This window comes from Sebastes umbrosus, chromosome 14, assembly GCF_015220745.1.
Source record: "Sebastes umbrosus isolate fSebUmb1 chromosome 14, fSebUmb1.pri, whole genome shotgun sequence".
NCBI lineage: Eukaryota > Metazoa > Chordata > Actinopteri > Perciformes > Sebastidae > Sebastes > Sebastes umbrosus.
The window spans coordinates 1,104,805-1,248,983 of NC_051282.1; the positions used below are offsets into that span (position 1 = coordinate 1,104,805).

General features: G+C 43.5%; 6 protein-coding genes and 1 long non-coding RNA gene across 13 annotated transcripts in view; 5 read left to right on the top strand and 2 right to left on the bottom strand.

Annotated features, from left to right (window-relative positions):
- The first annotated feature begins 3,120 nt into the window (after nucleotides 1-3,120).
- On the top strand, nucleotides 3,121-50,415 carry si:ch211-234h8.7 (uncharacterized protein LOC561627 homolog). Its single transcript, XM_037791239.1, is given in 8 exon segments — nucleotides 3,121-3,290; nucleotides 21,859-21,962; nucleotides 22,317-22,580; nucleotides 27,873-28,016; nucleotides 28,955-29,565; nucleotides 30,132-30,312; nucleotides 46,697-46,864; nucleotides 46,867-50,415. Coding segments are annotated over 6 exon segments (1,641 nt in total). The 5' UTR covers nucleotides 3,121-3,290; nucleotides 21,859-21,962; nucleotides 22,317-22,357; the 3' UTR covers nucleotides 47,181-50,415.
- On the bottom strand, nucleotides 20,001-20,347 carry LOC119501132. Its single transcript, XR_005209763.1, has 2 exons — nucleotides 20,226-20,347; nucleotides 20,001-20,150 (listed from the first exon to the last, which is right to left on the bottom strand). It is a non-coding gene; the product is annotated as an uncharacterized LOC119501132 (long non-coding RNA).
- Nucleotides 50,416-55,666: 5,251 nt separating the features above from the next.
- dus1l (dihydrouridine synthase 1-like (S. cerevisiae)) lies at nucleotides 55,667-67,257 on the top strand. The gene is given in 16 exon segments (XM_037791242.1): nucleotides 55,667-55,751; nucleotides 56,832-57,091; nucleotides 57,283-57,316; nucleotides 57,319-57,390; nucleotides 58,123-58,173; nucleotides 58,285-58,397; nucleotides 58,572-58,654; nucleotides 58,812-58,915; nucleotides 59,051-59,083; nucleotides 59,086-59,197; nucleotides 60,907-61,003; nucleotides 63,420-63,508; nucleotides 63,739-63,908; nucleotides 64,002-64,039; nucleotides 64,155-64,230; nucleotides 66,502-67,257. Coding segments are annotated over 15 exon segments (1,494 nt in total). The 5' UTR covers nucleotides 55,667-55,751; nucleotides 56,832-56,839; the 3' UTR covers nucleotides 66,672-67,257.
- A 2,955-nt stretch (nucleotides 67,258-70,212) lies between these two features.
- On the bottom strand, nucleotides 70,213-75,897 carry LOC119501121 (tryptase-2-like). Its single transcript, XM_037791260.1, has 5 exons — nucleotides 75,742-75,897; nucleotides 74,498-74,672; nucleotides 72,867-73,135; nucleotides 71,441-71,583; nucleotides 70,213-70,561 (listed from the first exon to the last, which is right to left on the bottom strand). Exons 1-5 carry the CDS (start codon nucleotides 75,791-75,793, stop codon nucleotides 70,370-70,372), a joined length of 831 nt encoding a protein of 276 aa, XP_037647188.1. The 5' UTR covers nucleotides 75,794-75,897; the 3' UTR covers nucleotides 70,213-70,369.
- Nucleotides 75,898-76,188: 291 nt separating this feature from the next.
- On the top strand, nucleotides 76,189-106,414 carry cln3 (CLN3 lysosomal/endosomal transmembrane protein, battenin). 5 transcript variants are annotated; one of them, XM_037791247.1, is made up of 15 exons: nucleotides 76,189-76,506; nucleotides 80,521-80,557; nucleotides 81,828-81,924; nucleotides 82,038-82,121; nucleotides 83,432-83,511; nucleotides 84,684-84,769; nucleotides 87,731-87,803; nucleotides 89,872-90,015; nucleotides 90,165-90,304; nucleotides 95,872-95,924; nucleotides 96,577-96,645; nucleotides 96,805-96,860; nucleotides 96,948-97,041; nucleotides 98,838-98,978; nucleotides 105,790-106,414. In XM_037791247.1, the coding sequence occupies exons 1-15, from the start codon at nucleotides 76,413-76,415 to the stop codon at nucleotides 105,904-105,906; spliced, it is 1,365 nt and encodes a 454-aa protein (XP_037647175.1). In that variant the 5' UTR covers nucleotides 76,189-76,412; the 3' UTR covers nucleotides 105,907-106,414. The 5 variants fall into 5 exon arrangements, with proteins under 5 accessions (XP_037647175.1, XP_037647176.1, XP_037647178.1 ...); XM_037791248.1 differs by having other exon boundaries at nucleotides 76,189-76,470; XM_037791250.1 differs by lacking the exon at nucleotides 76,189-76,506 and adding an exon at nucleotides 76,676-77,154.
- Nucleotides 106,415-109,417: 3,003 nt separating this feature from the next.
- Nucleotides 109,418-117,238, top strand: LOC119501120 (serine/threonine-protein phosphatase 4 catalytic subunit B). The gene is made up of 9 exons (XM_037791259.1): nucleotides 109,418-109,583; nucleotides 110,347-110,586; nucleotides 111,105-111,156; nucleotides 111,244-111,294; nucleotides 112,248-112,349; nucleotides 113,706-113,879; nucleotides 114,037-114,163; nucleotides 114,266-114,455; nucleotides 116,335-117,238. Exons 2-9 carry the CDS (start codon nucleotides 110,477-110,479, stop codon nucleotides 116,462-116,464), a joined length of 936 nt encoding a protein of 311 aa, XP_037647187.1. The 5' UTR covers nucleotides 109,418-109,583; nucleotides 110,347-110,476; the 3' UTR covers nucleotides 116,465-117,238.
- Nucleotides 117,239-135,690: 18,452 nt separating this feature from the next.
- The window catches only part of aldh3b1 (aldehyde dehydrogenase 3 family, member B1), a 17,571-nt gene continuing 9,082 nt past the window's right edge, over nucleotides 135,691-144,179 (top strand). Inside the window, exons 1-5 of one of the 3 annotated variants that reach the window (XM_037791244.1) lie at nucleotides 135,691-135,845; nucleotides 136,921-137,091; nucleotides 138,244-138,354; nucleotides 138,708-138,828; nucleotides 142,347-142,432. In XM_037791244.1, coding sequence (XP_037647172.1) covers nucleotides 136,930-137,091; nucleotides 138,244-138,354; nucleotides 138,708-138,828; nucleotides 142,347-142,432 — 480 coding nt within the window. In that variant the 5' untranslated portion in view covers nucleotides 135,691-135,845; nucleotides 136,921-136,929. Of the gene's footprint in view, nucleotides 135,846-135,973; nucleotides 136,102-136,250; nucleotides 136,419-136,920; nucleotides 137,092-138,243; nucleotides 138,355-138,707; nucleotides 138,829-142,346; nucleotides 142,433-144,179 lie in introns of those variants that run through there. The other 2 variants (XM_037791246.1, XM_037791245.1) reach the window with 2 other exon arrangements.

Genomic DNA, 144,179 nt, shown 5'->3' on the forward strand with positions numbered 1-144,179 from the left:
TTGCTAATATTTAGCCTTCTGCTAACAGCAGCCGTGAAGCGTTGGCTGCTGTTAGCAGAAGGCTAAACTATTAGCAACCCTTTCTCTCCGTCTCTGAAACGCTTCTCCGATATTGTCCGACTCTCTTTCTGACTGACTTTACTGAAGGATAGTTAACTATAGACATCCAGAGATTTATACGCCCTCAATTTATCTTTACAGCGCTGCCGTTGGCCACCAGCCCGCTGGTCGGACGCAAGGCTACTTAGCTAGCTTAGCTTGCTAATTCCACCATGCTGTCATGAAACACAGAAAATGAGATGAACAAAGTTGTCCTCCTCTGGTGATAGCACTGTGCTTTCCTACGCTGTGACCACAGTGTGAGGATGAAGCATTAAGTTGTTACTCATTTAGTGACTGGCTAGTTTAGCTAGCTAGCTTGCTAATTCTACCATGCTACAGGAAATGAGGCCAACAGAGGACAGCGCTGGGTCACGGTCCCTCTGTCTCACTCCTCACCGCTAGGAGACGACTTCACCGGGAGGAGAGCAGGCGTTAGCCAGCTAACTGGTCAGTCTCTGGACCAGCTAGCTGGCTAACTAGCCAGTTCTAGAGACAGACAAGCTAGCTATCTAGCTAGCGTTATCCAGCCGTCTCCTCCTCCTGCAGTAGTGTAGACCGCGTAGGGGTCTAATCAGGTCCCGTTGGTTCATGTTAACTTTCTCAACTACCACTGGTGATCCTGGAGAGAGAGACAGCACATGTTGAGAGAAACTAGGATTATCTTCAGACATTATTAAAAAAAACAAGCCAACAATACTTGCTAGCCAGCGTTAGCTAGCCAGCGTTAACTAGCCAGCGTTAGCTAACGTGTTCAGAGAGTTGTTCTGCCTCCACTTAACGCTCCGCCCACTAAACACGTCACCGTGGTTACTAACAGGTAAAAGGTCTATTGGTTGATGCCTTTAATCACGATGCAAAAGCTCAGAAATATCAACCTCATTTAAAAAAATATAATGCTACTTTTTCTCTGAGTAGTATTCACGCTGTATGTGAAAGTTTGAAGTTTGAGTTTAATTTGAAAGAATATATTGACACAAAACGCCCCAGGTGTGTAAAGGCCTTAATCCAGTTTTTTGTGGTACAAGGGCGGAGGTAGGGTTTGTTTCTAGTAACTGGTGTTTGATTGTGGGAGGGACGGATTAAACCAGACTAAACTCAAATATTTATTTTTATTTATTTACAAGTGTCTCGTGATGGCCTGCAGCTACCAACATCTCTGAAATCTGTCTCTCTGCAGACAAACAGACCAAAGCTTAGATCAGTCATGCAAGTACAACACACAAGAGCACCCAGATTAATAGGCACTAAAATGACTTGTTCCAAATGTTCCCACCAAACCTACATCCTTGTTGTGGTATAAAGAGAGTCTGTCTTCTGACACCTTCCTCCTCCTCAGTCTGTATCAGCACGTCACCACTGCACTGAATCTAAACAAGTCCGGCCAGGGTGAGCTTCGGTGAGCCTCGGTGAACTTCGGTGAGCCTCGGTGGTGAGCCTCGGTGAGCTTCGGTGAGCCTCGGTGGTGAGCCTCGGTGAGCTTCGGTGAGCTTCGGTGAGCCTCGGTGAGCTTCGGTGAGCCTCGGTGAGCTTCGGTGGTGAGCCTCTGGTGGTGAGCCTCGGTGAGCCTCGGTGAGCCTCAGGGGTGAGCCTCGGTGGTGAGCCTCGGTGAGCTTTCGTTAGCCTTGATGAGCTTTGGTGAGCCCCAGTAGCCTCTGTGGTGAGCCTCGGTGGTGAGCCTCGGTAACCTCGATGATGAGCCTCAGTAGCCTCGGTGGTGAGCCTCGGTGGTGAGCCTCGGTGGTGAGCGTCAGTAGCTTCGGTAGTGAGCCTTGGTAGCCTCGGTGGTGAGCTTCGGTGAGCCTTGGTGAGCTTTGGTGAGCCTTGGTAGCCTCTGTGGTGAGCCTCGGTGGTGAGCTTCGGCGAGCCTTGGTGAGCTTTGGTGAGCCTCTGTAGCCTCAGTGGTTGTGCTTCGGTGCTGAGCCTCAGTAGCCTTGTTGGTGAGCCTTGGTGGTGAGCCTCGGTGGTGAGCCTCAGTTGCCTCGGTTGTTAGCCTCAGTGGTGAGCCTCAGAGAGCCTCGGTGAGCCTCGGTGAGCTTGAGCACTCGTCACAGTGTCGCAACGTTCACAGTGAAAACGTTTCAGATTTCGGCAAAAGACGAGGATCAGTCTGCATTGGGAGGGGCCGCTCGTACCCCCCTCAGTATTGAAAGGATTAGATTGGTCCAGTCTGACGGGCAGCGCTCCGCGAGGGCTTATAGGGGTTATACATTTAATCTAAAATACATTGTTAAAACTTAATAGCCTGAATAAATCTTTATAAAAAGAATAAAACAAAGACCAGCCCTCACAAAATCGACACACAGGGAAACTTGCTGAGCTTCCCGATGGCTAGACCGCCCCTGGACCCGCTGGTCTATGTGGGTTCATGAGATTAAATTGAATTATTAATAACCATAGTTGTTGTTCAGCAATAGTGTACCTGTACAGATAGGATGTGACGGTTGGTCTTTTGTGGTATTTGTCCTGCCCCTCCTCCTCTGTGATTGGACGGCTGGGTAAAAAGTGACAGTGACGAGCGCAGCGTTTTACCAACACTGAACATTTTTCAATTCAAGGCGACCAGAAAAAAACACCAAACGTGCAACACTTAGCTCAGAATAGACGCTCAACGCCTCATCATGCTGCTGCCATTTGTATCGTAGCGTAAATATACAGCGGCGCTCCCATGCTAAGAATGAAAGAAATACGCTGACTTCCAGGGAGAAATGCCTTGGTGGAGATGGCCCCTAGAGGTCAGGATATTGACCTTTGTTTTTTTCTGTCTGTTGCAAGTTTATGAAAAAACAAAACTAAATTGCTGGACTGCCCCTTTAAGATTTAAAGGAACAGTGTGTAACATAAAAGAGTGTGTCAAACCGGTCCCGGTCTCCCCTGCAGTGATATGGAGGCATTAGGACCCAGCAGCATCAAGAGCCGCTCCTCACTGCCGTGCTGCAAGCTGACGTGCGGGGAGGAGGAGGAGGAGGAGGCAGCATCATCACCATCACCCGGTCAGAGAGGTAGGAAGAGGAGGAGGAAGAGGCAGCATCATTCACCATCACCCGGTCAGAGTGGCAGGAGACCGGAGGAGGGACGGCTCTCAGCGGCAGCATCACCCGGTAAGAGATCGGAGGAGGGACGGCTCTCAGCGGCAGCATCACCCGGTAAGAGACCGGAGGAGGGACGGCTCCCAGCGGCAGCATCATCCGGTAAGAGACTCAACAGTTAGTCACTAACCGCGTTCATCAATATCTCCGCTCATATAAATACTAGTGTGTGTGTGTGTGTGTGTGTGTGTGTGTGTATGTGTGTATGTGTGTGTGTATGTGTGGTGTGAATGGAAGTAGGAAGGTGTCTAAATATTAAACAGTTCATATCTGAACCGCTGTGCCGTCATATCGCGTGATTTGTCTGAAGCACGTGCCCTCGCACCATGCAGCCAGTTGTGCACGTCGTGACAGAGGTGTGACAGAAGGTGTGACAGAAGGCGTGGACAGAGGCATGACAGAAGGCGTGACAGAGGCGTGACAGAGGTGTGACAGAAGGTTGTGACAGAGGTGTGACAGAAGGTGTGACAGAGGTGTGACAGAGGTGTGACAGAAGGTGTGACAGAAGGTGTGACAGAGGCGTGACAGAAGTGTGTGACAGAGGTTGTGACAGAGGTGTGACAGAAGGTGTGACAGAAGGTGTGACAGAGGCGTGACAGAAGGTGTGACAGAGGTGTGACAAGAAGGTGTGACAGAAGGTTGTGACAGGTGTGACAGAGGTGTGACAGAGGTGTGACAGAAGGTGTGACAGAGGTGGGCTAGAGGTGTGACAGAGGTGTGACAGAAGGTTGTGACAGAAGGTGTGACAGAGGTGTGACAGAGGTCTGTGACAGAAGGGTGTGACAGTAGGTGTGACAGAGGTGTGACAGAAGGTGTGACAGAAGTGGTGTGACAGAGGTGTGACAGATGGTGTGAGAGGCTCGTCGGGATGCAGGATGCTGCGTGGACTGCTGAAACAGGTCAGGATCGTCTAACTTAGACAAGAAACAAGAAACAAGAAAATAAAAGTGGAAGACAGCTGGAAACAGAAGGATGGAAAGGAAACTGGATCTGACATATTATAATTATTGATAACCTTCTGAAATTAATAATCATATTAACTAGACTTGTTTATACAGTTGTGTAATACTTCAGAATGTTATCATCTCTTTTATAATATTAAAGCCAACTTCTTTCTATTATCAGCATTTGTGAGCCAGAAGGCTAATGTATTAATAAATAATAAATAAATGAAGGCCTATGTACTGTGTTTTTATGGAGGACGGAACCTGCCAATATTAATAAATAAATAAATAAATAAATGAATAAATAAATGACTTGATAAATGAATAAATATGCCATTAAAATTATCAAAAATAATATTAAAAATCATTAATTAATTGATATATTGTGACATAAATTGATATTTCTGTTGATAATTTGCTTTTTTATTTATTACCTCGTATTAATTCCCTTATTTATTTAATTATTCTGTTTAATTTTCCCTTTTATTTCATTATGATTTATTTTTATGAATTTTTAAATGTATTTATTTATTTATTTTTCAATTTATGTAAACACACACACACACACACACACACACAACAGTATATACAGCATGTGTTTGTGTATGTAGGTCTACAGTAGGTCTACAGTAGTCTACAGTAGGTCTACAGTAGATCTCCCAGTGGGCATAAGCCCCTCCAGGTCTACAGTAGGTCTACAGTAGATCTCCCAGTGGGCGTAAGCACCTCCAGGTCTACAGTAGGTCTACAGTAGATCTCCCAGTGGGCTATAGCCCATCCAGGTCTACATTAGGTTTTTACAGTAGGTTCTACAGTAGATCTACAGTGGCATAAGCCCCTCCAGGTCTTACATTAGGTTTACAGTAGGTCTACAGTAGATCCTCCAGTGGCCGTACGCCCCCTCCAGGTTTACATTAGGTCTACATTAGGTTTACAGTAGGGTCTACAGTAGATCTCCCAGTGGGCCGTACGCCCCTCCAGGTCTACAATTAGGTCTACAGTTAGGTCTACAGTAGGTCTACAGTAGATCTCCCAGTGGGCCGTACGCCCCTCCAGGTCTAACATAGGTCCTACAGTAGGTCTACAGTAGGTCTACAGTAGATCTCCCAGTGGGCCGTACGCCCCTCCAGGTCTACATTAGGTCAGCAGTAGGTCTACAGTAGATCTCCCAGTGGGCCGTACGCCCCTCCAGGTCTACATTAGGTCTACATTAGGTCTACAGTAGGTCTACAGTAGATCTCCCAGTGGGCATAAGCCCCTCCAGGTCTACATTGGGTCTACAGTAGGTCTACAGTAGATCTCCCAGTGGGCGTAAGACCCTCCAGGTCTACCTTAGGTTTACAGTAGGTCTACAGTAGATCTCCCAGTGGGCCGCACGCCCTTCCAGGTCTACAGTAGGTCTACAGTAGGTCTACAGTAGGTCTACAGTAGATCTCCGACTGGGCCGTACGCCCTTCCAGGTCTACAGTAAGTCTACAGTAGATCTCCCACTGGGCCGTACGCCATATTCAGTAATGTTCCGGAAGCTCACTGTTGATATTTTAAAGTGAATTTTAAGATGGGAGACCTTTGAGGACTTTGGGTCACTTGCTTTTACAGAATCCCAGAGTACCTGAGCTGTCTGCTGATGAGCAGAGCAGAGCAGCATCCATCAGTTAGTAGCTTCAAGACTTTATCTGATGTTCAAGGACACTCAGAGGAGGATTTTTATGGAAGCAGATATTACAGTCCAAACAATATTCCCAAAGCTGCGTATGACTGTAATAATGCAGCATATTGCCTCGGCTGCGTATGACTGTAATAATGCAGCATATTGCCTCTGGGGGGACTGACGGGTCAGGTCACATTCCCGTCAGTGTGAGCCTTGATGATGGTGTTACCCAGAGACACTGGATTGTAGCCCAGCCCAACCCGTTCCTTCAGCTCTTCAACAGGCTGTAAATCAGCGGATGGAGCCTCCAGCCTGCTCCTCTCTGTCCAGACAGCAGCTGAGAGGCTGTAGAACTACAGAAAGAGACAAATGTACTAGAAAAACATCCTGACCACCATCCTTTGCATGATTGGACTCATATACCCATATTTACATGTATTATACAGTACATGCGTGCGTGTTGAGGTGTTCCTGGCCGAGGGGCTAAATGGTGGTTGTGGTGGTAAAAGCCCTGTCTGGCTCCAGAAACGCGGAAGAACTATTAATCATGCGGTGCTGGCCCATTACGGTGGAACAGTAACTCACACTCACTATACGGGTCACTGCTGGCTTGTACCGGATATATAATACTGGAGGCCATGAGGGAAAATATTCCTACAGACAGCAGGGACAGAGTGTTCACATCAGATCTGTAGATGGGACCAAGTCCATGACTAAAGCTGTTAATAGTTTTTAGTGAGTTAATTGTTTGGATGATTAGGTTTACGGTTCAGTACTCTATATAGAAACAATGACTGACTTTCAGCTTTACTTTAAGGCTGTTTGCTGTCACATCAACAGCGTAGTAACTGGAGCTCTTCCTATACACACATGTAGTCTGCTTATTTAAAGTAGAGTGAGCTTAAATAAATATTTGATATTCCAAATCCTTTGCGGTCTGAAGTGTGTGAGCCACAGCATCAGCTGCTACTGAGGCGGGTGGGGGGGGGGGTCTGGTCTGGTCTGGTCCTCAGCAGTAAAACACATCATCAGCTGAGGTCCGGTGTCTGTCACACTTCGCTGCAGTCCAGGATGTTCTACTCTTTAGCCTTAAAAACTCCTCGGTTGCCTCATATGTTTAGTGTCAGTGTCCTAACTAAATAGTCAACAGCATAGAAGTGGTATACATCATCTGAAAGCTGGAACCTGTAGATTCATCTGAGTTGCAGCTCAGCACTGTGTGTGAAGTTGTTCTGGTTATTAATCAGATATAAAAATAATGAATTAATTAAAATAAATTGAAATAGTGTATAAGGGTATAGAACATTATGATAGAAGTATATGATGACCATCCCCATGCTCTATTATGTCTCATAAGTTGTTAGTAGTAATAGAAGGGTACGTTTGCGCGTGCATGTGAAATGCGCGTGCACGTGCGTGTGCGTGCATGTGCGTGTGTGTGTGCATGTGCGTGTAATTTGTCTGTATGTGTGTGTATGTGGCTGTGTGTGTGTGTGTGTGTGTGTGTGTGGGGAAGCACGCGCACACTGGTGACCCTGGTGATCTTGTTGGTAACCCTAGGGCTGTTGTTGATTATTGGTAACTGACCAAAGGTGTCTGATGTAGGTGTTATCAGTTGCTCCAAAACAAAAGAAGACCCCATCCTGTGGATACTGATTCAGTTAAAAAATACAGTTGTATCCCAATATGTGTCTTTATGACAGTACCATTTAAAAGTTCAAACAAACCCCTGGCTCCTGTGACCAAATGTTTTTTGCCCGTTTGCTTTTGCCTCAGAAGACCCATACTGATGATCCTGATTCAGATAAAAAAGTCAGTTGGATCCCTAAGGTGTTATCAGTTGCTCCATAACAAAAGAAGACCCCCCTCCTGTGGATCCTGATTCAGTTAAAAAATACAGTTGTATCCCAATATGTGTCTTTATTACAGTACCATTAAAAGTTCAAACAAACCCCTGGTTCCTGTGACCAAATGTTTTTTGCCCGTTTGCTTTTGGCTCAGAAGACCCATACTGATGATCCTGATTCAGATAAAAAAGTCAGTTGGATTCCCTAAGGTGTTATCAGTTGCTCCATAACAAAAGAAGACCCCCTCCTGTGGATCCTGTAACCGTATGTTTGTTTGTGAGAGGGTGTATGGGTTAGTGTTGTTCGTAGTCGATATTAACATGTATCCAGGACAAATGGTGTGAGAAGGGAAGTAGTTTTTTTTAAAAAAAAATGTATGTAGTGTGAATGGGGCAACCTCAAGCCCTGTCAACCATGCGTATTCATGAGATGTCATTAACTCCCCCCTCATAGTAGGGGTGTTTTACCTACACTTTGTGTATATAGTCAGCATTCAGCTGAGGTCGTGTTTACCAAACTTCACAACTTTTGAAGAGGACGCTTTTCCTAACGCCACTCTTGCATTTTCACATTAGGTACAGTGTTCTTTTCTTTGGATGCTTCATTTTTGCGTCTGTGAACATAGAGCTGATGTGACTTGCCAAAAAGCTCCAGTTTTGTCTCATCTGTCCAAAAGACATTCTCCAAGAAGCTTTGTGGCTTGTCAATATGCATTTTGGCAAATTCCAGTCTCACTTTTTTATGATTTGGTGTCCTCCGGGGTCGTCTTCCATTAAGTCCACTTTGGCTCAAACAGGAGACAACTGCTCATGGACTACTACTAAAACACTATGAATACTATAGAACTAACTAGCATTGTTAGAAAAAGAATTATTAATGGGACAAATTTCTTGGGTATTTTAGTGGGCGATCAACTGCCTAAACACATCAGGCTGCTTGGAGATGGTCTTATAGCCTTTACCTTTAACATGCTCGTCTATAATTTTCTTTCTAATCTCCTGAGACAACTCTCTCCTTAGCTTTCTGTGGTCCATGTTCAGTGTGGCACACACCATGATACCAATGTTTAATGTGTCCCTATGGTCAAATTATTTTCAATCTTTTCTAGGGGTACCATCATTTTTGTCCAGGCCAGTTTCATTAGTTTGTTTTTTTTAAAATGATTCTGAACTTAAATTAAAAAAAAATGTCGGATTTTCATTAGTTCATTTTCAGTAAATTTGTATTTATTATTACTTTTGTCAGTTTCAAGTTATTTCAGTGACTATTGGTTTTTTTTATTCTTTCTTTAACGGACGGGTACCAACAATTTTGACTACGTGTGTAGATACACACACACACACACACACACACACACACATACAGTATATACATATGTCTATATCCACACCCGCTTACATATAGATATCCACTTAGACACATTCGCTTACACAGTTATCTATTCTATTTTACAGACAAAAAAAAAAAAAAAAGGACATATTTACATCCCTTTAGTTGACCTTTTATCGACATTACTTATTAATTAATTTTGTTTAACTCCAATCCTAACCCTGACTCAAAGTAGCCCACCCTATGCTCAAAAATGATATTCTGTTCTTTATTTCTATTAACATCCCTCTCAAGAACCCACTGATGTTTCAAAAACATTTTGAAATGTTCAGTGTTTAACTGTTGTTTTTTTATAGCTTTAAATATAAATGCTTTCCCCATCGTAATGATGATGTTGTTCAGGTCTTTTCCTTTTTTTCATCATCCCTTAAATCACCAAACATTATAGATAAAGGACAACTATAGAAATTTGATTTGTAGACTGAGATCCACTTTTCAACTTTAATCCAAAATAATGCAACTTCCTTACAATACCAAAATAAATGAATGTCTGACTCCTCTTCCTCCTCACACAATCTACATATGTCACATTGTTGGATGCCCCATTTTTTTTTTTTGCATTCTCTTAGTAGGTAAGAATTTGTAGATTAGTTTTAGTTGTAAAATTCTAATGGAGACATCAAAAGAAGTTGTGTAAATACATGCATATACTTTCCTCCATGGGATACATTTGTCTAACAAATACCCCCATTTTGACTGGATAGCTACTGGTGCAGCAGAAATGTGTTTAAGTTGCATGTATAACTGATATATTTTCTTGTTTATTTTTGTCTTATACATCCATGTTGTGTCCTTAATGTAGGGGTAACACGCCATTTGTTTTGTACATAATAATAGCGTCCTTTTCCAGATCTGAGGTATAGCTGCACAGAGTTGATTAAATGTAAAAAGGTCACAAACATTACCGTATACTATTTTAAATTCATCATAAGTCTTGATTTCGCCCCCACTATTCAAGAGGTCATTTATAAATAATATTCCTTTTTCAAACATTGATTCAATAAAGATAGGGTGATCATTAATCAAAATATTTCTATTATACCACAACACTTGGCTCTGGATTTCATAACTTCACTCTGGTTGATGATATTGGTATTGAAACCAACTGACTATGGCCTCTTCCAAAAGCCGGATAAGTATGGAAATGACTTTCTCTTTAATATAGTGAACTGAAAAACAGTTAACTGGAGGTAAGGATAGAGTTCTTTGTGGAACAGAGGATGAGCAGACCTCAATAATTTTGCTGGAAACCACTGCGGATTTAAGATACATTTTGGTATAAGGGATGCTTTTAGTGCAAAGTTGAGTGCCTTAAGGTTTAACAATTTAAGTCCACAGTGTTTGTAATCATTATACAGATAAGCTCTTTTAATTTTGTCAGGCTTCCAACCCCATATGAAATTGAACACATTTTGCTCATATTTTTTAAACAGCTCCTCTCCTGGGGTAGGTAATGACATGATGATATAGATAAACTGAGGAATCACTAAGGACTTTATCACTGTTATTTTTTCCATATAAAGTTAAGTTAGTCATTCCCCAAACTTTTAATTTTCTGTCGACTGTATGTAGCTTTCTATCAAAGTTTTCCTTCGTGATAAGGTCCATGTCTTTAGGGATATGTATACCAAGGACATCTATTTGGGCCATCTGACCATTTTAGTGGGCAGATTACTATAGATATTAAATTTTGTACCTTTCAGAGATCCAATTCGCAGCACAGTACATTTATCATAGTTAGGATTTAGTCCGGAAATTACTGAGAAGTTATTCAACTCTTTAACTAATGCAGTAAAGGATGCAACATTTGGTTGATTTTGAAAGTATACATCGTCCGCATACATTGATATTTTTGATTCCAAACTATTTATTCTCAAACCTTCTATGTTGTTATTCATTCTTACTTTTTGTGCTAAGATTTCTATAGCTATAATAAATAGATACGCAGACAGTGGACATCCTTGTTTCAATCCTCTATATTGCTTAATTGTTTCAGAAAAAAAAACATTGTTTATTATTTTACACTTTGGATTACTATACATTATTTTTATCCCACTGATTAAAGAGTCTCCAAAGTTAAAATATTCTAAACATTTATAAATAAAATCCAAATGTACTTTATCGAAAGCTTTCTCAAAGTCAGCAAAAAAAAAAATGAAAGCAGGGGTTTTTGTTGAGTCATAATATTCAATTATTTCAATTATTTGTCTAATACTGTCACTGATAGATCGACCCTGTAAGAAGCCACACTGATCTGGATGAATAATATTGGGCAGTACTAGTTTTAATCTGTTTGCAAGACATTTGGCTAATATTTTAGCATCGTTACATTGTAGTGTGATTGGCGTCCATTTCTTTAGAGTAGTGGGATCTTTATACCTTCCACCTGAATCTTGTTTCAATAATAGTGAGATTAAACCTTCCTGTTGAGTTTCTGTAAGTTGTTTTTTTTGCTATATGACCAGTTGAAGGTGTTCAGCAAAGGTGTTTTAACAGACTCATAGAAGGTTTGATAAAAGTCTACAGGTATGCCATCGGCTCCTGGACTTTTTACCTTTTTTCAAAGGAGTTAATAGCTTTGATGTAATTCCTCCAGCGTAATAAGTCCCTCACAAGATTTTTTTCTTTCTCTGTTAACTTTATGGTATTATCGTCTTGAGAATTGGGGCTAGTATTTTGAGGCAATAAATCCTCTGGTGGGCTCTGAAAGGAGTACAATTTTGAAAAATAATTATGTTGTTCCAGCAAAATTTCCATTTGGTTTTTCAATGATTTTATTTCCTACTACAAGCTTCAAAACATTTTTCTTTACAGTGTTTTTATACTGCAGATGTAAAAAGTATTTGGTTGATCTCTCCCGATTTTCCATCCATTCTATTCTATTTCTCAAATATGATACGTTGGCTTTCTCTGCACATAGTCTTTCTAACTCTCTTTCCTTGTGCTCAAGATTGTCCAGTAGAGCTTGTGACACATTTGTATTATTGTCTACCCGTTCTGTTAAATCTTCTATCTCAGCTATCAATGTTTTTTCTGTCTCCAAACGATTTTTAATTTTCCTTGAGCTGTATTGAATGCAGTGTCCCCTTAAGGTGCATTTAAAAGCATCCCATATAATCAAAGGATCCGCTGTATCATTATTCACTACAAAGAAATCTTTTATGAATTTGTTTGTTGTATCTATAAACTCTTTATCCTTCAATAGCTTCTGATTTAATTTCCAGTATCCTAGACCCCTATGAAACGTTGTGGTACAAATGCTCAAGGTTATAAGATGATGATCTGACCTAAATCTCTCTTTAATCTCGACTTTATTAATTTTTGGAGTCAAAGAAAATGATGTTAAGAAATAATCTATTCTGCTAGCCTGATTTCCTCATCTCCATGTATATCTTGTTTGCTTTGGATTTTGCAATCTCCATATGTCAACTAAATCTAGTGAGGTCATGAGGCCAGAAATAGCATTATATGCTCTAGAATGATAATTCTTAGTTTGTATGCCTTTTCGATCCAGATCTACATCCAACACAGTGTTGTAGTCTCCTGTCATTATCAAATTTTTTATCATGTAGTTTTTTTTTTCTTGCAACATGTTGAATATATCTTGAAAGAAGAGTGGATCATCAGAATTAGGTGCGTACAGATTTACTAATACAAATTCTAAGCTATCCACCAATATATCGTGTATAATATATCTACCTGCTTGATGTATTATTGTATCTTTGACCACAATATCTACTTCCTTTTTATACATTATCATTACAACTTTAGAATTTGAGCATCTGTGTGAAAAGTATATGTTATCCCCCCACTCTGTTTTCCATTTAATCTCATACAGTTGGGTAGAGTGAGTCTATTGTAAACAAAATATATCATAGTTTTTATCCGTAAGCCAACTAATAAAGTGTCCCCTTTTCTTCCTATCAGCTAAACCGTTACAGTTGAAGCTTGATATTACTAACTTAGACATATTTGATCTTCAGTGGATTCTATACTTTCATGATTCTTGAAAAAAAAAGGAAGGAAATAATAATAGTGACACCAAAACAATGGGAAGGGGGTGAAAAAAAAAAAGAAAACATACAAAAGGCAAAAACAATTAAGGTAATATAATAAAGTAAATTTAAAAAATAAAATACAAAAACAGAAGCATATAACATAGGATCATATTTGGATCCCTCGAGTAAACTGACGTAAGATTGGGATGCTCAGCCTGAGCTCGCCTTGCTTAATTATAAAAGGGGGGCACCTTAAGTCTGATTGTCTTACAGTAATTGAAGGTGGTTCAAATAATGCAATTTGCTTTGCTACACTAAGCTATTCCCCTCTCTCCTCTTCTCATTGCCCATTCCTGGCCACACCTACCAACCCAACTTCCCACCTTCACTTACTTCCTGTTTCTTCCATCCTCTGCTGATATATTTTCTATTGTCATATTTCTCTCCCTTTTTTTAAATAGCGTCTAAGAGAAACATTTTACTATAACAAAACATCCAATCCCAATTTATGAGCACAAAACTAAGAACAAAAGATCATCAATGCAGAAAATAAAAATAAAAAAATATTCCCTTTAACCTTTAAAGGGACTATTTGTAACTTTCAGAAATGCTTCTTAACAGTGACACCTGTGGCCGTGAAATCAACGAAAGTCAGCTCAGCTCGCTCCACCTCTAGACGTGAACGCGCGTTCACTCCACACTGCAGAAGAGTTAGTTTAGCTCTGAGAATATCTAGTGAATGTACAGGGGACGTTTGTGCAGAAATAACTGCTGCAGCTCCTCCAGACCAACAGAGGTTTCTCGTGTCTTGTGAAGTGACGGATCTCTACAGAGATTTACGTTGTCTTCTCGTTACCGACCGGGTGCCGGTGTCTCCTCTGCTCTCTCCGGCTGCGGGCGGAGAGAGCAGGGAGACACGCTGCAGAGCGCCGCTGCTTCAGCCTGCACTTAGGCAGGAAAAGCCAACACTAGGATCAGATCTAAATCATGTTCATGGAGAGACCTTCGTCTGGTCAGCTAACATTACTGCCAAGCAGCTGAAATATAGAGTGATATTGTGGTTTTAGCTGACGTGTGTTGCCTCACTGTTTTGGGTGATGCTCGTTCAGGTATATTGAGAGCTAACAAGCTCGAGCCCAACGCTGACTTTCGTTGATTTCACGGCCACAGGTGTCACTGTTAAGAAGCATTTCTGAAAGTTACAAATAGTCCCTTTAAAGGGAATATTTTTTTATTTTTATTTTCTGCATTGATGATCTTTTGTTCTTAGTTTTGCGCTCATAAATTGGGATTGGATGTTTTGTTATAGTAAAATGTTTCTCTTAGACGCTATTTAAAAAAAGGGAGAGAAATATGACAATAGAAAATATATCAGCAGAGGATGGAAGAAACAGGAAATAAGTGAAGGTGGGAAGTTGGGTTGGTAGGTGTGGCCAGGAATGGGCAATGAGAAGAGGAGAGAGGGGAATAGCTTAGTGTAGCAAAGCAAATTGCATTATTTGAACCACCTTCAATTACTGTAAGACAATCAGACTTAAGGTGCCCCCTTTTATAATTAAGCAAGGCGAGCTCAGGCTGAGCATCCCAATCTTACGTCAGTTTACTCGAGGGATCCAAATATGATCCTATGTTATATGCTTCTGTTTTTGTATTTTATTTTTTAAATTTACTTTATTATATTACCTTAATTGTTTTTGCCTTTTGTATGTTTTCTTCTTTTTTTTTCACCCCCTTCCCATTGTTTTGGTGTCACTATTATTATTTCCTTCCTTTTTTTTTCAAGAATCATGAAAGTATAGAATCCACTGAAGATCAAATATGTCTAAGTTAGTAATATCAAGCTTCAACTGTAACGGTTTAGCTGATAGGAAGAAAAGGGGACACTTTATTAGTTGGCTTACGGATAAAAACTATGATATATTTTGTTTACAATAGACTCACTCTACCCAACTGTATGAGATTAAATGGAAAACAGAGTGGGGGGATAACATATACTTTTCACACAGATGCTCAAATTCTAAAGTTGTAATGATAATGTATAAAAAGGAAGTAGATATTGTGGTCAAAGATACAATAATACATCAAGCAGGTAGATATATTATACACGATATATTGGTGGATAGCTTAGAATTTGTATTAGTAAATCTGTACGCACCTAATTCTGATGATCCACTCTTCTTTCAAGATATATTCAACATGTTGCAAGAAAAAAAAAACTACATGATAAAAAATTTGATAATGACAGGAGACTACAACACTGTGTTGGATGTAGATCTGGATCGAAAAGGCATACAAACTAAGAATTATCATTCTAGAGCATATAATGCTATTTCTGGCCTCATGACCTCACTAGATTTAGTTGACATATGGAGATTGCAAAATCCAAAGCAAACAAGATATACATGGAGATGAGGAAATCAGGCTAGCAGAATAGATTATTTCTTAACATCATTTTCTTTGACTCCAAAAATTAATAAAGTCGAGATTAAAGAGAGATTTAGGTCAGATCATCATCTTATAACCTTGAGCATTTGTACCACAACGTTTCATAGGGGTCTAGGATACTGGAAATTAAATCAGAAGCTATTGAAGGATAAAGAGTTTATAGATACAACAAACAAATTCATAAAAGATTTCTTTGTAGTGAATAATGATACAGCGGATCCTTTGATTATATGGGATGCTTTTAAATGCACCTTAAGGGGACACTGCATTCAATACAGCTCAAGGAAAATTAAAAATCGTTTGGAGACAGAAAAAACATTGATAGCTGAGATAGAAGATTTAACAGAACGGGTAGACAATAATACAAATGTGTCACAAGCTCTACTGGACAATCTTGAGCACAAGGAAAGAGAGTTAGAAAGACTATGTGCAGAGAAAGCCAACGTATCATATTTGAGAAATAGAATAGAATGGATGGAAAATCGGGAGAGATCAACCAAATACTTTTTACATCTGCAGTATAAAAACACTGTAAAGAAAAATGTTTTGAAGCTTGTAGTAGGAAATAAAATCATTGAAAAACCAAATGGAAATTTTGCTGGAACAACATAATTATTTTTCAAAATTGTACTCCTTTCAGAGCCCACCAGAGGATTTATTGCCTCAAAATACTAGCCCCAATTCTCAAGACGATAATACCATAAAGTTAACAGAGAAAGAAAAAAATCTTGTGAGGGACTTATTACGCTTGAGGAATTACATCAAAGCTATTAACTCCTTTGAAAAAAGGTAAAAAGTCCAGGAGCCGATGGCATACCTGTAGACTTTTATCAAACCTTCTATGAGTCTGTTAAAACACCTTTGCTGAACACCTTCAACTGGTCATATAGCAAAAAAACAACTTACAGAAACTCAACAGGAAGGTTTAATCTCACTATTATTGAAACAAGATTCAGGTGGAAGGTATAAAGATCCCACTACTCTAAAGAAATGGACGCCAATCACACTACAATGTAACGATGCTAAAATATTAGCCAAATGTCTTGCAAACAGATTAAAACTAGTACTGCCCAATATTATTCATCCAGATCAGTGTGGCTTCTTACAGGGTCGATCTATCAGTGACAGTATTAGACAAATAATTGAAATAATTGAATATTATGACTCAACAAAAACCCCTGCTTTCATTTTTTTTTTTTTTGCTGACTTTGAGAAAGCTTTCGATAAAGTACATTTGGATTTTATTTATAAATGTTTAGAATATTTTAACTTTGGAGACTCTTTAATCAGTGGGATAAAAATAATGTATAGTAATCCAAAGTGTAAAATAATAAACAATGTTTTTTTTCTGAAACAATTAAGCAATATAGAGGATTGAAACAAGGATGTCCACTGTCTGCGTATCTATTTATTATAGCTATAGAAATCTTAGCACAAAAAGTAAGAATGAATAACAACATAGAAGGTTTGAGAATAAATAGTTTGGAATCAAAAATATCAATGTATGCGGACGATGTATACTTTCAAAATCAACCAAATGTTGCATCCTTTACTGCATTAGTTAAAGAGTTGAATAACTTCTCAGTAATTTCCGGACTAAAACCTAACTATGATAAATGTACTGTGCTGCGAATTGGATCTCTGAAAGGTACAAAATTTAATATCTATAGTAATCTGCCCACTAAAATGGTCAGATGGCCCAAATAGATGTCCTTGGTATACATATCCCTAAAGACATGGACCTTATCACGAAGGAAAACTTTGATAGAAAGCTACATACAGTCGACAGAAAATTAAAAGTTTGGGGAATGACTAACTTAACTTTATATGGAAAAAATAACAGTGATAAATTCCTTAGTGATTCCTCAGTTTATCTATATCATCATGTCATTACCTACCCCAGGAGAGGAGCTGTTTAAAAAATATGAGCAAAATGTGTTCAATTTCATATGGGGTTGGAAGCCTGACAAAATTAAAAGAGCTTATCTGTATAATGATTACAAACACTGTGGACTTAAATTGTTAAACCTTAAGGCACTCAACTTTGCACTAAAAGCATCCCTTATACCAAAATGTATCTTAAATCCGCAGTGGTTTTCAGCAAAATTATTGAGGTCTGCTCATCCTCTGTTCCACAAAGAACTCTATCCTTACCTCCAGTTAACTGTTTTTCAGTTCACTATATTAAAGAGAAAGTCATTTCCATACTTATCCGGCTTTTTGGAAGAGGCCATAGTCAGTTGGTTTCAATACCAATATCATCAACCAGAGTGAAGTTATGAAATCCAGAGCCAAGTGTTGTGGTATAATAGAAATATTTTGATTAATGATCACCCTATCTTTATTGAATCAATGTTTGAAAAAGGAATATTATTTATAAATGACCTCTTGAATAGTGGGGGCGAAATCAAGACTTATGATGAATTTAAAATAGTATACGGTAATGTTTGTGACCTTTTTACATTTAATCAACTCTGTGCAGCTATACCTCAGATCTGGAAAAGGACGCTATTATTATGTACAAAACAAATGGCGTGTTACCCCTACATTAAAGACACAACATGGATGTATAAGACAAAAATAAACAAGAAAATATATCAGTTATACATGCAACTTAAACACATTTCTGCTGCACCAGTAGCTATCCAGTCAAAATGGGGGTATTTGTTAGACAAATGTATCCCATGGAGGAAAGTATATGCATGTATTTACACAACTTCTTTTGATGTCTCCATTAGAATTTTACAACTAAAACTAATCTACAAATTCTTACCTACTAAGAGAATGCAAAAAAAAAAAATGGGGCATCCAACAATGTGACATATGTAGATTGTGTGAGGAGGAAGAGGAGTCAGACATTCATTTATTTTGGTATTGTAAGGAAGTTGCATTATTTTGGATTAAAGTTGAAAAGTGGATCTCAGTCTACAAATCAAATTTCTATAGTTGTCCTTTATCTATAATGTTTGGTGATTTAAGGGATGATGAAAAAAAGGAAAAGACCTGAACAACATCATCATTACGATGGGGAAAGCATTTATATTTAAAGCTATAAAAAAACAACAGTTAAACACTGAACATTTCAAAATGTTTTTGAAACATCAGTGGGTTCTTGAGAGGGATGTTAATAGAAATAAAGAACAGAATATCATTTTTGAGCATAGGGTGGGCTACTTTGAGTCAGGGTTAGGATTGGAGTTAAACAAAATTAATTAATAAGTAATGTCGATAAAAGGTCAACTAAAGGGATGTAAATATGTCCTTTTTTTTTTTTTGTCTGTAAAATAGAATAGATAACTGTGTAAGCGAATGTGTCTAAGTGGATATCTATATGTAAGCGGGTGTGGATATAGACATATGTATATACTGTATGTGTGTGTGTGTGTGTGTGTGTGTGTGTATCTACACACGTAGTCAAAATTGTTGGTACCCGTCCGTTAAAGAAAGAATAAAAAAACCCAATGGTCACTGAAATAACTTGAAACTGACAAAAGTAATAATAAATACAAATTTACTGAAAATGAACTAATGAAAATCCGACATTTTTTTTTAATTTAGGTTCAGAATCATTTAAAAAAAAAAAAACTAATGAAACTGGCCTGGACAAAAATGATGGTACCCCTAGAAAAGATTGAAAATAATTTGACCATAGGGACACATTAAACATTGGTATCATGGTGTGTGCCACACTGAACATGGACCACAGAAAGCTAAGGAGAGAGTTGTCTCAGGAGATTAGAAAGAAAATTATAGACGAGCATGTTAAAGGTAAAGGCTATAAGACCATCTCCAAGCAGCCTGATGTGTTTAGGCAGTTGATCGCCCACTAAAATACCCAAGAAATTTGTCCCATTAATAATTCTTTTTCTAACAATGCTAGTTAGTTCTATAGTATTCATAGTGTTTTAGTAGTAGTCCATGAGCAGTTGTCTCCTGTTTGAGCCAAAGTGGACTTAATGGAAGACGACCCCGGAGGACACCAAATCATAAAAAAGTGAGACTGGAATTTGCCAAAATGCATATTGACAAGCCACAAAGCTTCTTGGAGAATGTCTTTTGGACAGATGAGACAAAACTGGAGCTTTTTGGCAAGTCACATCAGCTCTATGTTCACAGACGCAAAAATGAAGCATCCAAAGAAAAGAACACTGTACCTAATGTGAAAATGCAAGAGTGGCGTTAGGAAAAGCGTCCTCTTCAAAAGTTGTGAAGTTTGGTAAACACGACCTCAGCTGAATGCTGACTATATACACAAAGTGTAGGTAAAACACCCCTACTATGAGGGGGGAGTTAATGACATCTCATGAATACGCATGGTTGACAGGGCTTGAGGTTGCCCCATTCACACTACATACATTTTTTTTTAAAAAAAACTACTTCCCTTCTCACACCATTTGTCCTGGATACATGTTAATATCGACTACGAACAACACTAACCCATACACCCTCTCACAAACAAACATACGGTTACAGGATCCACAGGAGGGGGTCTTCTTTTGTTATGGAGCAACTGATAACACCTTAGGGATCCAACTGACTTTTTTATCTGAATCAGGATCATCAGTATGGGTCTTCTGAGCCAAAAGCAAACGGGCAAAAAACATTTGGTCACAGGAACCAGGGGTTTGTTTGAACTTTTAATGGTACTGTAATAAAGACACATATTGGGATACAACTGTATTTTTTAACTGAATCAGGATCCACAGGAGGGGGGTCTTCTTTTGTTATGGAGCAACTGATAACACCTTAGGGATCCAACTGACTTTTTTATCTGAATCAGGATCATCAGTATGGGTCTTCTGAGGCAAAAGCAAACGGGCAAAAAACATTTGGTCACAGGAGCCAGGGGTTTGTTTGAACTTTTAAATGGTACTGTCATAAAGACACATATTGGGATACAACTGTATTTTTTAACTGAATCAGTATCCACAGGATGGGGTCTTCTTTTGTTTTGGAGCAACTGATAACACCTACATCAGACACCTTTGGTCAGTTACCAATAATCAACAACAGCCCTAGGGTTACCAACAAGATCACCAGGGTCACCAGTGTGCGCGTGCTTCCCCACACACACACACACACACACACACACAGCCACATACACACACATACAGACAAATTACACGCACATGCACACACACACGCACACGCACGTGCACACACGTGCACGCGCATTTCACATGCACGCGCAAACGTACCCTTCTATTACTACTGTTGTTGCAGCAGTTTTTGGGTTGATACCATTTGTTCCACAGATTTGGTGCTAAATTTAACCATTTTTTTACCACTGGAGAATTGATCAAAATTATCAATAATCCCTCCAATACCACATTAAGACACCCAGACCTTGAGGAACACCATAGAAAAAGCCCCTTATTGTCAATCTAATAGGGAAAGCCATCCATCCTCTGAATGCTCTAGGTCTCTAATTTGATCCATCCATCCTCTGAATGCTCTAGGTCTCTAGTTTGATCCATCCATCCTCTGAATGCTCTAGGTCTCTAGTTTGATCCATCCATCCTCTGAATGCTCTAGATCTCTAGTCTGATCCATCCATCCTCTGAATGCTCTAGGTCTCTAGTTTGATCCATCCATCCTCTGAATGCTCTAGGTCTCTAGTTTGATCCATCCATCCTCTGAATGCTCTAGGTCTCTAGTCTGATCCATCCATCCTCTGAATGCTCTAGGTCTCTAGTTTGATCCATCCATCCTCTGAATGCTCTGGGTCTCTAGTTTGATCCATCCATCCTCTGAATGCTCTGGGTCTCTAGTTTGATCCATCCATCCTCTGAATGCTCTAGGTCTCTAGTTTGTGGCTATAACGTTTCATGAGGCTGTGATTATCCTAGAGGTCACCACAGGTCATTATATACAGTGAGGTCAATGAAATGTCTCCTATGGGGACTAACATCATCACACATGAATACAGTTGGGCTCATTGGATCCACCAGAGTCTCAGCTTTACAGTGAGACCCAATTTATGGAATTCAAGACTGTTTAGGGACCCCAGTATGCAGAAATATTCAGATATACCATTTTAGAATAGGAGACAACAACACATTTATACTGCATGTGATTATCATAACATATTACAGATCGTACTATAGCGAAGGCATGAGCCGCCCTGTTCTGCCTCTGATTGGCTTAACCTGATATTCTTACCCTAACCCTAACCAATCTCACTCCTTATGCCTAAATCTAACCTATCCAACCAACATAGGCAATGAGTACTAGTCAATCAGAGGCAGAGTAGGGCGGGTAATGCTTTTGCTATAGCAGGATTCATAATTTAGCACTGAAACAGTTCTTTATATCTGAAATAAAGAGACACCCTGCTGTTCTGATGTTTAGGAGGCAGAAATATAAACTGCTTTGCTTTGTGGTTCTTTCTTTTAGTTCCTGTTGGGTGTTGGTCGAATCATCTCCTGCGCCGCCAGTCAATGCTGATACACATCATGTTTGACCGTGAAGACTTGTGACGGGAGAACGTCGAAACCTGTGTGAGCCTCTCTGACCCACTGTTAGCAATCACTTCTAAAGTAAAGTACATCTGTGCTCAACCGTGCTTTCAGGAACTGTATAATCAATACATCTGGAGCTTTAAGGGCACCAAACAGTGGAGCTAACACTTTAAGAGTGTCTGGCAATTCCAGTTAACATAACCGTATCACAGTTTATTTAAAAGATGGTAAATAGTAATGGTAAATGCTACACATGTCCACTTTGGCTAAAAATGTTCCGTCTTGGAGCAGTCTAATTGCTGATGGCCAGTATTCACGGTGCAGAACTGAATCAGATGCACCTAAAGAGAAACTCTGTCCAACTGCATGTTGTCATTCTCATTTTTCTTCTAGCTTCTCAGTCTGCTTCCATTAAAACACAGCCCAAGAGCATCATGGGAGGCGTGGCGGTTGACGTGGGTGCAGAGGGGGTGAAGGCTCCAGATGGCGGTTGGGGCTGGGTGGTGCTGGCCGGCTGCTTTGTCATCACAGGTTTCTCCTACGCTTTCCCTAAAGCGGTCAGTGTCTTCTTCAAAGAGCTGATCAGGGAGTTTGGGGTGGGATACAGCGACACTGCCTGGATCTCCTCCATACTGCTGGCCATGCTCTACGGCACAGGTAGGCTGCTGCTGGCTGCTACAGCACATACAGCCAGCGTCGGCGTTAGGGGCGGGCCTTGGGGGTCCAGGCCCGTCCAAAAAGGTCACTGTGCCCCCTCAGCTGAATTCTCTCCTGATAAAAAAACTAAACTGGAATAACAGCTAGTCTATAAGTAAAATGAAGTCATACAGTTTGGTAAGGGAAGGACTTAACAATGCAATGCAAAATAAAGCACAAAACAGATAGTTTTGCATTTCGGAAACAACTAGGACATGTACTTCGGCTTGATTACATTGTTGTCTATTGGAGTGTCCTAACTGGCCGCGAGCAACACGGCGCTGCACAGCTCGGCGCGACGTCTTATCTGAACTTGTGTCGGACACCCTGTTCCTATTTTTTCCTGTCACTCACATTGAGAGGAACGGCTGATTAGTTTAGATAAAATGAGCCAGGAAAACCGGGTCAGTTGTCCTGGATGTAAATGAAGATATTAACTTGATTATTGACACTTTTAGCACAAACATTGACGCTCACAGTTATATGCATAGTGTTCACTAGTGAAACTTTATTACGAGCTACCTGTCAAAAAATATAACAGCCACCTCACTAATGGCTCAGATAAAACACGAACACACAGCACAAAGAGACAACTTTGGAAACTCTGTGAAATATGAACCGTCACTACAATATTTCAGTAAGAAGCCTCGTTTTGATCCGCTCCGTTTGTCATGTGGGTTTTTTTAAATCTAGCTCAACAGAAAAAAACTGAGCGAAAGTAGGCCTACAAATCTGATGCATTGAAGGACCAAGAGAGTAAAAAGCATCCTGTGCTCCTCTTACATCTTACTTCTTCTACTGTTTGGATTATTTTATTCAGTATTGTGGAATAAAACAACGGACTAATGTTACGTTATACAGCAGGCTGAGCAGGGACAACAACTGGTGAGAGAAACATCCACATTTAATATCTTTATTAACTTAAATTGTAATTATGAAGAAATCCGTCAGACTGTTAGATTAATGTGTTGTTTAACTCCCTGTTTACTGGATCTCCTGTCTGTGAGCGCATTTTGAACCTGGCACGAGCAAGACGCACGGCGTGCCTGAGGAGTTATCTGTAGCTCCAGTACCTCCTCAATTCACTACAGAAACCATAATAAGGTGGCAGCTGGCTGGAGAAGATCCCTAGATAACAACCTACCTGCTGTTGGCTATATCGTATGTTATTATCAGTAAATATCACAATATAAAACGCGTGTTTTCTAATAAAAAAGTAGGCTACAAACGTAGGAAGATAACAAGTACTACTAACCCATCTATGAAGTGGTTCCGTCTCCAGCTGCAGTCTGATCTGGAGCTCACAGCTGATATGTACATGGTTTGTTTACATGACGTAACAGAAGTGCATTTTAAACGTATTCAGTGTGGACAGAGAGCGTCCGATGCGTGATGTGGCACGATAGTCGGACGCTCTCATCCAGTTAGGACACGGTGTTAGTTTATAACCTCATTTTGTGGACATAACAGCATGTGTATGCATGCGTGCGAGCCTGTGCGCACAAGTGACAGTATGTATACACCTCTCTGTCAGTTTATTACTTTCATGAAACATGATAATGTTAAATATACACTTAATAAAGGCTATATGAGGTGAAAAAAGATGCCCCCTGTCAAAGCTGATTGCCCGTCCGCCCCTAATACTCTGGCGCCGAATCTGCATACAGCACAATGCACACACCACAAACAGGAACTATGGAATGCAGCCCTGCAGCTAGAACAGTTCAGTCAGTAGAGAGCAGCTCTCTACCAGGTGTGTCTGCAGCGACCACTGCTGTAATGTCTGAATGCAAACCACAACTGCCCCTCCGTCGAGACCACAACCGTTTCAGATGTGTTTTTTCACGTCTCACGCAACAGATACGTTCTCATTTGAATCTCTGCAGCTGTCTGCAGCGGCTCTGTGCAGCTCTACTGTTCACTGTGTAACGCTTCATGTTGACTGTTTAACACCTCCTCTGTGTCCCGCTGTGTGTTTAGATCTGGTAGGGTCATGTCTAGATGGTGACCCGCAAATTACCAAATCTAGCAAAAACTTGCAAAGACTTTTGTGAGACTCCCGAATGCCTGATGACCTATCATAACCTTAACTATTCCAGCTCAATGCCTAACTTTATTCAAGGTCAATGTCTGACCTTAAAGGGACTATTTGTAACTTTCAGAAATGCTTCTTAACAGCGACACCTGTGGCCGTGAAATCAACGAAAGTCAGTGTCGAGCTCGCGCTTGCTCACTCTAAATATACCTGAACGAGCATCGCTCAAAACAGTGAGACGACACACGTCAGCTAAAAGCACAATATCACTCTATATTTCAGCTGCTTGGCAGTAATGTTAGCTGACCAGACGAAGGTCTCTCCATGAATCACTGCTGATCCTAGTGTTGGCTTTTCCTGCCTCAGCGGGGCTCTGCAGCGTGTCTCTGCCTGCAGCCGGAGAGAGCAGAGGAGACACCGGCACGCGGTCGGTAACGAGAGGGTAACATAACTCTCTGAAGAGCTCCGTCACTTCACAAGACACGGGAAAGCTCTGTTGGTCTGGAGGAACTGCAGAATTATTTCTGCACAAACGTCACCTGTGCATTCACTAGATATTCTCAGAGCTAAACTCTTCTGCAGTGTGTAGTGAGCGCGCGTTCACGTCTAGAGGTGGAGCGAGACAGCGAGGACGCGCGCGCATTCTGAGTGAAGGAGAGCATGCAGCGGAGACGAGGCTCCAGCCACACGCGAGCGCGCATATGCGAACGCGCATGTGTGACGACCCGCTACATTTATGCGCGTACAAAGTTACAAATAGTCCCTTTAACTATTCAAGGTCAATGTCTAACCTTAACCTTTCAAGGTCAATGCCTGACCTTAAAGGGACTGTTTGTAACTTCTTACACGTATAAATCAGCCGGGTCGGTGTCCCATGCGCGCTCGCATATGCGCTCATGAGTCGTGTGTCTACGCTGTTCAGACAAGACTCCAACACAAACTACACGGAAGCACCAAAACCACAAAGTTGTATCTAGTGAAGCCCGTCTTGCAAAACAGTGTTGGCCGCAGTTGGAGGACGCAGGGGAGACCAGGGCCAGAGTCTCTGCTGTACTCTGCTCCTCTGCCTGCTTGCCTTCACTCAGCTCGCTCCACCTCACGTGCATGTGCGCACACTACACACTGCAGAAGAGTTAGTTTAGATCGAGAATATCGAGTGAATGTTCAGTGGACGTTTGTGCAGAAATAACTGCTGCAGCTCCTCCAGACCAACAGAGGTTTCCCGTGTCTTGTGAAGTGATGGGGCTCCGCAGAGAGAAACGTTATCGTCTCCGACCAAAACTCCGGTGTCTCCCCTGTTCCCTCCGGCCGCGGTCGGGAGGCTGAAGCAGGAAAAGCCAACACTAGGATCAGCATTGATTCATGGAGAGACCTTCGTCTAGTCAGCTAACATTACTGCCAAGCAGCTGAAATATAGAGTGATATTGTGCTTTTAGCTGACGTGTGTCGCCTCACTGTTTCGACGGATGCTCGCTCACATTCAAGTAGCCCGTGCACACGGGCGAGCGCGAGCAACAGGACGCTGACTTTTGTTTACTTAACGGCCACAGGTGTTGCTGTTAACAAGCAATTCTAATTCTTACAAACAGTCCCTTTAACTATTCAAGGTCAATGCCTAACCTTTAACTATTCAAGGTCAATGCCTAACCTTAACTATTCAAGGTCAATGTCTAACCTTAACTATTCAAGGTCAATGCCTTACCTTAACTATTCAAGGTCAATGTCTAACCTTAACTATTCAAGGTCAATGCCTAACCTTAACTATTCAAGGTCAATGTCTAACCTTAACTATTCAAGGTCAATGCCTAACCTTAACTATTCAAGGTCAATGCCTTACCTTAACTATTCAAGGTCAATGCCTAACCTTAACTATTCAAGGTCAATGCCTAACCTTAACTATTCGAGGTCAATGCCTAACCTTAACTATTCAAGGTCAATGCCTTACCTTAACTATTCAAGGTCAATGCCTAACCTTAACTATTCAAGGTCAATGCCTAACTTTAACTATTCAAGGTCAATGCCTAACCTTAACTATTCAAGGTCAATGTCTAACCTTTAAGTATTCAATGTCAATGCCTAACCTTAACTATTCAAGGTCAATGCCTAACCTTATTCAAGGTCAATATCTAACCTTAACCATCTCTTGAGAGTTTCCCAACTCACGAGTTACGTTCTACCCTCTGTTCGCTGTTAGCTGTGTTAGCTGTATTAGCTCCATTAGCTGTTAGCTCCGTTAGCCAAACACATCGTAGGACTCTGCTGCCCACTGACTGCTAGCTCTGCTCCAACCAACATGAGAAGATGCGCTCCGTTGTGGTCAGAGGTTCACTTTGTCATTTGCTAAGCAATAGTTATACATACTTAAATACATTCATATTTACATACATACATTTATATATGTAATTGTCTTTCCTAGTCAGTCAATAAAATATGTTTTCAAAAGGTGTGAATCACCACAACCACCAGAGATCCTTGAGCATACAGTTATAAATGAGCACAGAAACATTAGGCTGATGGGTCCAACGTAATGGGAGATTAGCTGTGGACAGACAGACAGACAAACATACACACGACTGAAAACATGATCTCCTGGCATAATGATAAACACTCCCTTTGTAAACCTTATTTCCAATTTTTGTTTAGACTGAGTTTGAACATCTTACAATATTATGAAATCCAACACAACACTACCACAATCTATAGTCCATTGCTTAGTTCATGGTCTGGTCTTCATGGTCTCACTATACTTCTGAGGACTCTCCACTGACTATTTTAATTCACTTTCAACTATTTTAACAAGCATGATGACTACTCAAACAGCAAATCAAAATACAGACAAAGCTAATACTCAATAATAATATCAAAGGAATAGTTAAACATTTTTGGTAATACTACATATTTACCATACAGACCTGACAGTGGTATAGATCTTTTCATCTAACTCTCGGCAAGTAAATAGTCGGTGGCTCTGAAAAAGTGGAAATATCTTGGAAGTTAAATGTAAGTTTTGTCCTTGCATGGACTGTCCTCTGGCTTGCACATTGAGTTCCCTCTTATTCTCACCGTATTCTCAAGGAAATTTCAACATAACAGTCTGAATTCTTTTGGGAAATATGCGTGTTTACCCAGAGTCAGATGAAAAGATCAATATCAACTTCCCCAGCAGTCTTATTTACCTGCTGTATCTCTCAACTAATAGAAGTTATCTTTTTATCCAGGTCCTCTGTGCAGTGTGCTGGTGAACCGCTTTGGCTGTCGTCCAGTGATGATGGTAGGCGGCCTCTTCGCCTCTCTGGGAATGATCCTGGCCTCTTTCTCCACCAGCATCATCCACATCTACCTCTCTACCGGGGTCATTACAGGTCTGACTGTCTGCTGAACGTTTGGACTGTAACATCTGACTTCTAACACACCTACACCTACCTCGGGCTCACATCAGTCCTTACATGCTGACATTAGCATATAGTGTTTTAGTATGTGAGAAATCTATTTTTTTAAAGCCTCTCAGGAGAATTTGAGGGTGTAGTGACCCTTTCAAAATAAAATATCAACGCATATCACACGGGTGTATATAAACCCATTAGAGGCAGACCGACCTCTTGAACTTACAAATCAACACATTCTCATTCCCAACGCATCCGCCGCTTGGTCAGTGTCCCTCGGCATCGGAGACCGACACATGGGGTATTCCTCTAACGTTACTTTTAGACGAAATAGGGACGGCGTGTCAATATACATTCGTTACATGCATAGTGTCCTTTCAAAATAAACTTCTGTTTTCACAGGAAGTTAGGTTTAGGCAACACAACCACTCAGGTAGGGTTAGGAAATAGTCGTGGTTGACATTAACTTCACTGACTAGAGACTCACGGGACTGATGATACCGAAGATACCGACGAGTCACGTTATTAACAACTGACATGACAAAATAAATCAACGTTACTTAGTTACACACCGAACAGCGGTCTCCTGATTGAAAGTCTTGTGTTTGTTTGTCCCACACACCCTGAGCTGACTCTGATGCTATTAATACTACGTCACTTGCTCTGACCGTCAGAAACGCCATGGGTGGATTTACTTTAATTGAAAACCCGGTTCTAAAGGGGTTAAAGGATGCCTCTGTGCGGTTCTGATGCCAAGGGGCGCTGCTCAATCTGCGGTATTTGATGAGCTGGGAGTGAGACCGGGTTGTACGATTCCCTGTTTGTACCAAAACAATAAATCTGGTGGGGATAGATGGTTACATTTTTTGAATAAAGAAAGTCAAAGAATATAAGAAGCTGTCTTTCCTTTGCTGCAGGTTTGGGGTTAGCCCTTAACTTCCAACCATCTCTCATTATGCTCAACCGCTACTTCAGTGAGAAGCGTCCTCTGGCCAATGGGCTATCAGCAGCAGGAAGCCCCGTGGCCCTGTGCTGCCTGTCGCCACTGGGCCAGGTCCTCCAGTACCAGTACGGGTGGAGGGGGGGCTTCCTCATCTTGGGTGGCATTCTACTCAACTGTTGTGTGTGCGGGGCTCTAATGAAGCCTCTGGTTGCCCCCAAGACGCTCAAGTCTAAGGACCCGGAACAGGACAACGAAGAAGGACCAGAGAAGAAGAATAAGCCCAAAGCCAAACTGCTGGACTTCTCTGTGTTCAGAGACTGTGGCTTTCTCATCTACACGGTGGCGGCGTCCATCATGGTGCTGGGGCTGTTTGTGCCTCCAGTGTTTGTCGTGAGCTATGCTAAGGAGCTGGGGAATGAGGACACCAAATCGGCTCTGCTGCTCACTATCCTGGGCTTCATTGACATGTTTGCACGCCCAACATGTGGTGTGATTGCCGGACTGAAATGGGTGCGGCCTCGTTGCGTCTACCTCTTCAGCTTTGCAATGATCTTCAATGGAACCACTGACCTGGTCGGATCACAGGTAGGTGAATGATTTCTCCTTATGAACTGGAACAACGTGTCCGCATACAGCGGTTCCTATATCTTACAAAAAGTTATTCCTCATTTTTCTTGTGTTTTTCTATGAATGTCCAGCAACATGTGTCAATTTGCGCTCGTTACATGCGTACAGTCTTTTCAAAATAAACTTCCGTCTTCACAGGAAACAACTTGGCTAAGGTTAGGCAACAAGATGACTTTGTTAGGTTTAGGAAAAGATCAGGGTTTGGGTTAAAATAACTGTTGCTTTAGTACAGAAGTTACGTTACAAATAGGTCAACGTTGTCTTCTGGTTTCACGCGGGTCACCAACACCGGTCTCCTGGCAAAAGTCTGGTGTTTGTTGACCCACCCTTCCACCCCGACCTCCTCCCTACACGGCGCTTGTCGCATATATACTTCCTGCTTCACGATTACGTGGATTCCATACAAATTAACTTTGTGGGATATACGAATTACAGTGTATTACTTTTCGTAGGAATAGCTATGAAGAGTGTACAAGAACAGCCTTTTGCTCGTCCTTCACAATGCATTTCATATTTGTTCCCAGGCCAACGACTATACATCGCTGGTGGTCTTCTGCATCTTCTTCGGCATCTCCTACGGCATGGTGGGTGCTCTGCAGTTTGAGGTTCTCATGGCAATAGTTGGTACCGAGAAGTTCCCCAGTGCCATTGGCCTGGTCCTGCTCATGGAGGCCATTGCTGTGCTGGTGGGGCCACCTGGTGCAGGTCAGTCAGCACAAAGACTAAAGTACCTCATTGATTTTAAAGGTTTTTGCTGACAGTAGTAATGCTATTGAGCCTTTCTTGTTGCGGCTCCAGGTAGTACTGGAGAAATGATTTGTTGTTACATCTAGAGGAATTAATTAACACTTACCCGTATGGCTATTCCATCTACTAACAGGCCACAATATATACTCAGTGCCATCCATTGCCAACACCAAAGAAATGGTTTGGGCCTACCTGAAACCTGGTGAGCTCCCGAGGTGTCACCTCCCTCGACTGGGTGGTGGGAGCCGGTCCCCAACTGTGCACTTATACTGCTCACAGCTCGCCGTTGGTTTCAGTTCATAAGATAAGATATTCCTTTATTAGTCCCGCAGGGAAATTTGTAATGTACAGCAGCAAAGAGGATAGAGCAAAAAACAAGAAGCATCAGCTAACACAGTAAAAAAAAGAGCTAAACAAAGTGAAACAAAATATGAACCATTTAGATAGAAGAAAGTATAAAAATAGGAGCAGTATATACAGTTTTGACAAAAAACATACTATTAAAAAAATTTGGAAAAATTATATTGCAGTGAGAATGAAATTAAATTCCACCTGAAATTATTGCACAGTATGAAGTACACCTGAGTAGTATTGATATTGCACATAATATAATGTCATAATACAGTATAGTGCAGTTCTTGTCAGTTTTTGGTGTGTAAGTGGTCTACTAGCAGCAGTGCTGGTTGTGGTCTACTAGGAGCAGTGCTGGTTGTGGAGTCTGAGAGCTGCAGGAAGGAAGGACCTGCGATAGCGCTCCTTCACACACTTTTTGTGGAGCAGCCTGTCGCTGAAGGAGCTCTCCAGTGCTGAGATGGTGTCCTGCATGGGGTGGGAGTCGTTCCCCATGATGGATGACAGCTTAGCCTCCTCTCTCCCACCACCTCCACTGTGTCGAGGAGGCATCCCAGGACAGAGCTGGCCTTCCTAATCACTCTGTCGAGTCTCTTCCTGTCCGCAGCCGAGATGCTGCTGCCCCAGCAGACCACTCCATAAAAAATGGCTGATGCCACCACAGTGTCATAGAAGGTCTTCAGGAGTGCCCCCTGCACTCTAAAAGACCTCAGTCTCCTGAGCAGTTAGAGTCTGCTCTGGCCTTTCCTGCAAAGTGCAGGTTAGGTTAGGTTAACATCTAAATGCAGACAGAAACTAAACCAAAATACTTCAGAGATGAGGGGTTATCATTTATTGTCAGTCACGGTCCGGTCTTGACAAAATGAGATTCTCAGCCGTGGAAATGTCTCTGATCGACACCCTAGTACATTCAGTTACACACAGATGAAGAGGCATGTTCCAGGACACCACATTTTTCATTTCAGTCAAAGGCAGTTACATTTCCTGTAGCTAGGTTAAACCATAGACTGTATAAAAGTGGACGTAGTCACCGTGACATCACCCATGGGTTTATTGACTACCGTTTTTAAGCCTTGAGTTTGGCATTTACTGTACTGTACTGCTAGCTAGCTAGTTTAGTTAGCAAGGTGCTTCTGTTATTCATGTTAACTGTGATATTAGTTTGGATGTTAATTTTAGCTAGCGAAAAACAGAAACAAAATGTGCCTACTGGAAACAGCCGACTCCTTAGAGTGTCTTTTAGTGCAACTGAATGCTCAAAATTGACGTGGTAGCGATGCCGTGGTAGCGACTCCATGGTAGCGACTCAATGGTAGCAACGCTGTGGGACACCGTGGTAGCGATGCTGTGGTAGTGATGCTGTGGTAGCGATGCAGCGGTAGCGATGTTGTGGGACAGCTAGGTAGCGATGCTGTGGTAGTGATGCTGTGGTAGCGATGCAGCGGTAGCGATGCCATGTTAGTAATGCCATGGTAGCGATGTTGTGGGACAGCTAGGTAGCGATGCTGTGGTAGTGATGCAGCGGTAGCGATGCAGCAGTAGCGATGCCATGGTAGCGATGTTGTGGGACAGCTAGGTAGCGATGCTGTGGTAGCAATGCTGCGGTAGCGATGCAGCGGTAGCGATGCCATGGTAGCGATGTTGTGGGACAGCTAGGTAGCGATGCTGTGGTAGCAATGCTGCGGTAGCGATGCAGCGGTAGCGATGTTGTGGGACAGCTAGGTAGCGATGCTGTGGTAGCGATGCTGCTGTAGCGATGCTGCGGTAGCGATGCAGCGGTAGCGATGCCATGGTAGCGATGTTGTGGGACAGCTAGGTAGCGATGCTGTGGTAGCAATGCTGTGGGACACCGTGGTAGCGACTCCATGGTAATGATGCTGTGGGACACCGTGGTAGTGATGCTGTGGTAGTGATGCTGTGGGACACCGTGGTAGCGATGCCGTGGTAGCGACTCCATGGTAGCAACTCAATGGTAGCAACGCTGTGGGACACCGTGGTAGCGATGCTGTGGTAGCGATGCAGCGGTAGCGATGCCATGGTAGCGATGCCATGGTAGCGATGTTGTGGGACAGCTAGGTAGCGATGCTGTGGTAGCAATGCTGTGGTAGCGATGCAGCGGTAGCGATGCCATGTTAGCGATGCCATGGTAGCGATGTTGTGGGACAGCTAGGTAGCGATGCTGTGGTAGCGATGCAGCGGTAAGGATGCCATGGTAGCGATACCATGGTAGCGATGTTGTGGGACAGCTAGATAGCGATGCTGTGGTAGCAATGCTGCGGTAGCGATGCAGCGGTAGCAATGCCATGGTAGCGATGTTGTGGGACAGCTAGGTAGCGCTGCTGTGGTAGCGATGCTGTGGTAGCGATGCTGCGGTAGCGATGCAGCATTAGCGATGCCATGGTAGCGATGTTGTGGGACAGCTAGGTAGCGCTGCTGTGGTAGCGATGCTGTGGTAGCGATGCTGCGGTAGCGATGCAGCGGTAGCGATGCCATGGTAGCGATGTTGTGGGACAGCTAGTGAAGGAACTGGCCTTCTACCTCCGAGAGGTCAAGGCCCAGTTACGTGCTGGTTAATCTTGTGTGACAAAGAGAATTTCCAAACAGACGGGTTAAAGCATAATAATACAATTTATTCCGAACACTTAATGTTGCATAAGTAAAATAAAAGAGTTTACAGATATCTGGATCCAACCTACATGTCCCTGACAACATACAGTGCATGGGTCAGTTCGTGAAGTCTGAACCCCGAGCTATCCCTGATCCAGCCTATTCATGGTTTACACAATATTAATATTCATGAGCTTATGGCACGTGATGTTTCTGCTGCATGTCTTCTTCTTGGTTATCTCTTTCTGACTCCTTCCTCCCTTTGGCCTTGAAAAAAGAACAGAGCATGCCATCCTCCCTGTCCTCGCAAACACTTCACACACAACAAATCCAACAATCAGGTTATTGCAGGTCATTGTAAGCACTTTTGTACATAATAAATCCAACAGACCCTCTTTTGAACTTAACTAAGTTCACCTACAGATAATGTTACATACAGATATATTTATTATAAGCATAGATAATGTTATGTACAGATGTATTAATTATAAGCATCATCACACAACCTCTTCAGGATCAACATCTTCACTATCCCCCACCATTTCCAGGAGACCCTGTCTCTCCGCTTGGAACATGGCCATCTGATAAGAAGGAGGTGCATCCGGATGCTTTCGTTGCACAGCAGAAATAATCACGCGCTCAGTGAGGTGGCGAATACATGGAATACAGCAACAACCGCATAATACTAAGCATGCACACACAGCAAGGATTGAGGAGAATAGAGATACCACCATGGACTTCCATTTCCCAAAGGTACGGTCTAACCAGTCGTTAATGGGGCTGTTGATACCTGAGTCATCGTGCATGGATTCAGACAGCGTCCGGAGCCCCTCTAGCGCCTTAGTTACAGTCCCGTCCGGCGCTGTATTGTTAGGGATGAAAATACAACATGAGTCTTGGAACATTGAGCATACACCGCCTTTCTCTGCCAGCAGCATATCTAATGCCATTCTATTTTGGATCACCATCAGTGACGTAGGAGCCATTTGTTCAGCTAGTCCGGCAATTGCATCACGGGTTAGATTAGTCAAACGGAGAACATTATAGTGGATGTAGTTAATGCGGTCAACATTTTTGTTAGGAGTGATAGGGATCAGAGCACTTATTATAGGTATGTTTTCAAAACCTGCAGCTATTTGGTCAGCTAGTTTATATTCATTAGGGGAGCTACCTCACTACATCATTCTTTATAATCTTGGTTTAGCCTTCCCCCCCCTTGTAGCCCACTCCTTCCACCCTGCTTCTGAGTGAAAGCATTGTCTATTGTTAAAGAGTTACTTGCGATTAGCCAGTTTTAGCAGAGTGCAGAGGCGAGGATGATAAGTAATGTATCTAAACTAGTACAGTCTGTGCTTTCCCAGGTTATTCAGATTTATCTGAGTACACAAACTCTACACAAGGGTCATGGTATTTTCTCTCACATTCCCTAAAACATTTAAAATACATGACAAATCACATGAAGAAAGTTTGTACAGAAGAACGAGGACAAGAGAGGTAAACACAAATGCTACAGCAAACGCTACTAGCAGTTTGCCGTACTGCATGATGCTTCTAGTTTGTTTTCCTGCGCGCAACTGAAAAACTTTTATCTGGGTGATCCTATTTTATACTGGTTTGGGAAAGGAAGTGAAATTTCTCTCTGGTGGATTCTCCCCACCCCTGGTTCCTCTTTTTATCTATTTTAGCATTTATTCTAAGCAACAAGTTTTAATACAATGTGATATATAATGTTTTTCAAAAACCACCTAGATGAGTCCACCTAAACAACCATGTTAGCCTGATTTAACTGTAAATACAGGCAAGACCTTGTAACCTTCTTTCCCTTATGTGTATCTCATCACAGTCACAGTTTATACAGTATATGAAAAATAAAAAATTATACGTGACCCTCTTTTCACGTAGCCTGGGCTCCTTGTGGGGCTGCCTCCTCTGCTTCAGGTCCTGTCCTGCTGCTGGAGCACTGTGTTAGGTGCCACCAGTTGAGTCCTTTTCCTGCGAGCTGCACAGCTGTTGCAGTTCTGGCCAGAACCTTGTGTGGGCCTGTCCAACGTGGCTCCGACCACTTCCTCTTTAACACCTTCAACCAAAGGTGTTCCGGGGGTCCGGGGTCAGGTCCTGGAACGTCCTCTGTGACAGGGGTGACAGGTTTGTCACCTGTATAGGAGAGAGCTGACACAAGAGCATTAACCTTCAAATAGTATGGTCTGTAACCGAGGTCAGGAAGGGGAGAGGGGTTTTGGGACGGCCCTGGGAAAGGTCGGCCACACGTAAGTTCAAATGGTGTGAGTCCTGTTGACCGATTGACCGAGGCTCTGATGCCTATCAGTGCAATGGGCAGGGCTTCAGTCCAAGGGAAGCTTAGTTGTGCGAACGATTTTTAGCAGCTTTAGCTTGATGGTCTGATTAGCCCGTTCAACTTTTCCCTGCGATTGTGGGCGGTACACAGTGCCAAATTTGTGTTTTAGTCCCAGAGCCTTTTCAACAGATTGCAGGTCTTTATTTTTGAAATGTGAACCATTATCTGACCTGATCAATTTAGGAAACCCATGTTTCGGAATGTACTCATTCACCAGACATTTAATGACTGATTTTGCGTCCTCTTTTCCCGTAGGGTAGGCCTCAACCCAACGTGAAAATGCGTCCACAATTACTAGGAGGAATCTTTTCCCCCCAGCCCTTACTCCCATATCTGTGAAATCCATAAAGATTTCCTGTCCCGGGGCAGTGGGAGAAGGATGTTTTCCTGCCCTAGGAGTGATGGTAGGTCTGATGTTACATGTACTACATACGTCACACTTAGTCAAGAAGTCAGTTATAGTAGCATGTTTCCGGGGAATCCACCAGTGGCGGAGATCTCGTAACATCTGTTTGTGGCTTTTATGGTCAAGTCCATGAGTCTGAGTCAATATTGAGGACATCCAACAGGGGGGCATAACTATTTGATCTCCGTTATACCATATACCATCAAACTGTTCTATAGCTCCCTTATCTTCCCAGATGGTTCGTTCTGCTGCTGTGGCAGATTCCTGAGCTTGTATGATGGAGAGATCAGTTATCTCAGAACCGAGATCTGCTGTGGTCATGACCATCATAGTAGGTAAATACCCTGCCGCCTTTTTAGCGGCTGCATCCGCTGCTTCGTTTCCTATACTCTCTAAGTCAGTGCCCTGACTGTGTCCTTTCACTTTGATCACAGCTACCCTCTGTGGTAACTGGATTGCTTCCAACAACTCTTTCATCAACTCCTCATGAGCCATAGGTTTATTCTGACTAGTCTTAAAACCCGCTTGCACCCAGCCAGACATATCTCTGTGAATTGCATTGCACACATACGCAGAGTCTGTGAAAATATTCACTGCCTTCCCTTCCGCTAACCGCAGAGCACAAACTACAGCCGTAAGTTCTGCTGCCTGAGCAGATTGTTTCCCATCAAGAGGACCGTGATCGAGAGTACATGGTTCCTCTTTTGCTGTATTCATAGACACCACAGCATAACCTGCTTTTAACCCTTCGGTGGGATGACGGAAACAGCAACCATCTGTAAATAAGCTAAGGTCAGTTTCCGTTAAAGGGGAGTTTTCTAAGTCCAGCCTTAGTTTTACAAAGGGCAGCGATTTTTCTGCACAGAAGTGCTTCTCGCCATCAGTCATATTGTCAGCCATATTACAGCCCTCATGTACAAAGGAGATGTGTGGTTTCGAGAGTACTTGTAAGATCTTGGTCTGTCTGAGGGGGGTGAGAGTGAAACAGGAGGATGTGACATATGTTACAGTGCTGTGAGAGGTCAGAATCTGTAGAGGATGGTGCATGACTATATGACCTACTTTGTCTACAATTTTTGCCAGAGCAGCTGCATATCTGACACAGGGGCTGGCTCTCTGTTCTTGTGTGTCTAGCAAAATGCTACAATAGTACAATACGTTCCTATCTCCTCTGTGTTTCTGATATAAGACACCATGGGCTGTACTAAGCTGCTCTGAGACATCCAGATGGAATGGTTGAGAGTAATCTGGGAGAGCGAGTGCTGCGGCCTCTGCCATTTCCTGCTTGAGGTGGATAAACACCTCCTCGGCCTCTGTAGACCATTCTAGCTCAGCGGTGAGATTTCTCATTCCAGCCATGGTTACCATTTGTCTGAGTAACTGAGTGTCGCCTGCATAGTTAGGGATGTATTGTCTTGAATACCCAGTCAGCCCTAAGAATGATAACATCTCTTTTACTGTCTGTGGTTTCGGATGGTGGAGTATTGAGTCACGATGAGCTGGAGACATTGCGGTGCCCTTTGCTGACACCATTCTACCTAGGAACGAAACTTGTGTGCGGCAACACTGAAGTTTTTCCTTTGAGACTTTGTAACCGTAGTTATGTAACCTCAATAACAATGCATGAGTTAGTGACAGGCATACCTCAGCCGAGGGTGCGGCCACTAACAAGTCATCTACATATTGTACAATACAACACCCCTCAGGGAGTTCAAGGCCGGCTAAGTGAGTTCTCAAGGTTTCGTTAAAAATAGAGGGGGAGAGTATAAACCCCTGTGGTAACACATTATATGTCAGCCTTTGGCCTTCATATGTAAATGAGAAAATGTCCTGTAAATGATCTGCTAAGGGCAGGCAAAAGAAGGCGTTAGCCAAATCTATACATGTGAAAGATGTATGGGCTGGGGTGAGCTTTGAGAGAGCAGAGTGGGGGTTCGGTACTGGTGTAACAGGAGTCAAAACCAGCTCATTGATGGCTCTTAAATCATGAGCCATTCTGTATGAGCCGGAGGGTTTGATTACTGGCAAAATGGGAGTGTTCCACTGAGAGTAAGATTTTCTTAATACTCCCGCCTTTATCAGTCCTTCAATCGTAGGGGAGATACCCTGGGCTGCTTCCACTTTATGCTTATACTGAGGTCTCCAGATAGGGCAGTAAGTATTCATCTCGAAAGTTACCGGTTCCATGCTGCACCTGCCAACATCAAAGGGGCCCGTAGACCACAGTGAGGAAGGGAGAGCTGCCAACATGGAAGTGGCTCCTTCACCATCTAACATCTCCCTACCGTGGTGGCGTGTTAGTAACTCATGTTTGCAAATACCTGACACTGCATTGTAAAAGGAGAGTCGATATATGTTAGAGGATGGTGAGATTGAAACCCCCAAAAGGGAAGTGGGAACCCAGTCTGTCAGAGCGACTGCTGCTTTAACCATGGGGCCTAAGTCTTTAGCCTGATGTTTTGGAGCTATGGCTAGGGACACATGGGGAACAGCTTCTTCTGACATGCGATACCATTGTTCTTGTGCTGGGGTTAGTTTTACTGCGGCTGCTACTCCTGCTGGTGCTATATAAACATCTCTTACTCCTATCCCCCAGGTTGTATCTAACAGGTTGTTCTGTTGGAACTCATCTTGATACGTAAGATCATTATTTCTGTCATAATTCAGAGTGCAGTGGGAGGATCGGTAACAGGGAGGTAAGGGTGTAGAGCCCTAATCCATGGTTGCCACATGTTTAAAAGTCAATCAGAGGGTTTCTGTCGGCTAGCAGGGCCCAATTCATGTCTGCACAGGGTGGTGGGGCATCAGGTGGAGATATCAGGACTACAACATGCACAGGCGATCAGCACTGGAGGGGGAGGAGCACACCATTTCTTCCTCCTCCGGGGGAAACTCACTATCACAGCTTCTGGTGAACAATGTACAGAAGCCCCCAGTGCTGCCAAAACATCTCTTCCCAGGAGATCCGTGGACAATCAGGTGCATACAAAAGGGGTGCTCCATCACCTGTCTCCCAGCCGGACAGGAAGGGGAACATTAAAAGGCAGTCTTTGTTCAGTGCCGGAAAATCCAAACCGAAACATAGTGAGAGGAAAGGGAACACATAGGTTTCAGGCTAAGGTGGAGTAATGTGCTCCCGTATCCACCATGAACCCTCTTCGTTTTCCATTCACTGTCAACTGGAGACAGGGCTCTGCCAGCCCCTGCTCCTCCATCTCCGTCGGGCACCCCTTGGAACATTCCTGGTGTATATGGACCAGGTGGAGGTCCCTGCGCAGAGTACCCGCTGTATGCCTGCATTGGAGCTAGCTGTTGGTTTGGTGGAGTCTGGTATTGTTGGCTGATATGACTGCTGTGGAGGCCCTCTCATCTGCTGTTGTTGTTTCTGAAGACAGTCACGTGCCCAGTGATCCGGGGCTTCCGCAGATGAAACACTGCCTCCTCTTGGTTGGGCAGACCCCCTCCCCCTGCCTCCTCCTCCTCTCCCTCTGCCTCTAATTCCGGCTTCATGATAGGGGGCTGCTGATATGGGACAGCTTGGTAAGGAACATGATACTGGGGTTTGATATATAGCCTGTGGCGGGCCCTGCAGTGGATAAGGATTCTGTGGCGGGGCTGGAGCTGGTGTTACAATTTGAGCCATCTGGGTATCTTTCTCTTTCCCTCCCTTTTTCTTATCTGTTGCACGAGTCCGTGCATCTGCCAACTGTAATTTAGTCAACTGAGCTAACCATCTCTTTTAATGACTCATTTCCTCTTCCTCTTCCTTGGTTTCTGCATCCTGATGATGGCAGAAATGTGTTTCCCATCTTGATGATTTGCCCCTGCCATATCTGGATTCTCTTGCCTCTTTCTCTTAACTCCTTCCGGAGCAGTGTTTTAACAGAGCTATTCTGAACGAGGCGCTGTGATTCTTTATCTGGGTTCACGCCCCGTAGCCCCCGCCCACTCTGTCTTGCTCTTTCTATGAACGTGCGTCCACTCTCCCCGTTCTTAATCTTAAACACCAAGCTGTGGAGCTTACCCGCTGGTAATGGATACTTTTGTCTAATAGCATTAACCGAGGAGGGTAGCGTAGGGGTTAAGGGGGCTCCTATCTAACACCTGGGCTGTTCCGGCCGCTGCTTCTAATTCGTTTCAGTGCTCCAGATCCGAAACCGAGAAAACCCAAATAGCCCTGAGATCACCCATACTAAAGTCTTCCCTCGGGTCTTGTTATACAGGCTCGTGAGCCACACTCCGCCTCCCTCTTGAATTCCTGGAGGAGCTCACTCAGTGCTTGAATGTCACCTAAAGTGAACGGCTGATACTCGTCTCTACAGTTGCTTTTTGGCCACAATGGGAAACATGCCAACGCACTGACTCCTCTGTTTGTCACCTTTGTCTTCGTACTTTCCATAAACTTACGTGACCTAGTTTTGGGGGGTGTATATGGTTCTCGCCTCTTCGTCCCCACCCTCCGCGTCTTCTGTGTATCCTCTTTTGGAGTGCGTTCTCATGGTTCCCTCTATAGTGATAGGAATGTTTTCGTCTTCATCATCATCACCCTCCTCTACTGCTCTACTAGCCTCGTCATCAGTGTCCTCATCTACCTCTCCACTAGTGTGGACATCATGATACTCTGCACGGGATCTCTCTGTGTCTCTCTCAGTTCTCTGCATCCATCACCTATGTCCGGACCTCTCTGTGTGGGGTTTAGGGGTAGATTGAGCTCTCCTTCTTACGTCTCCATTAACGCAAGTCTGGTGGTAACATGGCTTGTCTTAACCTGTACTGTTCAGCCCTGATCTCTCAGTTCTTTCCCTTAGCCTGTCTATTTCTCTGGCTACATCAGACATACTACCCTCCTCTGAGGGCTGAACCTGCTCCTTGTTCTTTTCTATTTCCTCTTCATAGTTCCAAAGTACCACACCTAACACTTGAAACATGGTGCCATACTTCGTTTGTATGATCACGGTCCTGTGGGGTTGGTAACCAGGACTAGGGGTAGGAGGAGGATAAGGAGGGGGGGTTGGGGATGTGGGCCAGGTGGGTACTGCTGATGGAGGGACATGTAATGTGGTGGCTGGCTAGTATGTGGGTTTGGTGGTGGGGGTGCGCTAGGACTGGGTGAGGGTTTCACTAGTGGTTTTGCTTCAGCGGTTTTTGCGTGGGTGGCTTTCGTCTGGCTGCCTAAGGCTGATAGTGTAGCCATCTGTATCACATTATATTTTACCATTTACTTGCCAACTCGTCTTCTTTCTTCCTCAATTTCCTCCTTACAAACATATGTCCCTTTTCTTTGTCTTGTCTTGCTTGCAGCAGCTTTCTATGAACCACCTGTATTAATGCTCTCATCACTGCATGAATTTGGCTTCACTTCCCGTGCTGGAAAATGCCCTTCCTTCACTGTCATGTTATACCACTCATCTAGGTCATTGAGTCTCTTTATTTCTAGTCTTGGGATCAAATGTACAGATTACATTGTACCTGACTTTAGCCCATTGCTGTCCAAATGATAAACGGGGAGGCCCACAGCCACCCCGTTCCTCACAGTCTTTGTCAAATTCTCCGTCCATTCTGTCCAGTACTATTTCACACAGGTTTATTCAGTTTATGACAGTAACTAGATTCAGAGTAAATGGGTCAGCTATGTCCCCTCGCTGTGATCCTACCAACATAAGCTTCTACTGGACACTTTGATGTTCCAGCGATGTTGGCCCAGTATCAACAGTAAGTTTTATTTTCCTCTGAATACTAGTTATTAATGTACACTCATACAGGCGCTCCAAGCGCTATTTTTACTAAACTCTATGTCCTAGACGTTACTAAACACTAGCGCTCCAGCGCACTACTCTAGCGCTCCAAGCGCAGCGTTCCAAACGCTTTACAGAAAGTCTTTTACTTTTGCAACATTTATCACTACAAGGAGATTCAGCACAACATAGAGATAATTTAGAGTAAGCCAATATGCAGAGTTCGATACAACAGGTTCTGCTTACCTTTAAGATTTCAGGGATCCCTTCTCTCTCTCTCGCCGATCTGTCCGTCCTTTGGACACGCTTCTCAATGCCGAAGATCACGTCGGGGTCACCAATTGAAGGAACTGGCCTTCTACCTCCAAGAGGTCAGGCCCAGTTACTGTTGGTTAATCTTGTGTGACAAAGAGAATTTCCAACAGATGAGTTAAAGCATAATGATTGCAATTTATTCCGAACAATCAATGTTGCATAAGTAAAATAAAAGAGTTTACAGATATCTGGATCCAACCTACGTGTCCCCTGACAACATACAGTGCATGGTCAGTTCGCGAAGTCTGAACCCCGAGCTATCCCTGATCCAGCCTATTCATGGTTTACACAATATTAATATTCATGAGCTTATGGCAGGTGATGTTTCTGCTGCATGTATTCTTTGTTATCTCCTTCTGGCTCCTTCCTCTCTTTGACCTTGCAAAAGAAGAACAGCACCTGCCTCCTCCCTTTCCTCACAATCACTCTAATCATACAAATCCCAACAGTCAGGTTATTGTAAGCACTTTTGTACATAATAAATCCAACACTAGGTAGCGATGCTGTGGTAGCAATGCTGTGGGACACACGTGGTAGCGACTCCATGGTAATGATGCTGTGGGACAACCGTGGTAGTGATGCTGTGGTAGCGAGTGCTGTGGGACAGCCGTGGTAGCGATGCCGTGGTAGCGACTCCATGGTAGCGACTCAATGGTATCAACGCTGTGGGACACCGTGGTGCGATGCTGTGGTAGCTGTGATGGAATTTCCATCAATTCCTCTCTTATTGGTAGAAGGTCAGAGTGTTTGTCAGAGTGTCCCTCTGTTGACATTATTGGGTTGGAGTCCTGTCTAAGGACCACCGTTATCTGTAGACAGCTGGGTCTGTAGTTGGAAAACCGTAGAGCCAGTCGCTAGGGCAACCAGGATCAGAGATGCCAGAGGAACGGAGTAAGTCATAACATGATAAGGGGTAAGACACTGAGCACCAGGAGGAACGGCAGAGTTGTGAGGGCCTTCACGCAGAGAGCATCTATTGTGGAGACCGTGACAATTCTCCTTGATCAAAGCTTCATAAACCTTCTTTTGTAAGACATCATCAGCTCCGGACCTCTTCCTTCCAAAGATAACTTGTGTATCAATTATTCCATCACAGTAGCGATGCAGCAGTAGCGATGCCATGTAGCGATGCCATGGTAGTGACATTGTGGGACAGCTAGGTAGCGATGCTGTGGTAGTGATGCTGTGGTAGTGATGCAGCGGTAGCGATGCCCTGGTAGCGATGTTGTGGGACAGCTAGGTAGCGATGATGTGGTAGCGATGTTGCGGTAGCGATGCTGCGGTAGCGGTGCAGTGGTAGCGATGCCATGGTAGCGATGTTGTGGGACAGCTAGGTAGCGATGCTGTGGTAGCAATGCTGTGGGAAACCGTGGTAGCGACTCCATGGTAATGATGCTGTGGGACACCGTGGTAGTGATGCTGTGGGACACCGTGGTAGCGATGCTGTGGTAGCGATGCTGTGGGACACCGTGGTAGCGATGCCGTGGTAGCGATGCTGTGTGACACCGTGGTAGCGATGCTGTGTAGCGATGCTGTGGGACAACCGTGGTAGCGATGCCGTGGTAGCGAAGCTGTGGGACACCGTGGTAGCGATGCCGTGGTAGCGTGCTGTGCGATCTCCATGGTAGTGATGCTGTGGGACGACCGTGGTAGCGCTGCTGTGGTAGCGATGCTGCGGTAGCGATGCCGGTAGCGATGCCATGGTAGCGATGTTGTGGGACAACTAGGTAGCGATGCTGTGGTAAGCAATGCTGTGGGACACCGTGGTAGCGACTCCATGGTAATGATGCTGTGGGACAACCGTGGTAGTGATGCTGTGGTAGCGATGCTGCGGTAGGCGATGCAGCGGTAGCGATGCAGCGGTAGCGATGCCATGGTAGCGATGTTGTGGGACAGCTAGGTAGCGATGCTGTGGTAGCAATGCTGTGGGACACCGTGGTAGCGACTCCATGGTGATGATGCTGTGGGACACCGTGGTAGTGATGCTGTGGTAGCGATGCTGTGGTACACCGTGGTAGCGATGCCGTGGTAGCGATGCCGTGGTAGCGATGCCGTGGTAGCGACTCCATGGTAGCGACTCAATGGTAGCAACGCTGTGGGACAACCGTGGTAGCGATGCTGTGGTAGCGATGCAGCAGTAGTGATGCCATGGTAGCGATGCCATGGTAGTGACGTTGTGGGACAGCTAGGTAGCGATGCTGTGGTAGCGATGCTGTGGTAGCGATGCAGCGGTAGTGATGCCATGGTAGCGATGTTGTGGGACAGCTAGGTAGCGATGATGTGGTAGCGATGTTGCGGTAGCGATGCTGCGGTAGCGTGCAGTGGTAGCGATGCCATGGTAGCGATGTTGTGGGACAGCTAGGTAGCGATGCTGTGGTAGCAATGCTGTGGAAACCGTGGTAGTGATGCTGTGGTAGCGATGCTGTGGGACACCGTGGTAGCGATGCCGTGGTAGCGATGCGTGGTAGCGACTCCATGGTAGCAACTCAATGGTAGCAAACGCTGTGGGACACCGTGGTAGCGATGCTGTGGTAGCGATGCAGCAGTAGTGACGCCATGGTAGCGATGCCATGGTAGTGACGTTGTGGGACAGTTTAGGTAGCGATGCTGTGGTAGTGATGCTGTGGTAGCGATGCAGCGGTAGTGATGCCATGGTAGCGATGTTGTGGGACAGCTAGGTAGCGATGATGTGGTAGCGATGTTGCGGTAGCGATGCTGCGGTAGCGGTGCAGTGGTAGCGATGCCATGGTAGCGATGTTGTGGACAGCTAGGTAGCGATGCTGTGGTAGGCAATGCTGTGGGAAACCGTGGTAGCGACTCCATGGTAATGATGCTGTGGGACACCGTGGTAGTGATGCTGTGGGACACCGTGGTAGCGATGCCGTGGTAGCGATGCTGTGGGACAACCGTGGTAGCGATGCCGTGGTAGCGATGCTGTGTGACACCGTGGTAGCGATGCCGTGGTAGCGATGCTGTGGGACCCGTGTAGCGATGCCGTGGTAGCGAAGCTGTGGGACAACCGTGGTAGCGATGCCGTGGTAGCGAAGCTGTGGGACACCGTGGTAGCGATGCCGTGGTAGCGATGCTGTGCGACTCCATGGTAGCGATGCTGTGGGACACCGTGGTAGCGATGCCGTGGTAGCGAAGCTGTGGGACACCGTGGTAGCGATGCCGTGGTAGCGATGCTGTGGGACACCGGGTTAGCGATGCCGTGGTAGCGATGCTGTGTGACACCGTGGTAGCAATGCCATGGTAGCGACCTGTCACTCAAAGTTGCCATGCCCTTAATTATGCATAACTATAAGCCTTAATATAATATAAAGGGTGAGTTTTATAAAAATTCACCCCCCGTACAGTTGTCATGGTCGGGGAAATTAGCTATAGAGACCAAACCGTTCTTTGTACCAGGCTGTAAGTAAGGGATAATGTACAGCGAGCCGATCATTGTTGTGAAATAAACCAGACAGGGAGAGTCGGCACGGAGGGGTCTCTCATCACTCTGAAGGGGTTTCTTTCACAACAATGACCCGCTAGCTGTACATTATCCTGCTTATTACACGGCTACTTATTGAAGAAATCAATAATTTGACACAAAAAAATGGTCCGCCAGAGTCTGACATCAGAAACTGCGTCCATAGCAACGATCTGCTATACATAGTAACGGCCTTTAATACGTAGCAACGGACTGTTATAACGTTGCAAACGGTCTGTTATACATAGCAACGGTCTATTATATATAGCAATGGTCTGTTATACTAGCACCGGTCCTGTTATACGTAGCAACGGTCTGTTATACATAGCAACGGTCTGTTATACGTAGCAATGGTCTATATATATAGCAACGGTCTGTTATACATAGCAACGGTCTGCTATATATAGCAATGGTCTGTTATACATAGCACCGGTCTGTTATATATAGCAATGGTCTGTTATACATAGCACCGGTCTGTTATACAGAGCACCGGTCCTGTTATACGTAGCACGGTCTGTTATACATAGCAACGGTCTGTTATATGTAGCAACGGTCCTGTTATATGTAGCGACAGTCCTGTTATATATAGCAACGGTTTGTTATACATTGCAATGGTCTGCTATACATAGCAACGGTCCTGTTATACCTAGCAATGGTCTGTTATACATAGCAACGGACTGTTATATATAGCACCAGTCTGTTTTAACGTAGCAATGGTCCTGTTATAACGTAGCAACAGACTGTTTTACATAGCAACGCTCTGTTAGACATAACAACGGACTGTTATACGTAGGCAATGGCCCTGCTATAAAGAAATAACAGACCGTAGAACGCTTTGATTGACGCAATCAAATCAATTATTCAACTAAGCTGTGTAATAAACATGTTTATTCCTGCTGTGAAGTTGGGCATTTTAACACGTCTTCTGGGGATAAACTCGCTTTTGGAGCCAGCCTCAAGTGGCCGATCGAGGAACTGCAGGAGTGCTGTACAATGTTGGACAAAAGGAGTTATTAAATGTGTACGTAAAGTAAACTAGTATTATATCTGTGTGGTGCTCCTATCTTATCCTCTCATCTGTGTCCCTGTTTTTCTGTCAGGCCGGCTTCTTGATGCCACCAAGAACTACATGTGGGTCTTCCTGCTGGCAGGAAGCGAGGTGGTCCTCGCAGCTGTGGTTCTGGCTTCCTGTAACTTCCTGTTTATGAGAAACAAGTCCTCAGCATCAGCAGACAAGCTTGAAAACATCACAGTGACAGACGATGCAAGACAGAGGTGTGCAGCAAATCTGAGATGAATGACGAAGAGGAGAAGGGAGCAAGAGAGGAGCAAGAGAAGGAGACAAAGAAGGAGGTGATAAAGGAGCTAAAGGAGGAGGAGACAGACAAAGTAGAGGAGGTCAGGCCAGACAGTGTAACAGTAGACTCACAGGAAGTGGAAAGGTTCTTGAAAGAGCCACAACAAAATGGTGACATGGCCATCAGTCCTGAACAACCTGTGAGCAGGGAGGGACGAGGCTGGATGACGTTAGACTATTATAAAATAACTCAACGACGAATGAGGTCAACACTCAAGTGTTTCTAATGAGCACGCTAATCGGATAGTTGTGCTTTGTGTTTAATCCAGGTGTTCATGTCCGTCTCACAGGGGGCTGATTGGTGTCACTGCCTTATGAAAGAGTAATAGTTATATCAGCAATATTCCAACACTAAATGTTTTAAATGTGGTGGTTAATAGTATACAATAAGAGAACTCAGTTACAGCACCGCCTTGTGTATAGCCTAGAGTTTATATCAAGAGTCCAAAGTTTTATTTTGATATAGCCACCAGCAAATAATGTTAAAGGATGATTTTGACGATATTCTATATTCATATGTAGTGTCAAAACATCCCATGAAAAGACCATAACTACAGATGGGAAATGTGCTTTTAGCTATATCTGGTGAAATTTGCACTGTCCCTGTTAAATACCAATAAAACTTTAAAAAAATAAACCAACAATCAATTTATCCAACTACAGGCCTGGTCACATCAACAAGTGGCACAGCTAAAGGTGCAGTGTGCCGGATTTGGCAACATCTAGTGGTGTGGTTGCCAGATTGCAACCAACTGAATACCCCTCCTCACTCGTCCCTAAGACTGTGGTAACGTGAGCCGCTGAGGCCTTTGGCCTCTCAGAGACCATCCCTACTATAATAACACTACTTGGGAGCAACGGAAGTCAGACGGCGGCTGGCGGTACCAAGGTTTAACAGTCTGTAGCTCTGTTAACCGCAGTTTCACAAGCGTGTCTGAGAACTACGGTGGCCCTCAGGTAACGTAGAAATGTAAAAGATTCTCTCTAGAGCCATAGTTTGATTTGTCCGTTCTGGGCTACTGTAAAAAGCATGTAGTAGCAACATGGACGAGAAGAGGACCTGCTCCCTATGTAGATATGAAGGACTCATTCTAAGCTAATGGAAACACAACCATTCTTAGTTTCAAGTGATTATACACTAACATAGTTATGAATGTTATATTCCATTTCTACTACTAGATCCCCTGAAATGCTACACACTGGCCCTTTAAGCTGATTCATGCATCCTAGTGAAAAAGTTAGCGCTAAAACTAGTGACGACGAGCAGGCTTACCACTAACTCTAGCCAGCCAGGAACATGCTAGCACTAGTCGGTCACAGTACTCTTTGAGCTAGTTAGCAGGCTTGCTAACTGTCAATTAGCAAATCTGGCCTCCGTTGTAACGGTCTCCACTATAAGAGTGGATGGTGCAATAAGCTACAGCTTCCTCCGGCTCTCAACGCAGTCCATTTGCTATATTTCCACAAGACTACAGTACTGTGCCGGCTGTTTTATGAAATATTAGACAACATATTTGTGAGACGTCTGCAGTAGGAACCAATGGGCTTAAAGCTGAGAGCCACGGAGACAATGTGGGGGAATGAGAAAGTATTGAGCGACGGACTAACACGTAGTTAGGTCTTTTCATTGGATCTATTAAAAATAAAAAAGATCGATTGACGCCAACGAATTCCTTTGACAACAAAAGGCAGCTTTTTTTTCTTCGAACGTGTTCTAAAGAGTCATAACAGCTTGTTTGTTTGAGTAGGAACTCCTTTCTATTAATGTTTCAAATGCTCAGTGTTTGCTGTGAAAAGCTCCCCTCACTACCTGTGTCTTCAGAGTACGAGCTGTCTTCCCACACGGTATGTTCTCTCACAGTTAAGGCCGATGTGATGTTTCAGTGAGAAGTGGTTTCTGTTGTATTGGTGCTAAATGGTTGCTAAATGGTTGCTAAATGGTTGCTAATGGTTGCTACTAATGGCTGCTACATGCATGGAGTGTCAATGTTGAAATTGTTTGAAGATTGTTGCTGGTCTCGTGGTAGCTTTGTGATTCCTCCTCGAGTTATAAGCAGGGCCCAAATATTCTCCACATCTTTGTTTTGGTCTTCATCACCCTGTCCCATGACATACAGTATTTTGACAGTCTTTTAGATGAAGTGTGATATTTAAACTGAAGTGCTGCTCCACTGTCACTCAACAGACTCTACCTTTGAATAACTGTATGTGTGACTGTAGTTAACTGTTGATATCAAGCTTAGCACGGGACCATTTGCGCTTGTCCCCAAAAAGCTCCAAGTTCACATTGTGGTCTGATGGTACGTGTCCACAGGGGTGTCTTTTATCGTGAGGGATCATCTCTCTTCCCAGCATTGGACGCTTGATGGGCTGCCACTAGACACAAGGCACCTGATTGGAACGAACATTTTCCCTCGTGGGCCGCTGCTCCCAGCTTTCAAACCGGAACCAACATGGTGGCTCGTTTGGAAACTTTCTTCTCTTATTTCACGAAAATAATTCAGCATAATGTGTTTTCTGAAAACATTTTATGCGATAAATAATCCATGCAGTTGCAAAATGTGTCTTTATTTGGATTGACACTGTTAGTTTAAAAGTTTCTGGGGAGTTTCCAGAGGTGGCGAGTCGCTCTGGACACCTCTGATTTGCATAAAGTAGCCTAGACCTCAACTTTATGCAAATGAGGAGCAGCCAACGTGACGCCCCGTTTCTCAAATCGCACCGCCACGCTACCAGAATGCATTGCACGGCTGCTACATAAACAGTGGATGGGAAGCGTGTAAAGGACGGAGGCGGTGGAAACGTACCATTAGAGTTGTATAAGAGAAAAGAGAGAAAAGCTGTAGAGATTCAGGCTGACAGACCGCTTACTGATAGTGGGGCTAAAATAGACTTTGAGGAAACATCACTTAACTGAATACTAGATTACTTTTTCCTCAAACTCATGTTGCCCACATGCTTGTATAATCTGCACTGTTTGAAAAATATAGGTTATGTACAACTTGATTTTCAGTTTGATGGAAGATCCATCCATCCATCCATCCACCTGCATGTCTTTGGACTGTGGGAGGAAGCCAGAGAACCCGGAGTAAACCCACACTAACACGGGGAGAACATGCTAACTCCACCCAGAAGGGCCCCAAGATGCAGTATTAACAGTTTTTCTCTACCCTGCCCTCACAGAGCATGTAGTGAAGTTAACATGAAAAGAGAAAACATCACTCTGTCCCTTAAAGGGACTGTTTGTTAAGAATCAGAAATACTTGTTAACAGCAACACCTGTGGCCGTTAAGTCAATGAAAGTCAACGTCGGATTCGCGCTTGTTCTCGCTCTACATAGGCATGAACGAGCATTGCTCAAAACAGTGAAGCGACACACGTCAGCTAAAAAGTACAATATCACTCTATATTTCAGCTGCTTGGCAGTAATGTTAGCTGACCAGACGAAGGTCTTCTCCATGAATCAATGCTGATCCTAGTGTTGGCTTTTCCTGCCTCAGCCTCCCGACCGCGAGCCGGAGGGAACAGGGGAGACACCGGAGTTTTGGTCGGAGACGATAACGTTTACTCTCTGCGGAGCCCCGTCACTTCACAAGACACGGAAAACCTCTGTTTGGTCTGGAGGAGCTGCAGCAGTTATTTCTGCACAAACGTCCACTGTACATTCACTAGATATTCTCAGAGCTACACTAACTATTCTGCAGTGTGTAGTGTGTGAACATGCACGCGAGATGTGGAGCGAAATAGCAAGAACGAGCACGGAGTGAAGGCAAGCAGGCAGAGGAGCAGAGTACAGCAGAGACTCCGGTCCTGGATACCAAAGTTACGGTCTCCCCCGCGTACTACGACCGCGGCCAACACTGTTTAAAACAGACGGGCTTCACTAGATACAACTTTGGTGCTTCCATGTAGTTTGTGTTGGAGTCTGAGTCTGAACAGCGTAGCCACGCGCGAGCGCGCATGGGACACCGACCCGCAAACGATTTATACGTGTAAGAAGATACAAACAGTCCCCTTAAAGGGCCAGTGTGTAGGATCTGGTGACAGCTAGAGTGAGGTTGCAGACTGCAACCAACTGAAACCTCTCCGGTGTGCTAAGCATGTAGAAGAACTACGTGCTGACGTGAAAACGGGAAAGTCCCTCTCTAGAGCCAGAGTCTGGTTTGTCCGTTCTGTAGAAACATGGCGGCCGTTACGTGAAGAGGACCGCTCCATATGTAGATATAAACGGCTCATTCTAAGGTAACGGAACACACACAACTCTTATTTTCAGGTGATTATGCACTAAAGAAAACATACTTATTATATTATATTCCATTTCTGCCAATAGATCCCCTTAAATGTTACAACACGTTCCTTTAATTCAAGAGACATGTTTCCATATATAAGTACAGGCAGTCATATTATTCACTTATTGGTGGTGCACTTGCAGGGAAACAGCACATAATATAACACAACAGCTGGGTGAGGGGTGCATCTCTCAGTATCCATGGTGACGGATGGTTTCTAGTGTAGAATAGCGAGTGGAACTTGGTGTGAAGTTGTCGTTCAGTTTAGGAAAGGACCCTAATGTCTTCATTAATCATTCACAGGGACGCTGGTCAGCAGGATATGGTGTGTTTCTTTAACAGCTAGAAAAAGATGTGTTTTATTTTTTAATGCTTATATGACTGGTCATTTAATATTATATTGTATGTTCAGATGTTATATATTAATTTATTTAAATGTAAGTCGATGCATTTAGCTGAATATCATGCTGTCTTCTGGCTTTATTTTGTTCTGTCTTATTGTATATAAAAACGTGACTCACTGTGATTTGAATGTACAGTGCGTCTGTGTGTGATAACGCTGCAGTGGTTGAGAGATGTGTCTGACAGTGGACAGAGAATCTCACATCTGATCCTGGTATATCATCACAGTCTCACAGCACTTCATAAAATAGTCACAAAATTGTATCTATTTGATTTGTGTACATTCACACCCATTTACCTTTTTTTGTGACGCTCAGCACGACTTTCAGCAACGTATTTTTAATGCAATTTCCTACGAATGTCCAGCAACATGAGATGCTTGTGTTAATTTCTTCTGTTAATCTTCTTTTAAAAATAATACTACTTAGTTAGGTTCAGGAAAAGATCGAGTTAATTAGGTTTAGGGAGCAAAAAGTACTTGGTTAAGTTTAGGAAAGATCAGTTAGTTAGGTTTAGGCAGCAAAAACTACTTGGTTAGGTTTAGGAAAAGATCAACTTGGTTAGGTTTAGGCAACAGAACTACTTAGTTAGGTTTAGGAATAGATCAACTTGGTTAGGTTTAGGTATCAAAACTACTTAGTTAGGTTTAGGAAAAAGATCGAGTTAGTTAGGTTTAGGCAGCAAAACTACTTAGTTAGGTTTAGGAATAGATCGACTTGGTTAGGCTTGGGCAACAAAACTACTTAGTTAGGTTTAGGAAAAGATCAACTTTGTTAGGTTTAGGCAACAAAACTACTTAGTTAGGTTTAGGATAAGATCAACTTGGTTAGGTTTAGGCAATAAAACTACTTAGTTAGGTTAGGAAAAGATGTACTTGGTTAGGTTTAGGCAACAAAACTACTTTGTTAGGTTTAGGAAAAAATCTAGTTAGTTAGGCTTAGGCAACAAAACTACTTAGTTAGGTTTAGGAAAGGATGGTGGTTTAGGTTAAAATAACTCAGGAAGAGCTGTAACTTAAGTACGGAAGTTACGTGACAAATAAATCAACTTTGATTTCTGGTTTAATACGGGGCACCAACAGTGGTCTCCTGGTGAAAGTCCTGTGTTTTTTGACCCACCCATCCACCCCAGCCTCCTCCCTATACGCAGCTTTTGTCGCTCTTAATACTTCCTGATTCACGGTTACATACGAATTGATTTTGTGCCGACCATCACGAAATGTTTTTTTGAAATTGGTGTCTCTGTACACGAATCAATACATTACATTTCCTAACTATTTCAAAGACTGCTGCGGATTGGTCTGGGTATACTGTATATATGCAAGTCATGCAGCTGCTTTACCAATGAATAAAATGGGGCTACACCCCTGTAAAGTCACTTTCACATACTAACCACTAATTCCTACTGAATTTCACTGATATCAGTCCAAACAGACTGGACTGTTCTCTCGTTTCCATTGTGAGAAAAAAACAAATATATTCTGAAAGAAAAACATCTAGGTTTATCGAATCGTGTAATTGTCCTGAGTGTAAGAATGTCATCATAAATAAAGTCACCTTGCTGTGTGAGCAATAATAGCAAGCCCTTCATGGTTATGAGCTGGTTGTGTTCATTTGGCTCTAATAAATATGTAATGGCATCAGTCTTCCTGTTCAAATTTCGAATCCAAGCACAGCTCATTCAGTGATGACAGAAAGGGACTTTTTACTCATCAGTTTATTTGTGTCATTACTTACTTTAAAAAAGGCAATTAAAGGACTATGTGAGCCATGTAGCTGTCAAGCTGAAGGACCATCTTCTACTCCAGATCTGTAGTAATGTAACATCAAATTAAGATTTTACATACAAAAACATGAATACATTGTTACAGATTAGACTGGCCAAAATGCCTAGGCTATATTAAATGATCTGTATACAGGTTATTACCTGCACAACAAGTGTTTCTACCTTTGATACTTGAAGCACATTTTGCTGATAATGCTTGGCTTTTACTTGTAATGAAGTATTTTACGTGCTTCTTTTGCTACTTTGAATTAAAGGTACAACTGATAACACTGATAACATTCAGCCACTAGACGTTACATTCTCCCTGAAGAGGGAACCGAATGTCAGATATCTTCCACAGAGATAAACAAACACAATTTTTAGACCTGTCAAAATTCTTAAAATGATTAACGCTGCAGAAGGAAGAATGTTTTTGGCATCATTGGGCTAAAATCCCATAATAACCTTTCAGCATATTGTAATTCAAGTGTTCTGAGAGAAAACTAGACTGCTGCTCCTCCTCATGGCTCTGTTTTCAGGCTTTAGAACATCTAGCCTTGACGGGAGACTTGACCAATCACAGGTCATTTCAGAGAGAGAGCGTTCCTATTGGCTGTGCTCCGGCAGGCTACCTTTCTAAAAGCTCTGTGGATGTATTAATAAAAAATGTGTCTACAGAAAAATGTTATTAATAACACCTTTAAGTAGAGGGTCTGAATGTTCCACCACTGCTTTCATCTTTGTTCTATTATATATACTGGGGGAAAAAAAATTAGTAAACTTGTGTTTGATGGATTATTTCTCTGTTGTTACAATGCTAATTGGCATTGTATTTACATCATTGGAAAGCCTGTTTATTTACCTTCACAATGATGTCCAACTTGTAAGGATAATGTATTTGTGGGATGAGCAGCACAGCTGATTATGTGGGTAGCGCCCAAGAAAATGTGCCAAAATGCTCCATCAATGGTAAACAGTGTATTCTCCTGTTGGTATTGACTCTTGTTTTGAGTTATTTGGTGATTGGATGATTGAACTCTCTATCAGTAACAAGGAACAAACAAGACATATTGGCTATTTTACACTTTATTCATTTAATACACCGTCAGGAGCCTCAGTAGCAGTGGAAGATCCATACGCAGCCACAACAGCCTGGCACCTCCTCCTCATGCTGGTCACCAACCTGGTCACACATTGCTGTGGGATGGCGTTCCATTCCTCAACCAGGATTCGTTGCAGGTCAGCCAGCGTGGTTGTGTTGGTCACTCTAACACGTACAGCACGCCCAAGCTGATCCTACAAGTGTTGAATTGGGTTGAGGTCTGGACTCTTGGCAGGCCGTTCCATTCTCTCTACTCCCACATTGTGGAGGTAGTCTGTGATAACCCTGGCTCTGTGGGGCGAGCGTTGTCATCTTGGAGGATGAAGTTAGGTCCCAGATTGTGGAGCTATGGGATCGCCACTGGCTGCAGAATCTCATCCTGATATCTCACTGCATTGAGATGGCCTTCAATGATGACAAGCCTTGTTTTGCCAGTGAGGGAGATGCCCCCCCACACCATGACACTGCCCCACTAAAAGCTGTTACTCCGTCGGTGCAACAATCAGCAAAGCGTTCTCCACGTCGTCTCCATACTTTGACCCTGCCATCCAACTTTGGCAGACAGAACCTGGACTCATCACTGAACATGACATACCCCCACATGTTCAGGTTCCATTGTCTGTGTTGTCGACACCAGCGCCAGGCTGTTGTGGCTGCGTATGGATCTTCCACCCACTGCTGACGGTGTATTAAATGAATAAAGTGTAAAATAGCCAATATGTCTTGTTTGTTCCTTGTTACTGATAGAGAGTTCAATCATCTAATCCACCAAACAACTCAAAACAAGAGTCAATACCAACAGGAAGAATACACTGTTTACCATTGGCAGAGCATTTTGGCAAATTTTTCTTGGCACTACCCACATAATCAGCTGTGCTGCTCATCCCACAAATGCATGATCCTTACAAGTTGGACATCATTGTGAAGGTAAATAACAGGCTTTCCAACCATGTAAAATACAATGACCATTAGCATTGTAACAACAGAGAAATAATCCACCAAACGCAAGTTTACTAACTTTTTCCCCCCAGTTTATATATATATATATATATATATATATACCACAGCAGAAGGTGGCGACAACACAACAGATTTGATGGATAGGAACCATTATTCCCAAGAAGAAGAAGAAGAACATGATGGCCGGAAGGAAAAGTTTCCCACCGGTGCTATTTCGTTGTCGCACCCATGTGGACCGTGCTGCGCCAGGAGTCCTCTCTCCAAAACTGCCAGTATTCCAGGTGAAACAACAAACTGTCGTGATATAACGCTGTATTGATGAGTGCCGGTACCGGTACCGTGAGTAACGTAAGTGCATGCTGAGGAGAGGTGACAGGTTGTGTAACGGTAACAGTGACTGTGACTGTGACTGCAGGTAGCTCTGCTAGCTACATGGCACCACAGCTCAGACTCAGCTAACACATCGAGATCTTCTTTGATTCACTTTCTATCTCAGGGACAGATCATATTAATATATTAACACACATTACTGTCAATATGACACCATGAGCATCCCTAGTCCCTGGCAGCAGCCTACAATCCAGTTGAAAACAATAATCCTGGGCATATCTAATGCTAATAATCACATGCTGATAACTATTGAGGCAGACGGTAGAAAGTCAGAGACACAAACAAATATGTCATTAAATATAGCAAAATAATATTAATAATAATTAATTGATAAAATGTGACATAAATTGATATTTGGGTTTTAATTTTTTCCTTATTTATTTATCTTTGTATTAATTCCCTTATTTATTTACTCCTCGGTTTAATTTTCCCTTTTATTTATTTTTATTAGTGACAGGCCCCTCATTTGCATAATGAGGCAGAAATGTAAAAAGAAAAGAATACAGAAATTAAGTTTGGGCAAATAAATAAGGGGTGAAATTGCAAAGGGAACATTGTGCAGAAATAAATAAATACATAAATACATACATTTAAAAATAATTATGAAATAAATAAAAAATAAATGCAAAAATAAATAGATACATTTTAAATTTAACAAAAAAATAAATACATAAATAAATAAAAGGAAAAATGAAACAGAAGAGTAAATAAATAAGGGAATTAATACAATGATAAATAAATAAAGAAGCAAATTAAAAACTGAAATAACAATTTTACATTTTATCAATTAATTAATGGCTACATTTATTTTAAATATTATTTTTGCTATATTTGATGATATTTATTTTATTTATTTATTGAATTTAATGGAACGAGTGGGTGCTACAACAAAATCTGTAAGTGTATATTCACACTTTATTTCTTGAAATACCTCTCCTCAGCTGTCCATTGTGTCTGCCACCTTTTTGCAGAGTCTATAATGAAGTCAGCTGTGATGGCCAAGCTCCAGGGCTTTGAGTTCTGGAGGAAGACCCTGAAAGAAGCACGCTTTGTGGTGGCACCCATGGTGGACCAGAGCGAGCTGGCCTGGCGCCTGCTGAGCCGCCGGCACGGCGCTCAGCTCTGCTACACCCCCATGCTGCATGCTCAGGTGTTTGTTCGTGATGCCAACTACAGGAGAGAGAACCTCTACAATGAGGTGTGTGAGGAGGACAGACCTCTCATCACACAGGTGAGGATCCACACAGTACACAGCATCTACAGGTTGTTATTGGTGGTAGACTGGAACACTTCCCAGCATGTTTATTATCTTGTCACAAGGTATGTTTATGTGGATTTCCATTGACATTGTTTTTTTTTTACATCAATGTTGTTCCTCATGTTATGCCAGTAAATAATAGTGTTGCATTCCTGTGTGGTCAGTTTTGTGCCAACGATCCAGAGGTGTTCCTTCAGGCGGCCTTCTGGCCCAGGACTACTGCGATGCCATCGACCTCAACCTGGGCTGTCCGCAGATGATCGCTAAGAGAGGTACGCACAGTTTTCTACCAGTGTAAAAGAAGTGGACGTAGTCACCGCGACGTCACTCATTGGTTTGTGGACTGCCGTTTTGAAGCCTTGAGTTTGTCATTTTGTCCGTCGCCAATCTTGGTTTTACAACCAGAAGTGACAGAGAGGGCGGAGCTAAGAACAACCCAACACTGATAAGACATTTTAGGCGCCCAAAATGTTACAATTAACTTTGATGAAGTGAAAACAAACTGTGAAAGGGTTAAAGTTCTAAGATGATAACACGGACAACTCCCAGATCGGACAACACCGTGTTAGCTACCTGTCAATCACAAGGTAGCCCCGCCCTAAAGCATCCCTTGCTTTATGGTCTATTTGACTCTAAATGGGACCATCATTTACTAAATGAACATCACGCTGTATTGAAGAAGACTTGAAACTAGAGATTGAGACCATAAACTCATGTTTACAATGTTTACTGAGGTAATAAATCAAGAGAGAAGTAGGCTCATTTTCTCATAGACTTCTATAGAACCAGAGGAGTCGCCCCCTGCTGGCTGCTAGAGAGGATGCAGGTTTAAGGCTCTTTAGCATTGGCTTCATTTCTCAGACCCAGAGTTAACCACTGGTTTCTACAGAAATGAACCCCCGAATTCTGACGTTGGTGACTCCTAGTGGTTGTATCAGACACTGATGCCAACCTCGCAGCTTTAGTGATGGTAAAACTAACATGTATTGATGCTTGTTTCTAAGGGCACTATGGAGTTTTCCTACAAGATGAGTGGGAGCTGTTAGAGAAAATGGGTACGTCTGCCTTTAACTTATTGGAGGACTCTGGGATGATCTCTGTCAAAATGTAAATAAAAAGAAATCGCCAGTTTTACTGTCACCTAACATTTCCCTCTTAATTTACAGTCAGGTTAGCCAATGAAAAGCTCTCGGTGCCCATCACATGCAAGATCCGTGTGTTCAAGGAGATGGAAAAGACGGTCCGTTATGCCCAGATGCTGGAGAAAGCTGGGTGTCAGGTGTGATCAGTGTTTCACCAAACAGAGATCGGTTAACTGTCCTTTTGAACATGTAGAATATGGAGCTTATTTTTAATTTAATTTATAATTATCTGTAAAATCTGCCAGTTACAGGAAACATTAGAAATGTGTTAAAAACTAGTTATACATTTGGTTTTGTCAAATGTCTTCCAGCTGCTGACAGTGCACGGCAGAACCAAAGACCAGAAAGGAGCCATGACAGGTATCGCTCACTGGGAGCACATCATGGCAGTACGGTGAGCTACCATCACCTGGTTTAACTCTTCACATGTCCTGTATTTAATCTGAGACATAGACACTTGACCAGCTCATCCAATGTTCTCAAACTAATAATTATTACTACTCCTTTATGCTATAACCAAATGACTCCTGTTTGGTGTGTTTTTGCTGCAGGAAGGCAGTAAATATTCCAGTGTTTGCAAATGGAAACATCCAGCACCTGAGTGATGTGGAACGCTGCATCCAGGAGACAGGCGTGCAGGGAGTCATGAGTGCAGGTTAACAATGTCTCAATACACACTGTTTTTACTAGTTCAGTGGTATTAATAGGTGATATATAGAATGTACATTTGTGCTCAGGATATGCATTGTTTTGAAGCTAATGTCTGTGCTCATCTTTGTATCATTTTTAGAGGGGAACCTCCACAACCCAGCACTGTTTGAAGGATGCAGCCCCCAGTGTGGGAGATGGCAGAGGAATATCTAGAGGTGGGTGAAGCAGCATCCCCCTGCACTCTGTCCTACGTACGAGCCCACCTCTTCAAGCTCTGGCACCACACGTATGTCTCTCGTATGCATGTACCTTACACCTGGAGTACAGGACAACTGTCTCCATGCTGTTAGTCAAAGATAGTCTACATCCCTGAAGGCTTGAATCATGACAAACTTCCATTAAAGTTAGAAAGTTTGGAAACTTGTGTTTGGTTGATTATTTCTCTGTTGTTACAATGCTAATGATCATTGTATTTTACATGGTTGGAAAGCCTGTTTATTTACCTTCACAATGATGTCCAACTTGTAAGGATCATGCATTTGTGGGATGAGCAGCACAGCTGATTATGTGGGTAACGCCCAAGAAAAATGTTCCAAAATGCTCCGTCAATGGTAAACAGTGTATTCTCCTGTTGGTGTTGACTCTTGTTTTGAGTTGTTTGGTGGATTGGATGATTGAACTCTCTATCAGTAACAAGGAACAAACAAGACATATTGGCTATTTTACACTTTATTCATTTAATACACCGTCAGGAGCCTCAGTAGTGGTGGAAGATTCATACGTAGCCACAACAGCCTGGCACCTCCTCCTCATGCTGGTCACACGTTGCTGTGGGATGGCGTTCCATTCCTCAACCAGGATTCGTTGCAGGTCAGCCAACGTGGTTGTGTTGGTCACTCTAACACGTACAGCACGCCCAAGCTGATCCCACAAGTGTTGAATTGGGTTGAGGTGTGGACTCTTGGCAGGCCGTTCCATTCTCTCTACTCCCACATTGTGGAGGTAGTCTGTGATAACCCTGGCTCTGTGGGGGCGAGCGTTGTTTCTTGGAGGATGAAGTTAGGTCCCAGATTGTGGAGATATGGGATCGCCACTGGCTGCAGAATCTCAACCCGATATATCACTGCATTGAGATGGCCTTCAATGATGACAAGCCTTGTTTTGTCAGTAAGGGAGATGCCGCCCCACACCATGACACTGCCCCCACCAAAAGCTGTTACTCCATCGGTTCAACAATCAGCATAGCGTTCTCCGCGTCGTCTCCATACTTTGACCCTGCCATCCAACTTTGGCAGACAGAACCTGGACTCATCACTGAACATGACATTCCCCCACATGTTCAGGTTCCATTGTCTGTGTTGTCGACACCAGCGCAAACGGGTCTGACGGTGAAGGGCAGTCATTGCAGGCTTCCTGGTAGCCTTATGAGAATACACTTTTACCACTTTTATACACGTTTACCATTGGCATAGCATTTTGGAAAAAATATCTTGGGCGCTACCAACATAATCAGCTGTGCTGCTCATCCCACAAATGCATGATCCTTACAAGTTGGACATCATTGTGAAGGTAAATAAACAGGCTTTTCAACCATGTAAAATACAATGACCATTAGCATTGTAACAACAGAGAAATAATCGACCAAACACAAGTTTACTAACTTTCTTTTCCCAGTTTAGTATGTGATTTCAGATGAAGCCTGAGCTCTTCTAAATGTTGGTCTGTGGTGGTTTCTTGGCTCGGTGCTGTATTTAATGCACCTGTTGGAACATGGGTGTGGCTGAAACACCTGAACTCAAGAATCAGTAGCTGACTGTCGGTCCATATAGTGTGTGTACTGTATTCTGGGATCACATGATGAACTTTAATCTAGCGATTTTTTTAAATTTTTTTTTTACACAGAATCCACAACAGTGTCAGATTATACATCTTGTAATGTGTGTGTGTGTGTGTGTGTGTGTGTGTGTGTGTGTGTGTGTGTGTGTGTGTGTGTAGGCTACAGATCCACCAGGACCTGAGAGAAGACTTGGCCAAGGTGAAGACCCTGGAGGGTTTGGCCGGTGTTAGCCAACAGCTGAGGCTGCGCTGCCAGGTAACAGCAAACAGCAGAATTACATCTGCTCCACTGAGTGAATCTGTGGTTTCATAGCTAAATGCTCAGCAGCACCGTCCGGAGGGAAGGAGGGAGGTGATCCCTATTGCATCCACCTTTTACAAGTAGAGATCGTAGTCTGTACTCTGTCAGACAGCAGTCAGGGGAAAGAACACCCAAACAGTTCACCACAACAACACCATGCTCAATGCAATGAGTGGAGTCCTACTGTAAGACAATAAGCAGGATTATTCATTGGCTAGTGCACTATGACCCGTCTCCACCTGGTATTAACATGTAGTCTGTATATAATGACATGTCATCACAGGCCTTTTACGCTGCATTTACACCTACGGTGTATCCAGCAGCGTGTTATAGTAGCGGCACCACGCCTCACCTGAAATAAAGAGCACCTCATCTACCATCAGATGAAACTTTGACACCTCACCACATCACATCAAACTAAGACTGGTTGTGTTTCCGTTAGCTTAGAATGAGTCCTTCATATCTCCAGAGGGAGCAGGTCCTCTTCACAGAGTCCTCCATGTTTCTACAGGAGCCCAGAACGGACAAACCAGCCTCTGGCTCTAGAGAGAGACTTTAACGTTTTTACGTTACCGGAAGGCCACCGTAGTTCTCCGACACGCTTGTGAAGGGGAGGTTGGGTGGGCGGAGGGAACTCAGTTGGTCCTACACACTAGTCCTTTAAAGCTGGGGGAGGCAGTTTATTGGTAAAGGCAAAGAAACAACAAAAAACACCAGAATTTGAAAACACAACCTCTCTCCTCTCTCTGTCTAAACAGGGAGCCAGTGTAGCTGGATGAGAATGGGGGTGATGTGGGCGGAAGATCTGGTGCGGGTGATGATCCGGACGGCAGAGTTCTGAATGATTTGAAGTCTGTTGAGCAGTTTGGTGGGAAGGCCAGAGAGGACAGCGTTGCAGCTGTCAATACGGGATGTAACAAAGGCCAGGACCAAGATTTCTGTGCTGGAGTGAGACAGAGATGGGCGGAGTCTGGAGACAGGGATGGGCGGAGTCTGGAGACAGGGATGGGCGGAGTCTGGAGATGTTGCGGAGGTTGAAGAAAGCAGTCTGGGTGACGTATTTTATGTGGGGTGCAAAGGAGAGGGGGCTGTCTAGGGTGACCCCAAGGCTCTTGACGTGGGTGGAGAATGGAACGGAGAAACCATCGATGAAGAGGTTTGGAGCAGTGGTGTGTTATGCTTGGATAGGTTGTTCAATGGGCACGTGAGGCATCAGAACTGGACCACGGAGCAATGAAAAGAAGCTGGCCCGGTCTGATGAATCACGTTTTCTTTTACATCATGTGGATGGCAACGAGTTGGAGGTGTTGACTCGGCCTCCAAATTCTCCAGATCTCAATCCGATGGAGCATCTGTGGGATGTGCTGGACAAACAAGTCCTTTTCCACGGAGGCCCCATCTCGCAACTTCCAGGACTTAAAGGATCTGCTACTGGCGACTTGGTGCCAGATACCACAGCAGACCTTCAGAGGTCTAGAGGAGTCCATGCCTCCACGGGTCAGGGAGACTTACTCAGTATTAGGCAGGTGGTCATCATGTTATGGCTGATTGGTGTATACGGTAGTCAATGGTGAGAGACGGATATTCTTTTGATCCCATTTGAACGTCACTACCACACTTTAGGCTGTGTCGTCTGTCTAATGACCTATTTTCAGTGTGATACTTCAACAGTTTTACTACAAACTGAGACTTTCTGGACTTGACAAACATCATCTGTGTGATTCATGGAGCAATTCAAACAGGATCAAAACAATATTTATCTCTCTCCGTTGACTAGCGTTCATATCATTTCTGAAATAAGGTCCCATGGTGGTCACAGGAAGGGGCGGGGCTTCGCCTCTCTATAGGAACGCTCTCTCTCTCTGAAATGACCTGTGATTGGTCAAAGTCTCCCGTCACAGGCTAGATTTTCTAAAGCTTGAAAACAGAGCCATGAGGAGGAGCAGAAGTCTAGTTTTCTCTCAGAACACTTGAATTATAATATGCTGAAAGGTTATTATGGAATTTTTGCCCAATGATGCCAAAAATGAAATTCCTCCCCAGCTTTAAGGGAACATGAGAAGCAAAGATCCAGCTTGTCAGAGTGACATATAGCCCTTTAATAAATATACGTAATGAAACCAGCAGACTGGGACACTTCCAGGATGAACTGATGTAGCTGTACTGTGTGTGCGTGTGTGTGCGTGTGTGTGTGTGTGTGTGTGTGTGTGTGTGTGTGTGTGTGTGTGTGTGTGTGTGTGTGTGTGTGTGTGTGTGTGTGTGTGTGTGTGTGTGTGTGTGTGTGTGTGTGTGTGTGTGTGTGTGTGTGTGTGTGTGTGTGTGTGTGTGTGTGTGTGTGTGTGTGTGTGTGTGTGTGTGTGTGTGTGTGCAGGAGGAGATAGCCAAAGGAAAGGGTGTGGAGGAGAAGGGCAGCGGCCTGCCGTTCCCCCACTGGATCTGCCAGCCTTATGTCAGACCAGCGTGAGTCACCACTCTTTGTTCTTTCATGTTTCTCTGTATAATCTTTCATAAAACTATCATACATCTGTAGAGTCTCTCAGCAGGCAGGACACATTACACTTCTATATGGACAGATATACACTTATACACAAAGAACACTAACTGTCCAAGAAGTGAGCTTGATTGACACCAGTGAAGAATCCTGAGCGCCGGTCGTCTAATGTAGTGATCTTAACGACGATGCCTTCCAGGCCAAAGGAGCCAGTTGCCAACGGTAACAGCCAGGGTTCAGAGGTGAAGAAGGCGGTGTGTCAGAAGAGGGCACTGGAGGACTCGGATGGAACGGCTGACACACTCTCCAAAAACAAGCAGAAGAAGAGATCCCGAAACCCCAACAAGAACTTCTGTCCAGAGCAGAAGCGTGAGTCTCACCCGCCACTTTCACCTCAAACTGCCCAGCTTCTCTCTGAGATGAGTAGCATGCTAAAAGTGTCCCTCCTCTTTCCTCCCACAGCCAAGTACATCAAGTGTGAGCAGTGTGGGAACCCAAAGGTCAGTGTGTGGATTGAAGACGTTGTCATTGGTGCATGACATCGTGTATGTGCTGTATTCCACCTCACCAAAGAATCAGGGAGCGATTCCTGATCCGGTTTCTGCTGCTCTGCAGGGAAATAAATGCGTCTTCAACCTGTGTCGAGGCTGCTGTAAGAAGAAGGCCTTCAAGGAGGTGGCAGACTGTCCAAGTCAGTACACGCACACACAACACTGTCAGCACATTGTGCTATTGAGTTCTGGGCTGATTATTTAATCACTAATATATATCTGATTAGTTTTGCTTTTGGGGGTTCAAGGTCACGGTTCATAGTAGAGTGGGGACGGTGTTAACATTTTCAAACCGGTTTGATATGAAGCCACAACATCGGGCTGGACCGGTATACCCAATTTTACCACTGGGTGTAGCACTCAGCGGCTGCAACTCGGAGCCACTAAAATGAAAATAGCCGGTCCACCTTAAAGGTCAGTCCACTTTCAAGGTCAGCCCACCTTAAAGTTCAGCTCATCTTAAAGGTCAGGTCACCTTAAAGGTCAGCTTATCTTAAAGGTCAGCCCACCCTAAAGGTCAGCTTATCTTAAAGGTAAGCTCATCTTAAAGGTCAGCCCACCCTAAAGGTCAGCTTATCTTAAAGGTCAGCCCGCCCTAAAGGTCAGCTTCTCTTAAAGGTCAGCTCATCTTAAAGGTCAGCCCACCTTAACCGAGCCGTTGTTGTCGCTAACCTCTGGGCTAACCCCCTTCACTTTAATCAGCAGGTGACAAGAAAGACAGGGCAATTCAATTCACAGCTTACCCCATCACAAACACACACAGATAACATCTAGACAGACATCCTAAATGTTCTGTCAATCACAGGTCAGTCAAACTGACAAACAGAGGTGGGTAAAGGACAGCAGATAAGGTAATAAAATATAATAAATAGCAATAAAATAGATAAAAAGAGAAAACAAATAGATAATAAATAGATAATAAATAGACATTGTTACATGATTATCATGTAAGGGAACTGTCAATTAAAGTCTCACCTGAAATGACTACTGTCTGAGTTCAATAACCTGATAGCAGAAGGAATAAAAGAGTTGGAGTAACGGTTAGTTCTCTTCAGAGGTGCCTGATTACGGCAGCCTGAAGGTATCAACGAGAACTCAGGAGACAGAACATGAAGAGGTTGGCTGATAATATTTGAAGCCTTCTTTAACCACCTAATTCTCCCAGTCTCTTTGTTGGACTCCAGTAATCTTGGAGCAAACCGTGACAATGCTATACAGGCTGTTCTTGTCCTTAATGGTTAAACCACTGAACCAACAAATAAAAGAAAAGGTTGGAAGACCTCCGATAAAAGAACAATAAAAGTTAGTTAAGATCCTCTCGCTGACATTAAAAGAGTTCAGCTTCCTCAACAAGTAGATTCTCTGTTGACCTCGTTTGACGATAGACTCCGTATTAATATGAAATTTACGTTTACAATCAACACACTGGACTCATCGGCATAACGCCGTCGGCACTGGCTGCTGATGGCGGCTACTTTTTAATTTGACAAATGTCGGTTCAGCCGGTTTGCATGAAATCAAACCAGTTTAAGCTTATACACCGGAACGGACCGGCAGGACTGGAAGTGGACCCAACTCTAGTTGAAAGGCAGAGAGTTACAGGAACCTTTGGTAAATGTTGACCTGCTGATGTCACTGATCGTATGCTGACTGTTAAAATGTCAAACTAAGGTCTCGTTCACACCTGTACTTTGGTTCCTTTGGTCCAGACCACAGACTGTTTATAAAGATGGACATCTGGATCCAAAACATCAGGATGACCCCCTGGTGGCTGGCTGCAGTAGAGCTCATAAACCCCGCCCCCTCCATGTTAGTGGATGGGACATGGGACAAAGTAAAGAGTTTGAGTACTACGGCTGTGTGTTGGCAAGAATGTGGCGATACGATACGTATCATGATACAGGGGTTGTGATTCAATATATACAGCTATACTGTAAACAAGCATATCCTGTGATTTTTTATTGATTGATTTATTTGTAATCTAAAGGTGGAAGACGTTCATAGTATAAGCAACACACCACCTGACCACCATATGGTGTATTGTATTTTCTTAACTTTTTTTATGCAATCAGAGCAGTGAGACGTCTTGATTGGCCGCTGTGAGCTCTCACTAACGAGCTGCGGCCGTGCTCGGCCCGCGATTGGTTCAGGCGGGTGACCTCAATACTGCGGCTCCATCCCCCCCCTCACTACTGCACAGACTCTGGCTCCAAATGATGTCAGTGGTCTCAAGATGGCAGCTCCAGTATCTGGATATTTAGGCTTCACTCCTGTCCAGCGGGAGGAAGTGGAGACGCGTCGTCCGTCTTTATATCCAGTCTACGGTCCAGAGTCCAGACCGATGGGAAAAAGATTGTTGCGTTTTAACTCTGCTGCAGTTAACTGAAAATAATCCAACCTTTGGTTGACAGGCCACGGGCTGAGGTTCAAGACCAAGGCAGAGAAACAGAAAGCTGAGGACGACAGGAAGGAGGACGACAGGAAGGAGGACGACAGGAAGGAGGACTCGGCGACAGAGCCGGAGAGAAGCGGCAGCTCTCCTCAGCCTCCCCCAGATGGAAGTACAGAGCTGCCACTATGAGCAGGACTCAGGCTATCTCGACATGTCTCAGTCACACCCGGGTAACTCTAAGCCAGTTTAAGGTCATTTATCTGATAATCAGACGCGTTAATACCCTCGAAACATTCTCATGTCCAAGATTGAAGTAGGTTGACGCAACATTTCAGTCCAGATGTTGAGCACAGTAACCATCAGTGGACCTGCTGTGGTTCATGTTGCTGGTGATCAACAGTCACTGTGGTGCTGCTTGGGCGATGGAGAGGGACAGGTGGAGGGTAACTGAAACTTCAGGCAACAAGGTCAGTGTGTGCATGTAGAGGTAGCCTATTGTTAGCCAGGACACACAGTGTCTGTCTGTCTGTCTGGGACTGAAGTACTGAAGGATGGATGGACACTCATCAGCAGACCAAAACCATAAAGTAACAGACTGTTTTTGATGTGATGTGGATTAGTTTGGGGTTTTCTTTCTTTTTTTTGAAGGTACAGTTTCTCAATTAATTCTGTTTTTATTACTATTTCATGGGACGTTTGAATATTCTTTTAGCCAATATTGTTACTGATCCACCAACTTTATAAGACTCCGTTAAAGACTTTGTCCTTCCAGGTTTCCCTTCTTTGATTTAAGGTCATGAATGTGTGTTGCATTTTCAACTCATTAGGTAACCTATTTATTTGGACTTGTATGTGCCTTCTGATGAGAAGTTCTGCTGCCTATCCAGATCAAGCGAGATCAACGTGGTGCTCCGTCTGCTGTTGTCTAAGACCTGCTCAGAGACTACAGTCTACTTAATATTCTGTTATATACAGTATGTCTCAGAGACTACAGTCTACTTAATATTCTGTTATATACAGTATGTCTCAGAGACTACAGTCTACTTAATGTTCTCTGTTATATACAGTATGTCTCAGAGACTACAGTCTACTTAATGTTCTGTTATATACAGTATGTCTCAGAGACTACAGTCTACTTAATGTTCTCTGTTATATACAGTATGTCTCAGAGACTACAGTCTACTTAATGTTCTCTGTTATATACAGTATGTCTCAGAGACTACAGTCTACTTAATGTTCTCTGTTATATACAGTATATCTCAGAGACTACAGTCTACTTAATGTTCTCTGTTATATACAGTATGTCTCAGAGACTACAGTCTACTGCTGATGGTCAGTAATATTCTCTGTTATATACAGTATGTTGAAAATATCATGACATCCTGACAGCAATCAATAAATCAAATGCTCTGACAGAAAAAGAAACAAACCTGGTATCTGTGGCCGTCACAGGACTGTAATCTGGTTGGGAAGGCTACCTGCCTGTATACCTGCGTGCACTCTGTCCGTGCACTCGTTGTGCATCACCGGAGTCTTCCACCAGCTGCTGTCCTGACAGCTGTGAGTACTAACAGCAGCCATGTTTGTTGTTTACGTTCAAAACACAGTTTCACCAGCGTGTCGGAGAACTACGGTGGCCTTCAGGTAAAAACATTCAAGTCTCTCTAGAGCCAGAGGTCGGTTTGTCCGTTCTGGGCTCCTGTAGAAACATGGAGACTCTGTGAAGAGGACATGCTCCCTATGGAGATATGAATGACTCATTCTAAGGTAACAGAAACACAACCAGTCTTAGTTTCAGGTGATTATACATTAAGGAAAACACACTTATTAATATTATATTCCATTTCTGCCAATAGATCCCCCTAATGCTCCCTAAAGGACACTGGTCCTTTAAAGCAACAGTAAACAGTTCCTTTTAATTCAGGGTCAAATAAAGAGTTTATCTCACGTCTCACATCTAGCGGTTGCGTACATGGTATATGATGTCTACTACACTACAGAAACAGTGGACGTGTTGACAATGATAAAGTATTTAGTATCTTTGGAAGCTTTCAGCTTTTCAAATTCATTTTAACGCCACTAATTTCTTTAACACATTAACCCAACCTGATGAATCCATCGGTACCAACCATGTCATACTAGCTTGTCATGAAGGAGGTTAAATAACGCTCCAAACTGACACTAAATTTCCAAACTGGTATGTCCATATCAAAGGGGTCCCTTGACCTCTGACCTTCAGATCAGTGAATGTAAATGGGTTCTATGGGTACCCACGAGTCTCCCCTTTACAGACATGCCCACTTTATGATAATCACATGCAGTTTGGGGCAAGTCATAATCAAGTCAGCACACCGACACACTGACAGCTGTTGTTGCCTGTTGGGCTGCAGTTTGACATGTTATGATTTGAGCATATTGTTTTATGCTAAATGCAGTACCTGTGAGGGTTTCTGGACAATATCTGTCATTGTTTTGTGTTAATTGATTTCAATAATGATTGAAGCTGCAAGCAGCGATGAACGTCGCCTCGCACCGGAACTCTGCTGAGTGATATGACACCTCCCACAAAAGTCTAGAACAAACGGTTCATGAGTTATGAAAGGGGGCGTGGCTAACATCTTGGGGCCTGGCTATGAGTCTATTATTGCATGTAAATGTCCTCAAGACTGGACCCTCATCATGCCTGAGAGATTTGGGGCAGATCGGACTATGTACAGCGGAGTTACTACAACTTCATCCTCAAGGTCTGAAGATGGTCCTGACCAAATTTCAAGTCGATCTGATTAAATCTGTAGGAGGAGTTCGTTAAAGTACACGGTCTATAAAACCCTAAAAATGGCACATTGAATTCGAAATGGCTGACTTCCTGTTGAGTTTTGGGCATACCTCCAAGAGTCTTTTTTGTGTGTCTCAACATGTTACATCTGTCTGCCAAATTTCATATATGTAGGTGAAACCGGAGCGAGGGGCTACATTTTTCCAACTCTGCAGGTGGCGCTAGCGAGCCGTTTTGCAACACCCACGCCCGAGACCCTTAAAATACTAAAATTTTCACCGCGTCTGATAAGTGTGCCAAGTTTAACAACATTTTGAGCATGGCAAAGGCCTCAAAAAGGCGATTCATTTTAAGAAAAAGAAAAAGCGGAATAATAATAAACAATACAGTTTGAATAGGGCCTTCGCTGGCCCGACGTTGTCGGTGCTCGGGCCCTAAATATATACATACATTTGCATAAAGCAGCATATTTGCCCACTTCCATGTTGATAAGACGATTAAATACTTGACAAATCTCCCTTTAAGGTTAATTTTGAACAGATAAAAATGTGCGATTAATCGTGATTAAATATTTGAATGGATTGACAGCCCTAGTATTTACACGTTGTATTATTGTAATACAATATATGTTTATTAATCTCTATGGTTTATGGACAACAACAAACGTCACTTTCCTGGTTAAATCCAGTTCAATAACTTCTGGAAGGAAACATTCAAATGTAGCTGATAAAACTACTGTTTACAATAGATGAGATCATTTCTTTGTGTGATGCTGAACTAATGGAGTCCAGTAAATGGACTGGTCAGGTGAAAACAGAGGAGGTGTTCGTGTGTCGCTTTGGACTTTTCCTTTTTTCTTAGTGTGCCTGAAACATTTAACTCTGTGTAATGTCAGGATGAAATGCTGAATTCACCCCAAGACGGTTTAATCAAACAAAAGCTCCATCGTGACTCTTAAATTGATGCTTTAAAGCTTTAATGCAAAGATGAACAAACCAGAGTGCATGACAACTCTAATAAGGGACAGGGACAGGGACAGGGACAAGGAGCGCAACACAGGAGAGGAGCTATAAAGAGGAAGGCGGGTTGTCAGCTTCAGCTCCGTGGAAGTTCACACCTCAGCGGGGGCCTCCTTGCCCTGCTTGGTGTAAGCATCGATGAAGGACAGATACTTGAACACTTTGGTGTAGACGCCGGGGCGGCCTGGGAGACCACAACCGGCAGGACTCCCATAACTCATGATGCCCACCTGCACATCGCCACCGTCGGCTGCACGACACATCAAAGGGCCGCCGTAATCCCCCTTTGGATGCACAAAAACCACACGCACACGCACGCACACACACACGCACACACACACACACACACACACACACACACACACACACACACACACACACAGTGTAAGTCTTCCACTTTGACCCTTCCTTATTTGAACTTATATATACATATATGACATTATTAGATTGTTAAAGAGGACCTATTCACAGGGCTGTAGTACTCGAGTCTGGACTCGGTCTGCTGATTTGAGATCAGTTGCCTGATTCTAACAGTGTTTCCTGTATATGCATTCAACAGCGGCACAGCGGCTCTGCTAAAAATGTCCCCGAACACAGTTTGGGTCGCCACGGCAACAAAAGGAACTGTAGTTGTAAGTGTGAGAACTGAAAGAGGAAAACAGTCTAGTTTAACACGAAGTTTACACTTTATCAATTGATGGTTGTTTGTTTTAGGAGCTGCTGCAGCACACCTAGCCTACTTCCTCACTCATGCTATTTGCATAAATAATAATCTCAATAAATAAATTGGAAATGAAAATTGAATGAAGATGTCCCTGCTTGTGGGCTTATTGGGGCTGGTTCTGTGGTAGAAACGTCAGTAGCAAATAGCGGATCAAATTTAAGGTTTGTTTATGAACGTAACGTTAGACTGTGATGATCCTCAGACCTAAAGTCTATGCAATGATTAGTTTGATGTTAGAAGATAGATCAATATTGTTTATAGATAGATTATCTCTGTCCAGCCCAACTCATTAATCATTTATAATTATTATATCAATTATAATTATCAGTTATATCAGCACTGGAAAGACACTATTGCCTGTACTGGTCTTGGTGGAGCTAGTTTTAACTACTAACTAATAGTGTAGTGTATTTCATCAGACTGAACTAGTGAAACTGACTTGGCAGGCGTCCTCCCCTCCAGCCTCCACACCTCCGGCACACAGCTGGTCTGAAGTCAGCGCGGGGTACTTGGCCTTACACACACTGTGAGGAATGATGGAAATCTTCAGCTCCTGAAGGGTTTCCGGATCCGGCAGTGGATCTGCATAGACACACACACACACACAAAAACACACAAAAACACACACACACACACACACACACACAGAAAATGAGTGAGTGATATTGTATGAGAGCATAGCGACCGAGGTCAGGTCTGTATTTACGGCTGGATGTTTTTTTGTTTAACCACACCAAGATCATAAATCGAGAAAAGAGATGAAGAAGTTTCTCCGTGCTCACTCTAAGTTCAACACGTGGACGTACCAGCAGGATTGTGACATCACAATGACGACCCAGTATGCAACATTTCATAGGAAGTAGGACAGTGACCCCCCCCTACTTGTATCTAAGAAAAGCTTTGAAAGGCTAAACGTCAACAAATATGGATTCAAGCTGAATATTTGCAGTTATTGGAAATGTTTGGATCACATGAGTCGGAAACAATCCTACACAGCCACCACTGGAATCTAATTCTACTAATAGTATAATACATACAACAGTGCAGCCTGATCTTTGTCTGCAACTGTGCACTAATAACGGGTTTAAACACAATTTGGCCCACTAAGTAGCAAAAAATGCATCTTATTAAATTGTTTTATATTCAGACTTCTATCCAGTAGGTGTGTTATTGTGATTTTAGATATTCATGTACAAATCTAATTCTGACAACTTCAGAGCAGATAAATCCTGGCACACCCTCTGTGATCGTTGGCGCTCCCCTGAGGGGGCCGGGACCCCAGGTTGGGAACCACTAAAGTAGGAGACATCTTGTGTCCAGCAGTTGAGGTTAAATATATATATGTGTATATGTACTGTATATGTGTATACATTATACAGAATGTTGAGGTATTTGAGGTATTTTTTAGCAAAGTACTTCCTAACCAGCACACAACATCTTTGGTGTTACTTAGTTTACCACATTTAACGATTGCATAATATTGAATATAAAATGTGGTTTATTGATCTTACATTTCAATTTTTTTTATTGAACTTTTCATAGTATAATTATTTTAACAGTTATGCATGACTGCTATTTTTCAAATTAACTTTTAAAAATCTCACATACACTCTGCAGTACTCAAAAGTACCAGTTGAGGAACACTTCCATGCACCTGGCTATTAATGAATTACAGTTTTTACATGAGAATTTACAATAATTAAACTTTCTGGAGGAACAACTCGCACGTGTGTGTATGTATGTGTGTGTGTGTGTGTGTGTGTGTGTGTGTGTGTGTGTGTGTGTGTGTGTGTGTGTGTGTGTGTGTGTGTGTGTGTGTGTGTGTGTAATGTGTCCTTATAAGCTGCTTTATGTGCATAACTCACCATTAGTCCCTTTGTACCCCCAGCCAACGATCCAGCACTCAGATGACGGACCGAAGGCGTCAGCTCTGTCCAGACTCACTGGGGCCACATTCTTCTCGAACCTCACCGTTTTCTTCAGCTTCACCAGGGCGATGTCGTTGATGTAGGTCACGCGATTGTAGGCAGGGTTGGACATGACAGTGTATATTTCCATGTAACGTCTACCGGCCTTCTGCAGCTTGTCTAAGCCGACCGCAACAAATGATCTCCTCCAGAGAGGAGCAGGTTCTCTGGCAACAGAAACAAACACATGAAAGTTCTTCTGCATTCATGGATCACCCTCTATTAACTGTAAAAACACATACTATACATCAGTATTATCACCCTCTATTAACTGTAAAAACACACACTATACATCAGTATTATTACCCTCTATTAACTGTAAAAACACACACTATACATCAGTATTATCACCCTCTAATAACTGTAGAAACACACACTACACATCAGTATTCTAACATGCAGGTATAGGTTGGGGGACACATAAGCATTGCCTTGTTTTGCCACATATTACACCAGATGAGAATGATGAGATGTTGTGCTGTAATGTGGAGGGTGCTAATTCATTTCAGATTAATGATGTAACATTTTAAAATCACTGTTTATTTTCAGAATCTACATTACATATATTTAGTACACAAGGCTCTGTTGAATAATCGATTCTGATTGGTCAATCACGGCGTTCTGCGGTCTGTAATTTCTCTATAACAGACCGTTGCTATGTATAACAGACCATTGCTACGTATGACAGACCGTTGATAAGTATAACAAACCGTTGCTATGTATAACAGACCGTTGCTACGTATAACAGACCGTTGCTACGTATAACAGACCGTTGCTACGTATGACAGACCGTCGTTTTGTATAACAGACCGTTGCTACGTATAACAGATCGTTGATAAGTATAACAGACCGTTGGTACGTATAACAGACCGTCACTATGTATAACAGACCGTTTCTACGTATAACAGACCGTCGTTATGTATAACAGACCGTTGCTATGGGGCACAGCTCTGATGTCAGACTCTGGCGGACCGTTTCTGTGTCAAATTATTGATTTCTTCAGTAAGTAGCCGTGTAATAAGCAGGATGATGTACAGCTAGAGGGTCATTGTTGTGAAAGAATCCCCTTCAGGGTGATGAGAGACCCCTCCGCTTGGCGTCGGTGCAGCATCGCCCCGTCGGGGATTCTTTCACAACAATGACCAGCTTGCTGTACATCATCCCTTACTTACAGACCTTAAAATCAAGAAGGCCTCGCAACCCCCTGTGAAAGTTTGGCGACCTCTAGTGGGGTCGGGACCCCTAGGTTGGGAACCAGTGACCTACAACATATCAACATGCCTATCAGCCATTGTATTTTATGATATATTATACACAATATTTTATCTTTCAACGTACTTTTAATGAGTTTTGTTATGTTACGAATCATATTAAAATGTTCAAAGGTACATTGCGAATTAGTAGATTTCATTAGGCTATAATTGATTAAAATGTAGTGTAGTGCTCTTGATACACCTACAGTAGATATAACCTGTAATGCTCTGGCTAATATGGGAGATGATTAAAGTCATGTGAAAACACACACGTACCTTTCCCAGCAGTTTGCAGCAGTCAGCACCCACTGACTGTTGAGGATGGTGCCGCCACAGCGCCACTTGACGCCTTTACCATCAGTTAAGTTCAAGTGGACCATCCCCGGCCATCTGCCCTCTCGAGCATCCTTGCCCCCGATGATGGAGCTCCTCACCTCAGCCCCAAGCAAACCTAAAAATAAGCAGTAATGAAACTTTAGAAAAGCCACGTTAAAGGGATCCTGTGGAGTTTCTCACCTCTAGTAGTGCTATTGAGCAGCTTTTCTATGAGTGGGTCCCTGTTTTTTTGTCTCGCGCATGTGCATGTGCATGTAGGATGTGTGTGCACGCACGTACCTATATCACTCTCATATCTGTACAGTAATCCACAGTCAGCACCCAGTTAGCTTAGCATAAAGACTGAAAACGGTGGAAACAGCTAGCCTGGCTCTGCCCCGAAGTACCAGCAACTTTAAATCTCACTAATTATTGTTCGTTTAATCCCTCCAAAAAGGGGAGTGTAGAAATGAGCGGTCGTGGTTTTACGGCGGTTTTGTACCGTACTAGACTACATCTTGGCCATGAGAAGTAACCTCCGTGAGAAGCTACCATGTCTGAGTGTTTCCTACTGGGATGAACTCACACCAGCAAAATGTCTGATCCTTCTTTCTCTTCCAGACTGATAAAAAGACCAGGAGTCACTGATAAAACACATCAGCTCAGATAAATGATACTTCGACAAACTGAGACTTTGTTGAATTGAATAAATATCTTTTACATTGACAAACATCATATGTGTGATATGAAATGTAAGAAAAATAGAAATAAAGGAGTGTGTAATACATGTAGAGAAATATAAGTAAATAATAAAAAGATAAAAATAAGAAATGAGAATATAAGAAATATGTACAAATATTTTCATTAAGACATGTAATACATAACATACTGTATATCCACAGTGTAAATAAGTAAATACAAATTGCTGAGAAGTGGGATCTATTAAGTGTGTTAAATATAAATGCAAGAATGGTATAAATAAGAATTAAATAAGAATATTTCTTGAAATGTACAGTCTAAATGCAGTATTAATGACAGAGTATTGCACAGTTGAATTATTGCACAATTTTACTGGTTTTACCATCAAAGAACCACAATGTGGATCCCTCATCTTACAGTATGATTTAGAGCAAACTTTATTTTTTATATTTGAAGCATTGATAAAGTAAATGACAGAATAATGTTGTGATGTTTGCGTTTCTCACCTCCAGTGTTGTGGATCAGTACCAGCACAGTGAGGAGTGTGCTGAAGGCCATGGCTGCGACGGAGTGAAGCGGCTCTCTGCAGGCTGCAGCTTTATACACAGCTGGACAGATGTTTATCAGCTCTATCAGCCCTCCTTCTACTCTCAAACCACACAAAGACACCTTTACTCACTACTTTGCTTGAATATTTCCACTTTGTAAGGCTTTATATTTTTGACCCACAACATTTCAGAGATATGTTATATTCTTAACTTAAAATGCATCTCAGAGTGTTATTAATCAATAAGATTATACATCCAGAACGTAGAGTTATGAATGAATAACTAAAACATTATTCAACAGTATTGTCTTTTTGATATTACAAACTAACGTGGAAGTTCCAGCTAAGTTTGGATCCTAAACAGCATCACCTGGGAACCTTCAGTGTTGCTTTTGTTTCCGCGGGAATTTATTTGTATGAAACACCGCGTTTCGTGTGACGTCATCGTCAAAGTTTACTTCTGTAGTTAATATCAGCTCGAGCCTCTCGTCCTTTAGTGTGCTGTTAGACTGGTAGAACTAGTACTGGTACTGGTACTGCAACGTTAGCCCGGTACCAGCGTTAGTCCGGTACCAACGTTAGTCCGGTACCAACGTTAGCCCGGTTAATAGCTCGGGTTAATGTGTAAACATGGAGCAGGCAGCCAGCGTCAGCGCAGATCCTGTTCATCGCTCCTCTGATGTTACCGGTGGGTCTGACGGTACCGGTGGTTCTAATGTTACTGGTGGGTCTGACGGTACTGGTGGGTCTGACGGTACCGGTGGTTCTAATGTTACTGGTGGGTCTGACGGTACCGGTGGTTCTAATGTTACTGGTGGGTCTGACGGCACCGGTGGTTCTAATGTTACTGGTGGGTCTAATGTTACTGGTGGGTCTAATGTTACTGGTGGGTCTGATGGTACCGGTGGTTCTAATGTTACTGGTGGGTCTAATGTTACTGGTGGGTCTGACGGTACCGGTGGTTCTAATGTTACTGGTGGGTCTAATGTTACTGGTGGGTCTGACGGTACCGGTGGTTCTAATGTTACTGGTGGGTCTGACGGTACTGGTGGGTCTGACGGTACCGGTGGTTCTAATGTTACTGGTGGGTCTGACGGTACCGGTGGTTCTAATGTTACTGGTGGGTCTGACGGTACCGGTGGTTCTAATGTTACTGGTGGGTCTGACGGTACTGGTGGGTCTGACGGTACCGGTGGTTCTAATGTTACTGGTGGGTCTAATGTTACTGGTGGGTCTGACGGTACCGGTGGTTCTAATGTTACTGGTGGGTCTGACGGTACCGGTGGTTCTAATGTTACTGGTGGGTCTAATGTTACTGGTGGGTCTAATGTTACTGGTGGGTCTGACGGTACCGGTGGTTCTAATGTTACTGGTGGGTCTAATGTTACTGGTGGGTCTGACGGTACCCGGTGGTTCTAATGTTACTGGTGGGTCTGACGGTACTGGTGGGTCTGACGGTACCGGTGGGTCTGACGGTACCGGTGGTTCTAATGTTACTGGTGGGTCTAATGTTACTGGTGGGTCTGACGGTACCGGTGGTTCTAATGTTACTGGTGGGTCTGACGGTACTGGTGGGTCTGACGGTACCGGTGGTTCTAATGTTACTGGTGGGTCTAATGTTACTGGTGGGTTTGACGGTACCGGTGGTTTCTAATGTTACTGGTGGGTCTGATGTTACTGGTGGGTCTAATGTTACCAGTGGGTCTGACGGTACCGGTGGGTCTGATGTTACCGGTGGTTCTAATGTTACTGGTGGGTCTAATGTTACTGGTGGGTCTGACGGTACCGGTGGTTCTAATGTTACTGGTGGATCTAATGTTACTGGTGGGTCTGACGGTACCGGTGGTTCTAATGTTACTGGTGGGTCTGACGGTACTGGTGGGTCTGACGGTACCGGTGGTTCTAATGTTACTGGTGGGTCTAATGTTACTGGTGGGTCTGACGGTACCGGTGGTTCTAATGTTACTGGTGGGTCTGACGGTACTGGTGGGTCTGACGGTACCGGTGGTTCTAATGTTACTGGTGGGTCTAATGTTACTAGTGGGTCTAATGTTACTGGTGGGTCTGACGGTACCGGTGGTTCTAATGTTACTGGTGGGTCTGACGGTACCGGTGGTTCTAATGTTACTGGTGGGTCTGACGGTACTGGTGAGTCTGACGGTACCGGTGGTTCTAATGTTACTGGTGGGTCTAATGTTACTGGTGGGTCTGATGTTACCGGTGGGTCTAATGTTACTGGTGGGTCTGACGGTACCGGTGGTTCTAATGTTACTGGTGGGTCTGACGGTACTGGTGAGTCTGACGGTACCGGTGGTTCTAATGTTACTGGTGGGTCTAATGTTACTGGTGGGTCTGATGTTACCGGTGGGTCTAATGTTACTGGTGGGTCTGACGGTACCGGTGGGTCTGATGTTACCGGTGGGTCTGATGTTACTGGTGGGTCTAATGTTACCAGTGGGTCTGACGGTACCGGTGGGTCTGACGGTACCGGTGGGTCTAATGTTAGCGATGGGTCTGACGGTACCGGTGGGTCTGACGGTACCGGTGGGTCTGATGTTACCGGTGGGTCTAATGTTACCAGTGGGTCTGACGGTACCGGTGGGTCTGACGGTACCGGTGGGTCTAATGTTAGCGGTGGGTCTGACGGTACCGGTGGGTCTAATGTTACCGGTGGGTCTAATGTTACCGGTGGGTCTAATGTTACTGGTGGGTCTGACGTAACGGTGGGTCTAATGTTACTGGTGGGTCTGACGGTACCGGTGGTTCTAATGTTACTGGTGGGTCTGACAGTACCGGTGGGTACCGGTGGGTCTAATGTTACCGGTGGGTCTAATGTTACCAGTGGGTCTGACGGTACCGGTGAGTCTGACGGTACCGATGGTTCTAATGTTACTGGTGGGTCTGACGGTACCGGTGGGTCTGATGTTACCGGTGGGTCTAATGTTACCAGTGGGTCTGACGGTACCGGTGGGTCTAATGTTAGCGGTGGGTCTGACGGTAACGGTGGGTCTAATGTTAGCGGTGGGTCTGACGGTACCGGTGGGTCTGATGTTACCGGTGGGTCTAATGTTACTGGTGGGTCTAATGTTAGCGGTGGGTCTGACGGTAACGGTGGGTCTAATGTTACCAGTGGGTCTGACGGTACCGGTGGGTCTAATGTTAGCGGTGGGTCTGACGGTAACGGTGGGTCTAATGTTAGCGGTGGGTCTGACGGTACCGGTGGGTCTGATGTTACCGGTGGGTCTAATGTTACCGGTGGGTCTAATGTTAGCGGTGGGTCTGACGGTAACGGTGGGTCTAATGTTACTGGTGGGTCTGACGGTACCGGTGGTTCTAATGTTACTGGTGGGTCTGACAGTACCGGTGGGTACCGGTGGGTCTAATGTTACCGGTGGGTCTAATGTTACCGGTGGGTCTAATGTTACCAGTGGGTCTGACGGTACCGGTGGGTCTGACGGTACCGGTGGGTCTAATGTTACCGGTGGGTCTGATGGTACCGGTGGGTCTGACGGTACCGGTGGGTCTAATGTTACTGGTGGGTCTGACGGTAACGGTGGGTCTAATGTTACTGGTGGGTCTGACGGTACCGGTGGTTCTAATGTTACTGGTGGGTCTGACAGTACCGGTGGGTACCGGTGGGTCTAATGTTACCGGTGGGTCTAATGTTACCAGTGGGTCTGACGGTACCGGTGGGTCTGACGGTACCGATGGTTCTAATGTTACTGGTGGGTCTGACGGTACCGGTGGGTCTGATGTTACCGGTGGGTCTAATGTTACTGGTGGGTCTGACGGTAACGGTGGGTCTAATGTTACTGGTGGGTCTGACGGTACCGGTGGTTCTAATGTTACTGGTGGGTCTGACAGTACCGGTGGGTACCGGTGGGTCTAATGTTACCGGTGGGTCTAATGTTACCAGTGGGTCTGACGGTACCGGTGGGTCTGACGGTACCGATGGTTCTAATGTTACTGGTGGGTCTGACGGTACCGGTGGGTCTGATGTTACCGGTGGGTCTAATGTTACCAGTGGGTCTGACGGTACCGGTGGGTCTAATGTTAGCGGTGGGTCTGACGGTACCGGTGGGTCTGACGGTACCGGTGGGTCTGATGTTACCAGTGGGTCTAATGTTACCAGTGGGTCTAATGTTAGCGGTGGGTCTGACGGTAACGGTGGTTCTAATGTTACTGGTGGGTCTGACAGTACCGGTGGGTACCGGTGGGTCTAATGTTACCGGTGGGTCTAATGTTACCGTTGGGTCTAATGTTACCAGTGGGTCTGACGGTACCGGTGGGTTTGACGGTACCCGTGGGTCTGACGGTACCGGTGGGTTTGACGGTACCCGTGGGTCTAATGTTACCGGTGGGTCTGACGGTACCGGTGGGTCTGACGGTACCGGTGGGTCTAATGTTACCGGTGGGTCTGACGGTACCGGTGGGTCTAATGTTACCGGTGGGTCTGACGGTACCGGTGTGTCTAATGTTACCGGTGGGTCTGACGGTACCGGTGTGTCTAATGTTACCGGTGGGTCTGACGGTACCGGTGGGTCTGACGGTACCGGTGGGTCTAATGTTACCAGTGGGTCTGACGGTACCGGTGGGTCTGACGGTACCGGTGGGTCTAATGTTACCGGTGGGTCTGACAGTACCGGTGGGTCGGTCAGCAGTGTGTTTATCGTGATTCATATGTATTTACTAACTGACGGGACTTGTTCTGAAGCTCTTGTTTATCTCTTATTTACAGGTCGTTGTACACAGTGGCGCAACTGGACCGGGTTCTGGTGAGTGTCCGTTGTCTTCAGAACCACTGATGAAACACAGCAACGTTTCCGGAGTCAGACATTATTAAAAGGATGCTAATGATTTTCACAGCTAGCTACATTGAAAGTACGCCAGTGTTAAAGCTGCAGTAGGCAGAATGTTTTTGATATAATTGAGCTAAAATCCCATAATAACCTTTCAGCATATTGTAATTCAAGTGCTTAAGAGATGTACATTAACCCTTACTTAAGAAATGTACATTATCCCTTACTTAAGAAATGTACATTTTAGTGTACATTATCCCTTACTTATCCCTTACCTGGTTGCTGTACATCTCTCCCCCTTTCTCTCCCTGTCTCCCTCTCTCTATCTCTCTCTATCTCTCTCTGTCTTTCTACATTATACTATACATTATCCCTTACTTAAGAAATGTACATTATCCTATACATTATCCCTTACCTAAGAAATGTACATTATCCCTTACTTAAGAAATGTACATTATACTATACATTATCCCTTACCTAAGAAATGTACATTATCCCTTACTCAAGAAATTCAATTCAATTCAATTCAATTTATTTTTTGTATAGCGTCAAATCACAACAGAAGTTATCTCAAGACGCTTTATATATAGAGCAGGTCTTAGACCGTACACCATAGTGTGTACCATAGAAATGTACATTATACTATACATTATCCCTTACTTAAGAAATATACATTATCCCTTACTTAAGAAATGTATATTATACTGTACCTTATCCCTTACTTAAGATATGAAAGGCTCCTGACAACTTAAATAAATAAATCAAATATATTTGTTGTTTCCAAAGCTATTTGAGATCATTTTCTGTTTGATTGTCTCGGTAAAGAAATATACTGTGAGGAGGAAAAATACTATTTTGTTTATTAGTCACAAATAATTGATGCAATCTGGTGAAAGTGTGAATTAGTGCTACATGTAGGAAAGTTACAGCGGAAGTTATTCGAGTTATTAGTGTTAATGAATATAAGAGCAGGGTATCATATTCCAGTACTTTTTGACTAGGTCAGTTAAACCCAGTATCAAAATCAGTCAATTATCAGATGTTGGCATTGAATTCTAAGCCTTGCTTACATCTATTTTTGTCATTTATTTTCTCATCTAAATGATCATTTTTATTTGCTTTTTTATTAATAAAACAAATGTTGCAAAGCCAACATTAAAGGCTGATGCATTAAGAAGTTTAGCTCTCTGTCTTGAGTCGTCTGCTGACTCTGTGTTCTCGACTTCCTCTCCTGATCACCTCCCAGGCTCCTCGGATTGTGCAACAATTTTGCTTATGTGGTGATGCTGAGCGCCGCCCACGACATCCTTCAGAAACAAGAGTCACAAAATGCCACAGCATCTGTAAGACGGCACATTTATATTTTAAATATGTTGTATTGCACCTTGTTATTGCTATAAAGTCTGTATAGACATAAAGAAAGACTTTTTTACCCTTTTCCTTTTTTTATATCTAGACTTCAGCCACGTTGGCCGTGGATTTCCAAGGTGGGAACAGTAGCAACAGCAGCCGCTATGACTGCAATCCTGTTTCTACTGCGGTAAATGGACATTCACTACAAAACAGGGAATAACCTTAAAGGGATAGTTCAAGTGTTTCTCAGTGGGGCTGTATGAGGTACTTCTCTATAGTCAGTGTATTACTACAGTAGATGGAGGTTAAAGGGATAGTTCAGGTGTTTCTCAGTGGGGCTGTATGAGGTACTTCTCTATAGTCAGTGTATTACTACAGTAGATGGAGGTTAAAGGGATAGTTCAGGTGTTTCTCAGTGGGGCTGTATGAGGTACTTCTCTATAGTCAGTGTATTACTACAGTAGATGACGGTCATCACACCTCCAGTTTGGAGAAGCAGACAGGAGTTACTGCACTGAACCAAAGTAATGTTCTGCTGAGGACGGGGCAGCAGCAGCAAACATATTTTAGAAAAGAAAGACCCACCTAAAAAAATCCATATCAGTTTAAGTGTACACTATATTTAGAATATTTTCACCGCTGCACCTCGCCGTCAGACAGACCTTTCTGACAGGGAACTGAAGCCGTTATATCCATCTATGCTCTCACCAAAGCCACCAGTCTCCACTGAAAACTTTTACTCTAACTCCTGTGTTCTGCAGAGTAAAATTACAGGTTTTTTTCAGTGGAGTCTGGGGTCTTTGGTGAGAGCACAGATAACGATTTAATTTCCCATATATAGACTGTATAGCTGTCTCACGGCAAAGTAAACTGGTCAAAATATTTTAAATCTAGCGTACACTTAAACTGATATTGATTTGTGAGCTTTTCTTTTAGGTGTTTAAAATGCATTTTACTCCCGTGCTGGTACTCCTGTCTCCTTCTCCAAACTGAAGGCGTGCTGACCGTCATCTACTGTAGTAATAGACTGACTATGGAGAAGTGCCTCGTACAGCCCCACTGAGAAACACCCCAACTATCCCTTTAACCAGTCTGTATGTTGGCAGAGAATCAGTAGTTTAAGAGAAGGTTTGTGTGTATTTAGCAGTGGAGAGACTGCCTTTTAAATCTGTTTTTGAACAAGCAAAAAGTCAGATGAGTAAACGGGTACTGAAACTAATATGACAAACAAGAAGTGAAAGTAGCAGAATGGAGAATGTCTCCAGCTGCCGGTATCCCTCGGTGTTATGAGGCTGAATGGCAGAGAAAACAAGGGATTGTCATATAACATAAATAACACACAGTGGCATTGGGAACCCCTGCTGTGGGCAACCATAACAAATATTCCATAGAAATGTGATAATGTAATTTCCCTCAACATTTCTTAATGAGCACATCATGTCTGACATATAACCACTACTGATTTCAAAGAGGTCTGAGTGATGCTTTTCTCCTCAGGCCGTGCTGTTAGCTGACATCCTCCCAACGCTCGTCATCAAGCTGTCTGCTCCCTTTGTCATTCACAAACTTCCTTATGGGTAAGATAATGCTTACCAACTGTGAACCTGTTCTTTAAAATAAGCCAGGCCATTCCATATTAGTAATATCCATCTTTTATTATACAGAAACATTTTGGCATTATATGTTTTAATGCGGTGGTTACTGTGGTGCCTCACGGTACTTTTTGTGTACTAGGGCTATAGGGCCGTCAAAATGAACCAAAAATAACGTACTGCACGCCGCAGCACTGCGCAGCATGCTGCAGCATGCCGCAGCACTGTGCAGCACGCCACACCACGCCGCAGCATGCCACAGCATGCCACAGCATGCCACAGCATGCCGTTTTGAGCTGAGCTTTTGTCGGATGTAGGCTTGCTGCGGGAGTCAGTGATACTGGTGTCACACGGTGTCACATGGTGGTCAGGCATACACAGATTACATTACTAGCCCACATTCACATTCTACATTTGAATATATATACATATACTATATATATGTGTATATATATATATATATATATATATATATATATACATATATATATATATATATATATATATATACATATATATATGCACATTTTATTCACTAATTCTTTCACTGAACACTTCCTTGGTCGTCATGGTAACACAGATGTTTGTGTCTTCCAGCGGCTCAGTGTTCACAGTGCTTCTCTTTCCTGGTGGAGTTTCATTTAAAGAAACTATTGAGTTTCACTGGTGCTAGCTTATCACAGTGGAACCATTATTATTATAATCTATTATATATTCTATATATTATTATATAGTACAGGCAGTGGATCCTTGTGCTGGCTATTATTTGACTGATTGTCCATTTCATTACACTACACACAGACTGGTTGACCTTATTTACTAGTAGTAGTAGTATTTAGATTAGATTCTGATGGGCAAAAGTGGCACCTTAGCAGCCTCTGCCATCAGTGTATGAACGTGTGTGTGAATTGGTGAATGCTGACATGTAGTGTAAAGAGCTTTGAGTGGTCAGAAGACTAGAAAAGCACTGTATAAATGCAAGTCCATTTACCTTTTACCATTTATTTGGCTTGTATACAGTGCAGTCTGTAAGTTATTGGACAGTTAATAGAGCAAAGTGAATATTGTCCAAATAAAAGCATGGTGCGTTAATGTTTGTCTACTACATGAGAATTGTACTGTGTTGTAAATGTGCTGCCTTATTCCTGTTTTTCTAGTTTCCGAGTGTTGTTCTGCGCCGTCACGGCAGCCACAAGTTTCCTCGTCGTGTCCTTCTCCTCAGCGGTGTGGATGAGCATTCTGGGTAAAGACATCAGTTCTGAGTCATAGATTTTATGATTATTGGTGGTGGAACTGTCCAGAAGTGTGATGATGGATTAGATAGAGTTTAATATATTCTAAGTTTCATTTCCTGTCATCTTATCTGAATGGGTGCAGCTGCGGTTATTTCACAGAAATATGATACCATTTTAGTCTTATCATGAGCTGCTGCTAGAAATATTTCTCACCATGGTGACTGATCAGTGAGCTCGTTCGTGCATTTACATACACTTCTTTAATATATTCTTTCTAAAGTCAGTAGCAAAGGAGTTTAAGAAGAGGAGGCAACTGAATCTAAAGCCTCTTTCACGCATACAGTAGTTCCTGGTAAATTATACTGGGATAACCTTTTGATCAAAATACTGTTGCTTTAAAGGACCAGTGTCCTTTAGGGACCATTAGGGGGATCTGTTGGCAGAAATGGAATATAATATTAATAAGTATGTTTTCATTAGTGTATAATCACCTGATAGTAAGAGTCGTTGTGTTTCTGTTAGCTTAGAATGAGTCCTTCATATCTCCATAGGGAGCAGGTCCTCTCCACGGAGTCCTCCATGTTTCTACAGTAGCCCAGAACGGACAAACCAACCTCTGTTAACTTTTCCTGCTTGGGCCGGAGACGATAACATTACTCGCTCCCGTCGCCGCCACTCTCTCTCTTTCTCTTTCTCTTTCTCTTGCTTCACCTCTCACTTCCCACGTACACACACACTCTATAAGCACCGGCTCTGCTCCACATGGATCTAGAGAGGAACATTCACGTTTTCAGGTCGGCCAGCGTAGCTCTCCAACACGCTTGGCACACGGGAGAAGTTTTGATCTGCAACCTCACTGCTAGATACTGCCAGATCCTACACAGTGGACCTTTAAGGAGCAATAGCAAATATACAGAAGAGAAAATAACACAGAACAACTAATTGTTTTCCTGTTTACAAAAATCTACATTTTCATTGCTTGAATTGCAAACAATAATATTATCTGTCAAAACTAAACCCATTTAGTGCAAAGTGCCAAATTACATTCTGAGTTTTAAGGCTCCAGAACAACCTTTTTCACTACTGTCCACGCACCGCCACGGCACTGTCCCGGCACTGCCACGGCACCGTCCCTGCACCGTCCCCCGATGTCAGTGTAAACAGTCAAAAATTCGAAATGTTGTCCTTTTACTTTGTTATTGTCATCTATAGTGGTCATTAGCCTAAAAACACTATTCAAATAATTAGGAAATAAATTATTGTATTTTTTATTAAATATTTGTTTTGATTAAAACACTAACTGCTTAGAGCTAACGTCAGTGTTTTAAACAGGTCATAATTCCCTCTCTAATATCTATTATTTATATATATATATATATATATAGTTTTTATTAGGGCTGATTATAATAGTTAATTGCGATTATTCTCAAATTAATCGCACGTTTTTTATCTGTTCTAAATGTACCTTAAAGGGAGATTTGTCAAGTATTTAATCCTCTTATCAACATGGGAGTGGACAAATATGCTGCTTTATGTAAATGTATGTATTATTGTAAATCAATGAACAACACAAAACAATGACAGATATTGATCCAGAAACCCTCACAGGTACTGCATTTAGCATAAAACAATATGCTCCAATCATAACATGGCAAACTGCAGCCCAACAGACAACAACAGCTGTCAGTGTGTCAGTGTGCTGACTTGACTATGACTTGCCCCAAACTGCATGTGATTATCATAAAGTGGGCATGTCTGTAAAGGGGAGACTCGTGGGTACCCAGAGAACCCATTTACATTCACACATCTGGAGGTCAGAGGTCAAGGGACCCCTTTGAAAATGGACATGACAGTTTTTCCTCGACAAAATTTAGTGTCAGTTTGAAGCGTTATTTAACCTCCTTCATGACCAGCTAGTATGACATGGTTGGTACCGATGGATTCATCAGGTTTTATAGTTTAATATGATACCAATATCTTCACTGTCCTTTAAAGAAATTAGTGGCGTTAAAACGACTTTGAGTTAACGCGTTATTATCGTGATAACTTTGACAGCCCTAATATTTATTCAAGTTTCTCTCCAAAGACTACATTTTACAAGATTACATTTGAGCACATACACCCAATAATCATTTTCCTTAATAGAGCTTGAAAGCATCATAATGTAGCTCAGTGGAACCTCCTTTAACGTTAGCTGTTAGCTCCGTTATTTAGCCTAGCAAGACTGTGCTGCCCAGCGGCTGCTAACAGCTAACGTTAACCAGCTCTCCTCCTACCGGGGCTGGGGGGTATTTTCAGGAACATGGCGGGCGAGGAGCTGTTTTTGTCCAGTGCTAATGTTCTTGGAATGTATTTAATATAGTTTTCGAGACATTTAAAGTCCCTGTGAGCCCTGTGATCCCTGTGATCCTGGCCGGACAGGGCCAGATTAACCCTCTAGGAGGCCCCGTGGACTCCTATATACAACCCCGTTGCTCCTTTTCTCTGTGCTCTTCTCTGTCTATACAACAATAAGTGTCCGAAATCTCAATATACTTTAACCGTTCATCTGTGAATTTAGCCTACCATAGACCTTTTTCATTTAGGATATTATGAGTTATTGTTGTAGAAAAAGCACAGGTGGAACTAATAATACTATTGTCCCTGTCAGCTAGGTGACAGGTTGACACTAGAGCCCTGGAACTGGCACACCTAATGGAATGCAGCCATAATTAATGTAATTAGGTGTTAATTAAAATGGCAAAGAGGAAGTAACATGATTGGATCTACTAACTCCATATAAACTATTGAGCTATCACTTCACAACTACTTAGATTAATTACACAGTTTCAACACTGAAGGAAGACTTAACTCACATGTGATTATCCCTTCTTGTCAAACTAGAGAATAAATCCCCTGTGATCATTACTTCTCTGTAATTCATAAGCATGTTGAAGGCATCTCTGTCTTCTCTACCACTGTGTTTCTAGGAGTGATCTTTGCCAGTATCAGCGCTGGACTGGGAGAACTGTCCTTCCTCTCTCTCACCGTCTACTTCAGCAGGTAAACACTTCATTAGAAGATGAGATGAGATGGCAGCAGAGTACCTGCAGTGTACGCTATAGTCTGTTATTACCTCCAACAGTAGGACATTATACATTACTGCATATTATTCTATTTTCTTTTTTAGATTAGATGTTTTTGATGATTTTTTTCATGCTAAATGATTTATTTCCAAGAAACGTGTGAGCACATCTCTGGCTCAGGCTTAAAGTGGTGCTTTTGTGTGGTTCTTTGTGGAGAAACTCAGTTTTTACAGATTAAATCAACTCATTGATTAGATGACAAAATCGTATATGTGAGTTGTCAACTAAGAGTTTCTTTGGTCAGCCCTCGCTTTGTGATGCAGTGATATGGAAGCGCATTTCTGCCAGGAAAGAATTAAAGTAGGTAAAATGTTCAAAAATACAAATATTCAGCGTGAGTTAAAAAAAGTGATACCTAGATTGTTACCGGGTGCATGACGAGTAAACAACATGATAACCAACTACCAGGATCCTATTGACCCAGAGCAGCGTCTGGCAGTCTGTCTGAGGTTAGCTGTTACGCAGTGTATATGTCAAGGGCTTTTATTGTGAAAGGTCAGAAAGGAAGGGGATGATCTGGTCAGCGCTGTCTTTGTCAAGGTTGAAAGGAGTAATAAAGTTTGTCGTGTTGGTTCGGACTACGGAGCCTCCATGTTGTTGTACAGTGCAGCGTACATATTGAATATGTCCTTTCCGCACAACGTGATTGGTTGATGCCAACAATAGTTTCTTCGTATTGCCAAAGCTCAGAAAAATTTACCTTGTTACAAAAAAAGTGACACGTGAATTACTCATGACAGAGCAACAGTTTGAAAAAATACATTGTCGTGCGAATTTATTGCAGGAAAAGAAGCGCCCCCAGTGTGTAAAGGCCTTTGGTTTCCTGTCATTCTGACTAACCATGGCTGTTTTAATCAGTATTATTAGGTTATTATTCCTAACCTTTCACCTCTTCTTTTTCTTCCCCTGGTGGAGATGGACTTGGCTTCTAGCTGTGAACAGTCTCTGTTTTTAAAAAGTATTTATTTTTGGAACCTTTGAGGGAAATCTGACCTCCTTGATTTTAGAATAATTGTAGTGATTGTGTGTTTTTTGGTACCTGATGTTAGAGCTTCCTTAGATGAACCTTGAAGGAACAGGCTTCTAAACGGTTCCTCTTTGCAACCCCAATGCCACGAGACAAAAATGTGACGACACACAACTGAACCTATCTAAGTCCCTTAAAGAAGATTTGAACACCTCCCTGTCATGAACCCAGACCAGTGGGGAACATTTGGAAGATTGTCAGGGATGACGTCAGGTAGCAGCTGATGGTCTAAAAACCACAGAGCTCTCCACACTGCACGTATCCCCAGGCTAAAGGCCTTTAGAAACTAGGGGTGGGGTTTTTTCGAACTGGTCTTTTGTCTGTGTGAAGCTACATGAACCTTTTATTGAACAACTGTTGCAAATTCACATCGCTGCCAGTGTGAATAGTTTGGATGTGAAATATTCGCAGGTGAGTATGTCACATTTTGGTGTTGTTTATTCATCAATAAATGTGTGTAAAGGGGCTGGAGCTAAGAGAGCTTTCACACTGGCACATTCCAAAGTGGGCTGACCCTGACTGTAACCCAGAGCTAGTTGGCCCTGATCCGGAGCAGGGTTAGCCCTGAGTTAGTGGGGTTCTCAACATAGGGCCAAATGTTGCTGTTGTGAAACGGGGCTGAAGTAAACAATGGAATTTGCGTCAGGTTTTTGTTGTCCAGTATGTTAAAGAGTAGTCATGCTTCATTATAGAATGCAAACAATAGTCACATGGTTCAACAGACCTTTAACCCCGGGGTTATAGCAGTGCAGTGTGAATCATACAGCCCTGGGCTAAGGTTAACCCTGGCTTAACAATGCTAAGTTATCCCAGGGTCAACTCTTAGGAATATGCCGTGTGAAAAGCCTCCATGTGTACTCATGTATGTGTGTACCTCTTCTGTTCTTGTGGTTTTGTACTGTATTGACCATTAAATACACTGAACTATGCACCAACGTTGGTTTCCCATGTGCTTCAGGGATGTACTGGGAGGTTGGGGCTCAGGTACTGGTGCCGCTGGCGTTGCTGGAGCCCTCCTCTACTCCATCCTCACCCAAGTCGGCCTGTCGCCACAGATCACACTTCTCACCATGCTGGTGGTCCCGTTTGCTATGCTGATTAGGTAAGTGTGGAAGTACAAAGTTAAGGACAAGATTCTGATAAGGATCTGACATATTTGCACAATAGCACCTAAAAATGGAGAACAGTCGATAGCCGATGAAATGATTCTTCTTGGCTCTTATTTTTTGCCTTTCCCAACACCACCACCAGCTATTTCTTCCTGCTGGTTCTTCCTCCTACATTACCTCAGTGGAGAAGCAGGGTGACGGAATACGCCGCGGTGGGCTCAGAGGAGAGACAGCGGCTGATGGATGGATCAGAAGAAGAGGAGCAGGAGAAGTCAACCACAGGTACATGGCACAAACAAAGGATTCAAACATTATAAATTAATTTGATTGAAAATCATCCTTTGACATTAAAGAAAATCAGGTAAAAGCAAGACTTTTAGAAGGGATATATTGTTTTGTTGCTTAGTGCTGAGTGGTGAGTTTAACTTTAGCTGCAATTGTGCAATGGAAAACCCAGTCACAGAGCATAGCTGTAATCTAAGTCAGATAATAATGAAGGCCCTGGTCTGTGCTCTGGGGGAAAAGTGTGATCTTGATTTTGCTTTTATGGTGATAAGAGGTTGTTTTAGTTAAGTTCTGTATAAATGAGTCATTACATTAGACAGGTTTGGGACTTGAAAACGTGGTAAGCTGTGCGGTCTGATAACCTCAGATACCCCAGTTGTGAGGATGTTGTGTGTTCAGATATGTATCTCTGCATTGGAAGCGGTAATGTGGGTGGGTCAATGTGGGGAAACCACTATCCTTATCCACTCTGTGTAGCAGTGAAAACTGATATCAATACACATAATAAGATAGCTTTGGGGTTGTTCAAGGTTGACTTTTTTTCTTCTTATGATACAGCAAGGCTAGCAGTTTCCCCTGGTTCCATACTATGTACTTAGCCTGACAGCTAAGTCAGACAGCAAACAAGTCATTGGAATATTCCTTTAAACCTGCAGTATTTGCTTATTGTTGGCCATCCGGGGACAGCGGATTAGGCTGTGAACACAACATTGACATATTATCACCTTTAAAGCTAGGGTTGGTAATGTTGAGAAACTAGCAAGAGTATGCTAGATTTAAAAAAAATGATCCAACCTATAAACCAGCCCAGTGTTGTCAACTCTTCTCCAATGAAAGTAGCTAACAGCACTGGCTGCTAACTAGCTGCTAACTAGCTGCAGAAGTCCCTGAATGTAGAGAGAAAGACATCAAGTCATCAACACTGACAGTCCGGCCCTTCAGGTCTCCCTCCAAAGACACTTCCCCAACACTTTCATTAGGTAGGTAGACAGGTAGACAGGTAGGTAGACAGGTAGGTAGACAGGTAGGTAGACAGGTAGACAGGTAGGTAGACAGGTAGGTAGACAGGTAGGTAGACAGGTAGACAGTCCGTCCCTTCAGGCCTCCCTCCAAAGACACTCCCCCCACATTATTATTATGAACGTAAACAATGAAAATGGCTGCTGTTAGTACTCACAGCTGTCAAGATAGCAGCTGGTGGAAGGTGGTGACGTGCAATGAGTGCACGGGCAGAGTGCACGTAGGCAGGCATGCAGGTAGACACAGCGGGGAACCTCCAGGTCTGAGAAGTGAAGTCAAAGCTGAAAAGCCTTGAACCTGCATACTCTCTAGCAGCCAGCAGGGGGCAACTCCTCTGGTTCTATAGAAGTCTGATAGAAAATGAGCCTACTTCTCTCTTGATTTATTACCTCAGTAAACATTGTAAACATGAGTTTATGGTCAATACAGCATGATGTTCATTTAGTAAATGATGGTCCCATTTAGAATCAGATAGACAATAAAGCAGGGGATGCTTTAGGGCGGGGCTACCTTGTGATTGACAGGTCTCTACCACGGCGTTGTCCGGTCTGGGAGTTGTCCGTGTTTTCATCCTACAACTTTAACCCTTTCACAGTGTGTTTACACTTCATCACAGTTAGCTTTAACCTTTTGGTCAACTAAAATGTCTTATTCAGTGTTGGGTTGTACTTAGCTCCGCCCTCTCCTGTTATTCATGGTTGCAAAAAAAACAGGATGGCGAACTCGAGGCCTCAAAACTGTAGTCCAAAAACCAATGGGTGACGTCACGGTGACTAGGTCCACTTCTTATACACAATCTATCTGTAAACAGGCAGGTAACCCGTCCAATCATTTCATTCGGTCCAAATGAAATGATCTGACGGGTTTATAACATGCGACAGCCACAGATACTGGAGTTTTTCCCTTTTTTTTGTCAGAGCATTTGATTTATTGATTGCTGTCAGGATGTAATGAGAATTTCAACAAAAAAAAAGAACATTACCAACCCCAGCTTTAAGTCGATATGATGAACTTGTTATCAAATAGTTTCCTGTTTACACATCTAGGAGACATGGAGCAACACAATCATTCATTTGGAGTTGTGTTTTTTCCACCTGATGAGTCCAATATCTCTCTCTTGTAGCTCTGTTTTGGTCTCCACCAACTCCTGAGGGAAATATCTGGCTCTTTAGCTGCTAAACTGCTCTACTTAAAGCACAGACATGTGATGATATTGACCATGGATATTTCCTCAGTTATCATTGCACCCTTTTGATTGTCTCTTTGTGTATTCATTTCTGCATGAAGTACCTCAGTAGCTCCGGACCACAGTGAGAGACTACTGTTAGTAAAATGCACAAAGCACATTGGTGTTTACCAGCCGGTTGGCTGTCTGATGCTTATTACCAAAACATACAAGATACCAGAGATGTAATGTGAGACCAGCTTTGTATAGCTCAGGGGTCGTAACCTTTACTATCAAAAGAGCCATTTTAGGCGGGAGAAAAAAATCTGTCTGAAGCCACAAAACATGTGATCATTGTGATGAAGGTAACACAGTTTATAGTCTAAGTATATAGTATATAAGTCTAATGCAGTGAGGGCCAAAGAGACAATGTACTACGGAGGAAAAAACATCTGAGATTTACAGAATAAAGTCATAACTTTACGGGAAAAAAAGAAAATAACACGTGAAAATACTATTTTATAATATTACAACTTTTTTTCTCATAAACTTGTGACTTTATTCTCAAAATCTCAGATTAATTTTTTTCCTTAATGTGGCCATAATACTCCGTCGTACCATAGACCTACAACAATGATCAATTAAAGCTATGAGCAGCGATGAACGGGCCCTCGCACCTTTCCGTGCGTCGGGGGTACTGGTGGGACGCCGTTTGACGCGGCCAGGCATGATAAAACCGGAACTCTGATTAGCACAATGACGCCTGCCACAAGACTCTATGACAAACGGTTCATGAGTTATGAAAGGGGGCGTGGCTAATGTCTTGGGGCGGGGTTATGAGTCTATATTGACATGTAAATGTCTTCAGGACTGGACCCTTAGGAATCCCTGACCCCTAGGTCAGGCCAGCCATTAGGAATTATGGGCACATCATTTCCAAATTGGGCCCCTCATCCACCTCGACTCCAGGTCGCCCAGTTTCATGATATTATTAGATTATATATTAGGCAATATTCATATTCCCACTTTAAAAATGAGCCCGCTAGCGGGTTTTATTTGCTAGTCTGCCTAGCTCCTCATCTTTGTATGTGCAGCTTTGCCTGCTGCTTCTCCAGAAATGTGGTCATGCCTTTCTGATCCTTTCATTTTCTTGTTCTCTCTGTACCCTGGCTTTTATTTTGTTGAGCCCCCGTTCAGGGCTCTCCACAAGGATATGGAGTAGCCAGCCAGGGGGAAACAGTAGCCAGGTAGGGGGGTCCAGGGGCATGCACCCCAGGAGAATTTTTTTTTTTTTATAAAAGCCCAAATTTGGTGACCTGTGGTACATTGTAATGCTACTATTCCATCATATACACTGATCTCAATTAGTGTGTATTTTAATGAGTTTGCCTGCCTGATTGTAAACATGTAACTAGTGAATTATTGTAAAGGAGACTCAGGCTTCTAGTGTGTTTTAGCCCACAGTCTGTAATAGTTATTAATATTTAAAACCACGTCTATTCCTGACAGATCAGAACTTTTCTAATTTAGAATCATAGACCTTATTTATTATTTATTTATTGACACCTTCACTGTGGTTTATCAAGACATGCCACAATGATGGTTAATGTCTAAATGCTGTCTTATTCAATGGAAATAAACAGGGTTACTTTAAGGGTCCCAGGTCTTATCCAGCCTGTGTATTGATTTTAAATTAAACTATTGATCAAATAAACCTATGGCAAAAAGAACTCTTAAATAACAAAACATGTGAATCACTTGACTCAAATCATGTGAATGTAGTAAATTAACTCAACTTCTGTCATCTTTACTATCATCATACTTTATCATATAGGGGCCTACAACAGGAAGTGCCATTACATCATATTTATATTTATGAATCCGTGTATAAGTCCGACCCTCTGGAGGTAATGTCATCTCTCATCGATCAGCGGAGGGACATGGATCAGGCTCCAGTGTTTCCCGTTAATTACGGCCGCCACAGTTTCATAATGAACTGATAATAGTTTTACATTTCTCCACGGGTGGGGTCGGTCGGACGCTCGCCCGGTGTGGAAGGATCCCCGTTGGACCTCTCCTGGCGCATTTCCTCCGTGCGGTGCGCACCCCTCAACGGGTCCAGTTTTGACCGAACCATTTTCACAATAACAGTGGGGGGGTGGGGGTATGAGATTGTTGAAAGGTGTTTTAATGATACCAATATATATATTCCTCATGTAAATATATTTAACTTGTACTGTCAGTGATATAGGTCAGTAAGTAAAGTGTTGTTCTTGATCCCATTAAAGAGTCAACCATAGACCTTTGCATGGGCCCCAGCCCCTGGTCTTGGGCACGGGGACAGCTGTACCCTTTGCCCCCGCCTGACAGCGGTTCTGAGTGGAGTTACAACAACTTCCTGTTTCATGGCGAATGGCTCAAAATGGCCGCCACGCCACGGTCAGGTCGTTCAGTGAAAACTTACCATTTGAATAAATTTTCATCCTGAAGGTCTTAAGATGGTCCTGACCAAATTTCAAGTCGATCTGATTAAATCTGTAGGAGGAGTTTGTTAAAGTACACGGCCTATAAAACACTAAAAATGGGCGAAAATCGCATATTAAATTCAAATTTGCTGACTTCCTCATGAGTTTTGGGCATACCTCAAAGAGGCTTTTCTCTGCGTCTCCACATGTTACATCTGTTTGTGACAAATTTCATACTTGTTGTGAAACCGGAGCGAGGGGCTACATTTTTTCAATTTTCTAGGGGGCGCTAGCGAGCTATTTTGCAACACCCAAGCCTGAGAACTTTAAAATATAAAAATTTTTACCGCGTCTGATAAGTGTGCCAAGTTTAACAACTTTTTGAGCGAGTTGAGGCCCTCAAAAAGGCAATTCATTTTATGAATAATAATAATAAGAAACACTATAGTTTCAATAGGGCCTTCGCTTGCCCGACGTTGTCGGTGCCGGGCCCTATTAAAAATGAAAATGTAAACACAAAACAGTTATTCATTTCCATTTTTAAAAATCCACAGGGAGCCACAGGAGAGGGGGTAAAGAGCTGCAGGTTGATGACCCCTGGTCTAGATGAAGTGCTGGTTCCCTTCTCTTGAGGAGACAGAATGTGATTTTACCTTTGGAATTTAATTCATGGTATGGATGGTGGAGTGAACCTGTGGTGTCTGAACATCTGTGACTAAGCTGTTTCTCCATTGAAGCAACCCCCCCCCCTGACACCTAGGCAGATTAAAGGCTGCCGATGCTGATTTCTTTTCCCACTGCACCCACAACGGTGATGGGAATGAATTGTAAGTAGTGCTGTATGTTGTTGAATAAGTACTCAGGTCTTGTCGTCGTCCCCCCCCCCCTCCCCCCCCCATCTCTTAATGTAACAGAGGACCAGACCAGCGGACCGCTCACCTTCACAGACAAACTTCATGTCATCAAAGTAAGTGCACTCTTCACCATGGTTGTAGCCAGCTATGAGGTCACCGAGGTCCGGAACTGGCTAAGTCTTTCTGTCTCTCTGAAGGACAGCTGTCTCCAGGGCGTCTGACAGCACCCTCCTGTTCACTGCAGCCATTATATACAGTACGCACAGCATTAGAAGATCTTATTGAAAACTCTGTTCTTTAATGCTATTTGATGTTATCTTTGATAACCGATGATGATCATTTCATCAGCTGCGGTGCGCTCTGAGCCGCCACTTCCCTAAACTGTGTCTCATCCAGAGACCAGAGTCTGTCAGACGGTCTGAAGGGGACACTACCAGAACCTCACGCACAGCAGACTATAGGAATGAAAACAGTTGATCTACAGGAGAATGCAGAAGAGCCTTACTGCTTTATATTCCATTCTATTTTAAATTCATGTATTTAATTGTCAGCTGGCGCCTGCATTTAGTGTTTTCCTAATAAAGACATTTCAAAATGTCCTGGGTAGGACCTCCAGACCCCCTGCTTAACATCAGCCATTAAAAACCTTCTGGACCTCACTGATCTCTAAACCCTGGCTAGTGGCTGCGGCCCTGCTCTTCACCTTACTTCAAACTGGACTATTTGTCTGCTTCCACTATAACTGCTCTTGATCTTGTGAGCAGGGGCCTGCTGAGGTTCGTGTTTCCCCTGGGACTGGTCTACTTTGCCGAGTACTTCATCAACCAGGGCTTGGTAAGTTCTCTGGTGCCCTCTGGCATCACAACCATCTAACTGCATGTTGTTCCTTATGGTGTACGTAGGCTGTGTGAAGGTATTCAGAGAACATTTAAAAATAGAGCACATTTTGTGACGATGTTGAGCCCAGAATAATGGAGACGTTTCCTTTTCCAGATGGAGCTGCTGTATTTCCCCCAGTTTTTCCTGTCCCATGCAGAGCAGTATCGCTGGTCAGTTAAGCTCACTGGAGGATTATTCTGAAGGAATGACCAAGGACGTAGACTTCACTTAACTTATTAATGTGTGTGTGTTTGCAGGTACCAGACGCTGTACCAGGTTGGTGTGTTGGTGTCTCGGTCCTCCCTGTGCTGTGTGAAGATCAGGAGACTGTGGGCTCTCTCTTGGCTACAGGTCAGAAATAGAGTATAAAGTACAAAGCAGCAGAAAAGGATGTTCTGGATGAAACTAACCACACACGTCTGTCCTCCTCAGCAGCTGTACTACCCAAGCCCTTATCAGAGACCCCGTTCACACCTGGCATTAGATTGTGTTATGGGTGATCGGATATCAGTCGTACAGTGCTGGACCACATGAAAGTACACGTTTAAATGTACCCAGAATGCATTGAGGACGGATTGTGATCCTATCGATCCTATGCGTTTTCAATCGACATACAACAACTATGTGGGTAGTGTGGTGGCAGTTTCTGTTAAAACAAGACACAAACCAACGTAACAACTTGTCTTTCAGTGAATTTAATAAAAAGGCATACATTAATAACTAAAGCATCTGCAGATGGACTCACGAGCACAGCCACCTGTTGTGGACTGTGGCAAGTGAGCCCCGAATACAAGGAGTAGTCAGTATTTATACATTTAAAGCATAACACGAAGATAAGTGCAAAGAAGAAAGGAAGAGAAGGATAGAAAGTATATCAATGCGTCAGCACACAGCAGACAACAGAGCATCACAAGACATAACAAGTATTTCAGCAATCTGTTGTTTGCAGTTACAGAGATCTAAAATGTCAGGTCACTGTTCTATGGTGACAAAGTTGAACATGTGAGGCCCTGAGATTATCTAAAGGTACAGTGTTAAACTGCATATATGAAAATTGCCATTACAGTAGAAATACGTAACCCTGGGGCTGTCCCCAATCCTCCAGGAAGTGCGCTGGTCGTTGATCCGGATTTTCGTAGTGGACAAACGGCGGTACTGCAACTTCCGTGTCAGTCATGTGATGCATTGGGCCCAAAAATACTTTTTCCCACAGACTTCCATTGGGAAAGAGATGTCTGTAACTCAGAGGATACTTTTTTTGAGGTGAATCAACTTCCCAGTATGAACACTCTAATAGCCCTTATTTAAAACATTTAGTTTTTAAAGTTGTAAAACGCACTAATAGCTGAATCCAGAGGTACTTTTCCAGACGGAAGTCGAGCCATTTAGGCTTCATGCTCCAATGAGCAACTCTCATTGGAATGAACGGGGCCCCGCCTCCAACGCTGGATCCATCCGCTTGATCCATCTGCTGGATCCATCCGCTGGATAGTTCTTTTAATACATCCATGGCTGTTCCCAGCAGGCCAGTCCTTAGGAATTATGGGTAGGGGGACAGACTGTCCAAATTGGGCCCCTCATCCAACCCGACTCCAGGTCGTCTACTTTCATATGATACTGGGTTTTATATGCTAGTTTGCCTTGCTCCTCACCTCTGTACATTCAGCTTCACCTTCAAACCTGCTGCTTCCTCACACCTTTCTTAGTCTCTCTGATCCTTTCATTTTCTTGTTCTCTCTGTACCCTGGATTTATTTGTGTCAGCCCCTGATGACGGCTTTCCACAAGGATATGGAGTAGCCAGCTAGGAGGAAACAGTAGCCAGCCAGTGGGAAACAGCAGCCAGCCAGTGGTAAACAGTAGCCAGACAGTGGTAAACAGTAGCCAGCCAGTGGTAAACAGTAGCCAGCCATTGGAAAACCCAATGTGATGTGACCCAATGCAAGTGATAACCCACAGAGAGCAGTACAGATACACCTGAAATAGACCAATCGGTATCACAAAGATGAGCTACAAAGAGTGGTCACGTCAGACTGCTTGCCATAAGGTGTCACACTGTGGTGAAGGTTCAACCGCTGACCGCTGTTTGGTATCACAGCGTTGATTACCAACACTCTGTTCTCCATCTCCCCTCTCTGCCGTCCACAGGTGGTGAACGCCGTGCTGCTGCTTTTGGCGGTGCGTTACCAGTTCCTGCCCAGCGCCTGGCTGGTGTTTGCTTTCGTCCTCTACGAGGGTCTGTTGGGTGGAGCTGCGTATGTCAACACCTTCTACTTCATCAGCAAGGAGGTTTGTTATTCGGGGTATCCATGTTTCACTAAGTCAAACCAAGTCAAACGTGCCACTTTTTCCAACTGATTCTACATAGCTGTTTTTTTTTCTCGTGTTCAAGCTACAGTGACTGTCAATACTTCCTGCATAAGTTTCACATTAAAAGCCTCAGGAGGTGCTGAATCACTCATGTGATCTTAACATCATTCAAACTACAGTAAAGTGAAAGGGATCGGACACAGATGTTGTGTTGTGTTTTAAAAAGGCCAGTGAATGTAGAGAATATGGGATGCTGAGGAATTGATTCATTACTAGCAGGTTGGACTATTGTGATGCCCTCTTCACTGGCCTACTGAAACAGCTGCTAGGAGAAGTTCAGCTAGACGAGGAGACAAGAGCACATTACTCCTGCTTTAGCTAGCCTGCACTGGCTCACATACAGAACTCTTAAGGATATAGCACCTTCTTACATTTCTAACTTTTTAACTCCTTATTAACCAACAAGAGCCCGTATGTCCTCTGATGCTGCTGCTCCGTTGACATGTTTAACAATCAACTGAAGACCTGTTTATTCAGGCAGCCATTTAGTTCATGTAGTACATTTGTATCTTTTTCTACTATTTTTTCTCCATAGTTTTATTTTTAATGCCATACTGTAAAGCACTGTGAGCTGCATTTTATGTATGAAAGGTGCTATCCAGTGCTGTAAGGATGGTGTATTTATGTAGTCCATCAGGAAGTGATCATCTCCCTGGTTCCCTCCACTAACTGCCAATGGGATTGTTCCATTGGGTTTGAATTATTGCAGAAAATAATCTCTGTTGCAAACAAACGTTTATGATACTGACACGTTTTGTTCAGTAAGATAATCTCCACTAATGAACACCACATTATGATTTATGAAGCGTGAATGAAATGGGCAGATGTAAAAATCTAACGTTAGGCTATAAGAGGTCGTTCACATGACCTCTTAAACGCGTGGAAAATGCTGGCCGTTATCCAAGGTGCTCGGGAGGTTGCTCTCCTGTCACGCCTGCCGTTACTAAGCAACCAAAACCTGCGTGCTGTGATGATGATGACGATGATGATGATGATGATGATGATGAAGATGAAGATGAAGATGAAGTTGTGATAATTTAGCAGGAAGTCTCAGTGACTAAAACAAAGATAAATGGATATCCAGCAGCGTCAGTTCCTCACAGTAACTTTACTGCTCCATGTGTCGGAGTCAGTCTGACCTTTCCTCTGGATGTTGTGACGTCATCGCTCATTAAAACGGTCCGTGGGACAGATGGAACGCTCTGGGTAGTCTTTGTCCTCCACATATTTACTAGAGAAAGAACAGATGTTGGTTGGTCCTAATCACATGGCATGCGGTGCTGGCTGCAGCGTTCCAAAAGTTGAACTGTTTTTATCTCGGAGTGCAGCCGTCGCACTCTGGCGTTGGAGTGCGCTTTCCGTGCGTCTACATTGACAACAATGAATTTGAAGGCGCAAAAAAACACGGCACGAATTCCACCACAGTCACATGACTTTGCATCACCACCACTCAGGTAAAGGCGGACTAGTGTTTGGCGTGATGACCTTTGATCGTCTCATTTAGACACTCGTTAGCAACCGTCTTTTTTAAAGGGACTGTTTGTAAGAATCAGAAATGTCTTGTTAACAGCGACATCTGTGGCCGTTAAGTAAACAAAAGTCAGCGTCCTGTTGCTCGCGCTTGTGCTCGCTTTATATAGACATGAACGAGCATCGCTCAAAACAGTGAGGAGACAAACGTCAGCTAAAAGCACAATATCACTCTATATTTCAGCTGCCTCTCCGGGAACCATCACCTTAACGTGGTGGAGAGGTTTGTGTGTCCCTATGACCCTGAGGGCTGTGTTGTCTGGAGCCTCGTGCTCCTGGTAGGGTCTCCCATGGCAAATTGGTCTTAGGTGAGGGGCCGGACTAAGAATGGTTCACAAAAAACCCAATGACGACACGAGGCAGAGGAGGAGTTACCCGGCCCGGAGGAAGCCCGGGGCCCACGTCTGGAGCCAGGCCCAGACGGAGGGCCCGTCAACGAGCGTCTGGTGGCCCGGGCTTGCACGGAGCCCGGCCGGGGATACCCCGAAAAAGGAACGTGGGCACCCCCCTCCTCTCCATCCTGTGGGCTCACCACCTGCGGGAAGAACCGCTTGGGTCGGGTGCGCTGCCACACGGGTGGCAGTGAAGGCCAGGGACCTCGACGGACTGGACCCGGGCGGCAGAGGCTGGCTCTGGGGACGTGGAACGTCACCTCTCTGTGGGGGAAGGAGCCGGAGCTTGTGCGGGAGGTGGAGCGCTATCAGTTGGATCTGGTAGGGCTTACCTCTACGCACAGCCTCGGTTCTGGAACCGTACTCTTGGATAGGGGTTGGACTCTATTCTTCTCTGGAGTTGCCCATGGTGTGAGGCGCCGGGCGGGTGTGGGGATACTCACAAATCCCCGGCTGAGTGCCGCTACGTTGGAGTTTACCCCGGTGGACGAGAGGGTCGCCTCCCTACGCCTTCGGGTTATGGGGGGGGAAACTCTGACTGTTGTTTGTGCGTATGCACCAACAGCAGTTCGGAGTATTCGGCCTTCTTGGAGATCCTGAATGGAGTCCTGTATGGGGCTCCAGTAGGGGACTCCATAGTTCTCCTGGGAGACTTCAACGCGCACGTGGGCAACGATGGAGACACCTGGAGTGGCGTGATTGGGAGGAACGGCCTCCCTGATCTAAACCCGAGTGGTCGTTTGTTGTTGGACTTCTGTGCTAGTCATGGATTGTCCATAACGAACACCATGTTCGAACATAAGGATGCTCATAAGTGTACGTGGTACCAGAGCACCCTAGGCTGAAGGTCGATGATCGATTTTGTAATCGTACCATCTGATCTGAGGCCGCATGTTTTGGACACTCGGGTGAAGAGAGGGGCGGAGCTGTCAACTGATCACCATCTGGTGGTGAGTCGGGTCAGAGGGTGGGGGAAGACTCTGGACAGACCTGGTAAGCCCAAACGCGTAGTGAGGGTGAACTGGGAACGTCTGGAGGAGGCCCCTGTCCGAGAGATCTTCAACTCACACCTCCGGCGGAGCTTTTCTGGCATCCCTGTGGAGGTTGGGGGCATTGAACCTGAGTGGACGATGTTCAAAGCTTCCATTGCTGAAGCTGCGGCGGTGAGCTGTGGTTTTAAGGTCTTAGGTGCCTCAAGGGGCGGCAACCCTCGAACACCGTGGTGGACACCGGTGGTCAGGGAAGCCGTCCGACTGAAGAAGGAGGCCTTCCGGGATATGTTATCTCGGAGGTCTCCGGAGGCAGTTGCAGGGTACCGACGGGCCCGAAGAGCAGCAGCCACTGCCGTGACGGAGGCAAAGCAGCGGGTGTGGGAGGAGTTCGGAGCAGCCATGGAGAAGGACTTTCGGTCGGCACCAAAGTGCTTCTGGAAAACCATCCGGCACCTTAGGAGGGGGAAACGGGGAACCATCCAAGCTGTGTACAGTAAGGATGGGACACTGTTGACCTCAACTGAGGAGGTAATCGGGCGGTGGAAGGAGCACTTTGAGGAACTTCTGAATCCGACCAATAGGCCCTCTATGGTAGAGGCAGAGCTGGAAGCTGATGGGGGACCATCATCAATTACCCTGGTGGAAGTCACTGAGGTAGTCAAACAACTCCACAGTGGCAAAGCCCCGGGGGTTGATGAGATCCGCCCAGAAATGCTGAAGGCTCTGGGTGGGGAGGGGCTGTCTTGGATGACACGTCTCTTCAACACCGCGTGGAAGTCGGTGACAGTGCCTAAGGAGTGGCAGACCGGGGTGGTGGTTCCCCTTTTCAAAAAGGGGGACCAGAGAGTGTGTGCCAATTACAGGGGTATCACACTGCTCAGCCTCCCTGGTAAAGTCTACTCCAAGGTGCTGGAAAGGAGGGTTCGGCCGATAGTCGAACCTCAGATCGAAGAGGAACAATGCGGATTCCGTCCTGGCCGTGGAACAACGGACCAGCTCTTCACTCTCGCAAGGATCCTGGAGGGGGCCTGGGAGTATGCCCATCCAGTCTACATGTGTTTTGTGGACTTGGAGAAGGCATATGACCGGGTCCCCCGGGAGATACTGTGGGGGGTGCTGCGGGAGTATGGGGTGAGGGGGGCACTTCTCAGGGCCATCCAATCCCTGTACGCCCAAAGCGAGAGCTGTGTTCGGATCCTCGGCAGTAAGTCGGACTCGTTTCCGGTGGGGGTTGGCCTCCGCCAGGGCTGCGCTTTGTCACCAATCCTGTTCGTGATATTCATGGACAGGATATCGAGGCGTAGTCGGGTGGAGGAGGGTTTGCAGATCGGTGTGCTGAGGATCTCATCGCTGCTTTTTGCAGATGATGTGGTCCTGTTGGCATCATCGGTCTGCGACCTCCAGCACTCACTGGATCGGTTCGCAGCCGAGTGTGACGCAGTCGGGATGAGAATCAGCACCTCTAAATCTGAGGCCATGGTTCTCAGCAGGAAACCGGTGGATTGCCTACTCCGGGTAGGGAATGAGTCCTTACCCCAAGTGAAGGAGTTTAAGTATCTCGGGGTCTTGTTCGCGAGTGAGGGGACGATGGAACGTGAGATTGGTCGGAGAATCGGAGCAGCAGGGGCGGTATTGCATTCGCTTTACCGCACCGTTGTGACGAAAAGAGAGCTGAGCCGGAAGGCAAAGCTCTCGATCTACCGTTCAATCTTCGTTCCTACTCTCACCTATGGTCATGAGGGTTGGGTCATGACCGAAAGAACGAGGTCGCGGGTGTAAGCGGCCGAAAATGGGTTTCCTCAGGAGGGTGGCTGGCGTCTCCCTTAGAGATAGGGTAAGAAGCTCAGTCATCCGTGAGGGACTCGGAGTAGAGTCCTTGCTCCTTTGCGTCGAAAGGAGCCAGTTGAGGTGGTTCGGGCATCTAGCACGGATGCCTCCTGGGCGCCTCCTTGGGAGGTGTTCCAGGCACGACCAGCTGGGAGGAGACCACGGGGAAGACCCAGGACTAGGTGGAGAGATTATATCTCTACTCTGGCCTGGGAACGCCTCGGGATCCCCCAGTCAGAGCTGGTTAATGTGGCCCGGGAAAGGGAAGTTTGGGGTCCCCTGCTGGAGCTGTTGCCCCCGCGACCCGATCCCGGATAAGCGGTTGAAGATGGATGGATGGATTTCAGCTGCTTGGCAGTAATGTTAGCTGACCAGACGAAGGTCTCTCCATGAATCAATGCTGATCCTAGTGTTGGCTTTTCCTGCTTCAGCCTCCCGACCGTGGCCGGTGGGAACAGGGGAGACACTGGAGTTTTGGTCGGAGACGATAACGTTTCTCGCTGCGGAGCCCCGTCACTTCACAAGACACGGGAAACCTCTGTTGGTCTGGAGGAGCTGCAGCAGTTGTTTCTGCACAAACGTCCACTGTACATTCACTAGATATTCTCAGAGCTAAACTAACTCTTCTGCTGTGTGGAGTGTGCGCGCATGCACGTGAGAGGTGGAGCGAAAGAGTGAGAGCGAGCGCGGTGTGTGAGTGAAGGCAAGCAGAGGAGCAGAGGAGCAGAGTACAGCAGAGACTCCGGCCCTGGAGACCAAAGCTACGGTCTCCCCCGCGTCCTCCGACCGCGGCCAAACACTGTTTAACAGACGGGCTTCACTAGATACAACCAAGAGGTTTTGGTGCTTCACTGTAGTTTGTGTTGGAGTCTGAGTCTGAACAGCGTAGCAACACTCGAGCGAGCATGGGACACCGACCCACAATGATTTATACATATAAGAAGTTACAAACAGTCCCTTTAAGACACATAAAAGCTTCAAAATTCACCAGTGGGATATTTACTGACGTATTTTATATCGTAGAACAAAACGTTGAAATCTCTTCAACTGGTGTTAACCACAGACCTGATTTCAGACAGCTAACTAAAAACACACTGACTCCCAGACGAGGGAACAGGAAGTGATGAAATGTTGACTCATTTCTGGGTTTGAGGACTCATTCCTGCAGCACTCTATACAAATAAAGTTATTATTATTATTATATATATACACTCACCGGCCACTTTATTAGGTACAAGGTGTACCTAATAAAGTGGCCGGTGCTAGTACCGGGTGGTCTTCTGCTGCTGTAGCCCATCTGCTTCAAGGTTGGACGTGTTGTGCGTTCAGAGATGGTATTCTGCATACCTTGGTTGTAACGGTTATTTGAGTTACTGTTGTCTTTCTATTATCTCCAACCACTCTACCCATTCTCCTCTGACATCAACAGGCATTTCCGTCCACAAAACTGCCGCTCACTGGATATTTTCTCTTGTTCGGACCATTCTCTGTAAACCTTAGAGATGGTTGTGCGTGAAAATCCCAGTAGATCAGCAGTTTTTTTAAATACTCAGACCAGCTTCAACCATGCCACGTTCAATGTCACTTAAATCCCCTTTCTTCCCCATTCTGATGCTCGGCTTGAACTTCAGCAAGTCGTCTTCACCACGTCTAGATGCCTAAATGCATTGAGTTACTGTCATGTGATTGGCTGATTAGCTATTTGTGTTAACAAGCAATTGAACAGGTGTGCCTAATAAAGTGGCCGGTTAGTGTGTGTGTGTGTGTGTGTGTGTGTGTGTGTGTGTGTTGTGTGTGTGTGTGTGTGTGTGTGTGTGTGTGTGTGTGTGTGTGTGTGTGTGTGTGTGTGTGTGTGTGTGTGTGTGTGTGTGTGTGTGTGTGTGTGTGTGCGCGCGCGCATGCGCGCGCGTGTGCGTGCGTATCATTCTACTGTAAATGTCTGGTGTGTGTTCTCTCCATCCTGACTGACTGATGTCTTTCCTCCCCCAGACTGAGGACAGAGAGAGGGAGTTCTCCATGGCTGCTGCCAGTGTAGGAGACAGTTTGGGCATAGCTGTGGCTGGACTCGCTGCCTTCCCCGTCCACAGATACTTCTGTTCCCTGTGACCTCAGCCCACACACTGACCAGCACCACCAATAAGCAAGACATGGGTGCTTTCTATTTGAGGGATCTTATTTTAAATCTGAAATGAGTTAAAGACACTCTGACCAAAGGAGACTTTACTCCTACGTAACAATATTGACTCCTCACACTGTATTCAACGCAGATTCCTAATCAGAGAGGTGGACTCGCTCACTAACAACTATCTTTTCCCCAGCTTACTGAACCTAATAATGTGTTTGGAGACCGACTGCACTAAGAGTCTGTTGCCTGCTGAGAAAAACTGATTATGCTGTCATAAAAGTGCAGAAAATGTCCAAAGCTTGTTGTGGAGACCAATACGAGTTGTGCACTAACCTGGGTGACAAATAGCAATGCGTTTCCTGTTGCTGCTTAACAAGAAAGTCCTTCCTGTGGTTCAGTAGTGAAAAGCATTTAATATGAAACAGCCAAGCAAGACAGGAAATGTCCAGTTTACATCTGCAACAGTCTTAGTTTGGCAAAATGAAGATACATAACATCACATCATCAGAATTTTTTTAAATTACATTTACAATTTACTTGAACTGTTTCTGAGTGACGGGACAGAGTAGAGCATCTCATTTTCAAAGATAACACCTACAGAATCTTTGTCATATAGTGTGTAGAGCTCCTGTTAGTGGACTGACCAAACAACAGACTACACAAGAGTTGAGCTTAAGATAACAACAGTCTAGTTTTACTGACCTCACTAATTAGTATTTATGATAATGAAGTGTTAACCCCTCACTGCCATTTAGAGCTGGCTTTATACAAAATGACTTAGTGCAACTATCGCCCTGTTTCCACCGCAGGAACTAAGATCCTTTTGAGGAACTCTTTGCATTTCCACCGCAGGAACTAAGAACCTTTTGAGGAACTCTTTGCGTTTCCACCACAGGAACTAAGAACCTTTTGAGGAACTCTTTGCATTTCCACCACAGGAACTAAGAACCTTTTGAGGAACTCTCTGCGTTTCCACCGCAGGAACTAAGAACCTTTTGTGGAACTCTTTGCGTTTCCACCACAGGAACTAAGAACCTTTTGAGGAACTCTTTGCATTTCCACCACAGGAACTAAGAACCTTTTGAGGAACTCTCTGCGTTTCCACCGCAGGAACTAAGAACCTTTTGTGGAACTCTGCGTTTCCACCGCAGGAACTAAGAACCTTTTGAGGAACTCTTTGCGTTTCCACCACAGGGACTAAGAACCTTTTGAGGAATTCTTTGCATTTCCACCACGGGGACCAGGGTCTAAATTAAGTTCTGGGGACATTTTACATTTACATTTTTACCCCTACAAAAGGCCCCTGGTGGTCGGGGGGTATTACTTTCTTTTTTTTTTTTAAGTTATTTTTTTGGGGGCATTTTCCATTTTTATTGAGAGGACAGTGGATAGAATCTTGGTAAGGGGGGAGAGAGAGAGTAGATGCGGAAAGGGCCACAGGCCGGATTTGAACCCAGGCCGCCGCGGTCAGGACCAAGCCTTGTTACATGGGCGCCCGCTCTACCAACTGAGCTAACCCAGGCGCCCGGGTATTACTTTCTTAAAGTACAGGAACTTTCGCGGTGGAGTTTCCAGGGATGACCGTCGCTGACTGATGAAACATACACACACACACACACACAGCGCCGCTGCTTCAACTCGTGTACCACTTCACTCATAAACAAGGAAGTACTCTAGTATTGATTTAGGACGAGGGGAGAGCATTTCTCTCTGTTTGATAATATTAAAAGTAAAGTTAGGCTCTTCTGTCTGCTTCCCTTCCTCTTTTAAAAGAGAGAGAGAGATGGCGAGGGCGAGTGGTAACATTACAAACTAGCAAGAGTACGCTACATTTTAAATGATCCAACAGAAAAACTTGGCTCAGTGTTGTCAACTCTTCTCCAATGAAAGTAGCTAGCTTGGAATATTTCTTATTTTTATGCTTTTAATCGCATGATTGTCTTCAACCTTGTTTATGATTGTTCTACACTTTATGTCAAGCACCTTGAGATTCCGCTGTATTTTAATGTGTGCTATATTAATTAAACTCATTATTATCAATATTAGCAGCACTAGCTCCAAAAGTCGCTAAATCTAGCGAGATAGTCGGAAACACTGACAATCCGTCGCTTCAGGCCTCCCTCCAAAATGATCATTATGAACATAAACAATGAACATGGTTACTGTTACTCACAGCTGTGAAGCTAGCGACTGGTGCAAGACGGGCAGAGTGCACGCAGGCAGATAGGCAGTCTAATCATTTCATTAGATTAGATTAGATTAAATTATTACAGTCCTATCACAGCCACAGATTACAGATTTTTTAAATGTATTTTTTCAGAACATTTGATTTATTGATTGATGTTGGATGTAATGGGAAGATTTTTTTTTCGGGTATGCCTGTCAACATTGTTAACATCACCAGAACATTTTGTTGTGCACGTTTTTGCTCAAGTTCTGTTTTTTCTCCAAAATCTCAGTTTTCTGAAAGTTAACTTGGTTTAAATGTGATTTCACAAATATCTGTAATTATTATAATAATGTACTTTGTCCATATACACATCCTGTTTTCTCTTAAACATGTCTCGAACACATGCTGATGTGCACATTCCTACTGACATTATAACAACCTACATGTTGTATTATGCTGCTACTGTTGAATCATCATATCTACTGATTGTGTTTTAAGCCTGCACTTTGTTGATCAGATCTCTCCAGGTTTTAAAGCGGCAAATCGAGGCTTAAAAATTGGACAGGAAATAGTTTAAATCAAAATGTGAATACATTTTGAAGTGCAATTCAAAGATGTGGTCTTCAATATAAAGTTATCCGATAGGTCACTGTGATTGTACTGTGATTATTACCCATGAGTCTCAGTATTGTTGATCATGTAGGACCACCTGTCAGTGAGTCACATATCTGCATATCAAAGGTTTCATTCAAACAGATCCCTGTTATCAGTAGGACTATTTTCATCAATAATTAATCTGCTGATTATTTTCTCAATTAATCAACTCATTGTTTGATCCTTAAAATGTCAGAAAATGGTTTATAGTTTCCTAAAACCCAACGTGACTTCTTCACATTACAGCCCCAAATATTCAGTTTACTATCACAGTAGATCCTCACAGGGATTTATTGGGTATTTTTACTTGAAAAATGACAATAATCTAAATTTCTGATAATTTTCTATAGACTAATCTTTTCAGCTCAAGTTTACGTGTAATGAAACTAATAGTTGAGCTGCATTTTATGAGTTATGTGGTTGTGCAGCTATGAATAACATTTAAAGATGATCGGTTTACATATAAAGGGTTAGGGTTAATACTCTGCTTTGAATAATAATTTGCTTGTGATATTTTTTTCCACAACAAAAAGGTCAATTTCCTTGAAACAAGATTCTTAAAATTACATCTATTGTTTTTTGTTTATATTATTGATAAATCTAGAAACTAAGAAGGGCAGGAGGCTGTAGCCTGGTGGGTGGGTGGGGGGGGGGGGCAATGCGCGTTCCATAAACCGGAAGTGAGAATGAAGTGGGTCGTGTTCATGAGCACGGTGACGGCAGCAGGAGTGAACCGGCAGAGACTGAACCTACCGGGGGAAGCAGAGGAGCCGGTGGATGCGGTGGAGCGATCACATCCATGAGATCCATGTTCCTACTCTCACTCACTTTACGGTATTTACTCTCAACGGTACTCACGTTCCGTCCACCTAGCGGCGTTCTGTCAATCACTTTGATCACTATGTGTTGCTAGCTTTAGCTAACGTTAGCTAACGTTAGCTAGTGTTAGCTAAAGCTGGCTAACGCTAAAGCTAGCTAACGCTAACTAGCTTTAGCTAACATTAGCTAGTGTTAGCTAAAGCTGGCTAACGCTAACTAGCTTTAGCTAGTGTTAGCCTGCTCCCGGGACTGGCCGAGCAGCTGTGTCTCTGTATCTGTCTCTGTGTCTAACGGTGTTGACGCCGCCCGGTGCCCCGACAGCTAGCAGTTAGCCAGCTAAGCTAAATGGGTTTGTTCATGTCAGTAGCGCACTAAGCATGTTCTGAGTTATTCGGTACCAGTTGGTAGACATGTGTGTTAACCTTCGGAACACATTCTCAAACCAAATGGTTGTCTGAGTTCTCAACGGATCAGTTGTTGGCTGACGTCGTTAGCAGTGATGTAAGCTAGCGTGCTAACGGTTAGCTTCCTAGTTCGCTACGCCCATAGGCCTCACATTCCTGGACGAACAACGTCAGTGTTCTGTGGTGCAGTGATCATCTGTGTTCTGTGTCAATAAAGCAGTAATGTAATGCGACTCTCTCCTCTTGTTCGCAATACATTATCAGTCAGGTAACAGCAGTTAGCTGACTAGTTTAACCTCAATGATGATTACATTGTTTTACTTTTTATTCATATTCCTTGTTGAATTGTTGACACTGTTTTCTCTCCATCACAGTTCCTCATTGTGAACATCCTCATAGCGTTAAGGAGCCCGCTCCGCTCTCTACAGACCGGGAAGAAAGAGCCGGTTGTGTTCGTGACCCCGGTGTGTGACCAGAGGAGTGTGTGTGTGAGCAGCTCTCCCTATGTGTGTCACAATGGGGGACATCAGTGACCTGGACCGACAGATAGAGCAGCTCAGACGCTGTGAGCTCATTAAAGAAAATGAAGTCAAGGCACTATGTGCCAAAGCCAGGTAACCCATCAACATGGCCTATGATACAGACACACACTATGTGTGTGTGTTTCATCATAACTTTTGACTCCTGCTAGATACGTCCATGCATCGCACAAAGCAAATAATTAAGCCCCGTCCTAATGGCATACTACATATTAATTGGCTACAGTATTTACCATGTACTGATCTTGAGCGGAGATACAACACAGGTGAAGACGGATGTCAATCTGTGTCAAACTGTGACTTTATGATGTGCCAATTACATTTCACAAAAGAATGCAAAACATTTAACAAATCTTTTTATTATTATTTTGTTTTCACCAAAATCCACATAAAAAAAAAAAAGTATCTTTTAACTCGGCTTAGAATTAGTGTGTAACTGCTCCAGCTCTCTGTGTCTGTCTCTGTCTGTCTCTCTCTCTCTCTCTCTCTCTAGTTTAATAGAATCACAGTTTCTAGGATTTGTTAGTTTTTTTTTTAAATGAAAATGCTTACAAACAGGAAGTTAAGTCATGTTGCTGTGTGTGTATTTTCAGAGAGATTCTGGTTGAAGAAAGCAATGTCCAGAGAGTAGACTCTCCTGTCACAGTGAGTAAGCAAACAAGAGACAACAGAAAATATTAGAGTGTAATTAAAAGTTGATTAAATGTGGTAATATTGTTTTTGTTCTCATAGGTGTGTGGTGATATACATGGTCAGTTCTATGACTTGAAGGAGCTGTTTAGAGTAAGTTTCTGTTTCTTGTTACACACTGCTCACTACAGACTTAGTCGTCACATTTTAAATCGTCAGGCTACATCCGACCTAATACGTTTTAGTTTTAAAACACCAAACTTTGCTACATTTATGCCTGGCGTTCACAGTATTCCAGTGTTTTCGAGCCCTTAAAACTGAGACGTTTGATAACGCAGCTGACCTTGTTGTAGTTTTAAACTCTGGAGTTGTGTTTTAGTCTCGACGGACAGAAACAGTGACCTCTGAAAACGATGAGGCAGACGCTCACGTTGGCTTCCTGATTGGGTCTCATCATTCATGACGTGTCCTTCCCTGATTCGTCACGCCCCATCAAGTGAACCTTTTCTGGAAGAAAACAAACATCAGCCTTGACCACCTTTCATTCCAACATGGATAACAAGTTCCAAGCGTGGCTGACCTTGTTGTCTTTGCTAGCAGCTGTTGTGCTGTTAAATTCTTCATTTTATAATGATACTACTGCCTACACGGGGAGGAGGGAAGCTGTTATTCGAGTGCTTTACATCAATTCCCGTGTCCAACGCTGCTTCCTGTTTTTTTAAAGATTCTTTTTTGGGCTTTTTAATGCCTTTGTTGTATGAGGTACTTATCCATAGTCGGTGTCTTACCTGCAGTAGATGACGGTTGGAACGCCTCCAGTTTGGAGAAGATATTGTACTAAGTGGAAGAGGGGACTTTTGTTTTTTTCAGTTTGGAAGTTTTTCTAATGAGTGCCCACGTCTGACAGGACAGTTTGAAGTGAGGTGTAAATACATTTTGTAGCACTGTGGAGCTTGCAGGACATGCTCTAAATGTTCCGTGGAGTCTGTTGTTCGGCTTATTTGTCTATATTGGGGATCAGCACTCCACTGAAAATCGTGGTGGCATCCATGTGTTCAACATACCAGACTGTTAAACTACTTTCTTTTATTCCTTCCACATGACAGGTTGGTGGTGATGTCCCAGAGACAAATTATCTCTTCATGGGTGACTTTGTGGACAGAGGCTTCTACAGTGTGGAGACGTTCCTTCTTCTGCTAGCTCTTAAGGTACACATTATTATTGTTTTTCAGAGATGGAAGTGTTTGAGGAAGAGCTCAGATTTGTTTACCTGCACTGCAATTCTCCCAGTTGTTATTTGCCACATAACAGGAGAAGCAGCTATGTGTTAGGGGTGGGGGAAAAAATCCATTCACCTATGTATTGCAATTTTTTAATGCCAGAATCGACATATCTGCTTCATCTGAGTCTATGTGGAGGTAGACGGAAGTTACCGCTTTTATTGTGGTAGTCTGAGTAACATGACGTCATATCTGTTCCGTATCTGTCAACCAAAACAAACCTCAGCGAGCCGAAACAAAAAAGTGTAAAACGTTGGAGGGTCAGCGTGAATACGACCTGCACCCTCACATGTTAAATCCAGCGTGGTAAACACTACACATCCAGTAAAGGATGGAAACACTTTGGGTTTCACACATTGACAGGAAAAGCAGAGCTAGACAGAGCAGAGCTAAAGCTGCATGCTAACTCTGTCATGGACAGGAAACGTTATGGTATGGCGGTAACGTGGCGGTGGAGCCGGCCGTCGCTCTCGTCTCCGTGGTCAAATGGGCCGACGCTACAACTGTACAACACCCAGATACTGACATTTATGTTCTCTGCATTGAAACGGCCCCGATGGAGCTGACCATGGATGGATAAAGAGAACGGAGCTGACGGGAGAGCTAGAGACCACCTTGGAGAAGTTAGAGGAAGTAGACACGTGGGACTACGTCCGCTTTTCATAATAAGATGTTAACAAAGGGAACTGTATATACAAAATACATCTATAGAAATAAGATTGATATTCACCAGAAGTATAAAACATTACATGTCCTTATAAATTAAAAAGAAAATACCACTAATCTGTGAGGGAAATGTCTTTATTCTTTGATTTGTGGGTTGCTGGTTAAAATGTAATAAATAATTCCTGACAATGAAACTGATATATTTGACTTCAGGACATCTCTGACTACATACATTATGAAAATCAAACATTTTACTGGATTCATTTAGAGATTTTCTAAAGTAAAAGTCCCTAGAAGTGTATGATCCAACTTTTTCCCTTCATGGTCTAGAGTTAAAAAAGTTAACAGAAATCAGAATATCCAATCCCGATACTAAAAAATCGCAATACATATTGAATGAGTACTCAAGTATCGTGATGGTATCGGATCAGGAGATAGGTGGATCGTCCCAGCCATGTGTGTGTTGCCTGTAAATTATATTTTCTTGAGTGTAGTTTAGTGTATTTTTTTTTTCCTCATCTCTTAAGGATTTGAGGACATCTATGAAATTATGAGGGCTTTATGAAGGCTTCTGAAACCCTCTTGTCCTCATCTCTTTGCTTCTGCTGTGCTCCTCAGGTGCGTTATCCAGACAGAATAACTTTGATCCGGGGAAACCACGAGTCCCGGCAGATCACCCAGGTCTACGGTTTCTACGACGAGTGTCTCCGCAAGTACGGCTCAGTCACAGTGTGGAGATACTGCACTGAGATATTCGACTACCTGTCCCTCTCCGCTATCATTGATGGCAAGGTGAGATACGTTGTCCAGTATTTCCTTCAACTTTGATGACAATGGAAATTCATACAGTCAATACACAGAGACTTGAATGTTTTCGTGGAGGTGTTGTTGTTCGCCATCATATAATGTCCATCAGTTGGGTTGATACACTCCTCTCTTTGTCCTTCAGATCTTCTGTGTGCATGGTGGCTTGTCTCCATCCATCCAGACACTGGACCAGATCCGGACAATTGACAGAAAACAGGAAGTTCCCCATGATGGGCCTATGTGTGACCTCCTGTGGTCAGACCCTGAAGGTATACAGGCATCTTGTTCTGACTTTTAAACACTGAATATTAACCCACATGTGTATGAATGTTCAAGGAAGATCTTCACCTGACTGATCTTCTCTCCCTCAGACACCACTGGGTGGGGGGTGAGTCCCAGAGGTGCTGGCTACTTGTTTGGGAGCGACGTGGTGGCCCAGTTCAACGCCGCCAACGACATCCACATGATCTGTCGAGCACACCAGCTGGTCATGGAAGGCTACAAGTGGCACTTCAATGAGACGGTGCTCACTGTGTGGTCAGCACCCAACTACTGCTACAGGTATGTAGACGCAGTAAAACTCAAATAGTCCCCGTTAATGGACATAATGTCAATACCTCCCTAGACAAGGGCGTTGGAGTATTTAAGTCCCAGTTACAAACACTGCTCCAAAGATGGATCATAGTATGGTCAGTGTCAGTTAGCAGCGATCTTTAGTGAGTTTTCACTACTTTGAAATGTGCCGTGTGTTCTGTTCTTGAGGTCTAAGGTCGCGTCCAGACCAACAGTAGCCCTGCGTGAAAACACACAGCTCTCTCATTCTATTCAATGAAGCCAGTCCATCTGTACAATGGGTGTGCCAACGCAGGGTCAACCGGCAAAAAAGTTGAACCAGGCTCATTTTGCTGCAAGGCGAGCGAGAAGTCCTGGTAGATTACTTTGTAAAGTGAAAGCAGCACGTAATACACAACCCGAAGCATAACTTTGTGTCTCACGGCCCGGGCGACACAGGCCGTGGGAGCAGCGCGTGTCGGCTACCTCGATAAACTGCTGCTGCTGCTGCTGCTGCTGCTGCTGCTGCTGCTGCTGCTGCTGCCGCCGCCAGCTCTTTCTACGTAGTTTGCCTTTCATAATGGCCATTTCATTATAAATGTAATTTATATTTATTTTAGAAGTTAAGAAGCGTGTGGTAATTTGTAAATAATAGTAATAATCCACAATTAAAAGCCAGTACTCCATTCATTCATGGAGCCGTGCAAGTCACTGCAAATATTTCAGTATAAAAGCCTTGTGTTAATAAACGAAGGAATTCTGTTCTCAGGAAAAAACGCTGGAGGGCTTTTATTTTGAAGTAGAAACAGGAAGTGTTGAGTTAAAAATGAACATTAACTTTTTTTCATGCCTGTGACATATTCTGCAGATAAAGACATGTAACCTGTAGTAATGTATGGTGTCAGTATACAGCCAAAAGATCACTCTTATTGTCTGTCTGCGCTGCTCACGGGCAGTGTGGCTGCTCTAACCTGTTAAAATGGACGCTGAAATAAAAAGCAAGAGATTCTGCGACGCTGCTGACGTTCCCTGTGTGTCCCGGCCCTCAGTCTCTTTAATGCACGCGATTGGGTTTTGAGCTGGCGCAATTATTACATAATTGCCGGATTGCGATCATTTGAGCTGACCGCAATCATTCTGTATAATCGCCAGATTCCACAATCAAGCCAATGTTACAAATGTGGCAACAAATAGAAAGTGAATGAGGTGTGTTCCCATCAGCAGGGTAAATAACATGGAAACAAAGAGCTGTTGGACAGGTTCTTCTGTTTTAAGCTCATATTAGACCATATGTGTTTTGAAGCAAGATGATGACCAAGAGGTGCCGCTAACGGATCTCTGTATTTATAGTGGAGAATCTCCCTATGGCTGCAGCAGTGTGTTTGACAGCTCTTCTCTTATTAGATAATTCACATAACAATGTTTGATGGAAACATGGTGTTTAAAGAGTAGCGTGGGTCCTTTCAGGAATAACTCGAGCCAATGGTGGTTGAGAGTGTGAGTTATGGGGCCATTATTGTAGCGAAACTATTCGCAAATGTGTGGAGAGATGTGTAATTATCTCAATCTGTGTGTGTAATTAGATTTGTAAATGTGTAAAAGAATCTCTAAATGCATACTGAGATTTGTGAATGTGTACAGAATCTGCAAATTTGTTTTCAGAATGTGTGTGTGCGTAATCACACATGTAAAATCTCCAAATTGTGTACATAAATCTGTAAATGCGTACGTAAATCTGTAAATGGGTACATATATCTGTAAACGAGTAGACAAATCTATAAATGCGTAGACAAATCTGTAAATATGTAGACAAATCAGTAAATGCGTACATAAATCTGTGAATGTGTGATGGTCCTAACCAGTCCTCTGTCTCTCTCTGGACAATCAGATGTGGCAACGTGGCGGCCATCTTGGAGCTGGATGAGCATCTACAGCGGGAGTTCATCATATTCGAGGCAGCGCCTCAAGAGACCAGAGGCATCCCCTCCAAGAAGCCAGTAGCCGACTATTTCCTGTGAAGTGTTTGAGCAGACAGCCGCGATGTGTCGAGATCTCCGGTCCCATTTCACACCATCCTGTCGGTCTGGACTCAGAGCAGTTAGACAGAAAACCTGCCAAACGCAGCTTCAGGAGCTGGATTTGTGGCGTGCTGCCCGAGGCTGACGGAGCAGTCGCTGTGTGAACGGTGTAGGGACATGGTGGACACTGGGCCCATGACTGTTGTCACTTCCTCATCATTTACTTTCTTTCTCTCTCTGTAGATACGACACTCTCCCTCCCTCACTTACTTCACCACTCTTGTAGTATTTTCCATGATGAACATTGTCGTTTAGTTTTAGAAGTATATGGAAGGAGTTAGATCTTTTTTTTTTTTTTTTTTAAATATGCAGATGTAGGAAGTTTAACAGATGTGTCATTTAAAGGGAAACTTTGCAGATCTTCCACCAGCAAATCTGCAAAATATCCCTTTAAGGAATTCCTTCAATGCATAAATTCTTTGTTTTTGATTTTTGTATAATTGTTACTGCCAGGATTAAATGCAAGATGACGTATTCCCTCACCCTGTTTTTGCTCTTATGTTTCTGTTTAACCGTCATGTGCGTCACTATTTAACATCCCCAGTGCTGCTGCTGCTCAGCACCATCACAACTAAATACCAGAAGTGTAATGACTGTCCAACAGGAGTCACTATATTCACCATTGTTTTCTCTCTTAATTCCTTTTAATCTACAAACCTCTGTAGGTCTGTCAATTTTGATATTGTGAGAATAAAGTTTTTGTATCAATGCTGATTTCTTTTCAGGTGTGTTTTAATGACACGTGTACTAACCGTCGCTACGCTCTTTGACATCACTGGTTGTCTTTTACTAGCTCTGTAGGAAGAATCCTGTTTAAAGGGCCAGTTCACCCAAAGCCTCTGCAGATAAAACCCCATTTTTCATTTGTGAAAAGCACTGTAACATACCTGATGGGGTCTTATCAGTAAGCGTTTTACTTTTCATATCTCCGCTGATGTAAATTAACTAACAAGCTGCCTGTTTTGTCAGGATTCATGTTTTTGTGAAGTGTTCCGCCATGAGTGACAACCCAAACTGAACTTGACTCATGGTTGCTGTTGAAAAAGTTATTTAATATGTGATTAATTTTCAGTATATGGCAATCTTCCAGATGGAGAGAAGAAATAACCATGTCTCACCGTGGTACATGACAAACAAATCGTGTCTTTAGTGAAGTGATGTTTGGAATAATTCAAATATGAAGACTTGTCATACAGTAACGGATGTGTCCAGAGGGTAGAGAAACAAGCTTGTGGCCAGAAGGTTTCTGGTTCCATCGAGTGGGGAGAGTTGAGCCGGTTTTTACTTGAGGCGTCTTTAAAGTGACAGAATGACAGTAATGTCTCCAACTAGTGAGGTCATCAAAGAACGCCTCTATATTGTGCCTCAAGGCAGTGGCTCTTCAGGAGGGCGCCATGACGGATGGTGACGCACCCTAAAACGTGAACCAATCATGTCCTAGAAAAGGTTAAAGGTTGATTAGCCAATATCAGTGATTCTTAAAGTGGGGTCCGGGGACCCCAAGTAGTCTGTGGCCATCTGTCAGGGGGTCCGCAAAATAATTTGCTATAAATCATAAAATTGTGCGGTATCATTAAAACAACAAGCATATTGAGTCCGTTACTCCCGCCCACGTTAGCTTTGGGCCAATAGAAACTATGATATGAATGTGACACATCACGTCAATCTGTCATGAATCAGTCACTTCACTCAGGGAGCAACGAACCGTTCCTGCTGCTGCTTAGCTTAGCTTATTAGCCAGCTAGCTAGCTGGTGAGCATGGAGGAACATTTGAGTCAGTCCACATCATCAAGTGATGCTAAAAACAAACTAGCTAAATTGAGCATATATGACGACAGTTATATCGAGCGGCAGGAGACCGAATGCGTCATGTGCACCGTCGGTGCTGGTGAACAAAACCATGAAATCAGCCAAACTAAAGTAATCTGATTACAAAGCACCCAGAATATCAGAGCAAAACAAAGGCCCTGTTCACACCTGATATTAACATGCATCCTCAGTGATCCAATCACAAGTGGACAGCTTTAAGTACGTCTGTTCACACCTGGCATTAGAATGCGTCTCCAGTGACCACGTGTGATCCGGTCTCACTTCCCCGCTCTATATGCAAATAAACACATAGTAAACACACGGCTAATACAGCAGCCGTTGGGACGTAATATTACATGAATGTCAGTAGTAATATCCTACATATTCGTGAATTCTGGTACATTGTCTTAACATCAAAATAAAAGGTTATTGTACCGGCGGTGCCCGGGGACCTAAACGCCGCTGGTGCCGGCACCGCTGTTTTCGCCAGACAACAGCGGGGTGCAGCGCTCCAGAGAGCCGGGGAGGAGAGAGAACAGGCGGGCGGTCGGTCGGGCGGTTGGGTGTCAGCTCCGCGCAAAGCAGCGGAACAGAAACACTGACACATCTCCGACAGTATGATAATAATACACTTTGCGTGCCAAGTCTACATACAGTAGAGCACAGAGGCCGTTTCCATAGCGATAAGCGCCCGTGTCTGCCTGTTTATTCAACTGAGGGGCGTGGTGATCCCGTGGATCCCAGCTGGACATCAGATGAGTAGACGGTCCTTAATGTGGCCCAGGACGCATTCACTACACACTGCTAAAAGAATGTGGTCATATGTGGCCCAGACCACCTCTGAATGTGGTCTGAAAGATCTGATCTCAATGCGTCCTGAGTGTGTTCACACCTGTACTTAGAGCTGGCAACTTGTGATCACTGAGGACGCATGTTAATACCAGGTGTGAACAGGGCCAAAGTGATATCAATATGATTCAAACTGAAATGTGTTTCTGTTTATCAATATCAAACAGGTCTGAAGTATTTAGGTATACTAGTTCTAATGGCATCTAAGTTAGAATGCTAAAACTAGGAAAGATGTTTCCCTCTGCCGAGGATTAGGGAGTCGCTGGATGGACTTGTAGGAGCTAAATTGTTCTCTACTGCCGTTATCAATCTCTCTTACTGTACCTCAATGATGTGATTGTGTTCTCTTCCTCTATTCAGCAGCATGTGGAGAGGCTGGAGGACGTTTTCTCTCGGCGACAGAAGCAGGTACTCAAGGTCAAAGGTTCGAAGTGTCATTTCTTTCAGAGAAGAAAGAAATACAGACGTAGGCAAAATTGTTGGTACCCTTCCGTTAAAGAAAGAAAAACCCACAATGGTCACTGAAATAACTTGAAACTGACAAAAGTAATAATAAATAAAAATTCACTGAAAATTAACTAATGAAAATCAGATATTGTTTTTGAATTATGGTTCAACAGAATCATTTAAAAAAACAAACTAATGAAACTGGCCTAGACAAAAATGATGGTACCCTTAACTTAATATTTTGTTGCACAATCTTTTGAGGCAATCACTGCAATCAAGTGATTTCTGTAACTCTCAATGAGACTTCTGCACCTGTCGACAGGTATGTTGGCCCACTCCTCGTGAGCAAACTGCTCCAGCTGTCTCAGGTTTGAAGGGTGCCTTCTCCAGACTGCATGTTTCAGCTCCTTCCACAGATGTTCAATAGGATTTAGATCAGGGCTCATAGAAGGCCACTTCAGAATAGTCCAATGTTTTGTTCTTAGCCATTCTTGGGTGTTTTTAGCTGTGTTTTGGGTCATTATCCTGTTTGAGGACCCATGACCTGCGACTGAGACCAAGCTTTCTGACACTGGGCAGCACATTTCGCTCCAGAATGCCTTGATAGTCTTGAGATTTCATTGCACCCTGCACAAATTCAAGACACCCTGTGCCAGATGCAACAAAGCAGCCCCATAACATAACCGAGCCTCCTCCATGTTTCACATTAGGTACAGTGTTCTTTTCTTTGGATGCTTCATTTTTGCGTCTGTGAACATAGAGCTGATGTGACTTGCCAAAAAGCTCCAGTTTTGTCTCATCTCTCCAAAGGACATTCTCCCAGAAGCTTTGTGGCTTGTCAATATGCATTTTGGAAAATTCCAGTCTCGCTTTTTTATGATTTGGTGTCCTCCTCGGTTGTCTTCCATTAAGTCCACTTTGGCTCAAACAGTGACGGATGGTGCGATCTGACACTGATGTACCTTGACCTTGGAGTTCACCTCTAATCTCTTTGGAAGTTGATCTGGGCTCTTTGCTTACCATTCGTATTATCCGTCTCTTCAATTTGTCATCAATTTTCCTCTTGCGGCCACGTCCAGGGAGGTTGGCTACAGTCCCATGGACCTTAAACTTCTGAATAATATGTGCAGCTGTAGTCACAGGAACATCAAGCTGCTTGGAGATGGTCTTATAGCCTTTACCTTTAACATGAAGGTCTATAATGTTCTTTCTGATCTCCTGAGACAACTCTCTCCTTAGCTTTCTGTGGTCCATGTTCAGTGTGGTACACACCATGATACCAAACAGCACAGTGACTACTTTTCACCCTTTAAATAGGCAGACTGACTGATTACAAGTTTGAAGATACCTGTGATGCTATTTACAGGACACACCTTAGTTTAACATGTCCCTATGGTCAAACTATTTTACATCTTTTCTAGGGGTACCATCATTTTTTGTCCAGGCCAGTTTCATTAGTTTGTTTTTTAAAATGATTCTGTTGAACCACAATTCAAAAACAATGTCTGATTTTCATTAGTTAATTTTCAGTAAATTTTTATTTATTATTACTTTTGTCAGCTTCAAGTTATTTCAGTGACTATTGTGGGTTTTTCTTTCTTTAACGGAAAGGTACCAACAATTTTGCCTACGTCTGTATCTGGGCTGTGTAGTATCGGCTGATGGAGTTGCAATAGACCCAGACAAGGTAGTGGTGGTGCGAGAGTGGAGGACCCCCACTAACCTGGCCGAGCTTCCATCTTTTCTAGGGTTTGCCAGTTATTATAGGCGCTTCATAGCACGATTTGCAAAGATGGCTGCTCCTTTGCACCAGGTGGTGGCACAACTGAGTCCAGGTACAAAAAAGGGTAAGACCCCCGGGAAGGCCTGTTGGAGATAAGCCAGGCCACCCAATTTAAAGGAGAGGGAGAAATTCAGTCAAGGCACCAAAGAGCTTGCTCGCCAATGGGGGCGCCTGAGGGAGGAAGAGAAGATACTATACCGCAGGTTCAGTTCCCCTGAGGGTGGTAAGAAGACTTATCAGATTGTACTGCCACAGTGTCTGCATAAAGATGTGACCACTCAGTTGCCTGATAACCAACTAGTGTATTCCCGCTGCTACTGGCCCAACATGTATCGAGATATAGAGAAATGGTGTCAGCAGTGTGGTAGATGTGTTTCGGCTAAAGCTGTACATCCAAACGTTCAACCTTTTATAGGCAGCCTGCAGGCTTCTCGTCCACATGACGTCCTGGCTATAGACGTCATTGTTTGAGAACCAGCTTCAAATGGAAGAGAAAATATGCTTGTTCTAACAGATGTGTTTTCTTAATTCACCCAGGCCGTTCCCACCAAGGATCAGCGGGCCAGTACAGTAGCAGAGGTTTTGGTGAAGCACTGGTTTCATTTGTTTGCACCCCCCTCCCCCCCCCGACCGCATCTACTTAGACCAGGGGAGAAATTTTAGACTAACTTGATCCGACAGTAATGTAAGGTCTACAAGATTAGGAAGACTCGTACTACTCCACACTATCCTCAGGGCAATGGTCAGTGTGAACAGTTTAATCGTACACTGCATGATTTGCTGCGCACACTGGCCACGGCATCTTCCTCAGGTAACCTACAGACATGGACAAAATTGTTGGTACCCTTCCGTTAAAGAAAGAAAAACCCACAATGGTTACTGAAATAACTTGAAACTGACAAAAGTAATAATAAATAAAAATTTACTGAAAATGAACTAATGAAAATCAGACATTGTTTTTGAATTGTGGTTCAACAGAATCATTTTAAAAAACAAACTAATGAAACTGGCCTGGACAAAAATGATGGTACCCCTAGAAAAGATTGAAAATAATTTGACTATAGGGACATATTAAACTAAGGTGTGTCCTGTAAATAGCATCACAGGTATCTTCAAACTTGTAATCAGCCAGTCTGCCTATTTAAAGGGTGAAAAGTAGTCACTGTGCTGTTTGGTATCATGGTGTGTACCACACTGAACATGGACCACAGAAAGCTAAGGAGAGAGTTGTCTCAGGAGATTAGAAAGAAAATTATAGACCTTCATGTTAAAGGTAAAGGCTATAAGACCATCTCCAAGCAGCTTGATGTTCCTGTGACTACAGCTGCTCATATTATTCAGAAGTTTAAGGTCCATGGGACTGTAGCCAACCTCCCTGGACGTGGCCGCAAGAGGAAAATTGATGACAAATTGAAGAGACGGATAATACGAATGGTAACCAAAGAGCCCAGAACAACTTCCAAAGAGATTAGAGGTGAACTCTAAGGTCAAGGTACATCAGTGTCAGATCGCACCATCCGTCGCTGTTTGAGCCAAAGTGGACTTAATGGAAGACGACCAAGGAGGACGCAAATCATAAAAAAGCGAGACTGGAATTTTCCAAAATGCATATTGACAAGCCACAAAGCTTCTGGGAGAATGTCCTTTGGACAGATGAGACAAAACTGGAGCTTTTTGGCAAGTCACATCAGCTCTATGTTCACAGACGCAAAAATGAAGCATCCAAAGAAAAGAACACTGTACCTAATGTGAAACATGGAGGAGGCTCGGTTATGTTCTGGGGCTGCTTTGCTGCATCTGGCACAGGGTGTCTTTAATCTGTGCAGGGTGCAATGAAATCTCAAGACTATCAAGGCATTCTGGAGCGAAATGTGCTGCCCAGTGTCAGAAAGCTTGGTCTCAGTTGCAGGTCATGGGTCCTCAAACAGGATAATGACCCAAAACACAGCTAAAAACACCCAAGAATGGCTAAGAACAAAACATTGGACTATTCTGAAGTGGCCTTCTATGAGCCCTGATCTAAATCCTATTGAACATCTGTGGAAGGAGCTGAAACATGCAGTCTGGAGAAGGCACCCTTCAAACCTGAGACAGCTGGAGCAGTTTGCTCACGAGGAGTGGGCCAAAATACCTGTCGACAGGTGCAGAAGTCTCATTGAGAGTTACAGAAATCGCTTGTTTGCAGTGATTGCCTCAAAAGGTTGTGCAACAAAATATTAAGTTAAGGGTACCATCATTTTTGTCCAGGCCAGTTTCATTAGTTTGTTTTTTAAAATGATTCTGTTGAACCATAATTCACAAGCAATGTCTGATTTTCATTAGTTAATTTTCAGTAAATTTTTATCTATTATTACTTTTGTCAGTTTCAAGTTATTTCAGTGACCATTGTGGGTTTTTCTTTCTTTAACGGAAGGGTACCAACAATTTTGTCCACGTCTGTATGTATGCAACTCCACAGTACATCAGTCAACCGGCATGACTCCCTACTTCTTAATGTTTGGGCGAGAGCCCCGTTTGCCTGTAGATTTTTAGCTAGGGGCTGAGGTGGAGGAGACTGAGGAGGGCCGGGGGGAGGACTGGGTACAGGAGCACCAGGAGTTACTGTACGGAAAAAATACTAGCTGCTGGGTCTTATAGAAATCACCTGAACGCCACTAGAGAAGACGATGTGAAGTGAAACCTGCTACAAACCTGGTTTACCTGATAATTATGTAATTTTTAGGACTTGTGGCCACACAGTGGCTGCTGTTACATAGACTCGCTTTAATACCAGCATTTTCATCCCATTATGAGAAAAATTAAAGGGGTCCTATCATTCTCATTTTCAGGTTCATACTTGTATTTTAGGTTTCTTCTTAAACATGTTTACATACTTTAATGCATTAAAAAAGCAGTAGTATCATTATAAAACGCAGGATTTAACAGCACAACAGCTGCTAGCAGAGACAACAAGATCAGCCACGCTTCTGTAACATATGCCTCTTGCATGTTACATTAGATACACAATTTCAGTTTTAATAAATTGTTATTCTTGTTACTATACATTTTTCTAGTAATTTTACCTTTATTTGATAATCGTTAGGTGTACATATTTGCGTTATTTTCATATTTTTATGCACATTATTTTATATTTAGAATTTAATACTATGGTATCCATGGTAACGATGGAGCTATAAAAGCTCATCACTGGGGGAACAAGTCAGACCGGGCTTGTATCTCCCAGGTGAGTGTGTGTGTGTGTGTGTAAACTTTAATCTGTAAATATTAATGTATAGTCTATGTATAGTGTTTGATCTAGAGACCGGGTTTGTATTTCCCAGGTGAATGTGTGTCCCGAAGTGCTTGTAAGCAAAATAAATATATGTTGAATGGACATCGGAGCTGTCTGTGGTTCGTTGAAGTGAAACGTTAACTGTCAGCCGTTGGTCTACAAACAAACACAACGCATAGACTGTTGGCTGCCACCGCTATCAGCGGTAAAATACTAAGTTAACGGGGCCGTCATGAACTGTTTATAGACGAAGTAACCAGAAGATGGTTGCCGTGATCCCGGGACTCTTTCAGCAAAGCTGTTAACCGAGAGAGCTGCTACTCCAACGGATCAACGGAGACTGATATCCGACTGCTCAGCTGAGTTATTCTGGTTGCTACGCAACAAGTGTAAGGTAGCGTGTAACTCGCTAACAGTTTTTAACGTGTAATGGCAATTTTGATATCTGCAGTTGACACTCCAACAGCCCTGAGGAATAGGCCAAAGTTAACACTGTACCTTTAGATAATCTCGGGGCCTCACATGTTCAACCTTGTCACCATAAGCATTAAAACAGTGACCCGACAGTTTTATCTTCTGTGACTGTAAACAACAGAGGGCTGAAGTACTTGTTATGTCTTGTGATGCTCTGTTGTCTGTTCTGTGCTGACGTAATGATAAGGATTCACTTTCTATCTTTCTCTTACGTAATGATAATGATTCACTTTCTATCTTTCTCTTCTGTTGTCTGTTCTGTGCTGACGTAATGATTCACTTTCTATCTTTCTCTTCTTTGCACTTATCTGTGTGTTTTGTATTAGTATGTATAAATACTGACTACTCTTGTATTCGGGGCTCACTTGCCACAGCCCACTCAGGTGGCTGTGCTTGTGAGTCCATCTGCAGATGCTTTTCTTATTAATATATGCTTTTTTATTAAATTTACTTGAAAGACAAGTTGTAACCTTGGTTTCTGTCTTGTTTTAACAGAAACTGCCACCACAAACGTGACTAACAAGCCATATTTCTGGTTAATTACACTAAGGAAATACATTTATTTACTCGTTTGTACCTTCTGTGATCCTTATGTGTCTTTGTGAGCTATGTCTTTTAAAATGCGATCCCAAAACGGGAGAAATTAGCCAGACGCACATCCAGCTCTCCGTCAGTGTTGATGTGCTGCTTCCCACATGCAGTGACGTCACGCTGGAGAGAGAGGGGCGCGTGTCAGCAGGGCTTACAGCAGCAAATGACAATAATGTAAATAATAGGCCCAGAGAAAGTTGTGCATTTGAGGAAGTATATTCTCAGAGTGGTTACAATGTGAACCCTGGTAATGTGAATGATACAATGGGGCAGAACACTTATAATGAGAGTCAAAGTACTGCACATGGGGAACAACTGTATCAGATAATTCTGCAACTAGGATTGCAAATTGGAGCAACTATTGCTTCTCAGTTGATTGCTAATGGCTCCATTCAGCAAGTGAATAGCCCCACTCATTTCCCCACCCAGTTCCAATGCACTTGATCTGTCCAAAGTGAATCTTATAGTAAAATCAAACATCAAAGAGCCTCCTACATTTAGAGGAGATCACACTGACAAATGCACAGTGTATGAGTGGATAGATGTCATGTCATGTCATGGAGGGGTTAAAGTGAAACCTAAGTGCATACATGACTTGAAAATGACTGTGAATGGCATTCAGATGGTGGTTCCTGTACTTGTGATACCTTGCCAAGTTGATTCTTTCATCATAGGTACTAATGAATTAAAAAACCTTCTGCACTGCATGCAAAATGACAAGGCTTACTGGAAACTTCTGAATGAACCTGACACTGGAAATGTGGGAGAAAGTGCCAAGTTTCTGAGGCTGATGGCAAATGTTAAGCGTAGGAGAGGCCCCCATATTCCTGACAAGATAGGCACAGTGAAGCTAAAGAAGTCTGTAACACTGCAGCCTCGCACAGAGCACATACTATGGGGCAAAATCCCTATGCGATCCGACTTCTCCATTGGCAGTGCAGTCATCGTGGAGCCTCCAACATCAAGAACCCTCAACCGAAATGTGATAGTTGGCAGAGTTGTGGCACCTCTTTTGGGTGACGGCTGGTTCCCAGTCAAGGTCCTGAACACCTTGGATGAGCCACTTACCTTACGGCGTAACTCAAAGTTGGCAGATGTCTCCCCCTGTATCGCCCTGGAAGACCTTGATCTGTCAACTTGTGCAGGTGACATTCCTCAGGAGACCCAACAGGAAGTCAATGGTGACATCAGATTGAACCATCAATCTGTGGAGGACATTGGTCCAGTGCTCTAGGAGCTTGAACAGGCTGGGCTGGATCTCAACTCCTGTGAAGTGAGTGAGTCATGGAAAGTTAAGGTCAATGCTCTGGTAGCCAATTACAATGGATTGTTCTCTAGGAATAATCTTGAATGTGGAGAAGCAAAGGATTTTGTTCATTGTATCCATCTCAAGGATGAGCGGCCCTTCCATCTCCCCTACAGAAGAGTCTCTCCAGCAGACTACCACAAGCTCAAGGTGGTTCTTGATGAGATGGAGGAAAAGGGTATCATCAGGAAGTCCTGCAGTGAGTGGACGTCTCCCCTGGTGTTAGTCTGGAAGAAGAATGGGGACCTTTGACTGTACACGGATTTTAGGGAGCTTAACAGACGTACCTTCAAGGTAGCTTTCCCTCTGCCCCACCAGTCAGATGCCCTGGCTGCTCTTGGAGGTAATGCTTTCTTTAGCTCCATGGACCTGACCTCTGGCTTCTACAATGTCCCCCTCCATGAAGATGACAAAAGGTTCACCGCATGCACAACCCCTGTTGGCCTATATGAGTTTAACAGATTGCCACTGGGGCTCTGCAACAGTACAGGTTCCTTCAAGAGACTCATGACATCCATCTTTGGTGACCAAAACTACACTAGTCTCCTTTACTACCTTGATGACCTCCTTGTCTTTGCACCAACTGAGGAGCTAGCCCTTGAGAGACTCAAAATGGTGTTCAGTCGCCTGCAGAACCATGGGCTCAGACTTGCTCCAAAGAAATGTCACCTTTTGGGACAGAAACTCAAGTTCCTGGGCCATATAACCACTGGGAATGGTGTGTCTACAGACTCAGAGAAGGTTGAGGTCATAGCTAACCTAACGGAGAAAGACCTCATGATGGAGGATGGATGTACTCCCTCTCCTCGGAAACTGAGATTAGTGCTGGGCATGTTGAACTACTACAACCACTTCATTGAAGGCTTCTCCACCCTAGCGAGTCCTACCAGTCTCTTGTCAACGAGGCAAAGGAGGGTCAGCCGGATGATGTCCAGGATGCATTCCAACTGACTGTGAACACTCTGGTCTTGTCCTCAGAGCATGAGACACCAAAGGAAAAATCTGGTAATATCACCACCAACACTGTTGCAGCCCTCCTTTCTGCTCATAGTGTATGGGAGCCCTGTTCACATGACCGAGTGGCTACTATAGAGGCAGTTGGCAATGTCTACTCCCTGCATTCTCAGAGAACACTCCCAGCCCTCTCGCATGCAGAACTCCAACGGAAGCAGGAAGAAGACACCACCATATCCAGAGCCATGTATTATGTTCAGCGAAAGCGGTGCCCGTCCAGGCGTGAGAGGAGCCATGAGAATGCTCAGGTCCTAAGACTGCTGAGACAATGGAAAAAGCTGAAGTCAGTAAACAGTCTTCTGTACAAAGTAACCAAAGACCTGTCCTCAGGCCATAAGGTCCACTAGCTTGTTGCCCCAACAGAACTGAGACCAGTAGTGCTCAAGGGCATCCATGATGATGCAGGGCATCAAGGCCAGAATCGCACCCTTCAGTTGGCACGTCAACGGTTCTACTGGATTGGCCAAGAGCAGGAAGTGAAGGAGTATGTGGCAAAGTGTAAAGGGTGCGTCATGAACAAATCTCCAGAACCTGAAGCCAGAGCCCCTCTTGAGTCCATCCAAACTCATGCTCCACTTGAGTTGGTGTGCATATGTAACCCAACACAGTATTGAGAATGGCCAATGCAATGCTACTGCAGAAACCCACAGGCAATAGGCCTCAATTACTTGAGTGTTACTTGAGAACCCCAAAAGAATACAAAAAATTGCCAAATACTAAGGCAGGGTACTGTCTGCGGGGAGATTCTATTGTAACACCTCTTTAAACCCACCACGTGAGCACACTATGAACTATTTCTCTACACTGCAACCAGCACTGCAAATAGATAATGTATGAAACTGTAAAAAGTGACTATCACGCTTCTGGGCCTACCACACGGCGTGCGAAGAGAGGGGAAATACCACGACTAGCCTAACAACACGCAACGAGACAGCAATCACCTCAAAAACAGCAGTTTGACAAAAAGGTCAAAGGTTCTCCTCTGTCTGTGGGCGACTGCGTACTCCTGGCAAATAAGACTGAACGAGGGAAAAAGAAACTAGCTGACTAGCTTGTTACTGTTGTTACTATTAATTTTTCTAGTAATTTTACCTTTATTTGATAATCGTTAGGTGTACATATTTGCGTTATTTTCATATTTTTATGCAGTTATTTAATATTTAGAATTTAATACTACAGTATCCATGGTAACAATAGAGCTATAAAAGCTCATCACTGAGGGAACAAGTCAGACCGGGCTTTTATCTCCCGGGTGAGTGTGTGCGTGTAAACTTTAATCTGTAAATATTAATGTATAGTCTATGTATAGTATATAATCTAGAGACCCGGTTTGTATCTCCCAGGTGAATGTGTGTCCCGAGTGAAACGTTAACTGTCAGCCGTTGGTCTACAAAACAAACACAACGCAGAGACTGTTGGCTGCCACCGCTATCAGCGGTAAAATACTAAGTTAACGGGGCCGTCATGAACTGTTTATAGAGGAAGTAACCAGAAGAAGAGACCCCCGTTACACATGGAGACAGTACAGAGACCAGATATCCACCTTATTCCTAGCCCCCATGATGCCTTGCATGAATTATGTCTGTAACCTCCGGCGTGTTGTGTCACTGAATCGATTTCCATGGTAACGCTCCGCTAATCGTCTCTCCTAGAGCAATTGTAATAATAAATCTAGTAAAACATGTGTGAACACCAGCTATTACAGCTCAGACAGGATAATGTGATCATAGCTCTGCCGTCTACTATGGAGGGACGGAGGACGACCTGAAGAAGTGGCCTCAGATAACCTACACTAGCAGATTTAGCTACGTTATTGACTCCGCTGCTACAGACGGTGAAGAGATGAACAATCTGAAAAGCTCTGAGACAGATTAGTACTTCCACAGTAACAAGGTTTAGTTTTTCTACACACAGATAACCGTACTGAAACTATTTTAGTCTAATGCTGCCCTGCACTCCGTGCCATAAACTGCCTTACATTTTAAACTGTACAGGAAATAGTGAAAGTAACTGGCTGTCATTAAACCCTAAACACTATAATGCTGAGTCCTCCCTACACATGAAATCATAGCTGATGTTCTCCTGGCTCTGCTGTCAGTTCTTTAAAGGACCCGACGTCTCTTCTCCGCTGCTCTTTAGAGCCCAACTAACGTACACTATCTATATTCTGTACACTAACCATGTTCTGTACAGATGACATTTTTCCGCCGATCGCTGAATAAATACTTCCAGATCGTGCATAACATTTATATGCGCGTCATCCTCAGTTCCCCCTCTTTCGTTCCCGACTGAGCCACAGACCTCCTCCGTTTGTTCCTGTGAGATTTCAGTCCGTTTGTTTGGTGCGCACCATGCACCCACAGCGTGCACCATACAGACTTCAGTACTGTAGAATAATCATTTCATACAGACTACAGTAGTGTAGTCTGTATGAAATGATTATTCTGCTATCACACGTTGTTAAATATATTACCCTTTGTTGAACAAAATGCTTTAAAATTACCATCGTTGAAATCATGTTCTGCGCTCTGTACAGAACACCGTTAAGCTTAATGATCTTCTTACACAGGCGGAGGCGTTACTTTTCACCACTTTTCTCAAAAACTCTTGGTCCAAAAGACATCTGTCAAAGTGTAGCTCTGCAGGATGATGATATTGGGATACTCCTCTGGAGAATGAGCACACAAACTTGTCTGGCTCTTAACAACAGAGGAGTGCCGCCAGGCGTGGCGCTGATGGGCGTAAATTGTACGGAACACCGTACCACAGCTCCGCAAGGACATTTAAGAAAATGTCAATTTAATGTTAGTTGAATACCGGTTAAAAATAAAGGAGGATTTTGTAAAATGAAGGTAAATTACTTTTCAAAAGAAGCGCCGTTTGTGGTTAGCTGCTATGGTTAGCCGCTATGGTTAGCCACTATGGTTAGCCTATGGGACTAACTAGCGTACTGCAACTACTGCTACCTCACCGGAAGTTACGGACATAATCATTTCTACAGTAACACCCCTGAGAATGAGGTGGATAGGGCTACCTGCAGGAGGAACTCAGGAACAAGTGAGATATTTCTACTTTCGTCAAATGCAGGGGCAGAATCATGCAGCACGTGTGAGACAGCAGATATGCGCACAAACCTGACTGCAGCTCTAACTGGCGCATCTTTAAAGCAATTTCTGCCTCCAACTTTTTCAGCTCCAGCTCCCTCCGGAGTTGAAACTCGCTCTCTCTCTCTCTCCTCTTTCTCCAGCTGGAGACGAGCTAAACAAACCTTTAGCCTAGTTTCAAGCCTAGAGCCAGGAGATGACTCAACAGACAATAACGGGTCAAATTGTGGTGACGTGCGTGGCTTGGCGTCCGCCCCACCGCTCAGTACAGCAGGTGTATAACTAACCGGCTGCGGCCTTACCGGCGTTTCCCTCACCGGGACAGTAGAACGGCCCTCACCCGAAGACAACGCTACCGTAGCGCCGCTCACCAAACCAGGAGGAGACTTTACAGGCGCCGGTAAGTTCAAAACTCCCGAACTACACAAACTGTTGAGAAGAACAGCCTTCAGCTCCCCTTTTGTAAGGGAACCGGTCACAGACACGTCGTAATAAATAGCATCTCCCGCAAATCACTCTTCTTATACTTCTCAAACGCACTCAGAGAAGGATTTTCGACAAACTCCTGTAACACAAAGGCTGCCATACTAACCATGGACAACACAATTAGCTTAAATTAGCGACGCCGCTATTGCTACGGCTAACCACACTCAGCCTACATAAATCCACGCTCAGGACTACTCCGAAAATAATAAAGGCAAAATAATAAATGAGTGCCCTATGGAAAAGCTGGTACAGCCTAGCTGGACACTCACCTACCTGGGCAGGTAGGTGAGCGAGCTTGAGACCGGAAGGTCGCCGGTTCAATCCCCCGGAACGGCAGGATAAATCTGGGTGGGGAAAGTGAAAAAGCAGCGCTTGCCCCTCCCTCATTACCACCACTGAGGTGCGCTTGAGCAAGGCCCTTAACCCCAACCACTCCAGTGGAGCTGCTCAGTGGCCAGCAGATCAGACGTAACTGTGTGAATGTGATCAGGGCGTTCCTGAAAAAGAGAGCATTGCTCTCAGTGAACCTCCCCCTGAATAAATAAAAGGTAAAAAAACAACAAAAAAAATAAATAATTTATACTGAACACTGGCAACAATGGACAACAAACAAAATGCTCACCATGGTGGACACAGGAGACAATCTCCACACAACAACCTGTAAACCAATCAACTCTCAAATCCCGGACGAGCCCCCATTTGTTACGTTTCCCTCCGTTTAAGGTCCAGGGGATGGAGGGAGTAACAAAAATAAATTGTGTAAACGGAATGAGAGATGCTGGCAACAGGATTCTGTGGGAAAAAAATATCATACAATTTATTAACAAAAAGTATGATAACAAAAATGTACAAACACCAAAGGAAAACTACTCTCTAACAGAAAGTGTGATGTAATTAGACAATTAACCAAATAAGGCAATAACCAATCTGAAATCACCCAACTTAAAGCTACTGCTCAACAGATGCAGCGAAAAAACAAACATGAAGTACTCAACTTAAAACTACTAGCTCACAATGGCAGCAAACAAAAACAATCTTAAACACAATGAAATACACTGCGGAATCTAGCACACACGATAATCAACCACAAACCACACAGTCTCAGATACTGCAGATTGGCACTGGGCAACTTCTCCTCCATTCTCCTGCTCTTTTAAACTCTCCGCCTTGATTACTGATCAGCTGCAGCCGTGTGCTTCCATGGACTGCAGCTGCACAGGGGAGGAGGCCGGCACCTGAGGAGACAGAGAATAGGGCACAGAAACACAACAAATCAAGGCACGTATCACCTGCATTTATTTATCTAAGTTTATCTAAGTCTATCTAAGTTTATTAAACTTTACGGTGGTCAACAGTTAGCATCTGTGAGTTTAACTCATGGTTTAACTAGCTAACGTTAGCTAATGGGAACCTCCATCAGGAAACACCGCAATTTACGTTTCTGGGTCAGAAGAACCGTACATTTGAAGACATCTGATGAAACATTAAGGACATCTGGTCAATTCGGCGCACATGTTTGCCAAATGTTTCCTCTCAGTTGTGAAATATTGAGAAATGATTTCAGGTGCGTCCCTAACATCCATTAGTATATGGTGGATATATTCACTTCTTTAGCTAATGTTTTCGCTTCTTTCTTCCATGACCCATTTGGGTTGTACCATCCTAACTTCTTAATGAGTCATTTGGACATGCCTATCTGCTCTAACTCCAGGGTGTCACATCAGTCAGTAGCCTAAACAAACATGTAAATTAGCCTGCGGTCTGTTCCAGTGGTTGCACACTGTATGAGCACAGCCAAGTCATTAACAACACTGAGGTTATGAACAGGGCTTCTGTTCCACAGGGCTGCAAAGAGCTCATCCAGAGAAATACTTCATATAAACTGGGGAAAAAAGTTTGGAAACTTGTGTTTGGTGGATAATTATTATTATTGTTACAATGCTAATTGGCATTGTATTTTACATCGTTGGAAAGCCTGTTTACTACCTTCACAATGATGTCCAACTTGTAAGGATCATGCATTTGTGGGATGAGCAGCACAGCTGATTATGTGAGTAGCGCCCAAGAAAAATGTTCCAAAATGCTCTGCCAATGGTAAACAGTGTGTTCTCATAAGGCTACCAGGAAGCCTGCAATGACTGCCCTTCACCGTCAGGCCCGTTGGCGCTGGTGTCGACAACACAGACAATGGAACCTGAACATGTGGGGGAATGTCATGTTCAGTGATGAGTCCAGGTTCTCTCTGCCAAAGTTGGATGGCAGGGTCAAAGTATGGAGACGACGTGGAGAACGCTATGCTGATTGTTGCACCGATGGAGTAACAGCTTTTTGTGGGGGCAGTGTCATGGTGTGGGGGGGCATCTCCCTCACTGGCAAAACAAGGCTTGTCATCATTGAAGGCCATCTCAATGCAGTGAGATATCGGGATGAGATTCTGCAGCCAGTGGCGATCCCATAGCTCCACAATCTGGGACCTAACTTCATCCTCCAAGACGACAACGCTCGCCCCCACAGAGCCAGGGTTATCACAGACTACCTCCACAATGTGGGAGTAGAGAGAATGGAACGGCCTGCCAAAAGTCCAGACCTCAACCCAATTCAGCACTTGTGGGATCAGCTTGGGCGTGCTGTACGTGTTAGAGTGACCAACACAACCACGCTGGCTGACCTGCAATGAATCCTGGTTGAGGAATGGAACGCCATCCCACAGCAACGTGTGACCAGGTTGGTGACCAGCATGAGGAGGAGGTGCCAGGCTGTTGTGGCTGCGTATGAATCTTCCACCACTACTGAGGCTCCTGACGCTCCTGACGGTGTATTAAATTAATAAAGTGTAAAATTGACAATATGTCTTGTTTGTTCCTTGTTACTAATAGAGAGTTCAATCATCCAATCCACCAAACAACTCAAAACAAAAGTCAACACTAACAGGAGAATACACTGTTTACCACTGGCAGAGCATTTTGGCAAATTTTTCTTGGGCGCTACCCACATAATCAGCTGTGCTGCTCATCCCACAAATACATTATCCTTACAAATTGGACATCATTGTGACTTTAACCTCCTTCATGACCAGCTGGCATGACATGGTTGGTACCGATGGCTTCATCAGGTTTACTAGTTTCATATGATACCAGTATCTTCACTCTAGCTTTTGCAAGTTGCGTTAAAGAAATTAGTGGCGCTAAAATGAATTTGCGTTATCACGTTAACTTTGACAGCCCTACTAGTTACACACCCAGCAGACACAGAGTAACATTATCATTCGATGCAAGTCCAATATTCTCTCTCTTTTAGCTCTGGTTTTGGTCTTCACCCTCTCCTGAGGAAATATCTGTCTCTTTAGCTGCTAAATGCTCCACTATGTTCACCAGCTGGTCTCTAACAGTGTCTGTCAGCTGTTTGCTGCTGAGCAGCTAGTGCTCAGTGGCTTTTTCCTCTGAAATCAGCTGCCTGTTGCTGCTGGAAACGATCCCAGTGACAGAGGAAAGTTAACCAAACAGTAAAGTTGTGGGCTGTAAAATCAAAACACGGCTAAAACACTTCACAAACATTCCCAAGCTGCTCAAACCTCGATTCTAAATGATTAGCAAACATAAAAGTGATAGAATGTGAACCAGCTTGGTTTGGGTTCGTTTTTAATTTTTTGATTCAGAAACCAAAAAAATAAAAAAACGTTTTTTCCTTTCTGAATTCAAAAGGAATAACGGATTATCCGATGATACCCAGACCGCCATCTTGGCGAGATGAGTCGAAACATTCTGTTCTTGAAGGGACATTAAAATAAAACAAAAACATATCCTTACTTGACACCAGGGATCGACTGATCATCGGGCTGGCCGATTATCAGCACTGATAATCGGCAGGTGTGCGTGCACCTGCCAGCCAGGTATGTGTTCAACATAATTACCAGGTGTGAATGTGCCAACTTCACCCACAAAGAATCTCACTGCAGACCTCACCCTGGTTCAGAGAAGGTCTCGGCTCTCACCTGACAAGTTTCAATGATCGTTTTTCAAGATCAACCAAAACCGTTCCTCCTCCTCCTCTTCCTCCTCCTCCTCCTCTTCCTCCTCCTCCTAAAACCGTGAAGTAAACCGGTGGTTAGAAGAGTGACAGGACCCGGAAAAGTCTGCTTATATTGTTCAGTGTGCTATCTGCGGAGGAGCTGCGGGACACCAGAACAGGTCAGACTAAACTCTGCACTGTTTGTGCTTCATCATTGTTTCTGTTGAGTTGGTAGAATCCCGGTAACGTTAGGCTACCAACGTTAACGTTAGTTAGTCAGTTCATCCCACGGACTGTAAGAAGTGTTCGTAAAGTTCCAGTAGATTCCAGAGGAAGGACAGTGATTAGTCCTGAGAAGAACCTCAAGTTAGTTCCTAGCATCATGTGGGAGTCATTTACTAACACTAACTTTACGGTGGTCAACAGTTCGAATCTGTGAGTTTAACTAGCCAACGTTAGCTAGTTTAACTCCTGGTTTAACAAGCTAACGTTAGCTCTTCTTCGCCCATGTACTGCTTGTCTGCACGCGCTACTTCCCAGTAGTGCCATATCGTCGCTGTGTGGCGGTGGTGTGGGAACCTCCATTAGGAAACACCGCAATTTACGTTTCTTTGCTTTTCCGCAAAAGTGGGTCAAAAGAACCGTACATTTGAAGACATCTGATGGAACATTAAGGACATCTGGTCAATTCGGCGCACATATGTTTGCCAAATGTTTCCTCTCGGTTGTGAAATATTGAGAAATGATTTCAGGTGCGTCCCTAACATCCATTAGTATCTGGTGGATATATTGAGTAACTTCACTTCTTTAGCTAATTTTTTCCTTTCTTTCTTCCATGACCCATTTGGGTTGTACCGTCCTAACTTCTTAATGAGTCATTTGGACATGCCTATCTGCTCTAACTCCAGGGTGTCACATCAGTCAGTAGCCTAAACAAACATGTCAATTAGCCTGCGGTCTGTTCCAGTGGTTGCACACTGTATGAGCACAGCCAAGTCATTAACAACACTGAGATTATGAACAGGGCTTCTGTTCCACAGGGCTGCAAAGAGCTCATCCAGAGAAATACTTCATATATTATGATATACTGAATGAACCATAGATTTAATTCATTACTCCACTAATGTATGCTAACTAATGTCAGAAACTTTCATGGTCACTTTAGTCATTTTATCAGGTAAAATGGGCTTTAGTTTAGTTTATATCTTATCGGATGTGTGTTTTTCTTTACCCATTTCAACGTCTGTATTCCAGGTGAAAAGGATGGACACCCAGAACCAGGTTTTGGACCGGTTGCGTTCAACGTTTCGTTCAGGCATCACAATACCAGAGCGCTTTCGTCAAACTCAGCTGACCAGCCTCCTGTCCATGATCAAAGATAACGAGCAGCTGATTTTAGATGCACTGCACAAAGACCTGGCGAAGGTACAAGACTGTGCTCACACACACAGACACACACACACACACTACTTCATACACTAACAACACGCGATTGACAAACTTGAACATTTTATAAAGCCCGTAACAAATTAAAGCTGCAGCAGACATATTGTAATTCAAGTGTTCTGAGAGAAAACTAGACGTCTGCTCCTCCTCATGGCTCTGTTATCAGGCTTAAGAAAATCTAGCCTTGAAGGGAGACTTTGACCAATCACAGGTCATTTCAGAGAGAGAGCGTTCCTATCGGCTGTTCGTTCAACGGAGAGAGCTGTCAATCACTCACCAACTCCGATCAAATAGTCTAACTAGGCCTCGCTGATCAAATATTAATCAATATTCTGTTACTGTAAAGCCTATTTCTCTCCTCAGATGTTCTCAGAAACATTTTATAGTGTACTGTTTAGCTGTAAAATGAGAAAGTTTGCTCTGGCTGGTGGGCGGTGCTTGGTATTTCCTCAACTGATCTCAACATGGCTGCCGGATCACAAATGTTCTCATTTTACAGCTGAACAGTAAACTACAAGATGATTCTGAGAACATCAGAGTTGGTGAGTGATTGACAGCTACTCAGAGACGGCAGACTCCAGGTCAGCTCTGATTGGTTGTTTTCCTCCAGTCTGGGAAATCTTGCAGATGCCGTTAGGAGCACCGGAGGACACCGGAGAACACCGGAGGAACATGATGTTTTTCAGATTACCTGTCTCATGCACTACTGTCAGGACATAGTGACCGTTTTATAAAAATAACTTTCTTTTTATCATATTTGCTCCATTTGTACCCACTGCTGCTTTCAAAGTTAAACATTTACCTTCAAAGTATTTTCACTTCTTCTTCTAGAACTATTCTTCTTCTTTTATTTAGCCTACTCATTTAGATAAATGTTGAAAGTTAGACAGCTTAAAAATGCTACCTACTGTAGGGTTATATTCCTTTCTCCAATTATGATTTTGTGTTCACACACTGAACATTTTGTAGAAATATGAACTATATTTCTAACTGATTATTATTTCATTTGTACATGTTGGGTGCAGACGCATGGCTGCATGCCCACATGCACACATTCAGGGTGTTTTCTACACCCTGCCACTCTTCATCAAGCGCTAACCTCCCTTTCTTATGGTTGTTCTTGCACGTCAGCCAAAATTTGAAGCCATCATGTCCGAGATTGAGATTGTGATCAATGAGCTGCAGTACACCATCGCCAACATGGCAAGCTGGATGCAGCCGGAGTATGTCAGCAAAAGCCTGGTAGGTTTAACAATGGGTGTTGTGTACATTTTTATATGCATTATAGGGTTCAACAATTATTTTTAGTCATGTTTACCATAATCTATCAGTTATTTTTTTGAATTCTTTTTTTAGAAAAATCAAGTAATCATTTAGTATAGAAGTTTTAATATTATTTTGTGTGACCAACAGTACAAAAATCCAAAGATTTTAAATTTACAGTGTTAAAGAGTAACCCTAACACTTGGCTGAAAGTGCATGTTGCTTGTGAGCCACCCAGCAGTGCCACAGTGTACTGACACACCCAGGAGGACTCTTCTGCATCACTGCATTGTTTGCCGTGTAATACATGTTTTATCGTTGTCAATTTTCAGGCCACAAAGCTGGATGACTGTTTTATCCGGAGGGAACCATTAGGAGTTGTGTTGATCATTGCACCGTGGAACTACCCGCTGCAACTCCTTATCATACCTTTGGTTGGAGCCATTGCTGCAGGTATCCTCCACACCCATCACCTCTACATATTGACTTAAAGCTTCACCATTGAGTATCTTTTTAAAGCTGGGGTAGGCAGTTCATCTTTTGTGTCATTGGGCAAAAAATCCAGAATAAGCTTTCAGCATATTGTAACTGGAGAAGTCGGGGAGAAAACTAAACTTCTGCAGCCGGTTGCACCAGCTGTACGTAAGCTCTCTCTTCAGTTCAGGTGTAGAGTCCACTAAACATTGAACGATGCGTTGAAACTAGTCGATGTGACACTAAAGCAGTGTGGATGTTTGGTTGCACCACGGAGACGTCGGGTTCATCTTAGTTACAACAGCGTAAAGTCCACACTAACCACAATATTGTTGCAGAAAATTACGTTTTCATATTCTGTGGCTAAACGTAGCAGCTAAACATAGCTAATGTTAATCCCCAAACAACAACAAAACGATGCGTAAACTAGGACGAAGCCTTATGATTAGGTGATGATTATAAAATCTTAACCTACAGCTATAGTGCACTATAACAACAGTGACATTGAGTGGTGAAACCGTCAGCTATAGCATAGAGTAATAGAATGGTAACGTATTGGGCAGATGAAACACTTCATGATAGCATTCACTGGCAAACTGTTGTAAATTAGCAGTTGTTAATTAGAAAGTTATCTAAGCCCATATATGTGCTTGTCACTGTGGCACAGAGAATAATAATATGTAATTGCCCCCTTACCTTATGTGTTATTTTACATGTATCGTTGTGTACTTCATTTTGCATGTTTACAGAGCGCTGACATGATGATAGTGCGACTAATCGTATTGCTTTACACACACAGTAGATTGATGCACTTGAATTGAATCACCAACCATGTTTTGAAGTAATCCTGTAGCAGAATAATCTCTGACACTTGTAGGGAAGGACTGAGAACACGTCTCGGTCTGATATGTTGCTAATCTGCTGCCAGCAGGTCGGTAATCCTCTGTGGGAAGCGAAAGAGGCATGTATAAATCAGACATCATAAATGCCCAGGGTGTGTAATCTATCACGGAGCGCATTGCAGGACTTTACACCTACTACGGGTTAGGTGTAAGATTGAAGTAGTAACATCTGCCTACGTTGGAACTATTTCAGCTGGTGCAACCGTTCAAATGGTAGTAGCTCGTAAACTCTGTCTTAATTTAGAAATTAGGTTCAAACTAGGCAATGTTTGAACTTGCATATAACTGGTGCAACCCAGTGCAGCACCTCCTCACGGCTTTGCTTTCAGACTCTAAAAAAATCTAGCTTGTGACGGGAGACTTTGACCAATCACAGGTCATTTCAGAGAGAGAGAGAGAGCGTTCCTATTGGCTGTTCTACAAATACAGGTGCGCATGCATGTCCCTTCAGATGGTGAAAGTCTGATTCAATGGCGGAGTATTCTGCAGGAGAAGTTGCTATTTCAGCAACAACTGCCTACAACCGCTTTAATGTTCCAATAAATCAAATGACATCCTCATAATAATGAAGGGGTACCTCTAGTGAGGAGCCCACAGAGAATATTTACCCTTTACCTCCATGGACTTTGGAGCCTCACTTAGTGAGCCTGCAAACTCACTTCTCATCAACATCGATCGTAGCAGCAAAAGCTCTAGTTACCCACTTTATACTGCCTGCCACTAAACAGCAGACCAACTGGCGACCAGAGAAAGTGAAGACCAAAATAGAGAAGATCAGACTTGAAATCATCAGGTGGACAGAAACACAACTCCAATGGGATGATAATGCTGCTATGATCACAATTTAAGTTGATATGGTGTTGTTGTTGGCAAATAGTTTCCTATTACTAGGGCTGTCAATCGATACAAATATTTAATCACAGTTGTCCAGAGTTAATTGCGATTAATTGCAAATTTTGTATTTGTTCTAAATGTACCTTAAAGGGAGATTTGTCAAGTATTTAATCCTCTTATCAACATGGGAGTGGACACATATGCTGCTTTATGCAAATGTATGTATATATTCATTATTGTAAATCAATTAACAACACAAAACAATGACAGATATTGTCCAGAAACCCTCACAGGTACTGCATTTAGCATAAAACAATATGATCAAATTATAACATGGCAAACTGCAGCCCAACAGGCAACAACAGCTGTCAGTGTGTCAGTGTGCTGACTTGACTATGACTTGCCCCAAACTGCATGTGATTATCATAAAGTGGGCATGTCTGTAAAGGGGAGACTCGTGGGTACCCATAGAACCCATTTACATTCACTGATCTGGAGGTCAAAGGTCAAGGGACCCCTTTGGAAATGGACATGACAGTTTTTCCTCGCCAAAATGTAGCGTAACTTTGAAGCGTTATTTAACCTCCTTCATGACCAGCTAGTATGACATGGTTGGTACCGATGGCTTCATCAGGTTTACTAGTTTCATATGATACCAGTATCTTCACTCTAGCTTTTGCAAGTTGCGTTAAAGAAATTAGTGGCTCTAAAATGAATTTGCATTATCACGTTAACTTTGACAGCCCTACTAGTTACATACCCAGCAGACACAGAGTAACATTATCATTCGATGCAAGTCCAATATTCTCTCTCTTTTAGCTCTGGTTTTGGTCTTCACCCCCTCCTGAGGAAATATCTGTCTCTTTAGCTGCTAAATGCTCCACTATGTTCACCAGCTGGTCTCTAACAGTGTCTGTCAGCTGTTTGCTGCTGAGCAGCTAGTGCTCAGTGGCTTTTTCCTCTGAAATCAGCTGCCTGTTGCTGCTGGAAACGATCCCAGTGACAGAGGAAAGTTAACCAAACAGTAAAGTTGTGGGCTGTAAAATCAAAACACGGCTAAAACACTTCACAAACATTCCCAAGCTGCTCAAACCTCGATTCTAAATGATTAGCAAACATAAAAGTGATAGAATGTGAACCAGCTTCTTGTCTGATAAAGTTTGTTGTTCTGCAACTCACTCTCGTGTATCAGATGTTGCCATCTTGGCGAGACGAGTCGAAACATTCTGTTCTTGAAGGGACATTGAAACAAAACAATAACATCTCCTTACCTGACACCAGGGATCGACCGATCATCGGGCTGGCCGAGAACAAAGAAGAGAACTTTTGGCAAATTGTATTTATTTTTTCCCATCCTCCTGTGGAGGGCTGGGGCATGCTTTCTGTAGCAGCCTCCAGGCCCTGTGGAGGAAGCTCTCTGTTTTTGACACCAAGATTTTCATTTTTACTGCAAATGTATATCGGTTACTGGTCTCCTTGATTACTAATAATTAGTATTGGTCCTGAAAAAAACATATCGGTTGATCCTTAATTGACACCAGGATGTTTTTCTAGGTTCTTCTGTACAGGTTGGTTTTCATTCATCACTTTTGAATCAGCCAGAAGAATTCCCTAAAACTCTGCTTTAGTTCTTCACAAAACAACCCTATCCTCAAAAAGGGACATTTGGGGGCTAAGGAGCTAAATTCTGGTATAAAACTGCATTAAACATGTGAAAACTGCTGTCTTTACTGACTGGATGATGTTGCTGTCTCCACCTAGGAAACTGTGTGATCGTCAAGCCTTCAGAGGTCAGCGCCGCCACAGGCAGTCTGATGGCAGAGCTCATCCCCAAATATTTGTCTCCGGTAAAGCAACTTCTGAAGATTTTTGTTGAGGTTTTTGTTTCTCAAGCCGTTTCTCACCAGTGGGATGTGAGAAATCTGCACGTGAATCTTCCGCATTGACAAATATGCACACGGGTCCAGTGTGAATTATCCGTGTTCCATTTTTGCAACGAGTTTCCTCTTAAATAGTGCAATGTCCACTCCACACAACAAAAACATATCCAGACACAGAATGTCTAAGGTGCTAACGTTAACTATACAATACAGTACATAAACTAATCGGACCCCAAATGTGATGCTAATGCTAACGTTAGCTGTTAAATTAGCCCCATTGCTTGACCAACATATAACAATAGCAAGTGCATATCAGCTACATTACAGAAGCACCTGGCTAAGTATTCTGCAGAACGACGACGATCAGTTGAAACAAAGGATTTCATTGGTCAAACATATATTTCCGCAGATTGAAATCCGCCATAGTCGAGGTCCATCCGAAAATATTTTCCCCCGCACGAATGTTCGGCAGGGGTGTGCAAGCATTCATAAGAACCCACAAAATCAGTTTTTATAAATGTCCGTGTAAATTCTTTTGATGAAAATCCGTGCTCGGTGTGGAACGGCTTTTAATCTTCAAATTCAGTTGAAATCCAAAGTCCTTGATCATATTTGTGTGAATGTGGTTTATATCCAGAAACTATATCCAAGAACACTGGAATACAGTCAATGCAGAACCATTCAGTCATCTGTGGGAAGAAGTTCATGAGCTTTTACATAATTTGTCTGTAGTGTCATTGGGGTTGGAACACAAATGAGTAACCACTTGTTCATGGAACAGACCTGGAAATGTAAGCTACATGAAAATGGGCTGAGCTACTTAGTGGGGGGAGTCAAAAACATTTAATTAACAAAGAAGAGCTGTGTCATCCATTTCATTTTGATGGACTTCGTAGTAAAGAACTGTGACCAAGATATGTACTCAGTGGGACATTTTACAGTGTAAAAACTCTCTGGTGGACAAACTATGTTATGGACATCATGTTTTCTCCACTGGAAGTGCACCCTAGAGGGTACTTCATCATGTTTTCTCTACTGGAAGTGCACCCTAGAGGGTACTTCATCATGTTTTCTCTACTGGAAGTGCACCCTCGAGGGTACTTCATCAAGTTTTCTCCACTGGAAGTGCACCCTTGAGGGTACTTCATGTTTTCTCTACTGGAAGTGCACCCTAGAGGGTACTTCATCATGTTTTCTACACTGGAAGTGCACCCTAGAGGGTACTTCATCATGTTTTCTCTACTGGAAGTGCACCCTAGAGGGTACATCATCATGTTTTCTACACTGGAAGTACACCCTAGAGGGTACTTCATCATGTTTTCTTTACTGGAAGTGCACCCTAGAGGGTACTTCATCATGTTTTCTCTACTGGAAGTACACCCTAGAGGGTACTTCATCATGTTTTCTCTACTGGAAGTGCACCCTAGAGCAGGGGTTCTCAACCTTTTGCAACTGAAGGCACACTAGTGATTGTCAAAACATTTCCGAGGCACACCTTCCGTGTTGACAGAGAGGGATATTGGTTCTCAACCAATGTTGAGAACCAGTGTGCTGCGGCACACTGGTTGAGAACCCTTGCCGTAGAGGGTACTTCATCATGTTTTCTCCACTGGAAGTACACTCTAGAGGGAACTTTACCAGTCTATTTGGTATTAGTGTACGCTGTCATGTATGGCGATACTGATGTATGTGTGATGAGCTGGAGCTTGGCACA

Coding starts and splice junctions, on each gene's coding strand:
- LOC119501121 (XM_037791260.1), bottom strand. CDS start 75,793: ATGGCCTTCAGCACACTCCTCACTGTGCTGGTACTGATCCACAACACT. Junction 74,673..75,741: donor ACTGATCCACAACACTGGAG/GTGAGAAACGCA, acceptor GCTTATTTTTAG/GTTTGCTTGGGGCTGAGGTG. Junction 71,584..72,866: donor GGGGTACAAAGGGACTAATG/GTGAGTTATGCA, acceptor GTGTCTATGCAG/ATCCACTGCCGGATCCGGAA.
- cln3 (XM_037791247.1), top strand. CDS start 76,413: ATGGAGCAGGCAGCCAGCGTCAGCGCAGATCCTGTTCATCGCTCCTCT. Junction 80,558..81,827: donor CGCAACTGGACCGGGTTCTG/GTGAGTGTCCGT, acceptor ATCACCTCCCAG/GCTCCTCGGATTGTGCAACA. Junction 81,925..82,037: donor CACAAAATGCCACAGCATCT/GTAAGACGGCAC, acceptor TTTTATATCTAG/ACTTCAGCCACGTTGGCCGT.
- LOC119501120 (XM_037791259.1), top strand. CDS start 110,477: ATGTGTGTCACAATGGGGGACATCAGTGACCTGGACCGACAGATAGAG. Junction 114,164..114,265: donor CCTGTGGTCAGACCCTGAAG/GTATACAGGCAT, acceptor TCTCTCCCTCAG/ACACCACTGGGTGGGGGGTG. Junction 114,456..116,334: donor GCACCCAACTACTGCTACAG/GTATGTAGACGC, acceptor CTGGACAATCAG/ATGTGGCAACGTGGCGGCCA.